This window comes from Syzygium oleosum, unplaced genomic scaffold (genome assembly GCF_021117445.2).
Source record: "Syzygium oleosum isolate NSW1041296 unplaced genomic scaffold, Sole_v2.1 Sole_v2.04, whole genome shotgun sequence".
Taxonomy (NCBI): Eukaryota; Viridiplantae; Streptophyta; class Magnoliopsida; order Myrtales; family Myrtaceae; genus Syzygium; species Syzygium oleosum.
The window spans coordinates 7,698,858-7,821,850 of record NW_026607488.1 but is presented as its reverse complement, the minus strand read 5'-3'; the positions used below and the strand labels follow the sequence as shown (position 1 = coordinate 7,821,850).

The 122,993-nt window shown below is 39.0% G+C and overlaps 6 protein-coding genes, 1 long non-coding RNA gene and 2 pseudogenes across 10 annotated transcripts in view; 2 read left to right on the top strand and 7 right to left on the bottom strand.

Moving 5' to 3' along the window:
* Positions 1-6,393: 6,393 nt before the first annotated feature.
* Positions 6,394-8,412, top strand: LOC115667790 (cytochrome P450 71AU50-like). The gene is made up of 2 exons (XM_030589332.2): positions 6,394-7,322; positions 7,623-8,412. Exons 1-2 carry the CDS (start codon positions 6,441-6,443, stop codon positions 8,241-8,243), a joined length of 1,503 nt encoding a protein of 500 aa, XP_030445192.2. The 5' UTR covers positions 6,394-6,440; the 3' UTR covers positions 8,244-8,412.
* Positions 8,413-17,014: 8,602 nt separating this feature from the next.
* LOC130137937 (uncharacterized) lies at positions 17,015-18,128 on the bottom strand. Its single transcript, XR_008816376.1, has 2 exons — positions 17,551-18,128; positions 17,015-17,452 (listed from the first exon to the last, which is right to left on the bottom strand). It is a non-coding gene; the product is annotated as an uncharacterized LOC130137937 (long non-coding RNA).
* Positions 18,129-19,660: 1,532 nt separating this feature from the next.
* Positions 19,661-107,663, top strand: LOC115685282 (3-hydroxyisobutyryl-CoA hydrolase-like protein 2, mitochondrial; annotated as a pseudogene).
* Positions 28,619-30,264, bottom strand: LOC115685284 (uncharacterized). Of its 3 annotated transcripts, XM_056310572.1 has the most exons (4): positions 29,739-30,264; positions 29,433-29,489; positions 29,281-29,337; positions 28,619-29,187 (listed from the first exon to the last, which is right to left on the bottom strand). In XM_056310572.1, exons 1-4 carry the CDS (start codon positions 29,902-29,904, stop codon positions 29,090-29,092), a joined length of 378 nt encoding a protein of 125 aa, XP_056166547.1. In that variant the 5' UTR covers positions 29,905-30,264; the 3' UTR covers positions 28,619-29,089. The 3 variants fall into 3 exon arrangements, with proteins under 3 accessions (XP_056166547.1, XP_056166549.1, XP_056166548.1); XM_056310574.1 differs by lacking the exon at positions 29,281-29,337; XM_056310573.1 differs by lacking the exon at positions 29,433-29,489 and having other exon boundaries at positions 29,739-30,254.
* LOC130137934 (cytosolic sulfotransferase 15-like) lies at positions 68,681-69,769 on the bottom strand. Its single transcript, XM_056310571.1, has one exon. It carries the CDS (start codon positions 69,737-69,739, stop codon positions 68,765-68,767), a length of 975 nt encoding a protein of 324 aa, XP_056166546.1. The 5' UTR covers positions 69,740-69,769; the 3' UTR covers positions 68,681-68,764.
* Positions 75,280-81,548, bottom strand: LOC115685268 (TMV resistance protein N-like; annotated as a pseudogene).
* On the bottom strand, positions 85,139-88,313 carry LOC130137936 (disease resistance protein L6-like). 2 transcript variants are annotated; one of them, XM_056310575.1, is made up of 2 exons: positions 87,749-88,313; positions 85,139-87,667 (listed from the first exon to the last, which is right to left on the bottom strand). In XM_056310575.1, the coding sequence occupies exons 1-2, from the start codon at positions 87,792-87,794 to the stop codon at positions 87,360-87,362; spliced, it is 354 nt and encodes a 117-aa protein (XP_056166550.1). In that variant the 5' UTR covers positions 87,795-88,313; the 3' UTR covers positions 85,139-87,359. The 2 variants fall into 2 exon arrangements, with proteins under 2 accessions (XP_056166550.1, XP_056166551.1); XM_056310576.1 differs by having other exon boundaries at positions 85,139-87,661.
* Positions 89,470-99,806, bottom strand: LOC115685273 (disease resistance protein RPV1-like). The gene is made up of 5 exons (XM_030610304.2): positions 99,119-99,806; positions 96,895-97,996; positions 96,443-96,721; positions 94,510-96,354; positions 89,470-89,929 (listed from the first exon to the last, which is right to left on the bottom strand). Exons 1-5 carry the CDS (start codon positions 99,646-99,648, stop codon positions 89,894-89,896), a joined length of 3,792 nt encoding a protein of 1,263 aa, XP_030466164.1. The 5' UTR covers positions 99,649-99,806; the 3' UTR covers positions 89,470-89,893.
* A 14,341-nt stretch (positions 107,664-122,004) lies between the features above and the next one.
* Positions 122,005-122,993, bottom strand: part of LOC115685281 (cytosolic sulfotransferase 15-like) — a 1,478-nt gene continuing 489 nt past the window's right edge. The window contains exon 1 of the mRNA XM_030610319.2: positions 122,005-122,993. This exon is cut by the window's right edge and continues 489 nt beyond it. Within this exon, the coding sequence (XP_030466179.1) occupies positions 122,095-122,993 (899 nt within the window). The 3' untranslated portion in view covers positions 122,005-122,094.

Sequence of the window (122,993 nt, the reverse complement as noted above, 5' to 3'; positions counted from 1 at the left end):
TCCGTTGTGGGAACGAGCAAAGAGAAAACTTGATATCAGGGTCCTTAGAACTCATGGCCACACCACGAGTGAAATGCTTTCTTCGGGTTTGCTTGCTATGACCAAGCAATTCACGAGCAACTTAGCAAATATGGAAGGACTACCAGATTATCAACTTTGGAGAACGATTTCCTTATCAATCAAAAGTGCATACAAAATGATGAAAACTGACTAATATACAAAATACTTTAAGTCCAGTTTTTAGGAAGTTGCTGCTTCCAATATCAGGCAACTTCTATTAAATCTCCGCCAGTGAATGTTGACAAAGATTTTGCTGCTAACCAACCACCTAATCATTGGCTAAAAATGTATATCAGCACCAATCAGCTGCTTGTCAGTGCATTGCTTGATTTATTATATATCGTCAGAAAGTTGAAAAAATTGTCATACACAAGCCAAAATATTGGAAAATACTTTCTTAGTTGAGCCACATGGAAATCAATTTGTACTCGACTAGGGGATAGACTTATCACGGTCAAATGGATAATGAATATTACAAAAAAAATCTCGAACTGATATACTGGTGATAAATTAACTCTCCGTTAGTTTCCATCAAATTTTGCCTCCAAATAGCTGGGTTGGATGATATGCAACAATTGATGGGTGTATCAGTTTGATAGTTTATCGATTTGTGATTTTTCGTGATATTAATCCAATCTAATAGAAACTAACGGAGGGTAAATTTATCATAAATATTTATCAATTTGAAATTTTTTATGATAAATAAATTAATATGAAATAAATTTATCATGAATATATTAATTTAAAATTATAAATTTGTCAAAAGAGAAAACTAACGAGCAATAGAGATGGCCCCAGTTGGCAAGCATATTCTTTGCCAACTAATTTCAATTAAAATATAGGTTCTGACAATCCCTAGTCTCTTTTCGGCAGGATGCATGTGCATGATCGGTCGCTATCCCATCCCATCTGTGATATCACGAGGGACTAAAAAATTGGACCCACATCTGAATTTGCACTGTTCGAGTCCGACTAGAAATTTTCAATCGTAAATGTGGCCAGGACCAATATATCTTCTCAGTCATAAAAACTCTTAACCCAAATTGCACTGCGCTCTTGCCATCCAATGGTCCAAGACTCTTCGTGCCAATGGAACGGATGTTATGCAATAATTGCACGCGCGATTTCCTACAGCAGCATGCGGGGAGGTACACGATGTAACGCAAGGCAGGCTCCCGGTCTCACTTGAATTCCTTAGGGCCTTCGGCAGCAACTACTTTCCCTTGATATTTTCTGGAAAGGTCACATCAAGCACGGTTGAGGGTCTCGTGGCAAAGCAGCAACCAACCACTGCTCTGAAACCTTGAAACTCAGCCATAAGTACAAGTACAGAGGTTGCTGTTTGAGGTCACTAAGTTTGCGCATGGCAATTTGGCAAATAGTATTTGATTCTGTTCTTTTGTTCTCAGAATCAGTTTGGGAATACAAATCTGTTTGTTTAATTTTTTAATTCTGGGCACAAATTCTTACAAATTTGTGCCCAGAATCAGTTTTGGAGCAGAATTAAGAATAAAAAAAAAGTAGCTTATTGATTCTGGGAACAAAAATGAGAATTAGTTTTTTTCTTCTTCTTCTTTTTCTTGGTTTTTAATATAGTTTCTAATGTCTGGCGCGAGGTCCACCCTCGCCGTATCTTGCGAGATTAAAATATTTTAATAAAAAAATATTATTAATAAAAAAATTTTACTAGCCATGGCAGAGACCAGGCCATGGTGAAAAAAAAATATTATTAATAAAAAAAATTTTACAGGCCATGGCCAGCGACCAGGCCATGGCGAAAAAAATAAAAAAATATTTTCAATAAAAATATTTTTTATTAAAATATTATTAATAATAAAATATTTATAAAAAAAATATTTTACCGGACATGGCCAGCGACCAGGCCATGGCAAAAAAAATAAAAAAAATAATTTCAATAAAAATATTTTTTTATTAAAATATTATTAATAAAAAAATTTATAAAAAAATATTTTACCGGCCATGGCCATCGACCAGGCCATGGCGAAAAAAAATAATAAAATATTTTCAATAAAAATACTTTTTAGTAAAATATTTTTTTAAAAAAATATTAATAAAAAAATTATTTATAAGAAAATTTTTTACCGGCCATGGCCAAAAAAATTAAAAAATTATTTTTAATAAAAGTATTATTAATTAAAAAATATTTTACCGGCCATGGCCAAGAAGGAGGAGAAGAAAAAAAGAAAAGAAAGAAATATTAAAATATTTAAAATGTTATTAAAATATTATTAATAAAATAAATTTTATTCCGTTACCAAACGCATTTCTGTTCTTTTACTATTTCAGAGATAGAATTTTGAGTCGTTACCAAACGCCTTCAAATGCTCAGAATCAGTTCTCGGGCACAGAATAAAAAAGAATCATTTCGACTTAAATGCATTAAGACGCATGAATGATTGCCATGCACAGCCTAATAACCTCAAAGCAATAATGGGATCCAAGGATAAAACTCCCCAGTTGCAATGTTTTGTTACTTTCTTGAACAAAGGAACGATCGATTATTTGTCGTAATTATATGCCAAACTCCCAAGTAAAGGAGCGAAAAGTATGTTATAAATATCATAATTTTTATACGATGCTTATTTCAACATCGTAATTTTTTTTTTCGAAAACTTGAATGTAATGTCATATAAACTTTTAAACTAATCACTTTTTTTGCAAGTACCATGTTACATCGAATTTCCGGCACTTTGGTGAACGTTTTTAAAAGTTATAATACTTAAGCGATCGATTGAAAGTGCAAGTTAATGATTTTTAGAAGTCATGGCACTTCATGTAGATTTTGACGTTGAAATCAAAAGGCATTCCCATGAGGCGACTTCCATATATATAAAAGGGAGAGCCACGGGAATTGGATCCAAAAATTCCAAAAACAGAAAATCCTCCAAGCATAGTGAAATGCTAAAATTACTATGTCATTATGATCATCGGAGATTCAAAGATCTACATGATTGGTGGAGGGAAATTCGTTCAAATTAGTCTTACAAATAAGTCTTAATTTCCTTGTGAAAAAGGCCTTGGGGGTTTTGGGGGGGGGGGGGGGGTGTGGGGCCGGGGGGCGGCGGGGGAATGGGAATACATCCAAACCTGCGTTAAATTAATATGTTCAATGCACTTTTATTTGTATGACATGATAGTACGTTACAATTATAACAACAATGATTTCATAAGTGAGTTTGGATCTTCCTATTTTGGTAATGCCAGCAACAATCAGCAGCCTGTCAGTCCGTCGGTTGGTTTATCACATGTTGTCCAAGGTTAAGGAAATTGTCATACGCAAACGCAGAGGAAATTTCTATGCAATCTGAGTTCTTGTTTTGGGAACACTAAGTCCCTCGACTGCAGTTGCCTTTGAGTTTGATTAAGAGGAGTCTGAAAGTCATCTTTTGAAGCCATCACTTGGCTCTTCATTCAACCAAATGGTGAAACTTTACTAGGCCTTTCCATATCCACGAATTCCGAATTAAACTTAAAATGCCATTTCCGTTTCAAACTCCAAAGAATCCAGCTTAATTGCTAGGAAAGATCGCGGTTGTAGATACATTCCAATATGCTCACTAAGCATGTCTTGAACCTATCACAAAATGTTCTCGGTGGAGCAAGTTCGTCAAGACCAAGCAAAAACAGGTTGTGATTAAGTTTAATATATACATCTTCAGTCTTTGACTTGATAACAGTAGAATGAAATATAGACAATAGTGGTGATATACTTAAAGGCTGCGTTTGGTTGTCCGGATTTCTAAATAGGATAGGATTTGATAGGATATGATAAGAAATCATGGGATTTCTTCATATTCTATCCACTGTTTGGTGGACTACGGATTTAAAGTCGGATATGATATATATTTTTTTTGCTATTCACGAGTCCGGAGGAGTCGGTGAATGAAAAAAAGATAAGAAATTTTTTTGGTGAAAGCGCACAAGGTGTGGGGATGAAGATGACGGCGAGTGGAGCGTAGCGTTTCTGGAAAAATAGGCATTAGAAATCCTATCCAGGTCTATCCCACCCCCTTTGGATTTTGTTATCTGGGCTATATCCGATCTATATCCGACCTTATCCTATCCTGGACCACCACCAAACACAGGATATGATAAAACGTATCCTATCCTGGCTTTTATCCGGTCGACCAAACGCAGCCAAAAGGTTTGAGTCTTGCTCCGTTGTCTGATTTTTGCTTTCCAAGTTCGCCATGACCTGCAAAAACAGGTTGTGATTAAGTTCAATATATACCTCTTCGGTCTCGTCAGATTTTGCTTTCCAAGTTCGTCAAGACCTACAAAAACAGGTTGCGATTAAGTTCAATGTATACCTCTTCAGTCTCCGACTTGAAAATAGTAGATTGAAATATAGACAATAGTGATGACATACTTAAAGTGTTCGAGTCTTGCTCCATCGTCAGTTTTTGGTTTCCAGGCAGAGTCCCTTCTCTGACATTGTCAATGGGAGGCTCTTCGCTAATTTCATGATCTTGAGAACTTGTAGATGGATCGAACTGAAGCTGAAGCTCGGTATCAGGCTCTTCGGTATCCCCGTTCATTTTAGACGACTCCTACATGGAAAAATAAGATTTTCCTTGGCCAGTATTCTAGGATGAGAAAATGCAGTTGTCATCAAATAAATCTTTTTCTTAACATTGGTTTCTCTATTTTCACAAACAAGGGTACAGCAAACTCATGGCTCCTATGGGCAAGACATCATGAGTCTATATACTCCTGAATGATGATGATTCAGTAGTCCATTGAGTGTAAAATCTTCCATTTTCTCCCTTCAAAGTCGGTTTTTCTTTTCCAAATTAAGTTCCTCTACGAAGCACCTTATGACCTTCCATATCCCTCAGAAAGTCCAGAAGTGAAAATCTCTTAACCTTGAATTTCTTACATTTAGTTGACTGAACTTGAATGTATTTATGAAAGAAGCAAAAGGAAAAGACAGTATTACTACGGGAAACTAAAATAAATATTCACTACATGAAACATGACATCTATATTCAGTCTAAGAGTTGGAAGTTCCGTTTTCATATCTGTATAAACAGAAATTGCAGATAAAGTCAATGAATGGAAGAATATGAACAAAGAGAGGGGACCAAAGAAAATGGAAAGGAAAGCGAGATGCCATCGCCTGTATCAGATTTCTCCTCTCATATGGCGACTTTTGGTTTGTTATGGTAGGGAAAATTTGAGAATCCTAGACATTTGCAAGTGAAGAAATGATTCTATAGACTGGTTGAAGGCTGTTATAATTTTTGGTAAATTTACATTGTTGATTCAATTCTTGAACATTCTATAAATTTATGTGAAATATGATAGGTGTGTGCAGTGGCGTGCTTCTAACTAATTATGTTAGAATAAGTTGCAGAAAAGAAATTTACATCTAGTTGTCAATTTTGGTGAAATTCTTTGGTCTTACGATAAAATCCTGGTCGAGGCTTACCTTGTTTGTCTCTGATTGTGGCGCACCTTGTTGAGCCATCCTTTTGTAACGCTTGAAAGGAATAAACGTTCTTCGTGATGAAGTGTCAACCGACTCCCTGCACTCACTGACTTGTATCTGGCACTTATCGGGTATTTTCGACTTCGATATGTCAAGCAATGTTTCCAGTGAAGGACAATTGTTGACAAACAATCGAGTCAAAAACTCTAGTTTGTCAAGGCCCTTGACAACTCGCAGCTTAGAGCACCCATCGATGTCCAAACAATGAAGGTTCTTCAAGTTTGATAACCCAATGACTTGAATCTCAAGTAGGTTTTCGCAACGCCACGCTAGAAGTGCTTCTAGTTTCTTCAAGGCATTGGGAAAGTAATCCATTGCTGAGTTTGAATGCGATAAAATGGGTCCCGTGTTTAAATCATTTTTTACTTATTAAGATGAATATTCATTTCCAGATGCATTCGGAGTGGGAGGTTTGCACGCGTTTTAGGAGATTAAACGCATTTATTTTAGTTATGTAAATTGTAAGTTTCCTAAAAACCATAAACGTAAAACGAAAAGAAATTCCCAACCTCGAAGACTCACTTCCTTGTGTTTCTTCCCCCATTTCAAAATCACTAGCTTCTTCCATCTTTCATGTCTCTCTCGTTTCAGAAAATAAAACATTAAATGCGCTTATTTTAATCATTTGATTGACAAAATCAATCCTCGTCGTGAGAAAAGATGTTATTTTATGGTATTGAAATATTCTTCACTATTATTTAATTAATATACACTGTATGATATTTCTTCTGATTCAAGATGAAGGGCCCACTAAAAAACAATGGGTAACAAATTTTGCACATCTCCCTGTCACATCTTCATCTATATATGCAGTGAAATTATCCCCACCACCATCTTCGCTCCTCTCCCTTTCAAATAACCTCCTCCAATGGCTTGGATATGGATAACACTCACCTTCGCATTGATTGCTCATCTCTTATTGCGAGCTTTGCTATGGAAAACACAGGGCAAGAAGAGATTGCCTCCTGGTCCAAGAGGGTTCCCCATTCTTGGAAACCTTCATCTGTTAGGACAAAACCCTCACCATGATCTTCACAAATTAGCTAAAAAATATGGACCCCTCATGCACTTGCGCCTCGGGCTCGTGCCCGCGATCGTTGTCTCGTCGCCCAAAGTGGCCGAACAATTCCTCAAGACCCATGATGTTGTTTTCGCGAGCCGGCCGCCTCATGAGGCCTCGAAGCACATCTCTTACGAGCAAAGGAGCTTGGCGTTCGCACCGTATGGCCCATATTGGAGGAACATCAGAAAAATGTGCACTTTGGAGCTCCTTAGCAATGCAAAAATCAATTCCTTCAAGTCCATGAGAAGAGAGGAGGTTGGTTTGCTTGTGAATTTTCTCAAAGACGCATCTCACAATCGCACGACCATCGACTTGAGCGCGAATATCTCGTCGCTAAGCGCCGATATGAGTTGTCGGATGGTCTTTGGGAAGAAGTACATGGACAAGGAGTTTGACGAGAGAGGGTTCAAGGCCGTTATTCAAGAAGTGATGGTGTTGGGCGCTACACCGAACATCGGTGACTATGTTCCTTATTTAGCATCATTTGATCTCCAGGGGTTGACGAAACGCATGAAAGCCGTGAGCAAAGTGTTCGATGCCTTCTTTGAGAAGATTATTGACGAGCACGTGAAGTCTAAGAAAGATGAAGGAGAGAGCAAAGATTTTGTTGATGTCATGTTGGGTTTCATGGGATTGAACGAGGGAGAGTACCATATCGACAGGCCCCATATCAAAGCCATAATTATGGTAATTAATCAATTTTTTTAGCTAGATTAATAATCTCTGTGACCTTATTACTGTTCAATTATCTAAGCATACGTCGGAGTGGAAAATTTATTGGAACAAGGATCCCGCTAGTTGAGGATCTCAGATTAGTAATTAGGTATCAAAATTGATTCAAAAGATAATCCATAAATTATTAGCAGAGATTTTAGTATATGGACCATCATATTCGAATATATGAAAAGATCTGTAATTTCACATCAATGACCAACTCTATTGTAAATATGCTTGATAAGTGCAATATCGATATGTTTCTCCATGCAGGACATCATGTTGGGTTCGATGGACGCTTCAGCGACAGCAATAGAGTGGGCAATGGCCGAACTTATAAAGCATCCCAGTTCAATGAAAAAGCTCCAAGAAGAACTAGAGAAAGCCGTGGGACTGAATAAAGCAGTGGAGGAATCAGAAGTAGAGGGCTTGGACTACTTAGACGTGGTCATCAAGGAGACCTTAAGGCTTCACCCGGTGGCTCCACTTTTGCTTCCCCACGAGGCGACGGAGGACTGCACAGTGAGCGGCTTCCACATACCCTACAAGTCGAGGGTCATTGTGAATGTGTGGTCCATCGGAAGGGACCCAAAAGTGTGGACCACTCACAATCCAGAAGAGTTTGTGCCTGAAAGATTCTTAGGGTCGAGCATGGACGTTAAGGGGCGTGATTTTCAGCTCTTGCCGTTTGGGGCAGGCCGCCGAGGGTGCCCCGGGATGCAACTCGGGTTGACCGTGGTGCGGTTCGTGCTTGCGCAGCTTGTACACTGCTTTGACTGGGACCTTCCTGGCGGCATGTTGCCTAGTGAGCTTGATATGACCGAGGAGTTCGGGCTCACTACTCCTAGAGCCAAGCATCTGGTGGTCACACCTAAGTACCGTTTGAGTGAGTAAAAGAGAGTTAACTTTTTAATGGGTGATTCAGTTGCCCAAAATAAGTCTCGTGGTGTTAGTTTTAATACCAAATGGATGGCATACTGATTTGTAATGCAGTGTTAGCTTGATTTTCAAGGTCTTATTTTCCTCTGAATGAAATTCGAATAAAGCATTGTGTTGTGTTTGATGTCTCTGAAAAACCAATTTGAATCGAATGTTGAAAGGAAGCAAAAAGGTCAAGATGTTCGGGGGTCTGGAGGACCATTAGTAGATGTCCATGTATGAGACATCCGGGAGGAAGGCTGTGACCAACAGGTTGGGCTTCCGGCCACTGCACGAGAACGCCTCTTTTCTCGGGTGTGGGGCGTGCAACGAAAATCACCCAGACTGGACCGGCCGGTTTTAGGCAATTCCAGGGGGCGCCGATCCGGTTTCATAAAATTGGAACCGATTTTTGTAAAATTGAAACCGATGATTTTCGGTCTAGTTCCCGATTTCACGAAAAATCATACCAAAAATTTTTATGGAACCAATGATTTTCGATCCAGATAATTTTTAAAAATTTTAATTTTAATTTTAAAAAATTTCAAAAATAATCATTTCAAATATAATTATTAAGAATTTTCTCAATGTTGTTATGATGCAAATATTCAGCTAAAAGACGAATAAAAGAATGGTTTGGCCGTGCGCATGGCTTGGCTTTTACGTGCAATCCCTCTTACGGTCACTATGTGCCCGTTCGATGTGGGACTATGAACAAAAGCCAAGCCATGTGCCTGCAATGGATGCCTTTCTCGGCCTTTTGGCCAAGATGAGGGGTAGAAAGGTTCTTCAAGTTTGATAATTGAAGTGAGTGTCGGCCAAGAATTTCAAGGATCTTCAAATTTGATAACCCAATGACTTGAATCTCAAGTAGGTTTTCGCAACGCCACACTAGAAGTGCTTCTAGTTTCTTCAATGACTTGAATCTCAAGTAGGTTTCCGTTTGTCACATGTGTATCGCTTTATGATTTTTCGTAGTATTAATCCAATTTAACAGAAACTAATTGAGGGTAAATTTATCACAAATACATCAATTTAGAGTTTTTGATTGTTAAAAAATTAATATGAAATAAATTTATTACGAATATACTAATTTAGGATTATAAATTTGCCAAAAGAGAAAACTAGCGAGCAATAGAGATGGCCCTAGTCGGCAAGCATATTCTTCACCAACTAATTTCAATTAAAATATAGGTTGCGATAATCCCTGGTCTCTTTTCGGCAGGATGCATGTACGTGGTCCCTCGCTGTCCCTTCCCATTTGTAACATCATGAGGGAATGAAAAAATTGGACCCACATCTGAATTTGCACTGTCCGGGTCCGACTAGAATTTTTCAATCGCAAATGTGGCTAGAAGCAATATATCTTCTTCTTAGTCATAAAAACCCTTAACCCAAATTGCACTGCGTTCTTGCCATCTAACGGTCCAAGACTCTTCATGCCAATCGAACGGCTGCTATGCAATAATTTGCACGCGCGATTCCCCGCAGCAGCACGCGGGGAAGTACAAGATGTAACGCAGATAGACTCCCGGTCTCACTTGAATTCCTTAGAGCCTTCGGCAGCAACTACTTTCCCTTGATATTTTCTGGAAAGGTCACATCAAGCACGATCGAGGGTCCCGTGGCAAAGCAGCAATCAACCACTGGTCTGAAACCTTGAAACTCAGCCATAAGTACAAGTACAGAGGTTGCTGTTTGAGGTCACTAATAACCTCAAAGTAATAATGGGATCCAAGGATAAAACTCCCCAGTTGCGATGTTTTATTACTTTCTTGGACAAAGGAACGATAGATTATTGTTGTAATTACTTCACTAGGAAAAGCAATATCTTCCTCTCGGGAAGGAATCCGGTTCTGCATGGACAATTACTTCAATGCCTCGACTTTCAACAAGGTACACTCCCTTTTCGCTATTTAGGCGTGCCTATTATATTGACTAGACTGCGTAAAAAGGACTGTAAAATCTTGATTGATTCTATAACGGCTCGAGCCCGCTCATGGACTCAACGTTTCCTGTCCTTTGCTGGTCGGTTACAACTCATCAAATCAGTCCTGCATGTCACGCCCCGAACCCTATGGCACGCGACAACCCTACCGAGGTCGATTCAGTGCGACGTCCCAGGACGCGTCGCCGACCCGAAACCCAAAACAGAGAACAATGCACAAGCGGAAGCAAACAAACACCCGTACAAATTAAAACCACATGACCAAGGATATCGGTAATACCATAAATACAACTTGCACTAATAACGGGGATTTACAATGTCTATTACAACAGAATAAACATATAAAAGCCAAAACGGGTCAACAGCCACCAACGTCAAAAAGGGGGTACGTGGCTCGGCAGTCAAGCGCTATATCTAGCCGGGGCTCCTCTCAAAACGTATCGGTACGCCTGCCATCCTCAAGGCTGGGGGTCTGAAAAGTGGGATTTCAACAACAGTGAGAATAAATCTCAGCGAGTAGGTTCCCTAAACCTAAGCTAGGCTAACATGCACCTCCTGACGAGCACTAATCAACACACCAATCAAACTATAATTAACTTAGGCCCTCGGGCCCAAATCCAATACTCACCTTGCCCTGCAAGTTAGGCACTTACAATTCAAGAATAAAACACAGGACCCAATCACAGCACATGCACACATCACTTGGTCACAACGCATGTCATGCTTATGCTCGTGCTCATACGCGTGCTCACGCCTCATCAATGCATTTTCGCACGTTTGCACTCCAGCACACTTGCAATTATCAATTTCTCCTCCGACCCGCGTTAAACGCATCAGGTCCGACCTGCGTAAAACGCATCAGGTCCGACCCGCATTAAACGCATCAGGTCCGACCCGCGTAAAACGCATCAGGTCCGACCCGCGTAAAACGCATCAGATCCATCACTTCGAGATCGATCTCCGGCCCGCGTAAAACGCATCAGGCTCATGACACATAACCTGCGTAAACGCATCAGGTTGGTCATCTTCCGGTAATCCGGGCATCGTCCAGCGTAACACGCCTCAGGACGGGTTCACTACCCCGCGTAAAACGCATCAGGGCTTTATGTGATCACTCATTCACAAACACCAATTGTTATCTGAACCCCGCGTAAAACGCATCAGGGCATTTTAGGTGATCACACACTCATGTCATTCGTGCACACTCATATATGCACATGCCATGCCAATGCTCGAGATGCACACCCATGGCCATGAAGTTCACACTTGGGCACTCACGAATTTCACAATGAGCATTCAATTGCACAACGCCACTTATTCAATTCACAACACAATATGCTCAATTCAATGAATCACAAGCCCAATCAATCAATTAATTCAAATCAGCCATGGTACATCATCGGCACACGAAAATCACGCAATTAAGCCATTAAACTTGCACAAGTCTAAGGTCCACCAAGCATATCCTTTCTCGGCCGCATAAGTACTCAATCCTGGCATCACGTAACCACTACCAAGCCATAAACAATCAGCCGCTTAACGGACAAATCAAGCACACACGGCCAATTCACAATTAATCCTCAGTTTCGCCGAACAAGGCCCGATAAATTCCACTATGGACAGCCACTAACCAGTCCCCTCTAGGCCTCCAATCCACTTCCAAATCATCACATTAGGCTTCCCAAATCCACCACATAAACAGCCACTACACGGCCCGATTGTTGCACCCATTATAGTCCGCATTTAGACCACGATTAATCAACATAATAGTCCAATCGAGCCTACACTAATCGGTCACCAACCAGATCACCTTAGGCCACTAAATCACTTCCAGATCACCACATTAAGCCACAAGAATCACCATGAAAACAGCCACCATGCGGTCCACTAATCACATCTGCCAAATCCACATAATCGCCTAAATTAATTTCCCCAATGAACAGCCGACCATCAGTCCACTCTAGACTATCAAGTCATATTTAAATCATCACATTAGGCTCTCATAATCACCACATTACCAGCCTAACTCGCAGCCCACGCATTGCGCCCATTAAATCCACATAATGGCCCGAATCGAATCCACAATAAACAGCCACCGGTCAGCCCATTCTAGGTCATCATATCACATTTAAATCATCACCATAAACTCCCAATTTCTCCACATAATCAGCCACCACGAGGACCAAACTAGGCGCGCTCTATAACCCACAATTGAACCCGAACTTGACCCGAACTCGGGCCGATTCAATCCAATACTTCCAGCCATCGCACAGCACATTCCAAGCCGCTAAACCTCATTAAAATGATCCCGCTAAACCACCAAATTAGCCACAATATCAGCCCCTAATGTCCTTCGCACGTTAACCCTTAATTACCCTAATTAACCCCTAAAACCCGTCTAGAAATATAAATTAGCCTAATTAGGGTTTAGGGTTGTATTCACTTGGATTCCTAGGCTCCAAATAGGGCTGAGCAAGTGTCAACGGCGGCTGGACAGCGGCGGTCCCGCGCCGGAACAGTAACGGCGGCGGCGGCTCCGGCGAACGGTGCGAGCGGCGGCGACGGTCTAGGCGATTCCACGGCCTAGATGGACACGGCGAGAGAGAGAGAGAGAGAGAGAGAGAGAGGTGGGGCAGTGGGCCAGTGGCGAGGTGGTGGATCCGGCCGAATAGTAACGGCGGCGGCGGAGCTCCTCCGGCGAGGTCCTTGAGCGGCCGAGAAGGAAAGGGGGAGCGGAAGAGAGGGAGATGGAGGCTGAAGGGGGGTGTGGACCGGTGGCGGCTGGCCGGACGGGCCGGCGACGGGCGAGCTGGCCGGCGGGCAGCAACGACGGGAGGGCTGGGCTCGTCGGAACCGAAACAGGGGAGAGGCCGGGGAGGAGAGAGACAGGGGGAAACTGGTCTCGCGGCAGCCGGAGGCGGTGCGGCGACTTCACGGTGGCCAGGCGACGGAGGGCGAGGGCCGCGGCGGCTGAAAGCGGCCGTGTCGCGGCGGTCGCAGCGATGAGCTTACGCTTGCGCGCCTCGCGGCGCAGCGAGGCCGGCAGACGGGATTTGGGGAGCGGAAGGCGGTCGCGGCGGCAGACACGGCGGCGCGGCTCGGTCGAGGGCGACGGTGGCGACGGCGACGTGGCTGGAGGCAGAAGGGCGGTCGCGCGGCGTTCGGTCGGGCGGGCAGAACAGAAACGAAGCAGAACCGTCGGGGAAGAGAGAAGAGGAAGAAGGAGAAGAAAGAAAAGGGAAGAAGAAGGAGAGAGGAGAGAGAGTGTCAGGGGGAGTTTGGTCTGCATGGGTATGGGCAGATGGGACGCAAGCAGGGGGAAACGTGCGCGGCAAGTGGGGCGCGCAGAGGAGAGAGAGAGAGAGAGAGAGAGAGAGAGAGAGAGAGAGAGAGAGAGAGAGAGAGAGAGAGAGAGAGAGAGAGAGAAAAAGGGGAGAGGGCAAGCGCACAAGGGGAGAGGGAAACGTGCGGGCAGGGGTGTTCGACGCGGCAGATGGGGAAAGAGTGAGGGGGAAATAAATTTAAATGTTCAATCAAATAAATAATGCAATTCAACGGCCCAAAATTAAAACCGACAACGTTTTGACGGTCCAAATTAGTCCTAGAATATAATAAGAGACAAATGCCAAGTTAATTAAATCAACTATCACGAGGGAGGTCTACTAGTTCAAATTCGCACCCGGTCAAAAACTCCCATTTTTCCATTATTCCTGACAATCTCAACGCTGGCCACACTAATATCGACATCGTCCAATTTATTTCGTCCCGAAACTCCTGAAAATCGACTGCCAAGTTTGGGGTCTAAATAACGGCAAAATTCGATCAAGTGCGATTCTAGCAAAATCTCTATTTTAAAAACAAGAACCCGAGAGTGATCAGTTCCCGGGCAAGATTCTATTATAAGCGCACTGACGAATTACACGTTTTATAAATCCCAAAAATGGGCCGAAATTCGGGATGTCACACTGCATTCCATGCAAGTGTATTGGGCTACTATCTTCTCTATTCCGAAATCAGTATTATATAGAATTGAGGCTATTTTGCGACAATTTCTATGGAAAGGTCCTAACCTTGGCATGGGTGGAGCTAAGGTAGAGTGGAATGCTGTATGTTTACCCAAAGAAGAAGGTGGCCTTGGGATACGTCGACTTGTGGAATACAATAGAGCAATGACTCTTAAACACATATGGCTTCTCTTTACTGATAAGGAATCCATGTGGTGCAAATGGATACATTCAACCTTCTTAAAAAAATCAAACTTTTGGATTGTATCCAAACATACATTTTGCTCTTGGACATGGAAGAAAATTCTAGATATGCGAGCTTCCGCCCAAGCACTATTTCGGTGGAAGATTGGTAATGGACGCTCGGTGTCCTTTTGATTTGATTGGTGGCATAACAAAGGCCCACTCTACCTCATATTCAGCAATGTGGACATATACCAATCGCGGATCCCCCGGGACACTTCGGTTCGGAAATTGTATGATTGTTTATGGCAACCTTCATATACACTTGACACTAACCTGAGCTGGACGGATTCACCACCAATTTTTGTGCAAAATACTCCGGACAAACTGATATGGTCTCCACATCCTTCTGACTCTTTCTCGGTAGCGCTAGCTTGGAATCATATCAGAAGGAAAGGGCATCCAGCCCCGTGGCACTCATTCATTTGGGATCATCATATTGCCCCTCGACATGCCTTTCTCTTGTGGCTTATTTCTCTCAACCGGCTGCCTACCCAGGTACTCCTCCTACAAAACCGCAGGATTGACACCGCCTTGTGCGCTTTCTGTGGTGATAGACCATATTCGATCAACCATCTCTTCTTTGAGTGCACTTCTACTACTAGGCTGGCTTCTTTCTGGGCAACTAAATGCAACCTTCCATGGCGCAACCGTCCTTGGCAAGAGCATATTAGGTGGGCAATGAAAGTTTGCGGTGGATCTTCCTTTGCTCATCGCCTCTCTAGATTTTCCTTTGGTGCACTATGTCATGTCATTTGGACTGAAAGGAACAACGCCATCTTCAGAAACAAGAGTGTATATATCCCGGGTATGTGCTTGCACCTAGTCAAAGTCGTGAAGGATAAAGCCATATCCATTGGGGGAGTTGAGGATACTCTTAGGAACCGGCAATTACAAAGGAAGTGGGGTCTTCCACCTTCAATCTTCGAACCGAACTAGATGGCCTCTTAATTCGGTGTATTAAGTCGCCTTGTATTTAGTTGGTCTCTCTTTGGCTTGCTATATAGTTCTTGCTGAACCAACGTGGACCCTATTCGGACATTTCTGTGTCCTAATCGGGTTAAGGGTTGGCTTTGGCGCTATATTGTATATGGTGTTTTGAAAAGTAACACATATTCTTACCTTTACCAAAAAAAAGATTATTGTTGTAATTATCTGCCAAACTCCCAAGTAAATGAGCGAAAAGTATGTTATAAATATCATAATTTTCATACGGCGATTATTTAAATATTGTAATTTTTTTTTGAAAACTTGAATGTAATGTCATATAAACTTTTAAATTGATCACTTTTTTTGCAAGTGCCATGTTACATCGAATTTCCGGCACTTTGGTAAACATTTGTTAAAAGTTATGGCACTTAACTGATCGATTAAAAGTACAAATTAATGATTTTTAGAAGTCATGGCACTCGAGTGATTGAAAAAAAATTATGACATTCAAGTGAGTACCGTACGAAAATTATAACACTTGTAGTGTCCTTATCCCAAGTTAAGAATCTATTTGTTTTTTGTTTGATTAAAAGCAAAGAAACAACCTTTCATATACCATCGCAGTTAAAATATTATTTCAAATATCAAGATTTTATGAAAAACTTATTTGCAAATTTACATGTTAACATTCCAATGTCATAAGAGTTTCAGGTATTGGAAATTAGAAAAAAAAAGCCAAAGTGTGTGTCTATAGAATATAAATTAGAAAAATAGTAATATGTGAAAGTGCCTTTTGAGTGTCAAAAATGTGCTTTTGAGTTTCACCGCTTTCGCCTATTAATATAATTTAGGTTAATACCACGAAAAATCTCAAATTAGTACACCTATGATAAATTTATCCCGAACTAATTTTTTGATCATAAAAAATCCCAAACTGAAACGGGCCCTCTTTAAAGATTTTCCAAAATAAAACTCCAATTACTTTCCCGGTTATGAAATAGGTTTCAAACCTGTACAAAGATCTATATAGTTGGTGGGGGGAAATACATCCAAACCTGCAAAGTTAGGCTAGAATCAATGTGTTCAATGCACTTTTATCCGTAGGACATGATAGTAGGTTCAAAAGTAGCAAAAGTGATCTCTTAAGAGACTTTGAATCTTCCAATTTCGTCTAAGATGTTCTTGGTTCCGACGTGGGAACGGGTCAAGAGAAAGCTTGATATCAGGGTCCTTAGAACTCATGGCCACACCACGAGTGAAATGCTTTCTTCGGGCTTGCTTGCTATGACCAAGCAATTCATGAGCAACTTAGCAAATATCGAAGAACTACCGGATTATCAACTTTGGAGAATGATTTCCTTATCAATCAAAAGTGCATACAAAATGATGAAAACTGACTAATATACAAAATACGTCCAGTTTTTAGGAAGTCGCTGTGTCCAATATCAGGCAACTTCTATTAAATCTCGACTAATGAATGTTGACAGAGATTTTGCTGCTAACCAACCACCTAATCATTGGCTGAAAATGTATATCAGCGCCAATCAGCTTCCTGTCAGTGCATTACTTGGTTTATCACATGCTGTCAGAAGGTTGAAGAAACTTTCATACGCAAGCCAAAATATTGGAAAATACTTTGTTAGTTGAGCCGCATGGAAATCAATTTGTACTCCACTAGGAGATAGACTTACCACGGTCAAATGGAAAATGAATAGTGAATACCCAACACAGAGGAAAATCCTATGCAACATAGAGTTCTTTTTTCCGGAAAACTTGTCCCTTGACTGTAGTAGCCTTTGAGGTTGATCAAGAGGAGTCTGAAAGTTATCTTTTGATGCCATCACTTAGCTCTTCAATCAACCAAAATGACGAGACTTGACTTGGTCTTTCCATCTCCACGAATTCTGAATTATCCTTCATATGCTGCTTCTGTTCCGACCTTCAAAGAATTTCAGCTTTAAAGCTAGGAAAGTCGCGGTTGCAGATACATTCCAATATTCTCACTAAGCATGTCTTGAACCTATCAGAAAATGTTCTTGGTGGAGCAAGTGTATCTAGACCTGGAAAAAAAGGTTGCGATTTAAGTTCAATGTATACTTTTTCAGTCTATGTGACATGATAACAATAGATCGAAACATAGACAATAGCAGTGAAATACTTATAAGGATCGAGTCTTGCTCTTTGATCTGGTTTTGCTGGTCATTGACATGGCCAATGGGAGGCTCTTCGCTAATTTCATGATCCCGAGAACTTGCAGATGGATGGAACTGAAGCTGAAACTCGGTCTTGGGCTCTTTGGCATCCCCTTCCATTTTAGCCTCCTCCTACATGAAAATAAGGTCCTTTTTAGCCAGTATTCAAGGATGAGAAAATGCAGATGTCATCAGATAAAATCTTTTTCTTAACATTGGCTTTGCCTGTTTCACAAACAAAGGTGCAGCAAACTCATGTTTCCTATCTGCAAGACATCATGAGTCTATATAGTAGTCCAAGTAGTGTAAAATCTCCCTTTTTTCTTCCCTCAAAGTCGGTTTACTTGGCCAAATTAAGTTCCTTCCTCTATGAAGCACATTATGACCTTCCAAATCACTCAGAATGTCCAGAAGTGAAAAATCTCTAACCCTGAATTTCCTACATTCTGGTGACTGAACTGGAATGTTTTGATGAAAGAAGCAAAAGGAAATGACATTATCACTACAGGAATTCAAAACTAATACGTACTATAGGGAACATGACATCTATTATTGTAGATAGCGAGGAACAATTAATTTTTCAATTTAAAGGCTTATAATTTATAACTAGTTTTGGTACTCCTCATTTTAATTCAGCATTTTTGTTAACATAAAACGCTGAACAACTCCAACGCGACTGACTTTTCCTAATGAGGTTTTTCTCAAAAAGTTTTTGTATCTCTTGTTGGCAGAAATTTAAGACTTCGTGATTCATTTGGGTTGGTCTGGCCTTAGTAGGAATGTTTTTCTTAGAAAATTCTCGTTCATAAGGTAGATTAACTGTGTGACATTTTCTCGACCAAAAAGCATTATGAATAGTTGAGCATATTGAATTTACTATGTGAGTTTTAAGATTAGCAATCTTTTTCTGAAGATTCGTTTCAGAAAGATTTTGTTCAATCTTCTTATGTTCAAGGTCTTCTTTTAAATATTGAAGATGAATTTCTTTGTCTCGGATGATACAATTTATCTCAGAAATAGATTGTTCTCGAAGGATATTCGAATTTTTAGTCTGGGGTTTTGTTATGAAATCAAAGTATATTTTCCTTTTTAAGGTTTCAGTTTCAATACCTTTATTAGTGACTTTGAAATGTTGTATTAGTCATATGAAAGGTGTTCCTAAAATAACATTTTGTTTGATATTTCTTACTAGAAGAAAAGGGGTTTTGTAGGAAATCTAATCTTTTACAATTTCAGCTTCTGGAATCTTGTAATTTATATTTAATTTGTTTCCTGATGCTGATTTAAGTGATTGGGTTGTTTTTTGAAAATACTTTGTGGGTACAAGAGCTTCTTTAATGCAATTGAGGTCTGCACCTGTATCAAAAAGTACAGTTGTTTCTAAAATAAATTCACAATTAATTTTTATATTGATATTGATTATCCATTTTCTGGATGTTATTTCGGAAAGCAACAATAGAAAGTTTGGATCAGAATGACTACTTTCTTCAACTTCTTCTATTTTCTCTTTTCCTTTTATAAAACTATATTTAATTTCCAAAATTTCTTTTTGTATTTTCGTTTGGGCAATCTTGAGGGTTTGAATTTCTTGTTTTTGGTGATTAATTTCCTGGTAAAGGTCACTTATAGAAACCGGTCTAGAGACTATTTTCTTTCCCTTATTAAGGATAGTTGATATATATATATATATATATATATATATATATATATATATATATATATATATGTTGCTTGGATGCATAATAAACTCTAGAAAGTAAGTCTATATCCATCAGTTTTCAAGCAAAACAAAATGATCCATTTCCATGTAATTTGTATTTTAAAAGAATCTTCAAAGGTAATTGCCTTCTTCTCATCAAGCTTCATGAGTTGGCCTGCACAATCAAATGTGATTGCTTGCATCTTCTTCTAAGTACTAAAAATTAATTTCTGTACTCTCCTTTTCCGGAGTACAAGCCCCAATGTCAGTTCCTTCTTTTTCTTCTCCATGAAACTCTCTCTCTCTCTTTGACATCGATAAAAGCATGACATTGTCCAGAAATTAACATATTTGTGGCGTTAATACTTGACACGTAAATGGCATATCTCTTTCAAGTTATCATATGTTCCTTCGCCCTCTTTCATAATGTCGTTCCCTCTCCTCACTGGGACGATGGCATAAAGCCATTTCTCCTCTTCCTGCACCACGATCACGATGTAGTCATTGAGAGGATGATAGAAAGCTTTGCTCGCACGACAGGACCAACCGCACCATGCTTCTACTTCTTCACTTGACCTTCTCCGACAAACACAGTTATTGGGAAATTGTCCAATAAGTTCTAAATCTATTATACATCGGCTAATACCTTTCAATTGTACCAATTTAATCCTAAATTTTTTATGATTCGCCAATTTAGTCCTGAACCTTCTAACATTTGCTAATTTAGTCATTCCAGTCAATTTTGTCCGGAAAAATTGCTGACATGGCGATTTAGTCTGCATTGACCGTCCTAGATGGCACGGTTGGCGCTGACATGGATAATTTTTTTAATTTTTTTTTCTTTTTTCTTTTCCCTTATTCCCTCTGCTGGGCCACGACAGCCTCAAGTGAGGGCTACCCTCGTCGGCCTCAGGTAAGGGGCGCCTGCACCTAGGCTGGCGAGGGCAGCCCTCGCCTAGGTGGGCGAGGGCGAGGGCGAGGGCGAGGGATGCCCTCGTCGGATCTAGCTAGGGTTGCCCTCGCGCAGGCGCGGGCATACCTCACCCAATCCGGGGAGGGCAGCCCTCGCCTGAGACTAGCGAAGGAAAAAAGGGAAAAAATAAAAAATAAAAAATAAAAAAAGAAATAGAAGAAAAGAAAAGAATTTAGAAAAATAAAAATTATAGAAATTGTCCATGTCAGTACCGGCCGTGCCATGTAGGATGGCTGGTGTTGACCTGACCGCCATGTTAGCGATTTTCGCCCAATTTTGGCAAGACGGACTAAATTGATAAATCGTTAAAAGTTTTATGAGTAAATTGGCAAATTATCAAAATATTTACGACTAAATTGGTACAATTGAAATGTTAGGACTAAATTGACAAGTTGTCAAAAGATTTAGGATTAAATTGATATAATTGAAATGTTTAAAATTGAATTGGCTGCCTTACGATAAGTTTAGAACTCTTTGGACAATTTTCTCTATAATCACTAATCAATTCATCATAGTCAAGGGCAAGGACTCTAAATAACAAAGGCAATGAGAAACTTGCTACCCGGATCTGAAAACATACCGATACAAATCCATTCAAATGTTAAGATAATGGACAAAGCTAAGTCCAAGGAAAGATAACAATGAACACATATGAAATGTCAAATAAGAATAAAGAAAATTATCTCTAAACCTATTGTACGGATGCTATTTCAATTTTAAATTTTTAAATTTTGTCAATTTAGTCATAAATTTTTGCACAGAACTCCAATGTAGTTTTTTTTTTATCAATTTTCGCTAGAAAACATTAATGTGGCGGTTCAATCATCATCAGCCATCCGACGTGGCACATCGCAACATTCACCATTTTCGATAAAAATTGACTGAAAAGATTATATTATATTGGAATTTTGCATAAAGGTTTAAAATTAAACTTAGAAAAGTTTAGAACCGAATTGAAATCCATAAAATTGATTTATGACTGATTGGATAATTTCTCCACTCAGAATATGTTATCCCTTAATGTCAAAGAGGAAATAACAAAACTCGAAGTTCAAGAACCATTTCGTCTTCTCCCCAACCGCAATGTTATTCGTTTTGCTCCACAAATAAGAAATTTTCCCAGCAGACCTTTGATTTAATCGAAGATAATCAAAAGTTTGAACAATTATTAGGGAAATAGCATAAAAGAAAACTTCTTCAATGTCAATATTGTAAAAGCATGTCCAAATGGAAATCGACAACTAAACTAGAATTCTATTAAAAAATGAGTTAATATCATGAAAAATTTCAATACGATAGGTCTGTCACAAATTAATCCAAATTAATTTATTTAAAAATAAGAGAAAGATGCATGGCTTGAAGGTATTAGCGAGAGCCAGGCGTTCGCTTCACCAGCTCGGCTCTTCCCCTCACCCGACAAGTCTCTCCGCTCAGCCCCATTACGCTAGCCACGACGACGTCCAAGGCCAGGTCCCTCCCTCTCTCTCTCTTTGGGTTTCAATTTGTTCATTTGATGCAGCTTGTCCTGCTAGCCATTTTGGTTCGTTTTAGATTGGGTGCTTATATTTCGATTCATGTATGTTTGTGTGGCGTCAGGTTCTAGTGGATGGAAGAGCTAGCTCAAGAACCGCGATACTCAACAGACCATCTGCTCTTAATTCTCTCACTACCTCAATGGTTTGGTTCTTCCTCTCTCTCTCTCTCCGACCCGAAATAATTCCTCACCAACCCCAATCGGAACGGAAAGCCTTTCCATTTTTTGCGTTTCTTGATACCCGGTTCAGTTTTCTTTTCTAGGATGATTAAAGCTTCAACTTTGTGCTGATGTTTTCTACAGGTGGCCAGGCTGAAGAGGCTTTATGAATCGTGGGAAGAGAATCCAAACGTCGGGTTTGTGTCGATGAAGGTATTACCGTTACATGCTCTCGTACAAGAGCTGATAGTTTCCAATAGATCCTCGTTTTGTTTTGTGTAGAGTCTATACAGACGGAGAAGTGAATTCACATTTCAGGCATTCCTTTTATTATTGTCAGGGTTCACAGTCTTTGAATTAACATGAACTTTTTTGTCTGATCTGAGGGTAGTGGCAAAGCTTTCTGCTCCAGTGGAGATGTCGTTACCCTTTATCATTTGCTCACTGGAGGTCGGACGGTGATGAATTCTTTCATTTGTTTGGCTTTCTATTTCAAACATTTTTTTCTCTAATAGTTTTTGTGTCCTTTTTCTTTGCTGTTGATTTAAATAGATATTAGAAGTAGAGGATTGGTTCAAGGGAAAGATAGTCATATAGTTGACAATGTTGGGGTCTTTAATATCAACATGTGAAGGTAATTTTTATAACTGGAGACGGTAGAGGAAAGGTTGGATTAGGAACTAGTGCGTTTGAGTGGAACTAAATATTGAATCAGGTGGGATATGATAGATAAACTAAGGTGGAAGGTCTGAAATAATGGCCCTAATTGCTCTTCAAAGAGCATGCAACTTTGCTATCAATCTTCTTTTATTCCCTTGATTAGGATCTTTTGGTTCTTTTACTTTTCTTTCCTTATTTTTGTTTCTAACCAAATAGTCAACATACATGCAGGGAACATTGGGGAGCGCAAAACTTTCTTTGATACTTTATATAAGTTCGTTTACGTGCAGGGGACGTATTTGAAACCACATGTGAGTACCTCCTTTTAAAGTTTATAGACTGTTAGCTCTTTGAGATGTAGAATCAGCCTATTGTGTAATGGTTAATTTCAGGGCTTGGATTTTCCTCTGAAATTCTCTTGGTTTGTGTAATGACCTCTTGACACAATATATTATTGGCCAGACATCATAGAGTAGGGTATGATTTCTCTTGGCTGGATGAGAAACGGAACTTTCACCCTAAATTCCTATGATTCTGATAAATTATATAGTTGATACTACAAAAATTTCATCTTATAGTTTTTTAATTGATGCTTCAAGTTTTGTAAATAAGTAGTTGAAGTATGCTTAAGTGTTAGTTTTCTTGTCATGGATGAAAAGCTTGAATCTCACATCTTGCGGTATTACTGGATTCCAGTGATATGGAGATTGCTAATATCCCTGCAAACTACAACTCATGTACACATGCTGACAAGAGTACTCTCACATTGCAGATCGCTAAAATTGGCAAACTGAACAATGACCATTTCACCATACAATTAGTAAGCTTTTACACAAACTTTTGAAATCTTGGAAATAACTTGGATGAGTGATTATAGTAACATTAAATTAAATTTTGCTCTAAACTCGTAATCACGGAACAAAAACTGGCAAAAGAAACTTTATGTGTTACAAAGTGAGTGATGGTGGATGAATCCTTGGAGCTCTATCACGATCTAAATTATTAAAATTATTGAACCTACTAGTTGGATATAGTTCTTCTTGACATGTGATCTACTCCATTCTGCTTCGGCACCATTTTCTGTAGCATAAGCAGTCTAGGTCACTAAGGTGGACATACTTTGTTACTGATGAATCTCAAGTAGATGAGGTACCTCCGCATTGGTCGCATGATCAGTAAAACAATCTTTGACTAATGATCTGCTTGACCACGATCTTTATGTGTAAGGCAATTCATGGTGAGATGAGAGGAGAAAGTAAGTCCTTGTGATTCTTGACATGATTCTTCTTGGAGCAAAAGTAAGTCCTTTTGATGTTTAGCTCTTGTCAACGTATTACTCTATGCTTAATTAAGAAAGAAGAACAATAAAACATCATTTATGTTTTCCCTCTTTTGTTCCTTGAGTCAAATGTAAAGCGAGTGACATTTACTGCAATTGGTTTATAGTAGTCATCTTATAGGCACAGTTTCTTCCACGTCGAGCAGGATTCCGTTTCTAAAGTAATTGCATGATGTACTCCAAGTTACTTTCATTATTTATTATTTGGCATTTAATATTCTATCAAAATTTTACAGTAAAAACTGCAAGCGTTAACCATTTAGTAGGTGTAATGTCCAATTTCTTGGATTTAATTTTTAGTCAATCAAAGTTGTTTGAATGTCTCAGCACTTGCGTTAGTTTCAACTTATGAGTTAGTCACTTTTTATTTACTTCACTCTTGGGCAGCTGGCTATTTTGGACGGTGTCACTATGGCAAGTGGAGCTGGGGATTTCTCTACCTGGAATGTTTCGATTAGCAACTGATAAAACTGTATGTGACTTTTCCTTAATACTGATATAGATGTTAACTGCTTTCGTATATGTGCTTGTTGAGGTTGTGTTTATTCAACTTCCTTTGGCAACATTTAATTTAATGTTGGGATTTCTCTCCAAATCACAAAGCACTTGTGGTTTACTCAATCTTATGATCTAGTTTTTGGTATTTATCGACAATGGTTTGGCAACAAATGCATGAAATTTTCATAGTCCGTCTTTTTGGGACTAAGTTAAATCTGGCAGAACCACTGCAGATCTAATGTGAGGCCGTGATCCTCACCCAGATCTGTTGCAAGGGCTGTGGCCCTTGCCGCTGTGTGCCGAGGGGCGGCCGAGGAGCAGGACTGCTTTTCCCTCGTATCTCTCTCACCGGGTGTGTGCCTCTGTGATTGATGGGGGCTGCACCATGCCTAAGCTCTGTGAAGGTCTGGCCTTTGTCACCTGAGCCTGGGAGGGTCTGGCCACCCTTGCCGGTGGCTGTCGGTGCGTGACTGCCCTCTATTTGCCAGAGCAACCTGAAGATGGTTTTCCTTTTTTTCTTTTCCCAATTTTTTTTCTGGAACCACTACTTTATTTTTATCTTTATTTTTATGTTTTTTAACTGTGTAATAGCCACGTGGACCCTACGTGGCTGTGTAGATGCCAAGGTGGCATGTTTCAGCCTTGTTACAGCTACTTCACCATTTTTGTTTAGTTTTTTAATGGAAGGACTAACTTGAACAAACAAACATATAATGCACCTGGTTTCGTATTTCTGCAGCAATTCCGCAAAGTAAATGCTTGAGCTAATGCTTCCAATTGCAGGTTTTTTCTCATCCAGAGGTTCAAATAGGATTTCATCCAGATGCAGGAGCTTCCTTCCACCTTTCCCGTTTACCTGGCTATCTAGGTACATTGTCTCTGCAAACAAAAGGGAGGTCTTGGCTAAACCGTGTAATGAAATAAGGAGATCATTCACCAAATTTAAAATAGGCCAGAAGGGTCGGATAACATTTAAGCCTCAAAATGTTCTGTTGGTGTCTGTAAACTAGAAGTTCTTCGCAAATGTAATCTTTACCGCATGCGCGAATGTTTTTCTGTATCCATTAGTTCTGTTTTGGCATGCAGAAATTAGTTTGAAGACCATCCTATGCATTGCGCTAAAGGGAAGCCTTTGTTTGCAATATACTTAATTATTGAAACCTCGGAGATCATATTGATGTTTTGTCCTTCTGTTTGTAATGAAAAGCTTATATAGTTTCCACAGTATTTTCTTTGCACGGTTTACTACTCTTCCTCTTTCAATCCCAATTTGTCGATAACTAGCGTTGGGATTCTGTCTTAGAATGTTTAGCCTTATTCTTCCAGGGGAATACCTGGCACTTACGGGGATAAGCTTAATGGTGTGGAAATGGCTGCCTGCCACTTGGCTACTCACTATTCACTAAATGCGGTTTGTTTTCAATGCCCCTTTGACTGCTGCTTCAGTGTTTTTACACTACATAGCTTGATAATCTATTCTGAGTTATAATTAATGACCTTGACAGAGATTAGCTTTGATCGAAGAGCGTCTTGGTAGACTGACTACCGATGATCCATCTGTTATAGAGACATCCCTTTCACAATATGGTGATCTTGTTTATCCCGACAGGAGGAGTACCATTCATAAGTAATGTTCAACTTTAGTCTACAGCTTCTGGAATCTTTGCAGCATGGTTTTCTTTACATTTATCCTCCTCTGTGTGGATGACTGCATGCTTTTGGATCAATGCGGTATAACTTCACGTTATACATCTGTCTAGGGAACACACTAGAGAAGTTTGTGATGTAGCTAATAAATGATGTACATTGTGAGTAGATTGCGTTCTACCACACATAACCTTTTGTATGCACTGGCTATTTTCACACTTTTCTGGGGTTGATTCTGTTTTATCCAAACCCGAGGAGAACTATGAATCAGTCATTCTAAACACTTAAAATATACATGATAAGTTATTAGTTATGACATATGATCAGTTGTTGTGCACATTAGAACTGTGCAGGGCACAAGTAAATATTCCAGATAGCATAGTGATTGCTCCTTTTATGGAAAAAAGTTTCTTCCTTCTCTGTGCAAGTATATTCGTTCATGCGTTTATTAAAGAATGAACCTGCATATTTTGTTTTGCTTACTGCCAGCAATTCTTTTGCTCTCTAATCTCTTAAGTTTTATTTCTTGCATTTATTGAAGTGTGTATTGAATAATTTTTTAAATGGGGTATCTTTTTCTTGTTCTCTTACAATATTTTAGTGTTGACTCGGGATTGATGTGATTGATAAATGCTTTAGCCATGACACAGTCGAGGAAATTATACATGCACTGGTAAGTTGGTTGGTGCACCCTGAAAAGGACTCTTATGTTTATTGTTGGAAAGTCCATAATGCTTGACATCACACTGGTTTTTGAGATGGTTTGACCGATGTTTAATTTTGCCAGATGCATGATGTTAGAATTGGCACTGATCAACTGAGAAATGCAATGAGTCAGCATAGATAGTATCCTAGATGTTCTTTTATTAGCATCTTATTAAATTGGTGTTGCTTAGGAAATTGAAGAAGCTGACTCTTATGGTGAATGGTGTGCAATGACCCTCAAGAAACTAAGGGAAGCTTCTCCATTGAGCTTAAAAGTCACCTTAAGATCAGTGAGTGACCATTCTTTTGATTTTTTTGTTGGACGTAGATTCCTTCTCCAGACATTGAGTTGGTTATAATTATTACTTTTCAGATTTGCGAAGGCAGATTCCAGACTCTTGATCAATGTTTAACTCGGGAATACCGTATATCCCTTCGTGGAATCTCTGGAGAAGTTTCCAAAGACTTTGGTGAGATATGAAAATCTTCAACATCTACTGCAATTGTATGATTGAATCTTGTGGTATTTTTTTTTCTCTCCTTATCGACAGATGATTGTACTCTTTGCCATATGTGGGTTTGCAAAGATATAGTTTATGTTCTGATTAATAATCCTCTTCGCCATCTGTAGGGTGTTCGGGCACGGTTAGTGGATAAGGACTTCGCTCCAAAGGTAAAATTAAGTCCCAATTTTTCCAACCTTACACATTTTCTCAACTTACATGACAGAAATCATTGTGGGTTTTTCCAATAATGTGCAGTGGGATCCTCCAAGTTTGGAAGAAGTAACCAAGGATATGGTCAACTTTTGTGTCTCCCCACTTGTATCCAAGCCTGAGCTAGAACTACCCATTGGCTCGCGAGAACCCTCTGCATGACATGTATGAATGCTGATGAGTTTTCACCATCTTCTGTTTTGTTGGTTAGGTATTAAACTGTGTGATTTAATTTTATCTCGCATACCCTCGACAGTTCAAGATCTGCTAATCATGTTTTCCTTGTATGCGAAATCTTTCTCCCAAAAATTCCACACAGACAAAGCACCAGCACAATAAGATGAAAAAGCAACTGTACCATAATCACCAGCTTTCTCTCTGGTTTGTTGGTTATTTGTTTATGCACTGCTAGTCTTTCTCAATGTTGCTTGGATATTTTGAAATTACACTCCAACAGAGCATTTTAGTGCAATGTTCTTCTTCGCTGCTTCATTAAAGCTGGAGCAGAGACAATTTCATGTAGTTTTCGACAATGAAATCGAAAGGCATAACTATGAGGCGACTTCCATATATATAAAGGGCAGAGCCCCGGGAATAGGATCCAAAATTACCAAAAACAGCAAATCCTTCAAGCATAGTGAAATGCTAAAATTACTATGTCAATATGACCTTCACAGATTCTAGAATCTACATGGTTGGTGGAGGGAAATTCATTCGAATTAGTCTTGCAGATAGGTCTTAATTTCCTTTTGAAAAAGGTTTCAAACCTGTACAAAAATTTGTATAGTTGGTGGGGAGAAATACATCCAAACCTGCAAAATTCAGCTAGAATTAATATGTTCAATGCGCTTTTATCTGTATGACATAAAAGTAGGTTAGTTACAATTATAACAACAGTGATTTCATGAGTTTGGATCTTCCTATTTTGGTAAGTTGTTCTTGGTTCCCAAGTGGGAATGAGAAACAAGCCGAGAGAAAGCTCGATATCAGGATGCTTAGAACTCGTGGCCACAAGTGAAATCCTTTCTCTGGCTTGCTTGCTACGATCAAACAATTCATGAGCAATAAAGCAAATATCGAAGGACTACCAGATTATCAACTCTAGAGAAAGGATTCCCTTATCAATAAAAAGTGCATACTAGATGATGAAACTTTTATTACAAAATGCACCAAGTCCATTTTTAGAAACTCGCTGCCTCCAATATCAAGCAACTTCTATTAAACCTTGGCCAATGAATGTTTATAGAGATTACTGCCAACCAGCCACCTAATCATTGCCTGACAATGCCAACACCAATTAGCAGCCTGTCAGTGTGTCCGTTGGTTTATCACATGCCGACCAAGATTGAAGAAATTGCTATGCAATCTGAGTTCTTGTTTCTGGAACATTCAGTCCCTCAACTGCTGTTGCCTTTGAGTTTGATCAAGAGGAGTCTGAAAGTTATCTTTTGAAGCCATCACTTGGCTCTTCAATCAACCAAATGACGAGACTTGACTAAGCCTTCCATGTCCACGAATTCCGAATTAACCTTAATGCTTTTTCCATTTCAAACTCCAAAGAATTCAGCTTAACTACTAGGAAAGATTGCTGTCGCAGATACATTCCAATATGCTCACTAAGCATGTCTTGAACCGATCACAAAATGTTCTTGGTGGAGCAAGTTCGTCAAGACCTGCAAAAACAGGTTGTAAGTTCAATATGCACATCTTTAGTCTGTGACTTGATAATAGTATATATCGAAACATAGACAATAGTGGTGATATACTTAAAGGGTTCGAGTCTTGCTCCGTCGTCTGATTTTGCTTTCCAAGTTTGTCAAGACCTGCAAAAATAGGTAGTCATTGAGTTCAATATATACCTCTTCAGTCTGTGACTTTATAACAGTAGATCAAAACATAGACAATAGTGGTGATATACGTAAAGAGTTCAAGTCTTGCTCCATCGTTTGATTTTGCTTTCCACGTTCATCAAGACCTACAAAAACAGGTTGGTGATTAAGTACAATATATACCTCTTCAATCATTGACTTGATGACAGTAGATCAAAACATAGACAATAGTGGTGATATACTTAAAAGAGTTCGAGTCTTGCTCCGTCGTCTGATTTTGTTTTCCACGTTCGTCAAGACCTGCAAAAACAGGCTGTGATTAAGTTCAATATATACCTCTTCAATCTATGACTTGATAACACTAGATCGAAATATAGACAATAGTGGTCATATACTCAAAGGGTTCGACTCTTGCTCCATCGTCTGATTTTGATTTCCAGGCGGAGTCCCTTCTTTGACATTGTCAATGGGAGGCTCTGCGCTAATTTCATGATCCGAAAAACTTGCAGATGAAAAAGACTGAAGCTCAAGCTCATCGGGCTCTTTGGCATCCCAATCCATTTTAGCCTCCTCCTACATGAAAAATAAGATTTTCTTTAGCCAGTATTCTAGGTGAGAAAATGCAGTTGTCATCAAATAAATCTTTTTCTTAACATTGGTTTTGCTATTTTCACAAACAAGGGTACAACAAACTCATGGCTCCTATGTGCAAGACATCACGAGTCTATATACTGCTGAATGATGATGATTCAGTAGTCCATGTAGTGTAAAATCTTCCATTTTCTTCCTTCAAAGTCGGTTTTTCTTTTCCAAATTAAGTTCCTCTACGAAGCACCTTATGACCCTCCATATCCCTCAGAATGTCCAGAAGTGAAAATCTCTTAACCTTGAATTTCTTACACTCAGTTGACCGAACTTGAATGTATTTATGAAAGAAGTGTTGACACCTAAATTTTGATTAACCATTTAGTGATTAATTGCATAGAAAATTAGGATTAAATTTTAACCCCTAAACAAAAATATCAAAATCGCATAGCATATAGTTTAGGATCATATAGTTTAATTGCATTCCACATCGGACCGGCAGTGGCGAGTAAGCTGAAAATCCGTCACATAAACCAAGCTTGAGCGTCGAGTGAAACTCGGCTCACTCAAGGGATTGGGGGCCGAAATTCACAAGTCTAAAAGGCTTTGGTTGTTTTAATTTGAGCTTAAATCAGCCCGAATTAATTTAGCCCATTTGGAATTAAAATTAAATTAAATGATAAAGCCTAAGTCTAAGCCCATTAGGACTAGGAAGCCCGGTTAATTAACTTAGGGTTGCGATATAAATATGTCGTTATGCGTCATAATCAAGGGGACTCTCACAATTTTCAAAGACAGAATTCTATGAGAGTACGAGGCCACACAATGTCATACACGACCACAAAAAAGTGAGAAAGAAAAATCAGAGAGAGAGAGATTGTTTCTGTTCTTTTCTGCCTGAGGCTCAACTCACGTCAAGGTGGAGAGCAAAAGCTCTCCAAAGGAGAAAACGCCAAAAAGGGGAGAAGGAGAAGAGTTTTCCGGATCTTTTCTGCAGGTCACAGGAACACACCCAAATCAGAAAGTTCAGCATTTCCGTGGGTCCTTGTCGCTTGCGCAAGACCACTCCTTGACCGTCGTTAAGCTATTTCGACGAATTCCTAGTTCCCGGTCAACACACGAGCGACGCAACGGTGGCGGTCCAGCAAACTTTAAGCCCAATTCGGTACACTCTTGATATTCTTGCAGATTTCTCAGTGAGTTTTCGACACAATTTGTCCCTGCTCGTGACCAACACCACCGCTGGTCGTTACTGCTTCGAAGATTTTGCTACCTAACCGACGTTGACGCGCTGCCGCCACCGCCTGAATCACCGTCATCATATTTCAGAGATAGCGAGACTCTTACGGAGTTCCATCTAGCCCGACGGATTCGTCGACGCCCAGTTCGACCAGAATCTCTCTACCATCGTGAACATCACGTCAGCTTTTGCGGCTACCGCTTGCAAGCCTAAAGTCTAAGCCACGTCTCTCGTTGCCCCGAAGTCCACAGTCAGAAAGAGTTACCAAGATTTCAGTGAAATAATTCTAAGTGGTGGATTTGTCTTCTTTTGGGTGTTGTCCAGAAGTGATGATAACGTGTGGCCTTTTGTGAGTTTATTTCATGCAAGCTTCCTGGCAAGGAGAACGCGAAGAGTTTAGGTCTGTAGTGAAGTGCATATTTCAGAAAAGAAAATAGCCAACGCTGCCTTGTCGAGAAACCAGCCCCACAACATGAGCAGAATCACCACCGAGAGCAACACCAGCTGGTCCTTCCGTGACTAAGTGGCTATCACTAAGCATCAGCGACGGTGCTTGCTCATCAAGACCCTTGATCCGCCCGTCGCCCGCCCATCTACCGCCGGTCGTCCGATCCGCAATCCTGATTCGCCGGTGATTCAAATTTGGAAAGTAATCAACAAATCAGGTAAAAATCTCTATCCGATATATGTTCAAAATATTTAGATTCCTAGTTTGAATATTTTGAATATTCCGTGAATATTGCGTAGATTGCTAGATATCTTAGGATGATGTGTGCTATATCCGCAATATTCGAAAATACCCAAAATTAGGAATCATTCCTAATTTGGCAACGTATCTGGACGACTATCCGACCTTATCCCCAAGGTACGATACGCGGCGATACGGTAAATCGTTATCTTATCCATAATCACTTGGATACGATAATAGATTTTATTTATTTTCCAAATTTAAACAATCAACTTTTTGTCGATATCTATAACCCTATAGATATGACCGTTAGTTTGATTTATTTGCCTTATCTGAATTTGAAGAATCTTACGGATTGCATAGATTGTTTGAATGTGATTGTTATCTTCGTTTGATTGTTTTCCTTTTAAATAAAGAGAATCCAAAAATTTGTTAGTTAGATTTAAATTAGAAATTTTGCATGCTTAAGGAATCCTTAATATATCTAAAAGAATAAGATAATTATTTGATTTAAATTGGGATCTAGGGTTGCATATTTCCTAGTTTAAATTAGAGATTATTTTAATCTTAATGGATTATTTAGGATATTCAATAATTTCGAATTTTAATAAAAATCCCAAAAAAAGAATCACTTTAGGATAGATCAAATCATTTTCTCTAGGATAGATTGCATGTTGATTTGAGTATTTTTAATTCCGAAATTTCATTGAAAAAATACCAAAAATAAATCATTTGTCCGTCATTAGAATTAGGTCACGTCGTCGCATGACATATAGTTTGCATGTTAGGCTGCATTAATCGCATGTTAATTTTTGCACGTCATTACATATATGTTAGCTTTCATTTAAATAAGTGAAAATCCTAAAAAAATATTGAGTGAACTGCTTGTTAATTAGAAATCGTATTAGGATTGTCTGTATGATTTTCTACTAACAATGCAGATGTTTGCGTTGCATTAAGGTACGTCACTCTCCTAATCTTGCAATTTAGTTATTGCTTTCTTGGGTGTTAAATTAGTGGTTTGCGCACCCGCATGAACACCTCACATGTTAGTGATTAGGTAATAAAATGGATCCAGACTGCCTGCATAAATATTTTTGAAAAGACAAGGTACCGAAAGGGCGTTAGACTAGATCTAGCGTAACCAAGTCCCCGAGCTTAGAATCTCTGGTTCGTAGGAATAAAACATATCTCCCTATGTTTTATTTAGGTTTCTAATCGACCTACCACAAATAGATTAGTGGCGACTCCAAGCATGAAAACTTTTGAATGTTAAAAACTTAGACCCTAAGTTACGAATTGGTAGGGCTTGGGAGGGCCCGAGTTAAGCTTAGTCTTAATAATTCATTAGCCTGAGAAATTTAGGTCGCGACAGCTTGGCGACTCCGCTGGGGATTAGAGTTAAAACTCGTAGTGGACTTAGGCCAGTTTTTCTTTTCAAAAAATATTTTTGTTTGGCAGCGAGGATCCCAAGTATGTCCCTAACATTTTAGGTGTTAAATGTTTTTGCAGAATGGGAGGTATAAGGGGAGGAGTGATTGTTAACTCTTGTTTTGCAGGGAGGTGTTTGGATGTATGTTTTATTTTATGCACGAAGCGCTGTATGATATAACTTGCTTTGCATGCCTTGCATTTACACTACACCGCACACACTACCCGTTGCCGGACCTGGGCGGCATAGGTTTAGGATGGTACTGAGACAGCGGACACCTCGACCACACCCGCGTGGTACGGGTCGCCCTCCTTAGTCCCGAAAGTTCTTTCACGGTGTCATTGAGTTCCCACCACGGTTGCACCCTTTGCAACCCAGGTCGGCTCCTTGACTAAGCCGGAGTCAGGGGAACCCCGGCCTAACCACTACCATGACTGGTTTAGCCCGGTAATCCTCGCGTCTCCACTTTGCAAGCCAGAGTCTAGATAGATATCGAATCTCACATTTCATGCACATGTCTATGTGATTGCCATGGTCCTATCAGGTGAAGTAAGTCTTCTGAACTTTTATCTTGTAGTTTACTTATTTTCTTGTATTTTTTTTTTGGGTCGGTCCATGACAGGTCTAGGTGGGTTTTTAATTTAAAAGTAATAATCATTGAGTACTTTGAAAATAAAAAAAGAAAGAAAGAAAGCTTGTTTAGAGAATTTATTTTCAATCTATGTCTTTATTTTCCTAGATATGTCATAGGTAATTATTTTCTTAAGAAGCTTGCCGTCGTCTTTCTTTTACCAAAAAAAAAAGATTTAGAGAATTTGTTTTTAGTTTATAGTTTCTAGCGAGTCTTAATATTTAGTTTTCCTAGTTTTATGATTAGGGATTTCGATGCGTCTATTTCCTAGGTTGTGTCTAGAGTGTTATTTATATTTCTTTGCTTAGAGCACTTTTCCATAAAGTCTCGTTCATATACGAGTATTTTTTTATGAATAAACAAAGAATGAAAAAAACTAGAAAGCGTGTCATGGACCAACCTTGTCTTGACCATGTGGTTATTTGGTTCATTTCTCTTGAATTAGGTGACTACGGATCATCCACAGTTATCGATCCATCGCTCGAGCCTCGCCAAGGGGCAACCTCGCCGAGTTCCTTCGTTGTTGCTCCTCCGCCACCGTGAGCTCACCGCCCAACACAAACCGCAGCTCCATCCACCACTTGCCGTTCTCGCGGCGACTGCAGCTTCTCTGCATAAACGCCGTCCTTGTCTTTGTTTCTCGGAGCCCCATACGTCGGCCAACCGCCAAGCCGAAACGCCCCTAGCTGTGAGCCACCACCGCGAGGAAGTTGATACTCAAGCTAAGTGATTATGGATCGTCGACCACCGGCCGTTCCCGCCTGGCCATGAGAGAAAGTGCTCAGAGTGAAGTGCCGAACCGCCTCGCTAATATCGAGAAGGACCTGAAGCAGGCCTCTGTCATTCTCCAACAACTCTCGAGGCAAACGGCACATCTGTCGAATTGCTTGAAACAACTCACCATGACTCGTCCCTTTCCTCAAGGGCCAATGGTGATGATTCAAACGAAGCCCTTCAGCATCGACCCAAAGGACAAAGCAGTCGTACCTGGCAATACTATTGAGTCCCCTTATCCTAGGGAGTTGAGCACCCTGCGTCCAAAGTTTGTAAAGCACGAACAAGGTAATCAGGGTCCACTCGTTCCAACATCGCGCCCCCAGCAAAGCAAAGCAAAGCACGACTACTTCGTGGATGTCAAGACAGCCTACCGAGACACCCGTTCTCTAATCGACGACAAGGCGCTAGAAGACAATTCACTTCTATCCCCGGGTCTCTATCCCATGTATTGACGATCCTCCGAGAAAAGGGTTTGCTTTCCACTGAGCCGAAGCGGCCTAATCTTGAGCGGTTCTCCAACTACGACCCATCCAAAAAGTGTGACTATCACCTGGGAGAAGTCGGTCACTCCACTGATGACTGCTATGTTCTAAAGCACAAGGTTCAGGACCTCTTAGATACTGGGGCATTCACATTCCGTGCTTCGTGGCTCTGCTAAGGCCGAGACGATCTTCTCATAGTTCCAAACATCCGGACCATACCCCCGAGTCCTACAAGAATGATGCATGAAGAGAAGGAGGTGATCGACACTTTGGGGCAATCGAGCGGCAAGTTCGACTACTATATGAAATACTCGGCTCCCCCAAGCTTCTATATTGACCCGCGTGATATTGTCCCTGACGGATGGGAAGGTATGGATGAACCGACACCTCCAATGACAGTAGACCCTGATGATGCGATGGAGGGAATCACTGCCTTGTTTGATAACATGCTTATTAGAGCTATCGAGGAAGGACCGTCGGAGGAAATGGGCACTGGCCCACAAGAGTAACACCTTTACTTTTTTCGCACATTCCCCGGCGTGGGAATTTTTATTTCTTTTTAGGACTTGCCCCATCTAGGGAACTGCTTTTTAAGATTTTTCATTTTTAGGACTCATTGTTGCAATTTCCATTCAATAAATGTAATTCATTTGACTCTATTCAATGAAATTACAAGTTCATTTACATTTTGAGGGCATGTTGAGGTATACCAAACTAGCCTGGTGATGATATCCAACCAAGAAAAAGAAAAAATGTCATCCATGGAGAAATTCTGAGGGTTGGGCTTCCTCATGCTCCCTCCCAAACATCATTTCGAAAATAAAATGCATTTCATTGCTTAAAAAAAAACTTGTTTTCAAAGCATGTGTCGGATAAACCCAGTTTGTCTTGTCTGACTCATCTACTTCATGTTTCAGAGCATAATTCTCTAGTTGTCGCGATGAGAAAATGACACGTCAAGTTCCAATGACGATGAACCTGTGGGGGAAATGATCACTTCCTACTTGGACATGATGCTATTTTTGAAGAGCGAAAATGGAGTACTCAACACTTCTTAATCCATCAATAGAAAAGTGGGGATAACAGATCAGGAGCATGAATAGCAACAATGGAGATAATGCCTTGGTTCCAACAGCAATGAGTAATTGGAATCTTCTGAATCTCAGTTCACATTTGCTTAGTGACCTATTCATGCACGCTTTCTTGTGCAGGGGCAAAAGTAAAGATGGAGCATTTATGAGTCCGTCTCTTTCAAATAGGGGCAATCCAAGGATGCCCATTTCTAAGATAGTCCCTTTGTGTTTGATACTCCTAACACTTCTTGCTGGGGCAATCTTAAATGAATGCTCAAAACCATGTTTTTCATATTCCGATGACATTTTTGAGTATAGAAAATTCTTTGGTCAAAATTAACAAGCTTTTTATGCTCAAAGTTGGTAAGATCATGAAATGTTCAAAAGAGGATTTGGCATTGCAATTTTACCTGTTTAACTCCATTAATATTATCAAGATAGACAATTTAATAAATAATGTGGAATTGCTTGGACGTCCTAAATGAGATGTGTCGGAATGATGAAAGACAAGCCCTATCCTATACACAGTCCCATGCACTAATCCCCAGTGAGTTGAGTGGAAAAATTCAATGTCTGCAAGGTAAAGGGTTATCTCGCAAAAGGTATGGCAACCGAAATGATGAGAGGCATTTCATTTCTTTATCTTAAATACAACAGGTTATCCGTTGTGTCGCCACTTTGAGCCTAAACACTTGGAGAATATCTTTCGAATTACTCCTGTCAAGAACCACCCCACATCGGGGCAATCTGGAGGTAAGTCAACATCATGAGGTGAGAAAAATGGATAGAAATTTTTTTGCTCACACTTGCATCAATCTTCAAGTATTGCTATTTCAGATGAACTCATACGAAATTTAAGTGCCTTAGCATGACGAAGAGCATTTCTTTCTCTATCATACACACTTATATCCATTGCGTAGCCCACTTGAGCCTACAATTTTATTTCATATGAACCCAGTTGGTGATCATCCCCCCACACTGGGGCAAGGCGAAAGTCATCATTGTTCAAGCAGCATATTTGGAGCGCCGATAAAAGATGAAGACCCCTAAGAGTCCAAATGTCGAGTAATTTGGTAAAAACAAGCCAAAGTGTGGTTGGCCAATATATGCATTGGCGACAGAGACGGCGGCGAAGGAGCCGCGGCCGACGGTGCGGCCGACGGTCCAGCTCATCTGGGGCGGGGGTTGGATGGTGGCTAGCTTCGCCCGTTTCGATAGCTATATATGCTTGGCCTGTATTGCAAGAAGAAGAAGAAGCTTTTTGTGCTGCCGCGGCTTTTGATTCCTTCGCGCTCGCGTCGCGGCCAATGGACGGCCGCCGTTTTTTTCCCTTGTTTTGCCTTTGTGGGGCCAGGTCACGCCCACTCTAGCCGAATTGCGTGGCGACACGTGGTGGGAGGTAGGGGGGTGATGACAGCTTTTGCTGCCGCCTCCCCCCGCTCCCGCCCCCGATGATGATGATGATTATTGTTTTTATTTAATTTAATTTAATTTATTTGTTTTCCCGATTTTTTGGGTTTTTTTTTGTTTTGTTTTCTGGGAGGGGGTGGGGTGCTGCTTGAATGGGAAAATTTGGGGAGGTTTCACGTGGGGGCACGTGAGCACGTGCGGTGGAGTGCGGTTAGGGTTTTTGGGTGTTTTTTTTTTCCTCCTTTTTTGAGCATTAGTGAGTATTTTAAGAGATTTGTATGCTGCGGCTCTTTCTGGGCTGGCGAATAATACCGCTTTTCCCATGCTGTCACGATGGAGCGAGGAAAACCCAACTCAGTTACGGGAATGTGCGTACAGTGACTTTGAGTGTACGATGCACCGGTAACTATTGCAGTGTGGATCGGATGATCGGCTTCTGACCGTCTGAAGGTCGTTTAGTGAAAATGTCTTATTTAATGTGTGCGATTAGCGCGTCTTGAATGATCAGAGATGATGGGTTTCGACCATAGATTTAACGATCCCAGTAAATGTTTGTTTTTTTTTTGTTTATAAAGAAAGACGGCTCACCTTGGCACGCACTAAAATAGTAGATATTATTGGAGGAGGACTTAATTGAATAATTAGATATTACCAAAGTACAAAGCACATTCTTGGGACTGTTCACACTTTCTTCTAGAAGCATATATGATAAGAGGACACCGGTGAAATCATTTGAATTCTTTACGACTTTTATGGGAAGGACAAAATTCTATTATATGACTTCTATAGTTAACTATCCCACCAAAGTTTTTGACGCAAAGAAAAGGTTTTTAGATAATTAAAAACTTATAAAAAATTGTCTAATTAGCGGAAAATCTATTTACGGATGTTAATTAAGTCCTAAACTTTTTAATTTTGCCAATTGAATTCTAAACTTTTGCGTGAAATTCCGATATAATCATTCCGATTAATTTTTGCCGGAAAAAACTAACGTGATAACTTACCATGTAAGATGATCGGCAATGACTAGACATCCACGTCAGTCATTTCTGGCAGAAATGACTTCTTTAGAATTTCATGCAAAAAATGTAGAACTAAATTGACATTCTTACAATAAGTTTATAACTGAAAGGTAATTTGCCATATAACTAGATATGTCAATATATATATATATATATATGTTACAAAAAATTCAAGCTATTTTAAACTAAATGAAAGTCAAATCCCGAGAATGGTAAGATCTGTAACGGCTCGGAAGTTAAAAGTAGAAAAATTACAAAGAACAGGAATCGAGTCGAAGAATAACAAGAAGAAGATGATTCGCTCGGCTGAGCGAGGCCTCGCCGGGCCCAGGCGAGGCCCGGCGACCCTCGCTTAGATCTGGAGCGAGGGTCGCGCCCTCCCCCAGATCGGGGGCTGTAGGCCCTCGCCGGGGGTCGGCGAGTGTCGCCGGGCTTCGGGAAGGCCCAGGCGACCTCCGCCGCTCCTTCCCGGCGGTTGTGGTGGCGGCCACCGGCGAGGGCTTGGCCACCGCCACAGCTGCCGGTTCTATTTTTTTTTCCTTTTTTTGTTTTTTGTTTTGTTTTTTTATAGCTTTTTTTGAATTTTATTTTTATTTTTCTGACATTAATTGGACGGATTTATAACGGGAGGGCAGATTTGGGACTCGGATAAAAATTTGAAATTTTTCTTGAGAAAAAAAAAGTTCAAAATATAATTGGGACTAACCCTAAAATTTAGGTCTTTTTATGGAATTAGGCGTGAGTTCTAGACCTCGCTTGACTTTTGGCAGTAAGCGTGTAAAATAAAAAATAAATAAAGCTGGTAAATAAATAGAAAATCTATATTTTCACTAAAGTAAAACAAAAGATACAGAGAGTACTTGAAAGCCTCGTTGATCTAGTCGTCATGGATCCCCCCAATCTGCATTAAGCGAGTACAACATTTGGGCAACGCGCGCGCGCGTGTGCTCCGCGCGCGCGCGTGTGCTCCGCGCGCGTGTGAGCTTGTGGCGCGTGAGGACCGAGTGAAGAGAAAGATGTCAGCCTGTCAGGTCACGAAGACGCGCAGCAGATAAGGATGAAAGAAAAGACAAAAAAAAAGTGGGCTCCATAAAAATTGATTAGATAAAAATGTGTTTGATTTTTATAATGGGACTCGCGTATCAATAAAGAGAGATAATTAAATCAAAACAATGTACTGGACCTATAAAGTAATCCCCATTCTAATAAAGTTGGAAAACGGAAAAGAAAATTCAATTTTCACTCATGATTCCATTTATTAAGGGTTTACAAGACGAACCAATTGAATCAGAAATTACGCGGACCAAATTGGATCGGTCGTTTCTGTGCAGTTCCAGAAGGTGTCAGTGAGGTTCTCGATTTCAGGATGGGAATCGGACCGACTATATATGTATATATTTTTTATTCCTTCAAAAAATTAAGTAAAATAAAGTTGAATTGTGAAATCCTAACTTCGCTTCGGTCCTTGACAATCGACTCCTTGTCCTCCCTTTCGAAATTCTCGCCAGCATCACTTCATCGTTTGCCGTCTGCGGTCGTCTCTCCTTTGACTCGTCCACCGTCCGCGGTCATCTCTCCTTTGTCCCGTCATCGCTTCTTTCCCAGGTTTTGTCGTTGCGAGCTTCAACACGCCCTCGTTTTTTGGTTCCATTTTTCAATTTGAGGATCATTACTAATGTTTGATTATTCATAGTTGCAAAATAATCCTTATTTCTCGATAATTTGAGGGTTTTGTTTGTCATCGATGTTTTCCTCTTTTAATTGCTGAGATCATGCAAGATTAATGTCGCTACATGGATCCTTCCGACCTTTCTTAAACCACTCTTTTCTCGTCCCTTCATGTTGGCACCATTTGAGTTCAGGCCGAACATTTCAAGAAAGATCGTCGTTTGATTTTCCATCTCCCTTGGCGGTGGAAACTTTGGTGGAAACAACAAGATCCTTTAATTTTTTGTTAAGTTGGTTCATGCGCATCTTCTTCACATTCAGCAAAGACAGGTCCGAAGGAGCTTGATGATTATTCTCAATGGAATATGAGTTCAGGTTTCATGTCATCTGTTTGCAAAAAAACCAAGTTTGGTAGATATTTCATTTGCTTAATGCAGAGGGCAAAAAGAAGTTTTTGAACAGAAAGCACTTTTATCTTACTGGTTACATTGGACCGAACCGGACCAGACTGGTCAGTTCCTAGTTTTGGGAACCAATCCTCTCGGTCCAATTCCCGGTTCTTAGGTGGGATCAGACCATACCAGAAACCAATCACCACCCATATCCTTTATTTTGCAAAAATAAAGAAAATTATAAATATATTTCTAAAAATAATCATTTTTATTGCTTATAAAAATGGATGAACTAAAAATATTTTTGATCATGCATGGCAATGTTTACATATAAATTGTTATCAATAATGAAAACTTTTTCATTAGCTAATAAAAGTACAAAAGTTCTCTCACTAAATGTTAATCAATGACTTTTTTTTTTTAATTATTTGGGTAGATATTGTTCCAATATTGGATCCAAACAGATTCTCACAAAACACGTTGAAAATCACATTTTTGTTATGTTGCCCAGTGAACCTCATGAATTATGCAGTATTGAATACAAAATATAATTAAGGCTCAATTTGTTTAGCAAAAAATGAATGATTTAAAAAATATATATATTTTTATAATTAAGGCTCCATTTATTTCGTAGAAAATGAATGATTTGAAAAATATTTTTTTTAAAAAAAAGATCGCTTCAAATAATTAGTCAATGAAAAACGTTTTCATTATTGACAATAGTTTATGTCTAATTATTTTCGTGAACGATGAAAATATTTTCCGATTATATTTAGAAAAATATTTTCTAAATTATTTATTTTTCATGAAATAAACAGATCCTAAATAATTAGACATAAATTATTGTAAAACCCTAAATAATTTGTCACTAATCAATTGGCTCCCAACGCGTATCCCTGTTAAAAGCAACGGGGTTACCAGATGGCAACACGAGTCATCCGAAAGATGGAACTTGACAAAACACTACTCATAGGGCGCCCTATTAGTGAATTATTGGATGACGACAGGAGGCAATCTAAAGGATGACAGGTGGTGAAGGGATAAGACAATTGCTTTTACACCTTCAAAAGACTACTAATGCATGCCCAATCTTTCAAGTAAATTGATTATTTGAGCGTCATTTTTGATAAATTATTTCACGTGTATTTTTTTTAATTAATTTCAAAGGTTTTCTAGTGGAGAAAGTTTTGATCTTTGTGAAAAAGGAGGAATAAGGTCTGAGGAGTTAGAAGGATCAGGAATGAACAGTTGGGTTCCTATTAGGGTTTTTATAAAAAGAAAAAGACGGTTTTTAGAAATAAAACCGCTTATGGAAGTTATATATTGAGACCCCTTTTTCAAGAATTTTGAAAAATAGACAGAAATATTTTAAGTACACGTAATCAAATAGATAATAATATTTGATAAGTAAGAATACGTACATGATTTTCTTCCAAAAATAAAATATGAGTCTGGATATTGCTAGAATTTCCTACCAGAATTAAAATACGCCCGCCAAAATTTGAAATAAGGGACTCACCTTTCTTTTGAGTCTGAATATGGCGCTTAGACTTGGATGATCTGAGTATGAATAAGTTCCTGCCTTAAAAAATCTTCAAGCGAAAGGATTAGTGATGCATAACTTATTACGAATAAATTCAAAAGAAGATTTATTTAAAGGTTTTGTGAATATATCAGCTAATTGATTGTTAGAATCAATAAATTGAGTATTCACATCACCGTTTTAAACATGATCTCTAATAAAGTAATGCTTGATTTCAATGTGCTTGGCTCGTGAATGAAGAGTTGGATTCTTAGTCAGATTGATAGCACTGGTGTTGTTACATTTGATTGCAACACTTGATTCTTCAATTCCAAAATCTTGTAATTATTGCTTCATCCACAGAATTTGAGTGCAACAGCTTCCCAAAGCCACATATTCTACTTCTGCTATCAAAAGTGCAACTGTGCTTTGTTTCTTTGAGTATCGGGATACCAACATATTCTCAAGTAATTGGCATGTTCCTGTAGTACTTTTCCTGTCAACTTTACATCTAACAAGGTCAACATCAGAATAACCAATAAGTGTAAAGTTTGATCTCTTTGAATACCAAAGACCTAACATTGAATAAGTTCCAATGTATTTTATTATCCTTTTTTACTGCTGTAAGATGTGATTCCTTTGGGTCAGATTGAAATCTAGCACACATGCAGACACTAAATAGTATGTAAGGTCGAGATGCAGTAAGATATAGCAATGATCCAATCATGCTTCTATACACGTTTTGATCAACCTGTTTACCACTCTCACCCTTGTCCAATTTGGATGAATTAGACATTAGAGTGTCCGTCTTCTTGCTATTCTGCAATCCAAACTTCTTCACAATCTCCCTTGCATACTTTTCTTGACAAATGAAAGTTCCATCCTTGGTTTGTTTAACTTGTAGTCCAAGAAAGAAGGTCAGTTCACCCATCATGCTCATCTCGAACTCATTCTGCATGAACTTTGAGAATTCCTTGCAAAGCACTTCATTAGAGGATCCAAATATAATATCATCCATATAAATTTAAACAATTAAGAAATATTTACCTTTTCTTTTAATGAACAGAGTTGTATCAACTTTACCTTTCACAAAGTCATTTTGCAGAAAGAAATTACTTAACCTCTCATACCAGGCATGGGGTGTTTGTTTCAGACAATAAAGTGACTTTTTAAGTTTATAAACATGGTCAGACTTTCTTGGTTCTTCAAAACCAGGTGGTTGTTCTACATACATTTCTTCTTTGATGTAGCCATTCGGGAATGCACTTTTCACATCCATCTGAAATAATTTAAAGTTATGGAAACAAGCATGAGCTAAAAGTATCCTTATGGCTTCTAACCTGGCAACCGGTGCATATGTTTCATTATAATCTATGCCTTCTTTTTGTGAGTAGCCTTTTGTTACAAGCCTTGCTTTGTTCCTTGTGACCTTTCCCTTGTCATCCAGCTTGTTTCTAAATACCCATCTTGTTCCAATTATTGGATGATTTTTAGGATTTTACTATACATGTATAGTAAAATCCTAAATTGGTACACTCGTCAACTACCACATGTAATCAAACTCAGCAATTTGATGGTAAAATTTAATAAAAATTAATGGAGAGTAAATTTGTCACAAGTCTACCAGTTTGGGGTTTTTGGTGGTCAAAAAATTAGTTTGAGGTAAATTCGTCATAGGTGTACCGGCTTGGGGTTTTTCGGGGTATTAACCCTAGAATTTAATCATATTCAATGGTAAACAAGGAATGAATCAATACTCACTTTTCCCAGACAATAAAAAAAGAGATGAAAGAAGAAAAAATACCTTCAAATTTCATTGACTTGAACCCATCGCAATGAAAATTACCACATTACTCAACCATTAACCAATACTCCAAATTTAATCGATTTATCCAGCACCCATCATGAAAAACGACGTAAAAACCATCTCAAACATTGAAGAAGAAAATAAAGTAAAAGGAGAGAGAAAGAGAGAAGGACAAAGATGAAGAAAAGTGGGACCTAGAAAAGAAACAACTGGGAAAAAGGACACTAAGAAAATGTAGAGGATGCTGAAATGTGGGATCGACAATGGATAAAATGGTCACAACATTTTGTTGGGAGTGTTTTAGCCAAATTAGGAGTGGAAAAAGGGTGGCCCTAAATATTTCACTACTATAAATTCTGAGTAGATTATTAACATTGTTACGAGATTTGACGAGTAATGACGTTTATTTGTAGCATACTAACGAAATAATCAATTTTACCAAGTTGAAATACCCTCGTACAATAACAACAATCGTTTGCGTTTACAAGAGTCATGTATTTTTGCTAGTAGATTACGAATTACATTATACTTTACTAGTAATGCCGGTCAATGGTTGTAAGTTATGCAAAAAATAAGTATTTTAGCACTATTTCAGAAGATTATTAACACTGTTGCGAATTTACAAACAGCAACATTTAATTTAGCAGTAACATACTAAGAAAATAATCGATTTACTTGGTTGAAATACCCTTGCAGAATAGGAACAATGGTTCTTTTTCACAAGCGGGGGCATTTTTCCATTAGTAGATTACGAATTGCTTACTTTACTAGTGTGTTGGTTAATTAGCAGTTTGTAACTTAGAAAAAAATTACTATTTAGCCGTTATAAATTCTTAGTAGATTATTTACATTATTTTGATTTCATGAATACCAACGGCTATACGTCAGTAACATACTAATGAAATAGTCGCTCTATTTGGTTGAATTATCCTTTAAATTATGAACAATCATTCGCTTTTACAAGTGGGTACATTTTTCTACTAGTAGATTACGAATTGATTATATTCTTTACTTGTTACGGCTTCACTTGTGAACAAAATAACTAGTTTGCAAAGACAAATTCCTAGTAAATTCTTTGTATCCAATAGTAGAGTACCAAGTTTTTTTAGATTTAATAAGTGAGCCCGTCACTTACCAACAAGATAATGACATACCACACCGCACTTGGCAGTTTGTCAAGAAGCGTATTACGAAGATCCTTTGAAATTTCGCAAGTAGGCTAGTCAAGTAAATAGCAACGTGCTCAAGGAAGTACATCAATAACCATCTTCAAATGTGTATCTGGTAGTAGATCACGAAGAAAAGTCGTTAATAACTTTTTGACCCTGAAATGAAATTTTACATCACGATGGGCTATAAAATTTTGCTGGTGGGCTCGTTGAATCGTTTCTAAATAACCAAATAAATAGTGTATAGTATTACCAGCTACCTTTTAAGTAATACAAACAGGTTCGGTTATTCATTAGTAAGTTACGAATGGAATAGTGTCTACCTTGTTCAAATACAGCAGTATATTATCAACTGCTTATGAGGTTTCCTAGAGAATCAGTTAATCGCTTTATCAAAGACATTTTGATTTTACCACCATCGGATAACGGTGGTGTACTCCCGACAGCTATTAAACTTTAAATGCAGTTGTGTACTTCCGACAGCTATTAAGTATTATTGATGGTCTAGAAAGATATAGCCATCCAAGCTTAGCGAAGCAACTTGGAGATATTGATGTGCAATAAGTTAGGAGGTTGACTCCTCACCTGTTGATTTAGACAATGACTTCAATGAGCTCTTCATCTATGGTGCCTTCCGAAAAGAGGTCTCACAATAGACGAAAATGTGCTGACAATGATGATAAGTATAGAACACTTTCAAAACAACTTGGAAAGATGACATCAGCGATTAAGTCGTTAGGTCAAGACTATGTCAATTACTCCATACTCTACAACAAGCTACCCTTGGATCTGGTTTTGACTATCTAGTTGAGAATGAAAACACTGAAAAAGGCATTCGTGGTGAAAAGTGCAAAACTTCAAAAAGTATAGATTGAGAAATTTCTAAGCAAAGTTAAATATGATCAGTGATACATTTTACTAAGCTCTGTTGCCAGAAGACTCATATGTGTTCTTTCTTTTTATTTTGTTATTGTTAGTGCCGTGAGGCTATTTTTATAGCATGGATATTATTGGGCATGTATTTTTTGGAATTTTAGCGTGCAATGTGTGACATCCTGAAATTTGTCCATTTGGGGTTTATGAAATGCTTGATTTTATGAACGTACTCGTAGTTAGTTCTCGCCCAGAACTGATCATTTCTGGGATACTAACCAATAGGGAAAGGCTAATTATGGATTTAAATTCGTGAGACTAAAGAAAATTCGATCGTGAATTGATTTTCGATCATAAAATCGCCGAGGTGACATTTTGAACCACTGTTGGCTGATCCAATGATAGCTAGGGGTCAGTTCGCCACTGTCATAGTAGTGGGTCGCGGGTGATACCGCTGGACCACGAAATGAATTGACGAATGATTCTGAACCTATACCAAATGATCGTGCCCCTCGGATCTAGCGATCGATCCTCGCGATTAAGTGACAACCGAAGTCATCACGGACCGAGTGACCTTGCACGTGACTCGATTTATTATCAGTCACGAGTCGAATATACGAATTTCCCAAAAGTCGCCTGTTAGTTTGAGAAACACTCGAGTTACGTTTAATGAAATTCGATTATTTATTTGAGCCCAAATTGGACATCAGAAAATTAGGAAGTCACGACAGGACGTTAGGACGACGTTGTGATTGGAATGTGCAGCTTCGGCTTTGCCCGAATTCTTCAGGAAAAATTCAATTTCGGCAAGAAAATGGAAAAGTGACCATTTTACCCTTGGAAATTTATGAAGGGCAAGTTTTATGAGGGAGGGGCATTTTGGTCATTTTGCCCTAACTTTTTGGTTGGACAATTTTGCCATTGGAATTTTATGAAATTCCCAAATTGCCCTTGGATATTTTTGGAAAAGATTCGATCTCGGCCGTCGATTTCAAGATAAGATTGAATATGGGCCGTCGATTAAAAAGATTAGAGAGGGGCAATATGGTAATTTGTCGGAATTGGTCAAATTTGACCATTTAAGACTAAGACTCACTCTCTCTCTCTCCTCATTTCCTCTCTCTCTCCCTCACGGCAGCCCCTCCCCACCGAGAGCTCTCTCTCCCTTGGCTGAGCCTTGCCGCGCCGTCGCCGTCGCCGTTTTGCCGGTCGCCGCACGGGCCGCCGTGTGCCGCCGTGAACCGCCGATCAGCCGATCCCGCTTTCCACTCTAGCCTAGTTAGCCTAGAGTTCGGGTAAGTCGCCCCCTAAACCCTATTTAGGATATCGGGTATTAACGGACTCGTTTAGGCGCGGTTTAGGGTAGTTTAGGGGTTGATGGAAGTGATTGTAAATGGATTAGAGGAGAGCTTGATCCTTTATTGTGTTCTTGGACATTCTTGTGGCTGTTGGATGGTCATTTGAGCTTAGGGGAATGAGCTTTGTGGTTTGAATTTCGGTGGATATTAACTAAGGCTCAGATCTTTGAAATTTGAGGTGAATCTCTGATTCGCAGTTACTTTACCCATCCGGTTTGTTATTTTTGTGGAGAATTGTGTGGGCTGAATTTGAGGAAGTTTTCTTCATGAAAGTTGCTCCCAACATCTTGAAGTATAACATATTTTAAATTTGGAATTTTTGTAGGTCATTTGGGTCGTACGAAAACCCATTTTCAGACCGTATTGAAACTGCCCGGAACACTGTTCATCCCGACCTTCTTGTCTTACCGAATTTTTATAAAATTTTCCAGATCTATTTTCAATAAAATTCCTTCACAAAAGTTGTGGGAGACTTTCTTTTCTATGACATATGAAAATTTCAAAGCTTTTCAAGGTGATTTGAGTGTTGAAAGAAATGTATTTTGAGGACAAAATAGTCTGTTAGAGCGAACTGATTTTGGTCTGATTTCGAGGGACAAAAAGCCTTGGTTACAGATTAAACCGGATTTCGTGCTCTTCATAAGAAATGTTTATCAAGATGTTTTTTATGATATATCCAAAATTTAGAATTTTTGGAGTTCGTTTACTATTTATTTTGATGGGATTTCGGTCAATGTGTAAACTGCCCAGATTTACCCTGATTCTATGGATATTCATTTTTATGAGTGAAATGGCGCGGGTGTCGAGGTTGAATGGTTGCTGCCCTCGTGACTGGAATTGATGCTTGAATTTGTGTTGTATGAATTAATTTGAGGATGAAATGAGGATGTTTCGGGGCTGGAGTGAGACTGATTAGAGTGCCGGACGTTGTGGATTGAAATGACGGACATATAATCCGATTTGGAGACGATTTGTGTCAGTTTGAATGGGCTGTGATGTGGCTGTGTTGTGGTGCCCGTTATGACTTGAATTATGCGTGGAAATGTTGAATTTGTGCCTTTGAACGTGGCTGTATTTGTGGGCCCGTGAGTGGCCTTGTGTGTTTATTGTACCGAGATTTGATGGATTGAATTGTGCTTTGTTGTGTGCACGCGTGGGCCGGACTGAAATAATTATCAACTTGGCCATGTGGAATGCTTAGCGAGCATGAAAAATGCATGTGAATTGATGCGTGCACGGGCCACGTGTGATGGGCCAATTGTGTGTGGCAAGTGATTGTTGAGCATGTGCATGAGCAAGAGAGTGAAATTGGTGTGGCATGTGCGGTTGTGAGAATTGTGCCGTCCTGAGGCATGTACTTCAACGTGGGACGATGCCCGGTATTACTGGAAAACTGCCAGCCTGAGGCGTGTACTTCAACGCGGGTTGTGCAGTAGGTGGTAGATGTTAAGCCTGAGGCGTGTACTGCAACGCGGGCAAGAAACATGGCCTGAGGCGTGTACTGTAACGCGGGCCCTGGAGTGTTGTGATAAGTTGGTCGCAGTGGACCCGAGGCGTGTACTATAACGCGGGTCATTGGCGAGTGATGTGGAAAAGACATGATGATAACGGAACGAATGCATGAAATGAGATTTGTACATGCATGTGATTATATATGATGTGATTGTGACTAACGTGCAGGTAGCACGCGTGATAGGCCCAGGTAAGATCAATTGATGTGCCTAATATGTGATGATTGTATGTGTGTGATTGTCTGGAGGTACATGATAGCCTAGGTGGGGTTTAGGGTGTGTGCTTATTGAGATGTGATCTCATGGTTGTTTCAACCAACAATTTTAGAATCTCGGCCTGAGCGATGAACCTTCCGCAGCCGCTGCAGTGTTTTGCAATACCGTTGCACACCGACAATAGCGTGGTAGAGTACCCGACAGATGAGCAGGAAGCTCAGGAGGATTCAGACTCGAGTTCTGAGGAGTCGGATTCGGTGTGGACGCCATCTCGAGGGCGTAGAGGCTAGAGTAAGGGTTGGGAGTAGGTCTTTTGAGGTGTACCATTTTTGGAAGTTAGGATATCCAGGCTATCGATCCTTTTGATGTCGATGGTTAATAGTTATAAGTTCGGTGTGCTGGTGCATATGTATGGTGGTTTTGTAAATTGTGAATATTGTATAAGTTTGGAAGAAAAATGAATATGTATCTTCTCCTTTGTTTACCCCAGTTTTTATTTGTCTAGGTATTAGTGGCTTTCGCTAATCGTTTTTAAATCTCTAATAAGTTTAATTGGGTCGGCGATACCCTGGGACATCGCATTAATCGACCAGAGAAGTGTGTCGCGTGCTCGATGAGGTTCGGGGCGTGACACAATGAGTCTTTGCTTGAAGATGCATCAAATACATGAATAGGAAGGACTGCCTTATATATGTCCACGTAGAATGAGAATGTGTTGTGTTCTCTTCTTCCTTCTATTCTCTGTTGTTTCTAACACTTCCTTTTACTTGTTTCATGTTTGTCATGGCCGACCTTTCTCGTGTGGCGGCCGAAAGAATGTCTCATACACTAGTGAACTTGTCTATATTTTTCTATGAGAAATTTAGGTGAAGGAATGAATTTTAGTGTAATTTTGCATATCAATTTACTTACGTACCAACTTTCTTCCGATTGAATGGGGTTTGAATAGACAAAATTTGACAATCCATACTTATATTGTAAGACCACATCGTTATAACTCTTTCTTGTTCGCTAGGGTCGTGTCATGCATCTAAAGATGAATCCTTACAATAACTTAGCTTTTCAAACCCAATTGATTTACATGACCCTCGGTCAAAATAACTCTAAAAATTAAGGACCGTTGGGGCTAACAATACAACTTAAAGGGGGTGAATAGATTGAATGAGAAACTACAAAGAACTTTTGCGGAATACAACAAGTTAAACTTCATCAGCAGCAAAAACAGTTTAACATAATCATGAGTGCTGTTGATGAATGGATTAACATTAGGTGAGTTGATAATAAAGATTAGAAGATAGCACACTGAATTTTATAGTGGTTCGGCTCTATCCCCAAGCCTACGTCCACTCCCAAGACTAACAGCCAAAACAAGCTTGGAATCCACTAGTAATTAGCATTGCAAGTTACAACTAGCAAGTGTTGTTCCTTTCACATAATAGATCACAGTATCAGGACACAACCACTGCTCACACTTGCATACTTGATTGTTTGCTATTACAACTTAGTTGCATCACATAGAGACATTATTAGCCACATGGTCACTATCAACAAAAGCAAAGCAAAGAAGAAGATTCAAAAGCTATAGACTGATTTGTTCGTTTCCACCCAACCTCACTACAACTCTTATGTTGCATATATATAGCCATCTCACCCTTAGATGACCATTTGAAACTTAGCTCCATGAAGTAGCCATTAATTCTACCGTTGCCATCAGCACAACGGCTTTCTATTGCTCACCAGTGTCAGAACGGCTCTCTATGATAGTGGTAGTTTCCCAAACCTGTTAGACTACTCCTGTCAGTGTTTGTCTTTTGTCAGAATTACTAAAACTGTTCCAATTCATCTCATGTGCTCCCGATGCGAATTCCAAGCCTTTATACAGCTTGTTTCATCTAGATCAATGTTCCAATCAGATGAACAGATGACCAGCACTTTCTTGGATTTGATATCAGCACGATCCTTTACCCATAATCAGGACTACTGATTATCATCAGTCTGTTGATGCTTTCCACTGATGAACCGTGTGGAATGATATGTAATCAATCTTCCAATGATCCTCTTGGCTTCATCAGCTTCCAAAGACTTCCAAGGACATCAGCATCCCTACAGATTCTTCGTCTTCACTGATTGACCGAGGAAGCATCCAAAGACCTTCAAGGACATTAGCATCATTGCTGATTCCTCGTCTTCACTAAACTCACCAAGATAATCAGTACCGTCATAGTCTTCCCATCTCATCTGAAGAGAACTACTCCGGCCAACAATTTGCTGGCACGATAACGATGTGCTGCATTTCTATCTTCTGGTCCTTCCAAGCATATTGACAATTGTGACTCTACTAAGCTGTTCACCTTCACGAGTGCAGTCCTTCTAAGCTTCAACGAACATTATCGTTCTAGGCTTGTTCACCATCATCAAGGTCTATTCAACTGTTTACCTTATCTTGGTACTTCCAAGCATCACAAACATCATCGTTCTTTTTCGGATTGTTCTCCCTAAATCAAGATCCATCTAGTTTGTTTAGCTTTGTAGAGATCCTTCCAACTTGTAGACATCTTCATACCTAATAGCTTATTCACCTCAAATATTGGCAGTTATCCTTCCATATCGGTAGAGCACACTCGATGGTGACAGAGCACTCAGGATCACACTTGATAGGATATCATCTACATAGCGGCTTGTGTATCTATCACCTGGTAATAAACCCATACACACATGAGTAGTTTTTTTATTGTCTTTGTTATCATTAAAACAACATAGAGGATTTTCCCAACAATAACATGTTTCTGTCATTGATCAACAATTTATGTTGTCAACATCGAGCCCCAAATAAATATCAGACTAGTAATCAAGCACCCTAGGCTGGTGCTCAGTTACATTGTGTTGGTGTTCCAGATGACTAAACATATATTTTAAGCTAAGATTGTTAATTTGAATAATCTATGGACGGTTTTCTCCAAAAAAGTTCCATAATGTTACCGGGCTCAAGACCTCGATAGTGTTCTTTGCTTTGGCTCGATGGATCTGGCTCGGGCTCGACCTATAGACTCGAGTCTGCAGAGGCCGGGCTCGAGACCCCGTTGCCCGCCAGGTTCTTCGACCACCCCGGCCAAAGTCACTAGCTTCCGAATAGTATAGGTCTATTTTTAGAAATTTTCACTAAAAAAAACACGAAATTTGCGACGGAAATTTGCGACGAACGTTTTTCCGTCGCAAATTTGCGACGGAATTTGCGACGAATTGTATTTTCCGTCGCAAATTTGCGACGGTTTATTTCCGTCGCAAATTTGCGACGGATTTTGCGACGGTTTTATTTTCCGTCGAAAATTTGCGACGGAAAATGTAATCCGTCGCAACAATCCGTCGCAAATTCCATCGCAAATTTGCTACGGAAAAACGTTCGTCGCAAATTTGCGACGGAAAATAAAACCGTCGCAAAATCCGTCGCAAATTTGCGACGGCATTGTAAGTCCGTCGCAAATTTGCGACGAAAACTACGTCCGTCGCAAATTCGTAGTTTATCAGCCCGTGATATTCCAACCCTATCTCTCTCTCTCGCTCTCTCTCGCTCTCTCTCGTTTTTCTCCCTCTTTCGTTTGTCTGAAATCAGCAAAATCCGCGCACGCACATATTAATCTCGGTGAAGCTTTTGTACCGATAAGTGTCATAGCTAGCTTCGTGACTATTCGTCATTGCATTGTAATTTTCGTTTTTTTAATATATGTTTATGTTTGTTTTTTTTTTTTGTATCTGCATTACCGGTTTAACGACCGGCGACCGGCGACACCTCGCCGGCCTTTGGATGAGGCCGAACGGCCACGCCGTTTCACGACGGAAATAGTTTCCGACGCAAATTTGCGACGAATAAATGAAAATTCTGTTGCAAATTTGCGACGGATACTATGTGCTGTCGCAAATTTGCGACGGATACCTGATTCCGTCGCAAATTTGCGACGAATAAATGAAAATTCCGTCGCAAAATTTGCGACGGATTTGAGTATCCGTCACAAATTTGCGACGGCACGTAGTATCCGTTGCAAATTTGCGACGAAAACCTGATTCCGTCGCAAATTTGCGACGAATAAATGAAAATTCCGTCGCAAAATTTGCGACGGAGTTGAGTATCCGTCGCAAATTTGCGACGCAAAACTAATTCCGTCGCAAATTTGCGATGGATACTATGTTCCGTCGCAAATTTGCGACGGATACATTCCGTTTCCATCGCACATTAAAAATTATTAAAAAATGATTCTTAAGTGATTATTCTTTTTTGGGTATGTGCCTAATTGAAGGTCTCGCAATCCAAGTGGACGTTGCAATTCTCATCAAATTGATCACTTTCTCCTACAAATATTTCAGTCAAATATTTGGGTAAGTCTTCTTTACATTGTAGTTTTTCCTATTTTTGCAATTTGATATTAATTGTTGCGTGAATAACAAAAATTATAATTTCCAAAATTTTATGGTTTTAATTAACAACAATAGATATGATATTTTAAATATTTTACCAGAATTTTTTATTTTAATACAGACACAATGCAAAGAGAAAGGGCTTGGATGTATAATAAGAACTTACCTGGACGTCAAGGATTGACAGACGAGTTTCGTACTGGGTTGGAACTATTTTTAGACTTTGCTAGTAGTAAATATTAGTTTATGGATGGAAATAAGTTAAGGTGTCCGTGTAAAAAGTACGGTAATGGTAAATTTCTTGTGTGTGATCAAGTTAGAGAACACCTTATTAGATTTGGGTTTACTCCGAACTATTATAATTGGACTTCCCATGGTGAACCATTTATATCTGATGAAGGATATGGAAGAAGTGACCAATTTTCAGTTAGGGAAGAATGTGGCTATTATGAGCAATTGAACCCATACGAGAGGATGGTGATTGATGTAGCTAGTTATAATTTTGTCACAGAAGCAAATCATGCAAGTACTAGTTTTACTCCTACACGTGAACAAGTGGGTACTAGTCATGCTTCACAATTGGAAGATATAGGAGTAACGGATTTTGAGGAGAATGTGTATAATGAAACTTTTCAATCTAATCAGTTCTAGGATGTCTTGAAAGCAGCAGGTGAACCTCTATGGACAGGTTGTGAGGGCCACACTAAGTTATCGGTGACAGCCCGACTATTAAATATCAAGGCAGAGCATAATGTGTCTGCGGATTGCTTCAACTCTTTTGTTAAAGTAATGTGGGAATCATTGCCTCGTGATAACAACATGCCAAGTAATTTTTATGATATGAAAAAGCTAGTGGATAACTTAGATCTTCCGGTTGTAAGGATTGATGTATGTAGTAGGGGTTGTATGATATATTGGAGAGATGATGAAAATGCAGAATCTTGCAAATTCTGTAGCCAACCTAGGTACAAGATTAACAGGAGGCCGAGTCGTAATCAGAAGCGTAAACCATGCAAGCAAATGTTTTATCTGCCCTTAATCCCCAGATTGCAAAGGCTTTATGCGTCTAAAGCCACTGCTGAACACATGACTTGGCATGCAAATCATGAAACAGAAGAGGGTCTAATGTGTCATCCTTCAGATGCAGAGGCATGGCAACATTTTGATAGAACATACCCCGAGTTTGCAATGGAGCCTCGTAACATCGGGTTAGGTCTCGTGCCGATGGATTTGCTCCATTTGGGAGAACAGGAAAAAAGTTATTTATGCTGGCCGAGTTATCTTAATGCCGTACAATCTTCCACCTGGTATGTGCATGAAGACACCTTATATGTTTTTGACATTGATCGTGACAGGGCCGCAAAATCCGAAAAAGTTGATGATGTTTATATGCAACCATTGATTGAGGAGTTACAACGGCTATGGGTTGAAGGTGTCCCTACGTATGACGTTTCTACCGATCAAATATTTGTTATGAAGGCTGTCCTTCTTTGGACGATAAATGACTTTCCAGCTTACGGAATGTTATCTGGATGGAGTACAGCTGGGATCTTAGGATGTCCGATATGTTTGGAGAGGACAAAGTCATTTAGATTAAAACATGGAAAGAAGCCTAGCTATTTTGACTGTCACAGACAATTTTTACCGCCAAGTCATCCTTTCAGAAGGAATAAGAAAGAGTTCAGCAAGAATAGGACTGAAAGAACGCGTCCACCATTGAGGTTGACTGGCGATCAAATTTGGGAGCGTGTGCAGGACTTTCCAACTGTTGTTGAAAACCCGCACGGCACGACTTTTGAGTACGGAAGTACACATAAGTGGACAAAACGCAGTATATTTTGGGATCTACCATATTGGAAGGCCCATCTTATTCATCATAATCTTGACGTCATGCACATAGAAAAGAATGTTTTCGACAATGTCATAAATACTGTGATGGATGTTGCCGGAAAAACAAAAGACAACTTGAACGCAAGAAAAGATATGAGAGATATTTGCGATCGGCCAATACTAGCTGTGGATGCAAGCAGCAGGGGACCAAAACCGAAAGCAGTTTATACATTGGATAAGGAGCAGAGGCGAGTTGTTTGTCAATGGTTGAAATCTGTGCGGTTTCCTGATGGATATGCTTCGAACCTCGGGAGATGTGTTGATTTGAAGGAATGCAAGTTGACAGGTTTGAAGAGTCATGATTGTCACATCCTGATGGAAAGACTAATTCCAATAGCTTTGAATGAAGTTTTACCGAACTTTGTATGGGGCGCCATTACAGAATTAAGCAATTTCCTCCATGATATTTGCTCGACAGTGTTAAAAGCATCGCACATGGAAAAACTAGATAGAGATATTCCAATTATTCTTTGCAACTTAGAAAGGATATTTCCTCCAGCGTTGTTTGATTCGATGGAGCATCTCTTAGTTCACTTGCCTTATGAGGCCAAAGTTGCAGGTCCCGTCCAATTTCGATGGATGTATCCATTTGAGAGGTAATGTTTTCTTTAAAATACAGTTCAAATGAGTTTATCATATAATATGTCCCGATAAGCTTCTTTCTATTTCAACTAGATTCTTATATCATTTGAAGAAAAAAGTGAAGAATAAGGCACATGTTGAAGCTTCAATTTGTAATGCATATATTGTGGAAGAAGTGACGACATTTGCATCATACTATTTTGAGCCGCATGTTCAATACAAGAGGCGGAGAGCAGGCAGAAATGATGAGGGCCCCATTGATCCCAATTGCATAGCATTCTCTATTTTCAATTATCTGGGTCGACCAAGCGGCGTATGTCAGTTTCGTTACTTATCAGGCGAAGAACTTCATGCAGCCCATACTTATATTTTACTGAACTGTCCAGAAGTCGAGCCATACTTCAAGTAAGTGTAAATTTGTAAATATATGTTTTGCGTGTCAAATATTTGCTAATAATGATATGGTTTTTAATATTAGGATTTTCCAAACTTCAATGTTTTGACTACAACCAAATGAGTTTGACCGTTTGTGCGATGAACAATTTGCAGCATGGTTCAAGACATATGTAAGTTGCCTATGGATCAAAACCACGTTATTAAAATTATATACATCATTTAGTTAAATATATATTATTAACTTTGCATGTGTAACCTTAGGTTCACAATAATTATGATGAAATTGGAGGGCAAGGATTGCTACATTATCTGTCATGGGGTCCACAGTTAAGAGTTTGAAGTTGGCCAGCATATTTCATAAATGGATATAATTTTCATACTCAAGAATATGGAATGGGAAAATCCACAATGAATAGTGGTGTGTCTGTTCGGTCATCCAATGGTGACAGTTCGAAAGATGATTTTTATAGCTTGTTGGATGAAATCATAGAAATAGAGTACCCTGGACCATTAATGATGCGGGTTGTGTTATTTAAGTGCACGTGGTTCAACCCCGTCAAAGGAATGAAGGTGCATACGAAGTTCAATTTGGTTGAAATAAATCACAAGAAAAGGTATATGAAGTATGAACCATTTGTCTTGGCACAACAAGCAATTCAAGTATGTTATGCATCATATCCTAGTTTGAAACGTGACAAAGCTGATTGGTGGGCTGTATGTAAAATCAAAGCACGGAGGACAATCGAGGAACACCGGAAGGATAGAGCATACCAACAGGAGGAAGTGTCTAACACGGTTGAATTTGAGGAATATAACATACCAACTTTACGAGATCCGTGTGGAGCAATGATAGATGTGGAGCCAACAGAAATTTGCGAGTTAAATGTACAAGAATGTTCAGAATCTGATTTTCAGACAGATGACGAAGACGAGGACGAGGACGAGGACGAAGACAAAGATTAAAATTTTTGTCACAAAACACTACATATGTGTAATTATTAATGCTTCAGGTGCTATTTTGGTTGTTATCATTATTGTTCTTGTTATTATTGTTATTGTGCTTTTTTATTATTGTTATTATCGATTATTCTTTTTATTTTAATTGATCGTCCGAAATTTTGTCCCTAAATGCCGACAAGTCTAATATTATTAACGTGCCCTAACATTTCCGATATTCTAATTTCTATTGCAACATTTGAGATGCCTAAATTTTGGATTGAAAAAAAGATGTATCAAATTTAGGACCCAAATAAATGAGATGCTAAATTTTCGACCGAAAAGAAAAATTCACAAATTTACAACGTTCATGTAGTATGTGCATATTTGCGCCGGACTCAAGCTGTCCATCGCAAATTTTGCGAGAGAATTTGTACCGTTCGAAATTGTATACAGATAATTTAATCCGTCACAAATTTGCAACGGAATTTTTTTTACGTCGCAAATTTGCGACCAATTTTTATTTCTGTTGGAAATTTTTTGTCGATCGCAAAATTTGCGACAGATATAGAAAGTCCGTTGCAAATTTGCGACGGAAAGTTGATTTTGCGATGAGATTTTTACCGCTTGAAATTTTCGGCGTAAAAAAAATCCATTGTAAATTTGCGACGGACTAAGATTTCCGTCGTAAATTTTGCGACGGACTCAGCCGTTCGTCGCAAATTTTGCGACGGACTATGATTTCCGTCGCAAATTTGCCGTCAAAATTTTGCCGTTCAAATTTGCGACGGAAAAATTAATCCGTCGCAAATTTGCGACGGGAAAATTAATCGATCGCAAATTTGCGACGGACAGATTAGTCCGTCGCAAATTTTGCGACGGACAACCACAGTCCGTCGCAAATTTTAGGAGGGAAATTTTGCCGTTTAAATTTGCGACGGAAAAATTAATCCATCGTAAATTTGCGACGGATTAATTTTTCCATCGCGAATTTTTGTCGGTGGAAAATTTGCGACGGACGTCGGCGTTCCGTCGCAAATTTACATCGTTATTACCCCTCCCCTTCCCCGACGCCGCCCCCGCCCGATTTGTGCATTCCCCCCCGTGCGCCGCCGCAGCCGTCGCTCGCGCCGCCCGGCCTCGCCGCTCGTCATTTGGGTCGGCCCGCAGCCCCCGCCCGTCGCCGGTCGCCCACAGCCCCCTGCCCGTCAACGGCCGCCCCCGCCCGCCCCGCAGCCGCCCGTCGCCGCCCGCCGGTCGCGCCTTCGCCCCGCCTCGCCAACCGCCCCGCCTCGTCGCCCGCCCCGCCTCGCCACCCCGCCCACCCCCGCCGGTCGCGTCCCAGCCAGCTACCAGCCGCCGTCGCCGCCCAACCTCGTCGCCGTCGCCCGCCCTCCCGAGGAGCCGGCCAGCCGCCGCCGACGCCATCGTCATTGTCGCACCGCTGGGCCAGGGCCGGCGGCCGTGGTGCCGCCCGCCCGACCAGCCCGCCACCCGCCTCCCGGGCTTGCCGGCCGAGGCGTGGCCCGGTCGGCCCGCCGCCGCGCCGCCCCCCACGCCGTTGCCGCCGCCGACACCGTCGCCGCTCCTGACGCCGTCGCCGCCGAGCTCCGCCGTGGTTCTCCCGGTCGTGGCCGAGCACCTGGTCGACTAGTCACCATTTGAGCTCACGCTTGCGCCGGGACCGCCACTATTCTATCGGCCGATTTTTATTGTCCTTGAACCAAGTAAGCAACTCTCTAAACCCTAGTTAGTATAATTAGGTAATTAGTCGGACTTGTTTAAGGATTATTTTAGGATCACTTTTCGTTGGCTAAGTTACTGGTCGATTTCAGGATTGCATGTGGCTTTGATCGATGGTCGACTGGTTAATTTGTCTATTATGTGGATGATTAAGCGTTAAATGACGATAAGTTGATTGATTAAGCGTTTTCACAGAAAATGCTTGAAAATTGAACAATTCTATGAAAAATCAAGGAAAATTACGGAAAATTAAAACAATGGTATATGTTGGCAACAAATATGAAATTTGACCGTAAAAGTTTTTTAAACTTTTTAAAAAACAAAAATTTCAGAATATCACAAAATGGCAACAATTAATAGTGACCACCCATTTTCAATGAAATTTAGATTTTTTAACGTTCCGGGGAAAAAAATATTAAAAAATTAAAAATTTCCATAACCTTATAAAATTGCTTAACATAAATGTGGTCACCCATTGTGAGGGAAATTTTTATTTTTTTTTGGTGAAAAAAAATTAAAAAAATATAAAATTTCAATACTGCACAGAATTGCTTAGAAAACATTTGGCCATCAACTTGCAGTGAAATGTAAATTTCTTTAGATGGCCAAAAAAAAATTAGAATTTAAAAATTTTCAAAACTTCACGGAATGACTTATAATACCCGTGGCCACCCACTTTTAGTTATATTTAATTTTTTTAACGTGCCCTAAAAATTATTAAAATAAATAAGGACAAAAATTTTGGAAACTTTACTTAATATCTTAGACTACCTGTGGCCACCCAATTTTAGTATGGACAAATTTTTTTATTTCACGAAAAAAATTTATATTAAAAAATAATAATTTAAAAATGCTTAAAATTTTAAAATTTCAAAACTTTACAAAATGTCTTAGAATATTGGTGGCCATTAACTTTTAGTGAAATTTTTTTTAGGGCCCAAAATTTTTTTTTGCAATAATAATAATTTTTTTCTTACAAAACTGTACAGAATGACTCAGAATACCTGTGGCCACCCACTTTCAGTGAAATTTAAATTTTTGTACGTTGTCAAAAAAAATTTAATCAAAATGAATGCGATTCATATAGTGATGTTTAATACCTGTAGCCACCAAAATCATGCTCATACATTGATGTTTCATATCAAAATGAATGGGATTCATAGTATATTTGTTTGTAGGAAATTGCACGTCATAAACACTCGACATTAGCTCATTTCAAGGAAACATTTTCTCAGTCTTTCCATCAAAATGGTAAGCTTCGTCATGTACATCATTATGTGTTCGTAATACGTGTCAATAGTTCTTTACATATTCGCATAACCTTCCTACTTGTCAGTTTAAACGTGGAGGTCACATGCCTAGAAGACAAGGCTCTTCCTCGTCCTCGTCCCCGTCCCTTTCCTCTTCCCCTGTCCCGGCATCTAACCCTCAACCACAGTATGGTTCGTCACAATATGGACACGTTGGCCCTTCCTCCAACACTCAACAACATGTTACGGGACTTGGCCACATGCAAACTGAACGTTCTCCAGTTCAATCTCCTTTAGCTCCCTCTCCTTCCGTTCCATCCCATTATTCGGCGGAACAATCGAATATTGACGGAAACATAAGTCAAAAAGATAACCGATTCTTCATATGCCCATTTGAAGATTCGTAAGTACTTCATTTTTATTTTAGTAAATGTAATATTTAGGGCTTTAGATATTGATGTCAATTGAATTGTCCATGTTGCACAATATTCATATGAATGCAGATTCACGGATGCTCCGTCTGTTGTGAGGGAATTGAACAAAATAGTAAGAAACTTTTGGATGGGAGAGTATATTACTTACAGAAATGTTCCACAAGAAGTGAAAGAAATGTGGTGGAATGAGTTCAAGGTAAGTTTTACATATTTTATTTTCTCAACAATTAAGTGTGGTGTAGTATATTGATGGTCAAGAATGATGTAAAGGGACCAGAACAACTCTGTAGTTTTCGATACCTAAAGGACCAGATATTTTCCCCGACATGAACTTTACAAAATCTGTCTATATTTGTCTGGTGCATGGTTATGGATATGTAATCATCATAATAATTTTCAATTTGTGTTTTTATTCATTGCAGCGGAAGTTCAAGTGGGAGGAAGCGGAAGACAATGAAGTGAGAAGAATTTTCGATAAGAAAATAAGTGATTTTATGCGAAATGTCATGAATAGAGCGAAGAGCAAGCAAGCGAAGCCGTCTTTCTTTACAGCTGACAATTGGGAGGCAATTAACACATTTTGGGCATCTGAACAGAGTCGGCAACTCTGTGAGCAGAATAAGAAGAATCGATCTTCTAGTTCTAGTGATGGGTCAGCCACATATGCTGGGGGCTCTATCAACATTGCGGAGCATCGCAAACGAATGGTAAGTCTGTTAAATGAGTTATAAGTTAATTTAATTCAATTACTCATGTTTACATTTTGTAGGCACATGAATTGGGGACGGAACCGACATTTGCAGCTACATTTGAACGCACATTTCAAAAGAAAGATAAGACATGGACTGGCGATCGAGCAAAAGCTGTTAAGGTATGTAAGGTTATACTTTGGCTTATATGTAAACTATAATGAAAACCGTGAATGCTTTCAATATTTTTGGTAGATATATATATAGTGATTTTATTTTCATCTACATCGTTAATGTAGGAAAAATATGATGAACTTTTAATGAGCAGTGCTAGTGGTAGTGATGATTGTCCTGAGTTCCGGCCACCAGTTGATAATATGGCATTATGGATGGAGGCAACGGGTGGGGCGAAAAAAGGGAAAATATTTGGGATGGGATCATTATCAAGGATATTCATGCCGAACAGTCCTGGAAGTTCATCATCCACTGGGACTGGTCGAAGGAGGTCACGACCAGACGAGCAATTGACCCAAGAAGTGCATCGTCTGAATAATTTACTTGTTAAGAAGGATGAACGAATACATAACTTGGAAGAACAAATGAGAGTCGTTATGCAACACCTTAACATCAATCGCTATGGCGATCCTCCTGTACCTCCAGCCAATCCAGTAGGTGATGGGTACAATGATGACCAACACATTGATGCCGAGAATGCTGCTGATGATGATGATGATGAAGATTTTCTCTGGTCTTTCTAGTTAAAATTCTCAAAATCGGGGGTAAGCTTGCTTCATAATCTTGGTTTTTCATAATTTCACTCATATTCATATGTAAGAACATTTATGTTCATCCCGAAACGTATTTTTGTTAACCCTTTTGTTATTTTACACCTAGTTCCACATCCATGCATAAACGCTTTTTTTATATTCTGGACGGATTTATGTATCGACATTTCCTCAGGTATCGACAAAAGTGACTACTTTTGGTGTCCTGCCATCGTACCAAAGCCGCGTCTTCTTCTGTATGGTTTTTTTGCGTCTTCTATGGTTGTCCCGTCTCTTAGTTCATGTTTTGACTGTATTGTAAGATTGGATATCAAAAAGTATCATGTCAGACTCTACAACTTTCCTTCTGTTATTTGTTTCAATTATATGTCATTGTGGCTGATTTGTCAGAATTTATGGTTTGTTCGTTTTTCTGTTTCAATTATATATCATTGTCTCCTTTGATTGATATGGACAAGAATTTATGGCCGAAATGATATAAAAATAGCGACGAATATTTTAAGCCGAATTTTGCTATCATTAAAGTTTGTCACTAATTTGCGACGAAATTCACGACGAATTTTCTGACGATTTTGCGACGAAAATTGCGACGAAATTGTGACGGATTTTTGTGACGGACAGAGTCGTTGCAAATTTGCGACGAAATTGTGACGGATTTTTGCGACGAATTTTGCAACGGATCGAGTTCGTCGCAAATTTGCGACGAATTTTGCGACGGATCGAGTTCGTCGCAAATTTGCGACGAAATTTGCGACAAAATTGCGACGGATATTTGCGACGAATTTTGCGACGGACAAAGTTCGTCGCAAATTTGCGACGGAATATTTGCGACGGACTATGTGCCGTCGCAAATTTGCGACAAATTTTGCGATGAATTTTGCGACGAATTTTTTTTCGTCGCAAATTTGCGACGAACTTGTGAATTTTCCGTCGCAAAATTTTGCGACGACCGAGTAGCGACGGAATTTTTTGCGTCGCAAATTCGATTTGCGACGGATTTTTCCACGTTTTCCGTCGCAAATTTCGTCGCTAATCCGGTGTTTTTTTGTAGTGTTTTTTCTTTTCCAAACAACATAAAATATTTTCCTACTTATTTCCATGTTTGAGCCAAACATCACAAAATAAAGTCATTTTCCTGAAAAATGGTTTCTTGAAAAATATTTTCCAGAAACGTCACATTTTTTCGCGAAACAAACTAAGTCTGAGTGTTGATTTCCTTTTCTTTTTTCACCGCTTTATATGCGGGGGCATACCCTCCAAACTCATGCGAGAAATTGATGGAACCCCTAATAATTTTTTTTTATGATTGTAGGTAAAACTCTTTTACCTGGGGGGACTCGCAAAGTGCTTCATTAGCATGCTGGTTTGGTCATTGCCATGAAATTAATTGAGTAGTTGATTAGGTTTGGTTTGCAATAAGCTTTTTTTAGGCATATTTTAAGAGGTATATTGTCTCAATAAATTTTGATTTCTTTTTTCTTTCGTCACTTTTGCTCCCACTTTATGTCCTACAAGACTCAGGTTTTGGTGTATCATGATGATTAATAGATTTATGCTACACATCAAGACTTGATGAATACACCAGAGAGTTTTAGATAATAGCAGGCAGTATTCATTTGGATTAGGCATATGAATAGGACAAATGTAAATGGTTTGGCAATTCGATCACTTGAGAATTCAGTCAAGTGGTTACGAGGTTTGCTAGAGGATCATCTAAACCTTAGTAATGTATCAACGGCATCTTGATTTTAGCACTATCGAATGCTAATAGAAACTGATTGTAAGTTGTACATGTACGGTCAATAAGTCTTCAATAAGTTGCCAACAAAAATTTTCTTTTACAAATTTCAAATGCAGGTGTATATGTAATAGATGGCTGAAGTGAATCTGTGCGGAAGTTGATCGTTCTACAAAGATCTGGAAAGTGCGAATCGCAAAAACCTCGACCCCCAATCGAACTTGTGATTGGTAATCTCGGTATAAACGTGCCCTGTTGACGAACTTGTGTCAATCAATCGACGTTATAGATGCCACGAACAAGAGAATTCGCTATCCTGCTCGATTAGTCGAATCGACCGCCACAAGGAAGGCCTTGATAAGGTCAAGTTCTCACAAAACTGCAAGAAGAGAAGAACCTCTCGTTGTATTAAGATGACTGATAATGTCTCCCAAAGAAACCCTAAACATTCTTTTTATATGGTGTTAACCCTAAACGCAAAAATTACGAAAATGCCACTAGAATTAATAAAAAAAACTCCTAATTAATAAAAACCCATCAAAACTATTCCGAAACGTGAAAAAAACGACATTCGTCACGGCGTTAGCAGTGAGTATTGATCAGCGGCCCGTTTCCTTGCAGCTGACCAAATTTGATCGTGTTGCGTCAAGAGGTCTAAGATTCTTCAAATCCCGATCCAAGATCGCTTCTACTCCAAAGATCTCGAACCATGATGCCAACAGCTTGCTTGAATTGCTTCGCCTTCGCTCAAGTAATCGGACCAAGAGGATAGGACAATGGATCCCTAGCACCTCCTCCTCGATATGGCACGATGTCCACATCAATGGCCCAATTAACCCAAGCCCTGACAACGTTCTCAAAGCTCAGCCTATCTTCATTTTTCCGTCTCTAGATTAGTCACGTTGAAGCGATGAATCAACGGAAATAACAAGAAAAGAAGAGGACGCACACTTGTGAAGAAGAAAAGAAAAGAGAAACCGCTCGTCCGTGAAGAGAAAAAGGAGGAAAGAGGGGAGAATCTTTGGGCATTCAAGATTCGCACAACTCGACAAGCCGAATCAATGCCATTTTGCAATGCCAAGTAAGTATTCTAACATATCATTTGTCTATCGGAGAAATTGTTGAAGTTAGGGCATAAAATTCGGATATGTGTCAACTTTGAATTTTTGGGTTCAATATAGGATTTGTTAAGCTGTAAAATTATGGGGAAATGACAGTTTAACGTGCTGTGGAGTCATGGGATTTGATGGAAATTAATTTGGAGTTATGGTTTGATCGGAGTGAATTTTCATGTGCACACTGTTGGACTTATTACAAATTTCTGATTTTGGTGATGGTTTTCGCCCATCATCGACCGTCTTTCGAGTAGGCGAAGCTTAGGATTTTCTAGTACATCGAGAGGTCTTTCTCTTGGTTGTAAGCTCATGTAAAAACGAAGTTTGATGGAGGAAGTTATTGTATGAACAATCTTAGCATGCGAGTTGCGCATAGCGGTCAACAATGGGTGTCCGCTATGAGTGAGCTTTTCGTTGGCGTGTATGTGTCGTTTTAACGATGGATATGCATAGTCTGGTCGAGTTGTTCATTAGAATATTGTTTTACTCGGTTGTTTATATCATTTTTCAATTAATTGTTAGAAATTCGAGTGCGTCGGCTCAAGTAACCACCATAAGTTAGTTTTCGGCTTCCCCAGGTAAGTCGTGCTATTTCTTCTATAAATTTGTAAACTCATGTATTGAAAGTGATAAAGATTTGATATATTATGAGTTATGAATAAGCATGTTTGTTGCATAAAATCTGGCTTGGGTGTTTACTATGATTTGGTATTTGTGAACGGTTTGACAAATGTTTTAGGAAATATGTTACGAAATATTATATATATATATATATATATGGAATTGTGAACCTGGTTTATGAAATGGATTCCGAAATGGTTTGAGAAACACCCTGTGAAATGTATTCTGTTTGATGAAGGGGTTGAGAAAGATTATATGTTTGGTTTGTGAAACCGTTTTGTGATTTGATACCAAACTAGCTTGTGAATTGTGAAGCATGTTGTTTTGAGTTTGTTTTAGTGCTCAATATCGCTATGAGCCCATTGAGGGGTTGTGAGTATACGCATACTAGTTTAGGATATCCTTATGGGCCAAGCCACCGGCAATGTAGATGGAGACTTAGCTAAGGGGGAATCTTGGTCGCCTTGTCGCGGGGTGTCATGAATGATCATTGTTAGATATTTGAGCATGAGTTTAGTCAATGGAGTGGACCATTGACATGTGATCTGAGTTTGGTCAATGGGTTAGACCATTGACATGTGATTTTAGATCAATCGATAGAATGAACCATTAACGTGTGGTTTGATGAGATTAATCAATGGAATATACCATAATTATATGAGTAGTTGAGATTGATCAATGGACTGGACCATTGATGTTGGATTTTTTTTTATATGGTTTGTGGCTGCGTCTTTTAGGTGAAGAAAAGGATTGACGTTTCACACCTCGAATCTTGTCACCACCCTTATTCCTGTAGGATTCGGGGTGTGACAATGTGTAATGAACTGGTATTAAGTATCACCAGTAGTGTTAAGCTAGTTGACTAGTCGTTTGTATATAACTATTTCACTAGTAATATCTCGTTTGCAATGACCCAAAAAACAATTAGCTTGATATATTGGTCTTACATTAGACATTGGTAATTTCCTTACTTTGTTGGTAAGTTACTTCCCAAAAAGCAAGCATGTTTTATTGGGGAGTCACTAATTCGATTGGTGAGTTACTAACCTTAGCTGTAAGATTTAATTAGAATGGCAAATTTGTAAACAGTCTATTAACTTATTTTTGACTCAAAATTTAGACGTTAGTAGTTTCCTTACTTGGTCAGTAACCTACTATCCAAAGAGCAAGCATACACTAGCATGTTGAGTTACTAATTTGTCTGTTACCTTACTAACTTCAGTGGTAGGGTTCTACTTTTAATGGTAGATTTCTTGAAAGTTTAATAATTCACTGTTTAATTTGGTGTTAATAAATACCTCAAATTGTTCGCAACTTGCTACGGTAAAACGGGTAGTAAGTTGCTTATTTCATTAGTAGAGTAGTAAATTCGATGTTATTTTGAAATGACAAATTCCTTGCGCTGTTGGTAACTAATTAACTTATAGACGGACCTATATCGGTAAGTTAATAAATTTTATTGCAAGTTACTGCTTACACCGGCAAATATTTTTTTTAACAGTAAATTTCTTCAAAATTCTTACAATTCTTACCCCTCTTGTAACTGACAACTGACAACCTTGTAAGTGGATCTACGGTATTAAGTTTTTAATTTCACCGGTAAGTTATTATTTTACCTCGGAGTTCCGTTTCGAGCAATAAATTTCTTTAAAAAAATCTATAATTTATCACACATGATGTTCGTAAGTTGTTTACATTGTTAGCAAATTACCATTGATGTACTAGTCGTTCAGGTTAGTAGTCGCACAATTTTACTTAAAAAAACAACATTATAGAATTACCATATCGCGAGTTACCTTTCATACATCAAAGTAAGTCCACATCTCACAAATGGTCAAACCAGGCCATCCACTTTCAGATTAGGGAATTCGCATGAAATTGAAAATTGATTCGATAGGTTGCTTTTCATGATTTTGCGACGTTCGGTTTGGATCATAATCATTTATGTCCAACATGAACCATGTCGGGACAAAATTGAGAGTAGACTACTCAAAGTTGAGGTGGGAAAATAATAATTTGGGTTTCATGATATGATTTTCCATTATGGGGATTGATATTACACAGTTAAACCAGATCATTTGCCTTAATTGGCAACTTAATAAGCCGGTTGGGACTGACTCCAATGTTGCCTGTTGTGCTGGGAGGGCTTGAGCAATTTTAGACCTGCATGGGTATTTCTGCTCAATACTTACGGTTCGACCGATTTCGTGTTTGTGGTTAGGGAATGCCCAAGTTTGACTTAGCACGAGTGGAGAGTGATGTGCTCAATGAGTCTTAACTGCTGGTTCTTTTCATCTCCTTGGTGTAGCAGTAAGATAGTTTAGTGTTGTCTCTCTCATCCCCAAATTTCAAAATTCCTATTCAGTTATCAAAGAACCATCATATTCAAAAACAAAGAAAAAAATGTGGATACCAGTAAGTGGATTATCTGTCACTCATGTTGCTGGTTAGATCAATTAATCTCGAACTTTGTATCTCATAGGGTTGTAGTAACAGGGTGCCAGTTATTGTTTGCGGGAGTAGTCTAAGTGTTTCGTAATTCTATTGATGATGTTCAGACTTTGTTTCAGTGTGCTACTGGATGAGCTATACAGCAGACTGTGATCTCGTTCACTAACATAAAGCGTGGGACTGTAGTAGTTCACAATATCAGATACATTTTTTTTTTGGTAACCGAGGATCCGCCACCATTCCCCGGGAACGAGCCCGCACGGGTAATTGGGGCGCCTATACCTCGGGGGAGACTAGCCCAGCAACCCACCGCCAGGGCCCCACTTAAATTACGGAACCGAGCGGGGATTCGAATCCAGAACCTCTGAGGAGGGAAGGAAAGCGCCCACCAACTCGGCCATGCGCAGGTAGGTATATAAGATACTTCTTTGGTCTCTATAGTACACCAAAAAGGAGGACTGCAAATCCATTCAATTTTAATATATTTATAGTGATGCACATAACAAAACTGCAAGTAATTAACACTCAACATCGTTTGAACTCCAATCCGAAGGGGCTCAAATTCTCTTGCATGATGCTATTTAGGCGATCCACCATGGAAGGAGTGAGATGGTTAACCCAATCACCCACCTCACCTTTCCTAAAAAAGCTTCTCTTCTCAATGGTTTTACCAGGTAATTTGCCGGATTTGTTGACCTCTAGGTCCTTGAGGGTCTTGAAGCTACACATTTTGGCTATCTCTTCAATCACACCTCCCTCCTCTTCCTCCTCAGTGAAGGGAAGACCCACAAACTCGGCCACGTTCTTCAAGTGTCCTACGATATCTTCCTTCAAGTCCTCATACTTGAGAAACAACACCTTGTGTGGCCTCTCCAAGCTCTCCTTCCAATACCCCACCATGTGATCCCAAAAGGGCCCGAATGGTATTTTCCCTTGGCAATAGATCTCGAAATGCTCTTCCAAGGACAAGGACCCCTCCGACCACTCCTCCGATTGCGCCAACTGGAGGAAGAAGTGCCAAGAGGAAACCACGATGTCCAACGGGTTCCGGCAGATGTAAATGATCCGGCAGTCCGACCGCATGACACACTCCGGCAAGCTTGAATAAGGGAGGTGCGTAGAGAGGAGCCTCGGTTCTTCCATGTCATCAAGATCGAATCTTGGGTTATTCACGAACAAGTCAAGCTCGAAGCGAGGGATGAGTTCATGGGGGCTTGAAGTGAGCAAGGGTGTGTTTGAGACGTCGAAGCGGGAGCGTTTGACAATGGAGAATGCTATGGCCATTAGCCAGGTCGTCCCCGATTTTTGGTCAGAGGCAACAATAAGGTCCTTGTCTTTGGCCTTGAAGTGCCTCTGGAACGCGACCACATTAGGAAGCAAGTACATCGGGCACCAAAAGTTTTGGAAAAGGCAACAAGGAGGAAGGCTTGGAACTTTCTCTTGGGGAAGTGAAGCAATCAGCTCATCAATGGCCTGCTGCTCGCCTTCTCCCATTCCCATGGTGTTTCCGGTGCGAAACTCTCAATGGCTTTCATAAAATTAATTCCCACTTTTGATTTTTCATTTCTTCTTCGGAGACCACCGAAGTCAAAAAGCTGGAGCGCCATTCGATGCCTTTAATGGAAGGTGCGTGGAACCATTATTGCAGGCGTGATTTCCGCAGCATCGTGCGGAAGGTGCGTGGAACCTAGCAAGCAAATACTGAAACATCCTCACATGCAATGCTCCTGGTGCTTTTGATTGAGATTTTGAGATCCAGCACGACTTGACTTGATTTGCTTTTTCTATTGATAAAAAAAATAAACAAAAGAGAAAACCAACGTGCAATACAGATGCTCCCTACTTGAGTGGGTGAGCATATTCTCCACCGATTAATTTCGATTAAAAGATAGATTGCGATAATGCCCGGTCTCTTCTCGCAGGATGGATGTGTGGGGTCGCTATCCCATCCCATTTATAATGCAACATCTGAATTTGCACCGTCCGAGTTCGAGTAGATTTTTCAATCGCAAATGTTGCTAGACTCAGTACATCTTATTAGTCATAACGATAACTAGCGATCATCATCATGAAAAAAGAAGTATATAACATACTTTCTATCACTGCCACGATCTCCACCAATTCTAAGCCTCGGACATTTTAGGGGTAATGGTATAAATAATCCTTGAATTTTGGTTCAATGTGTAATGTGATCTATAAACTTTTAATTTATTCGATATAATCCATTCACTTTAATTCAATATTTAATGTGATCTATTAATTTTTAATTTATTAAATATTGTATTTGAGCTTTTGGTACATATTTTATAAAAATGTTCGATGTAGTATTTGCATTAATTTAAGATCAGTAACAATATTTAACATTTTCATATAATCTATGGACTAAATTGAACATGGCTCTATAATGAAAAAATTAATAGTTCAAAGATCACATTACATATTAAGCTAAAATTCAGAGATTATATTAAATAAATTAAATATTTAAATATCATTGTACACATTAGGCCAAATTCAATGCCCATTTGTGCTATTTTCCCGACATTATATCACCAACATAACAACGCACTCTATTGTGCGTGCTGGCTTTCTTGCCATCCAACGGTCCAAGACTCTTCGTGCCGATCGAACCGCTGCGGTGCATGCTGCGCGGAAAGGGCAAATTATCGCGCGCGTGATGTCTGCTGCAGTAACGCGGGAGGGGAGGAGGCGCGTGGAACTGCAACCTCTGCAGGTGACTTTTTGACTTTGACCTGCTTTTTTTTCTATTAGTAAAAGAAAACAGAAAAGAGAACCAACGCGCATTGCTCCTGGTTGGTAAACATACTCTCCACCGCTAATTAATTTAATAAAAAAAATTAGATTCCCTCCTTTTTTCGCTGGCGCATGTTTGCGCCTAGTGATGAAGGCATGTGCGTTAGCATAAAAGTTGTGAAGAAGAAACTTCATACTTATGTCATTAGAAAATCGCCATATGACCGCTATATTCACATGTGCAGTCATCTTGTAATCGCCGTTTAAGGTGGATTGAATATTAAATCTGGCTATTTAAATAGACAATACCTCGAGCGGAGTCAATTTACGAGTGTGGTGCGTAGAACTCAGCCCATCAATTATAAGTTAAAAAATAAGTTAATGACCTATTTTGACAGCTCTAGTCGTTATTTTACTTATATATTTCTCTCAAACTTGTGAATATATGGAAAGCTAACATCGAGACCATAATCACAACGAATTCCTTGGTCTCTTTGACGGTGTCATGCTTCATTATCTAAGAAAGCTTCGCCAACACGATAGGACCAACTACACCATGCTTCTTCCTCTTCAATTCGTCAATAGTCATGGCCAAGGACACTGAAGGACAAAGGCAAATACTGATACAAATTTTGTTCCAATGTTACTGTAAAGGCCAAAGCAAAGTGCAAGGGAATATACTAGGGTACACAGATGAAGTGACAAATAAGAGTTCTTAATTTCACAAAGGAAAAGAAAAATAACAAAAATTGCAGTTCAAGAACTATTTTGTCTTCTCCCCAATCACTGTATTATTCATTTTGGCTCCTGAAATAAAACAATTTCCCGGCAAATCAGTGAATCGATTGAAAATATAAAAAAATTGACTCCCATTATTGGAGGGGGACAATTACTGCATGCGTAATTTCCGCAGCGTTGCGCGGAAGGTGCGTGGAACCTAACGAGCAGTACTCACATTCTCCACATGCAATACTGATTCATACTTGATTTTCTTTTTCTATTAATAAAAAAAGAAATTAGGATTAATATTACGAAAAATCTCGAACTAATACACCGGTGATAAATTAACTCTCGGTTAATTTCACTTTGATTTTTCTATCAAATAACTAAGTTGGATGATATGCAACAATTGACGGATGTATCAGTTTGATAATTTATCGAATTGTGATTTTTCGTGATATTAATCAAATATAATAAAAACTAACAGATGGTAAATTTATCATAAATATATATCAGTTTGGAATTTTTGGTGATAAAAAAATTAATGTGAGATAAATTTATCATGGGTATATTAATTTTAGATTATAAATTTGTCAAAAGAGAAAACTAACGAGCAATAGAGATGGCCCTAGTCGGCAAGCATATTCTTCACCAACGAATTTCAATTAAAATATAGGTTGCGATAATCCCTAGTCTCTTTTCGGCAGGATGCATGTGCACGGTCGGTCGCTGTCCCATCCCATCTATGATATCACGAGGGAATAAAAAATTGGGAAAATTTCAATTAAGGACCCCAAGTGGGGTCAAATTCTTAAATAAGGACCCAAAGTGAACATTGTATCAAATAAGGGCCTGAAGTGCATAATCAGTCTCAAATAAGGATCCGAAGTGCCCAAAAAATCTCAAATAAGGACCTGGGTCCCCGGCCGGCCAAAATACCCGCCGGCCGGCGAGAAAGTTACTGTTCCGGCACGGAACAGTAACTTTTTCAATTTTTTATTATTATTTTATGTTTTTTTCTTTTCCTTTTCCTTTTCTTTTTTTTTTCTTCTCTTCCTCCGCCAGCCATAGCCTGGGCCGGCGGAGGTCGCCGGCCTCAGGCGAGGCCGCCCTTCGCGGCGTCGGGCGAGGGCCGCCTCGCTCGGGCCGGGCGAGGCCGCCCTCGCGGCGTCGGGCGAGGCCGCTCGCCGGCGTCGGGCGAGGGCCGCCTCGCTGGTGCCAGTGTGCGAGGTCGAGCCTCGCCCACGCCGGCGAGGGCGACCTCGCCCGACGCCGGCGGGCCGAGCCCTCGCCCGGATCCGGCGAGGCTCGACCTCGCCCGCAATTGGCGAGGCCGGCCCGCTCGACGCAGGCGGGCCGAGGCCTCGCCCGGATCTCGGCGAGGCTCGACCTCGCCCGACGCCGGCGAGCGACCTCGCCCGACACCGGCGGGGCCGAGCCCTCGCCGTGATCCGGGCGAGGGCTCGAGCCCCGCCGGCCGCCGGGCGAGGCTCGACCTCGCCCTCGCAACCGGGCGAGGCCGCCTCGCCCGACGCCGGCGAGGCGGCCCTTGCCCGACGCCGGCGAGGCGACCGCCCGCACTGTGAGGACGGCCTCGCCTGAGGCGGGCGACCTCCGCCGGCCCCGGCTATGGCTGGCGGAGGAAGAGAAGAAAAAAAAAAAGAAAAGGAAAAGGAAAAGGAAAAGAAAAAAAAGAAAAAAGAAAAAAAAATGAAAAAGTTACTGTTCCGGTGTCGGAATAGTAACTTTCTCGTCGGCCGGCGGGTATTTTGGCCGGCCGGGGACCCAGGTCCTTATTTGAGACTTTTGGGCACTTCGGGTCCTTATTTGAGACTGATTGGGCACTTCAGGCCCTTATTTGACACAATATTCACTTTGGGTCCTTATTTGAGAATTTGACCCCACTTGGGGTCCTTAATTGGAATTTTCCCTAAAAAATTGGACCTATATATGAATTTGCACTGCCCGAGTCCTACTAGAATTTTTCAATCGTAAATGTGGCCAGAACCAATATATCTTCTCAGTCACAAAAACCCTTAACCCAAATTGCACTGCGCTCTTGCCATCCAACGGTCCAAGACTCTTCATGCCAATGGAACGGATGCTATGCAATAATTGCACGCGCGATTTCCTGCAGTAGCAATCAACCACTGGTCTAAAGCCTTGAAACTCAGCAATGAGTACGAAGGGTGCCATTTGAGGTCACCGATGAACTCAAAGCACTAATGGGATCCAAGGGGAAAACTCCCCAGTTGCGATGTTTTATTACTTTCTTGAACAGATGAACGTTCAATTATATTGTCGTAATTACCTGCCAAACTCCCGAATAAAGGAGCGAAAAGCATGTTATAAATATCATAAGTTTTGCACGGTGCTTGTTTGAGTACTGTAATTTTTTTTCGATTACTTGAATGTAATGTCATATAACTTTTAAATTGACAACTTTTTTTGCAAGTGCCACGTCACGTCGAATTTCCGACACTTTGGTGAACGTTTGTTAAAATTATGACACTTAAGTGATTGATTGAAAATGCGAGTTAATGATTTATGCCACTCAAGTAAGTGCCATACGAAAATTATAATACTTATAGTGTTATTATCCTAAGTTAAGAATCTATTTGTTTTTCCTTTGATTTAAAGCAAAGAAACAACCTGTCATCTACCATCGCAATTAAAATATTATTTCAAACGTCAAGATATTACGAGAAACTTATCTGCGAATTTATATGTTGACATTCGAATGCAGCAAGAGTTTCAGGTATTGGAAATTAGAAAAAGCCAAAGTATGTGTATATAGAATATTTAGAAAAATAGTAATATGTGAAAGTGCTTTTTGAGTATCAGAAATGTGCTGTAGAGTTTTGCCGCTTCCGAGCGTCAATGTGATCTTCGCCTATCAATATAGTTTTAATGGCATCTATATTTCATCTGTTTTTCATTCTTCGATTTTAATTTCCTCTCAATTGGATAAGAGAGATTGAGTCGTAATCAATTTATTGCAGGACAAGAACTGTATGGACGGCAAATTTCAGAGAATAAATTGAATGCCAGGATGCCAAACAGTCTAGATAACAGCTTTTGAACCAAAATTATAGTTTTAAACTTTTATCTTTATTGTACACATCACCACCAAGCTCTTTTCTGTTGGTTGTGCACATGAAGAGATGATTGGAAGCAACAAAAACGAGGCCCTCTTTAAAGATTTTCCAAAATAAAACCCCAATTACTTTCCCCGTTATGAAATATGTTTCCAACCTGCACAAAGTCTATATAGTTGGTGTAGGGAAACATATCCAAGCCTGAGTTAGGCTAGAACCAACGTGTTCATTGCACTTTTATCTATATGACATGATAGTAGGTTCAAAAGTAGCAGCAGTGATCTCTTAAGAGAGTTTGAATCTTCCTATTTCGGCTAAGTTGTTCCTGGTTCCGACGTGGGAATGAGCTAAGAGAAGCTTGATATCAGGGTCCTTAGAACTCATGGCCCCAAGGGAAATCCTTTCTCTGGGATTGCTTGCTATGACCAAGCAATACATGAGCAACTTAGCAGATATCGAAGAACTACCAGATTATCAACTTTGGAGAATGATTCCCTTGTCAATCAAAAGTGCATACAAAATGATGAAAACTGACTTGCAAACAAAATGCGTTAAGTCCAGTTTTTAGGAAGTCGCTGCTTCCAATGTCAGGCAACTTCTATTAAATCTCGGCCAATGAATGTTGACAGAGATTGCTGCTAACCAATCTCCTAATCATTTGGCTGAAAATGTATATCAGCGCCAATCAGCTGCCTGTCAGTGAATCGGTTGGCTTATCACATGCCGTCAGAAGGTTGAAGAAACTATCACACGTAAGCCAAAATATTGGAAAATATTTTGTTAGTTGAGCCATATGGAAATCAGTTTGTACTCCACTGTGAGATAGACTTACCACGGACAAATGGAAAATGAATAGTGAATACCCAACACGAAGGAAAATCCTATGCAACATGAGTTCTTGTTTCCGGAAAACTTGGCCCTCGACTGTAGTAGCCTTTGAGGTTGATCAAGAGGAGTCTGAAAGTTATCTTTTGATACCATCACTTAGCTCTTCAATCAACCAAAATGATGAGACTTGACTTGGTCTTTCCATCTCCACGAATTCTGAATTATCCTTCATATGCTGCTTCTGTTCTGACCTTCAAAGAATTTCAGCTTTAAAGCTAGGAAAGTCGCGGTTACAGATACATTCCAATATGCTCACTAAGCATGTCTTGAACCTATCAGAAAATGTTCTTGGTGGAGCAAGTGCATCTAGACCTGCAAAAAAAGGTTGTGATTGAAGTTCAATATATACTTTTTCAGTTTGTGTGATATGATAACAATAGATCGAAAAATAGACAATAGCAGTGAAATACTTATAAGGTTCGAGTCTTGCTCCGTGGTCTGGTTTTGCTGGTCAATGACATGGTCAATGGGAGGCTCTTCGCTAATTTCATGATCCCGAGAACTTGCAGATGGATGGAACTGAAGCTGAAGCTTGGTCTTGGGCTCTTTGGCATCCCCTTCCATTTTAGCCTCCTCCTACATGAAAATAAGGTTCTTTTTAGCCAGTATTCAGGGATGAGAAAATGCAGATGTCATCAAATAATTTTCTTAACATTGGTTTTGCCTGATTCACAAACAAGGGTGCAGCAAACTCATGTTTCCAATCTGCAAGACATCGCGAGTCTATATAGTAGTCCAAGTAGTATAAAATCTCCCTTTTTCTTCCCTCAATGCTTCCCTCAAAGTTGGTTTTACTTGGCCAAATTAAGTTCCTTCCCCTATGAAGCACATTATGACCTTCCAAATCACTAAGAATGTCCAGAAGTGAAAAATCTCTAACCCTGAATTTCTTACACTCTGGTGACTGAACTGGAATGTATTGATGAAAGAAGCAAAAGGAAATGACATTATCACTACAGGAATTCAAAACTAATATGTACTATAGGGAACACGACATCTATTAGTGCAGACAGTGAGGAACAATTAATTTTTCAATTTAATCTACCATGGATTAGTTACGTTAGTGTCAGAAATTCGGTCTACTAGTTGGAAGTTCCATTTTCGTGTTTGTATAAACAGAGAAAGTGGACAAGGTCAATGAATGGATGAATATGACCAAAGCGAGGGGACCAAAGAAATTGGAAAGGAAAGCGCGTTGCCATTGCCTACCATCAAATAATCCAAGAAGGAGGCATACCTTTTCAGTCTCCAATTCAGAGTTCTTGGTCTCTGATTGGGTGTCTGCTGTTCCCTGAAAAATCATCTCTCTGTAACGCTCGAATGGGACATTGTTGTCTCCAACCGGATCAGAGTCAAGTAACTCCCCGCAGTTACTAAAATATATCTGGCACTCATCTGGTATTTTTGCAGTACACACGTCTATCGGCCTTTCCAGTGAAGAACACCCAAAAATATTCAACTCATCCAGTATCTCTAATTTGTCAAGTCCCTCGACAACCCTCAATTGAGAACACATCCCTATGGCTAAATGGCGCAGGTTCTTTATGTTTGCCAGACCACCTAGCCTTTCCATAGCATGGCAATGGTAAAGAAGAAAGTATTCCAATGATTCCAACATACCGACAACTTGAATTTCCAGCAGCTTTCCACAACTTACCAAACTGCATTCTTTTAGCTTCTTTAGGGCGGTTGATAGAACGGAAACTCTCTCCCCACAAAAGGCCAACTCACTCGAAGACTCTAAATCGTCGGGGACTTCAGCACATAACCTTTCGACAGACTCGCAATCCTCGATTGACAAGTACTGCAGTGATTCCATCACACCTTGAAATTGAATGTCAACCAGCTCTGAGCATTTGCACACCCGGATATCAATCAGGTTCTTTAAGCTTGATAGGATGGACAATCTCTCTAGGAGTTCACAACACTCCACAGTCAAGTTTCTCAATTGTTGAAGCCCATGGAGTTGTATTTCTTTCACTCGAGAGCCACAGAGCACTAACATCGACAAACTTCTCAAGTTGGACGATAGTGATCTGGTCGAGTTGAAGTTATCAAGCCGCAACCCCAACAAGGAAGACGGAAGCTGCTCGAGAGGTTGCAGGTCCAGACTAGACAGAGTAAGTTCTTCCAGGAGAGAAAGGGAGCTTAACTCTGTGGGCGGTGTGGGGTTGTTCCAGAGGCGCAGTTCCAACTTGTTCAATTTGGATAACCTCCCAATCCACGACAAGTCAGAAGTCCGCATTAAATCTGATCCATTCGTATTTCTAAAGCCATCAGAAAGTCTAGAGTCATCAGAAAGAAGCAATTCCTCCAAATTAGTCAAGTTCGACAGATTTGGGACCGACAGTAGCGAGCGAGATTCAACACGTAAACAGATCAAGCTTGTGGGAAGCTTCGGCAACTCTTTAATCTCATGACATCTACTTAAGTCCAGTTTTTGGAGGCGAGTAAGCTTGCTGATTGTGCTAGGCAAGGTGTCTATTCGCGTATCTAATAAATTTAGGATTCTCAACAATAGCAAGTTTCCAACTTCATCAGGAATTTTGCCTTCCAACTCTTCACAGCGCTCAGCATGTATCTCTTCAAGATTCTCCAACATTCCAATAGCACTTGGTAACTTCCAACCTTTTCCAGTCAATATAGGTATCATCTTACATGAGAAATCCAACAAACGCAGTGATTTCAGCTTTCCGATGGAGATAGGAAGCTCTCTGATCTTAGTGCTAATCAGAGAGAAAGACTCGAGTTTCACAAGCGCTGCAATAGAGTCTGGAAGTTCGGTGATTGGCATTCTTGATACATTGAGAGTTGACAAACATTTTAGTCTACAGATCGAATCAGGTAAGCTTGTAACTGTCATGTTTGATAGATACAACTCCGTCAAGGATACTAATTTCCCAACTGAGTCAGGAAGTTTGCTCACCCTATAGCAATCCGTCAAAGAGAAGCGCTTAAGTTTCTCTAGCCCTCCAATTTCTTTAGGCAACTCTTCAAGACGCGAGCAGCCGTGTATATTCAAGTCAATCAGGCACTTCAATCTTCCAATTGAACAGTCAATTTCTGTCAAATTGTCACATCTTTCGAGAGTCAACCTCTCTAACATCAAGCACTTGGAGAAGTCTGGAGTTCTGGTAATGCTGAAACACTTTTTGAGAGCTAGAACCTTTAATTTGGCTGCCATCTACAGAAGGTAATTATATTTCAGATGGAAAAACTGTCAGACATATATACAAGGAGAAAATTAGAGTAAAAGTAATAAGAGAGGATACCTTCATTAAACTCCACACCTTTGAATCATCTGTAAAGTGATTGTCAGAAAGTTCAAGAACAACTATATTTCTTAAATGCATATTGACTGCCCAAAAACTTTGCGGAGGAGAATGCCAAGAAAACCATCTTATCTTTGAAAGACAATCTGAGAAATCTCCGATAAAGGTTACATCACATAACTTTAGAAACCTCAAACTTCGAAACCTTTCAAGCTGTTTATCTGTGATCAAGATTGGAGTATACTTTCCATCTAGATCAAATGCTTGAACTTGCTTCTTACCCTGCCAACGAATACTTGCAATTGTAAGTAGACATTCCTTAATCATCAACCACATTTATTTTATCACATATAAAGAAATGTTTCTCAGCAGAAAAGGCAATTCTCAGTATTGGCATGTCTAGTTTTCTACTTGCAAAACTAGTAATTGTTGTTACTTTACCTCCTTCGTTTTTAATATTTCAACAATCTCTTCGCTTATCCACAATCTACTACGCTCTCCGGGGTCTGTCAGACTTTCTTTATGAACAATTTCCCTTCCAAGATCTCTTAGTTGATCATGCATCCAAAATCTATTGTTATCTAATATCTTTATCAAGGACAAGCTAATAAGGACATCTATTCCGCCTTCAGGAAAAAACTGACAGGCAGTCCACATGTAAATTGCATTAGTTGTCTCCTCATTGACGAAAAAGCATGCAATATCGAGAAAAATCTGTTGTTGATAATCGTCTAGCTCATCATAGCTAATCTTCAACTTCCTTTGGACCTCCTTCTCAGGTATTTCTCTTGACTTGTTCAATGTCTCACTCCATATTGCTTTGGGCTTTCGATAGAGGAGTGAACCTATCACTTCAAGAGCCAAAGGAAGCCCTCCAGTAGTAGAGACGATTTCACTAGCAAGGATGCGATAATCATCTGAAGGAGAGTCTCCACCGAATGCGTGCCTTTCGAAAAGCTGGAGTGCATGATTAAAATTTAGCTCCTCCATCTCATAAGGTAGAACTGTACACTTAAATCCCTTAATCTGCAGCACGCTGGCATTCTTAGTCGTAACAATTATCCTAGTTCCTGGATGCAGAGAGTATTTTCCTAGTAGTTTCTCGATTTGTTCGCCCTTGTCAACGTCATCAAGAAATATGAGGACCCTCTTATTGCAAAGTATTTCTCCGGTCCTTCTCATGCCATAATCCGCATTGGGAATTCTTCCTATTGCTCCAGAATTAATAATGTCCGATAGCAATTTCTCCTGCAACTTGACTAAACTATCCTTCCTTGACTCTTCTCGAATGTCTTCAAGGAAGCTGCATCGTTTTCCAAAGTGCGAAGATAGTTGATTGAAGATGACCTTGGCTAGTGTTGTTTTACCAATACCACCCATTCCATGAATTCCAATGAGCCGCACATCACCAGAGTTGATGTCTAGTAATTTCATGACATCTTCTACCCGACCAGGGAGTCCAACTAAATGTTCAGTCACAGGTTTATGCTTTATCTTCAACTTCTCCAGAACCTCCTCAACAACCAATTTGATAAGATGTCCCTGGCTGCCAAAAAGAAAAGCCCTTCTATTTAATTAATGAGAAATAAACGATAATAAGATTTTCAGGATGCAATATGCAAATGCATCTGGTTAGAGTTCAAGCCTGATGCAATGTTTTTCCGGTTTTCCTGCGACTTTATGGATTTGTGATTTGATATGTTTAGATAGATTAATGCAGCATTCTTCCAATCATTTATTTACAGAAAATCACATAGTTGCAGCAAAAGACAAAGCAATATAGATCGCGAACTGTATTGAGGAAAGACAACATAATTGAGACAGAATTAAAAATGTTTATCATTGGACTTCCCCAAACATAAAATTTAAGAGTAATGAATCCCTGAGAATCTGGTACAAGAACTTGTTCAAAGATATTAAAGAAGTACAGTTATTTCGTCTGAAAGTCTATTTTCACGATAAGGTAAAAGTTATATTAACAACTGAAAATGAACTTAGACAGTGAGATGAGATTGTGTTCTTCTTTTCCCCTCAAATGATAAAATGAGTTTAAGGATCTTAAATGGAGTTTACCCCTCATCCTTGTTCAGATTCCATCCCTTGATTTCATCGACTTCCACAAGGGCCTTCCGCCATGCCTCCACTTCTTCAGGGACCTTCTTCTCGTGCTCCAACAGGGCATCCCTATACAATGGTGTTTTAAGCTTGACATCATCGGGTTCGACGTCGAAGAAAATGGGAAGTATCTTCTTCTTGATCCCCTCAGATCTATTAGAGGCGTCCGTGTTCTCTACCATCCTAGCGATCTCGCGGAGGCACCATTTACTAGTGGCGTAGCCTCGAGAAAAGATAGGTATGTAGAGTATGGAGTCGTCGATGGCCCGAAGCAGCTCTCCGCCAATCACTTCCCCAACACGGAGTTCTTCATCGTCCCTGAAGACGCGGATTCCTGCATCTACCAAGGCGTGGTAGAGGCAGTCGGTGAATCCATGACGAGTGTCTGACCCTCTAAAACAGGAACACTTGATACTCACCTCTTGCTGCACCATTGCTGCTCGTTCCGGCCTCTCGGTTCACCATGGCAGCTTTATTTTGCCAGATCTCTCTCTCTCAGATGTCCCTATAGACAAATTATAGGTGTGCGTGCACCTAAAGCTAAGAGCAAGACTTTGTGTGTTGAAAAGTTATACCACTTACCTTACCCAAAAAAAAAAAAAAAAGCTAAGAGCAAGAGATTTTCAAGATAGACAGCCAAGTGAAAGTCAGCAGTATAATAGCTGTAGCACTAACACGAACAAAAGAGGTGTAATTATTGGCGTCGTCCAGCAAGAACTGAACTCTCCTTTTTGCAGGAGATGATGAGAAAGAAATATTTTTGGCTGGGAGTTGGACATTGAGAAGTCCATTTGCAACTTTTCAGAAACATGTGCGAGAACCTGAAAGCAAAAATAGTTAGTTGTCATCTGCAAGCAGAGCCCACTCCCAGAGTCACCGTTGGCTTCGGATTCTTTGCTGGAGTCCCAAGTCACTTCGATCCGCCTCCCAAGATTCCTCCCCCGATGCCTTGGGGGCAATGCCATGACCGCCGATGCTTCCGTCTATCCCGAGTCCGAACATTGTCCATGTCCACCCGATGGCAAGAGATTCCTTGTCGTCCCGCTCAGCTAAACAAGGAGAGAGGGCCATATACTTTTCTTCACTTTTACACAAATGAACCTGCCGTTCACCTCTACCCCTTCCTCTTGTTTGCTTTCCATCACACACCCGTTTTAATTTCCCAATGTTTTACCTTATAAAGCTGAACCAACGAAAAGTGCTCCGTAGTTCCCGATGATTTTGTTATACAGCCATTTTTAAGTCTGTCTGCAATCTCTGTACACTAGCGTTGAGTAGTTCCATGTTTCATACAAATTCTATTTGAAACCTGAAACCTACCATGTTACGGGTTTCAAATCGATTCTAGGGTCTACTCAGGTTCCACCTATATTATTAATTTAACAATTGTAGTGATTTATCACCTTTAATGACCACCACTTCCTTCTACGATCCATTGACCATAACTTATATTTAGACACACGAAAAATATGAAATATTAATAAGTTATAAAATGAAAGCTCAGACTAGTGGTTTCAGATTATACACTCATCATCTAATGTCATGAAACACCGCAAGATCATGTAAAGACATAGACCAAGAAAAAACACAAAATTCAAATTTCAGATTCCACCTACCTAGAACCTGAAATCAACCCATCGAAACAGGATTCTCCATTTTTTTGAACCTAGAACTTACATTACATAAAACTTGGAACTTACATGTTCCCACCGGTCAAATTTTCAAGTTCCAGATTTTATTCTGGAATCATGCTCACTCCTACCGTACACTATTTTTCTCGTGTTATATCTAAGTTAATGTTTTGTCAATCAAAACATTCTACGTTGAGGATGCTTAATGAGTGGCTTTGCGTACTCATTTACATGACCTTAATTTCATTTGTTCTCTTCCAAAGTTTTCAATTGTGTTCAAACTTTTAATTTATGCCTTCTAATCATTTTCGAGACCTTTAACTTTAACACACTTATTAAAGCTGATATGGCCCTTTATGAAAAAAGAAGAAGAAGAAGCATAACGAATATTTTAAATTCAATTTAATGGAAAACTGAGAAGGCGACTCAAAAAAGAAAACGATGCAGAAGTTGTCGCCACCGACACCACCATGGGGGCTACCTCCACTACAGGACCCTCATCAGTAGCGGCTGCCACCATGGCTTCTGCCTCTCTCCCTCTCCCTCTCTCTTGTTTCTCTTAAGATTTCATCTTTTTCCCATTTTGTTTTGATTCTTAAACTTCTACTAATTTCCTCTCTTATTTAAAATGAAAAAAATTGCAATGCTAGCATGCACTTTTGCTTGATTGAACGTACAAAAGAACTCAATCGCACAAATTGTGTCAGTTAAAAGGATTTGAATTCATAAATTAAACGTTTAAAACCCAATTATACAATTGATTAGATTAGAGAATTGCAAACAGAATATTTACTTATTATCCAATAGAGTTGTATACTAGAAACAAACTCTAGTATAATTTGAGTTTGTATACAGCTCAACCTACTCGTTTGTATACTAGAGTTCAAATGATGCCCACAAAATTTGACATTTTTTATCTACCCGAAACGCAAGTGACTATTGAGTTCGTATGTCACGCCAAACATCTCTAGTCCTTTTAAGGGACACGCTTGAACTCTTGAACTCTCTGTCATGTATTCACAATAAAATATTCACACTCCATATATCGGTGACATAACTGGCTGGGCATCAGATACACTCCTAGTCTCACTTAGGAGTGAACGGTTCCCGATCCGATCTGATCCAACCCAAGAATCGGGAATCGGATCGGGAGAACCAGTTCTCAGTTTTTAGGACTGGGGACCGGAGTCCGGTCCGGTCTAGTCCGATTCCAATAGGACCAATATTAAATATTATTTGTAAATCGGGAACCGATTGTTCCGTTCTTTCCTTTGTAGTTCTGATTTGATCCCATAAGGTCATGGAAAAAATTGGAAAAATATATATAATATATGAAAAAATTGAATAATCGGTTTCAATGGGAGCAATATTAAATATTTTTCATATATATATATTAAATATTATATATATGAAAAAATTAGAAAAATATATATTTATCGGTCCGGTCCGGTTCCCACCCTAGAACCGGGAACCGGATCGCTTGGAAATCGGTTCCACTTTTAGGATTCAGGAACCGGACCGATATCCTCGAGAATCGGACCAAACTGATCGGTTCGGTCTGATTTGATCCCGATTTGGACGGTCCATTTTGCTAACCTCTAGTCTCACTTGAATCCTTAAAGTCTTCGACGCAACTACTTTCCCTTTAAATTTTATGGAAAGCTCACATCAATCACGATTGAGGGTCTCGAGGTAAAGTAGCAACCACTGGTCTAAAACCTTGAAACTCAGCCATGAGTACAAAGGGTGCCTTCCAGCGAAAAAAAAAAGGTACAAAAGGTGCCGTTTGAGGTCACCAATAAACCTGAAGCCAATAATGGGATCCTAGGGAAACCTCCCAAGTTGCGATGTTTTATTACTTTCTTGAACAAATGAACGTTCAATTATTTGTAGTGATTACTTGCCAAAACTTCCGAGCAGAGGAGCCAAAAGCTCGCTATAAGTATTATAATTTTCACACTGTGCTTATCTGAGTATGGCAATATTTTTTCACTCATTTAAATGTTATAATTTTTATTCCGATCGCTTGAGTGTCATATAACTTTTAGATCGATCACTTTTTTTGGTCAATCCCTTATGTATCATAACTTTTTAAAAATATTCACTATAAGTGCCATGTCATGTCAAGTATTTTTGTGGTGCACACATCCATCGGTCTTTCCAGTGAATAACACCCATAAATACGCAACTCATCAAAAATCTCTAGTTGGTTAAGTCCCTCGACAACTCTACTTAAGTCCAGCTTTGGAAGCGAGGAAGCATGCTGATTACGCTAGGGATGGTGTCTATTTGTGTACCTACCTGATAAATTTAGGATTCTGAACAGGAGCAAATTTCCAACTTCATTAGAATTTCTCCTTCCAACTCTTTACAGCGCTCTGCATTTATCTCTTCAAGATTCTCCAACATTCCAATAGCACTAGGTAACTTCCAACCATTTCCAGTTGATATAGGTATCATCTTACACGAAATATCCAACACACAGACAGATTTCAGCTTTCCGATGGAGATAGGAAACTCTCTAATCCTAGTGCTAATCAGAGAGAAAGAGTCGAGCTTCACTAGCGCTTCCAGCCTTCCATAGAGTCTGGACTCCTGGAAGTTCGTTCATTGACATTCTTCATACATGGAGAGTTGAAAAATATTTTACTCTGCAAATTGCATCAAGTAAGCTTGTAATTCTCCTGTTTGATGGATACAACTCCATCAAGGATGCCAATTTCCCAATTGATCTGGAAGTTTGCTCACCCTAAAGCAATCTGTCAAAGAGAAGCGCTTAAGTTTCACTAGCCGTCCGATTTCTTTCGGCAATTCTTCAAGACACAAGCAGTTGTTTATATTCAAGTCAATCAGGCACTTCTGTCTTCCAATTGAACAGTCAATTTCCGTCAAATTGCACATCTTTCAAGAGTCATCCTCGCTAACGTCAAGCGCTTAGAGAAGTCTGCAGTTCTGGAAATGCTGATTTTTTTTTTTCGAGAGCTAGAACCTTAAATCTGGTTGCCATTTACAGAAGGTATTCTGTTTCAAGTGCAAAACTATCAGACAAATACAAGAAGAAAATAAGAGTAGACGTAACAAACACATAAGTTAAGATACCTTGATTAAGCTTCACACCTCCGAATCATCTCTAAAGTGATTGTCAGAAAGTTCAAGAACAATAATATCGGTTGAATACATATAGACCGCCCCAAAAATTTGAGGAGAATGCCAAGTAATCCATCTTATTTTGGAACTAAGAAGTCTCCAACAAAGGTTATGTTAGATAACTTTAGGAAATTTGAACTTCCAAACCTTTCAAGCTATTCATTTGTGATCAAGATGGGAGTATATTTCCATCTAGATCAAATGCTTGAACCTTGTTACTTTGCCAACTAATTGTAAGTAAACATTTATTAATCATCAACTCTGTTTATTTTATCACATATAAAGAAATGTTTCTTGGTAGAAAAGGCAATTTTTAGTACTGGAATGTCTAATTTATTACTTGCAAACTAGTTTTTGTTCTTACTTAACCTCTTTCGTTCTTAATATTTCGAGGATCTGCTCACTTATTTACAACCTATTACGCTCTCCAAGGTCAGTCAAACTTTATATATGAACACTTTCCCTTCCAAAGATATTTTAGTTGGTCATGCATCCAAAATTTATTGTTATCTAATATATTTATCAAGGACATCCTAATAGGTATATCTATTCGTTAGCTATTTCTCTGGTCATCCTCATGGCATAATCAGCATCAAGAATTCTTACTGTTGTTCTAGAATTAGCTATGTCCAACAGCAATTTCTCTTGCAACTTGACTAAGCCATCATTCGTCAACTCTTTTTGAATGTCTTCAAGGAAGCTGCATCGCTTTCCAAAGTATGAACATGGTTGGTTGAAGACGACCTTGACTGTTGTTGTTTTTCCTATTCCACCCATTCCATGTATTCTGATGAGCTGCACATTACCAGAATTAATATTTAGTAATTTCATGACTTCTTCTACCAGACCGGTCAGTCCAACTAAATGCTCAGTCACAGGCTTATGCTTTATCTTCAACTTATCCAAAACCTCACCGACAACCAAATTGATAAGTTGTCCCTGGCTGTCAAAAAGAAAACCCTTCTATTTAATTAATGACAAAAAAACGATAATTAAATTTTAGGATGAAGATCTAACTATAAGCAAATGATCAGATTAAAGTTCAAGCCAGATGCAACGTTTTTTCGTTTTTCCTGCAACTTTTTGGATTTGTGAATTGATATGTTTAGATAAATTAATATGTCAGTCTTGCAATCATTTTTCCATAGAAAATCACATAATTGCAGCACAAGACCAATCAATATCGATGATGTAGAACTCTATATAAGGAAAAACAACATCATTGAGACGGAATTAACAATGGTTAATCATTGGTATTCCCCAAACATGAAAGTTGAAGAGCAATGAATTTCTCAGAATCTGGTACAAGAACTTGCCTCTTCTAAGATATTAAAGAAAGTACAGTTATTTCCTCTGAAAATATATTTTCATGATCAAGTAAAACTTATATGAACAACTGAAAATAAAACCAAACAGTGACAAGAGATAGTGTTCTTATTTTCCCCTCAAATGAGTTTAAGGATCTTAGTGGAGTTTACCCTTCATCCTTCTGCGGGTTTCATCCCTTGATTTCATTCACCTCCACAAGAGCCTTCTGCCACGCTTTCACTTCTTCCGGGAATTTCTTCTCGTGTTCCAAGGGGGCATCACTATACAACCATGTTTTAAGCTTGACATCGGCAGGTTTCAAGTCAAAAAAGGGAAGTATCCCAGCAAGCTCGCGGAGGCACCATTTACTAGTAGCATGATTTCGAGAAAAGATAGGTTTGTAGCGTATGGAGTTATCGATAGCCCGAAACAGCTCTCCACCAGTCACTTCCCCAACACAGAGTTCATCTTCTTTCCTAACGACGCGAATTCCTACATCTACCAAGGCATGGCAGATGCAATCGGTAATTTCATAAGGAGTGTCAGTTCCTCTTAAACTTGGGAACACTTGATACTCACCTCCCGGTGTCCCACCACCGCTCCTTCCGGCCTCTAGGTTCGCCATGGGAGCTTATCTTACCAGATCTCTCTCTCTCTCTCTCTCATGTCCCTATAGAAAAATTATATAAGCTTAGGAGAAAAGAGCTAGAGCTTCTCAATCTATACAGCCTAGTGAAAGTCACCATCATAATAGTTGAGGCATTAATGCAGACAAACTTCTTTGGTTTGCTTAAACAAGATAATAGTACTGCTGTTTTTCAGCAGTATTCAATATTTTAAGACTGGCGTTGCAGTATACCAGCCAGTCAAGGTGTTCATCAGTAATTATGCTCGTGTTCAGGAAAAGTCGTTTGTACATAGAATCGATGGCTTTGAAAAAAGTGGGTCGGTCTTTGAAAATCATAATGACTCCTTGTAAGAACGATAAAATTTAAAGGCAATTGGTGCTATCCAAGAATCCAATGGGGAGACGATAAGGCCTGCCTCTCGGTCTTCGCTTTCTTCACATGCGGCCTTGTCCGTTTGTCTCCGTTGTCGTCAATTTCTATAAGTTTCTTCACATGAGGAGAACCCATAACATAACTTGAGTATTATGATCTAGCAAGAAAGGACTAAATTCTCCTTCTGGCAAAGGATGAGAAACAAATACTTTTGGCTGAGAGTTTGACATCGAAGTAATAATTTAGTTGTCATAAGATATATTTGTATCGTTGAATCTGCTCATCTATATATTAGATTCAGCTTGATGCCCACTAAATTCAACATTTTAGATCTACCAAAAATGCAGGAATTGAGTCTGCATTCATTTCTTTCCTGGTCGACTAGGACAGGAGGTGAAGACTCTTCTAGGGCATCCAAAATTGAATTACAACGGGAGGGTCATGTTCTTGATAAATTTAAGATCTAGGAAACCAAAGGCGAAACTCATGTTGGGTTCTGTAGGTGGGTTTTCGTTACTACACATGCAAGAGTACTTGATCCACGAGCTATTATGCAATTTTTCAAGGGTGGCTGAGGTGTGAATGCAATGAATAATTTCACGTCGGATATAAATCGGGCCGATTGACATATTTGGTTGGCTCATAGCTCAACGAGTTGGAGTTAAGAATGCAAGTCAGCCCACCAAGGCATTTCAAGAGTTCAAATACAAGCTCCCCTCGTTATCTCCCATCACAAGATGTTGAACAGCTGAGACCGAACATTCATTGACAGAATCGCCGTATGAATCTGAGTTTGGAACCCCCATTTGACTAAAAGTCAACACTACATCCCTACAGAGATATTAAGTACTCGACAGAGTCTTTAGTTGATAACTGCAGCTTCCACAATACACGAGTATCCATGATGAAACGAAAGGCAACAAATCTACCTTGTCAAATACGTAGCAGATCAGATTTCAAGAGAAAGCAAACAGACCGATAAAACTGAAGACACTCCTCATCCGCTTAACTTTTGCGCTCTGCATCTGTCATGTGCCATCAGTCTTCTGCTTGTAATTCCGAAGAGAAACTTGATTTTCTTTGCCACCATAAGAAATTAACACTCATTAATAATTCATTAATTTCATTGAGAGTGCAAATCATTGGCCTTACAGCTGCAGTATGTACCCAGCCTTCTTCCTTCTAATTAATAGACTTGGGATCAAAATAGTTAATAAAGAATTAGACATGGCAACAGACATAATTATCTCTAGCATCTTGAAACTTGAATCTAATCATAATAAGCCCAGAAGCTGAGCGACTCTAATGATAATACTTTCAAACGCTTGACACTTGATGAAGGAAAGCTTGACTGAGAAAAAGAAGCCAAGAAACTGGTTATGAGATTCAGAAAACAAAAGTTGTGAACAGAAACATGACCAGTGGAACGAACTTTCATATATATAATGGCAAAATGCACCTATAAAGTATGACAAAGTCATTTACCAATGTAATCTTTCAATATTTGGGTGAACATACAGTGTCAGTATTTTGGACACATATTAGAGCACATTGAAAAAAGAAGCCTAACAAAATTGAGGCTTCCATGGACTCCTTATGAAGGGCTACACTACAGGACCTACTACACCAATAATAAAAAGGAAGAGATACTTAAACCAATGGAGCATGGAATCAGTGACATGACTCCTCATCCTCCTCGGAGCAATAACGATATCTCCTAGAGCTATAAGAGACAGCATAGGAATCTATACCATGGACGCTGCAACAAAATAATAATAATAATAAATAAATAACAGTCCAAGGATTTACCGTCATAAATAAAGCAAAAATGGGATTGTGAAATTTTTGCATGAAACCAAGCATAAGCAACATTGGAGAATATTCGCATTCATAACCCAGGTAATTAGAGTTGTTAAATGATTTATTTCGGTAACCACTTTGAAGTGAAATTCCTCTGAAAAGACAAAATATTGGTGTTAGCACATTCACAGTAATGTAGCATAGAAATGCCTTTAAGAGATTGTAAGAGCTAAACATTTACTTTCTTTGGGTCCATAAACTTAAACCCTTAAAGAAGGCATCCATTAGATGCCTGCTTTCAAAGGCCAGGTCCTTAAAGTGTCAGAAAAATCTTGGGGCTGGTTGCACGTAAAAAGCTTCTAACAAATGAAGTATAATTTGTGAGAAACTTTTAGCGTCCTCAGATTGTCAGTTCTACAAAAACAAGCTTGAATCTTTACTTCACTACTTGAGGAATTGTCCTTCGGTGAGAAGCCCGTGTCAAGTTAGTTTATCAGCACGTCTTTGCTTCGAACCCTAACCGATGGTTTCATCTAAACCCAACAGAGGTGGCAAAAATATTATCAACTCTGAATGGGACCTTCCGTTCAGATTGGTGTGCAAGCACTTATTTGATTGCCTATGAAGTCGCAGAATAAGTTGTTTCAAAAGGATTCTACCTTCCTCAAAATGTTGTCTATTCAGCAGCATGCAAATGAGGTTACAGACAAATGAGTGGTAGAATAAGTCGTCAACTAGAGACTCTCCCTCTCTAATCCAATTTGGATGGTCAGAGTTTCTCCTTGAGATGGTGGGTTAAACTTGTGGGGCAGTTTCCCTGCAATGACGCTGGTGATTGCACTGGATTTATGTTAGCTCTACAGTTACTTCTTCCTCTGTATAAGCAGAATCATGGGTTTACCTTTTTCAATTATTTCATATGGTTGGAACAACAGACTGCAAAGCTGATTCAACATGCCTACTAGACCTTCCTTCAAACAAGAAGCAAGTCAGAAGCATGGCAGATGCGAACGCAATTTATCTGCAGATTGATTAGCTAACCTTGCTTCGAATTAATAAGTCCATTTAAAAAAACAAATTTAATTTTCTGAGACAATAAAGATGTAATATCACATGTTCTAAGACATATCTACCATCCAGAAAGAGGAAAAAACGGACTCTTTGTCTAATGAAATGCATTGAGAAATGAAGTTTCTTCATACTTTAATTTTTATCGAGAACAGTTTCTTTACAGTTGGATTTGTATGGCCCATTAAATATCACCGAGACATGCTATTTATTATGTAGTACACATGATATGTTCATTCATGAAACGTAAAGTATTTTGTGTGTGGTAAGGGTGAATAGATTGTCATGGTAATGTCTCTGTGTTGTCTGAAAAAAGGTAATGTCTTACAAACAGTGTGTAAGATGAAATATTTTATTTTACGTGCACCACAATACCGTACAAGTGTCCTGATTTTCCTATTACAGTTATTCTTCGATTACCCACCATAGCATACAAGAAATGGTATCAGTTAAACACCCAATAAACGTAACAGTTAAAATAAAATACCATTTTGACCAAAAAAAAAGGACCGCGCTTTTTCCACTCCTCTTATGGCTTAGACACTCCCTTTTTTATTGTTTTGACCATCTTATCCCTTGTGGGGCCCACTATTTATGGTACAATTTTATATGATCTTTTTTTGATTATTTGGTCAATTGTTTTTATTTTGTTTCTTCTTATTTTCTTCATATAGGTCTCACTTTTCTTCTTCTTCTTCTTTTTACGCTTTCCACTCATCTCTCTGTTCTCTCTTTCACGCTTTCCACGCCTCCCCCTCCTCCTCTTTCTTCTTCCACAAACCCGTCGTCCTTTGTTTATTACCTATGATGCCAAACCCATCATCCTCTACACTTTCGCCGGCACCGGCATTGGGCTCATTGGTGATCTCCCCAACGAGTGCCTTTTCTCCGCACGCAGGCTCTTCTTGCACCATGGAAGGTGATATTTTTTCTTTTTTGTGATATTGAGAAGCACCGCTTCTATCTCTTCCCTTTTTTTAAATTATATATTTTTGTCTCTTCTTGCACGTGTGAGAGTGTAGAGAAAGAAAACATGTGTAGACATAAAAGTCGAGGGCAATAAGTGAGTTGTGTTCTTTTAGATGATATGAAGCCAGATTCGAATTGGCAGTTTGATTTGATTGCAATTTTCAGTGTTGTGTTCAGAGTGTTGACAAAAAATTTATGCTTTCATAGATTAATTTTGTGGAACATAGTGCTACAATGTTGCGTTGGTTCTTTCAATTGTGTTGCAGCTGTTGCTTTTAGCCCTAGACTATAGTTGTGTGCAGAATTGAACTTGATTTCTCAACAACCATTTCGAAATCACGCATTTGTTGGAATTCATCATTTATACTTGTTTAACCCATTGTTTTACTCACTCATACACTGTTGGTAATTAAATATTGTGTTATAATGAGTAGGTGTAGATAGTTTGCCATTATAATACTGCGAAAAGAGTTTCTATTTTAATTGGGCATCCACTTGATTCTCTACAGATAATATTCGAGAGGACCCAAATTGCTTGAATGCATCTATTGATGATGAAAATGCGAATGGAGAAGAGCAATCGATCATATTAACAAGTTCATTTGAAACCTTATCTGGTAATTTTCTAACTCGAGAAGATCTTTTGAGAAGTGTGCAAAGCCATCTTCTTGCTCAAGGTTATGTCATCTCTATTAAAAGGTCAAAGAGAGACAAATATGTTCTTCTTAGGTGCGACAGGGGAGGTAGTTATCGTGATCGACATAATATTTATGTTGCGAGTAAAAAACGAAAGACCGGATCCCGTTTGATTAACTGTCCTTTTGACGTCCGTGGCTATAAAAAGAAGAATGGATCATGGTCACTCAAAGTAGTGAATGCATCACATAATCATGATCCTTCAAGTGATATATCAGGACATCCTACTTGTCGTCGATTCTCTAAAGTTGAAGTTCTGCGGGTAAAAGAGATGTCTAAGGCCAGTATACCTCCTCGCCAATTTCTTTCTTCCTTGAGACAAAGTAATCCAAAAAGGAAATTGTTCGAAAGCAAATTGAGCATTTTATTCGAGCAAGTGATACTATCTTATATGAGCCCCAAATTACATCTCATAAAGGTCGTCCTTCTAGTTCAAAAACTAAAGGAGAAGCAACTTCTACAAAACGCGATCCTTCGGCATTTGAGATTATTGAAAAGAGGAAGAGATGTGGTACTTGTAAAGGTTATGGTCATAATAGTCGGACATGTAAATCGAAAGGTGAAGATCTCGGATCAAACACACATTCAAGAACCATTGGAATTCATGGTGATGAAATATAGGCATAATGAATTTTCTTCAGGGGAGCCAAGCAACTGAGTGGACAATATTTTTTGTTAAGTTGCATACGCAACTTGTTACTTTTCTTTATTTGTTTTATGGAAATTTTGATGTAATTAGAATTGATGCTTTGGTGTAAGATTTTGCTCCTCTTTTTTTGTGCTTTTTCCGATGACTTGCAGAAAGCTTTCAACTTATCTTTGCATTTGAATGTTTTGTAAGAAAAAAGTTATGACTTTGGGTTTTCATATCTAGGTCGATTACATTAAAACCTCATTGTTAACTATGACAATGAGATCGACAAAAAATACCATTCTTCAGGTTTCGGCTACAAGCATCTTTAGATTTTCGAAGATGGAATGAACACCAAATCATGATTAGTATCTAGATAAAGGAGAAAATCAAGAAATATGAGAGACAAAAGCTCTCAAGAACATGCACTAAATATATGACAAATTGAATCAGTTTGTTGGAGCCTTCCCATTGATACTAGATATGTTTGTCAACAACCATGAACTCGGCTGTTAATACCTATAAAAGGAGCACGGGTTTTCTTAGCCAGTAATGGGGAAAACTGCGTTAGAGAAAACACTAAAAAAACCCAAAAGAAATATGATTTTCAATTCTAATATGAACTAGGCGATCAATTGCAAATACATTTGATGGTAGCAAGCTACAAAACTCCCTTCAAGTTTACAGAGCAAACTGTGAGGCAAAAGAGATTTGTAGGAAAAAGAAGAACAAGAAGGAACGGGAGGCGTAGAAAGCACGCAAGAGAGAACTGAGAGAGAGGAGTGGGAGGAGTGAAAAGAAAGAAAAAGGAAAGTGAGACCCATATGGAAAAAAAATAAAGAAACAAAATAAACAGAATTGACCAAATAATAAAAAAGGATTATGTAAAATTGTACCAAAAGTAGTGGGCCCCATAAAGGATAGGATGGTCAAAATAACAAAAAAGGGAGTGGCTTAGCTATATTGGGAGTGGAAAAAGCGCGGCCCAAAAAAAAAGAAGTAAAATACCATAACCAACAGTTGATATCAGAGCACAAAAAATACTCTCTAAGTGCTACCAGAGTAAAATACTCCACAGAAACTAAATATGATACATGGAAGAAATGAACAGGTAGAGGGGAAAGGGCGAGTTGCACTTGCAATGAAGAAACATAAGCCAGGAAGAGAAGGTGCACCTGGTTTGGTCCAAGAAGAATTGTCTCTCTGTAGCGATTGAATGAGACGCACTCAATTTTACGTGGACAAAACTCACTTGATGAACCCCTGCAATCCCAAATTAACATCTCACACTCATCTGGTATTTTTGCACTCGATACATCAATCCACCTTTCCAGTGATCCATAATCACCAACAAGCAATCGACACAAGCACTCCAATTGATCGAGGCCCTCAACAGCTCGAAGAGCACTGCACTCTCTCATACTTAACGACTTGAGGTTCTTTAAGTTTGATAAACCACCTAATCTTTCCATAGCCAGACACCCATCCACGGAAAATATCTCCAATAATTCCAGAATACCGACAACTTGAATCTCAACTAGCTTTGGGCACTCTACAACACTGAATTCTTTCAGCTTCTTAAAGGCACTTGATAGAAGGGACAATCTCCCCCCACAAAATGTCAGCTCATCACATCCTTGCTCCAGCAGAAAACTTGACCTTTCAAAAGATTCGCACCTCTCAATACCCAATCTCTCAAGCGATTCCAAAACACCTGGAAAATGAATCTCAACTAGCTTAGGGCAACCAATAACAGAGATTTCATTTATGCTTGACGGAAAGGATAGCCTCTCCAGGAGTTCACAGTCCGAGACACTCAAACTTGACAATTGATGAAGCCCATCAAGCAGAATTTCCTTCACCTCTGATCGTGAGAGTCTGAAAGTTGACAATTTTCTCAAGTTGGATATGGGTAACCCTGCTGAGCTGAAATTATGAACTCGTAAGTATAACAGAGATGATGGAAGCTCTGTGAGGGATTGCAGGTCTAGTCCATACAAAGTAAGTTTTTCCAGAAAAGAAAGGGAGCCCAATTCTGTAGGCGGTGCGGGGATATTTAACAGGCATAAGTTCAATTCATTCAGTTTGGAAAAACTCCGTAGCCATCGCATGTCACAAGTTTCTCTTAAGCTTGTTGTGCCTCTAACCAGAGATCCATCAGAAAGGACCAATCTAACTAAGTTGGTAAGGTTTGAGAGATCAGGGACAAATCGCAGAGAACGGGATTCCAGCACTAGATCGGTCAAACTAGAGGGAAGCTCTGGCAATTCTTGAATCTCACTACACGTATTTAAGTCCAGCATTTGCAAGAGAGGAAGCATAACAATTGTCCTTGGCACACTAACTCTTTCATTAGACCTCAAAACGAAGATTCTCAACATGGACAACTCTCCAATTTCGGTAGGGATTTCACCTTCCAATTTACAACTAGGGGCATGTAGCTCTTCAAGGTTCTTCAATGTTCCAAGAGCATGAGGAAACTTCTTTATTGGATTATAACCCACCCGTATCACTTTCAGCATTTTTAGATTTCCGATTGATTCAGGTAATTCAATGATTTTTGCAAATGACAAATCCAACTCACGCAATAATGCCCACTTAAGAATAGGTTTTGGGAGTTCCTTTATCTTTGTCGATTCCATGGATAGAAACTCAAGTTTCGGCAGCCCTCCAACAGAATCTGGAAGTTCATTAATCGAGGTATACGAAATGTCAAAAGTTAATAGGCATCTTAGCTTACCAATAGACTCGGGGAGTTTCCTCAGCCTAAAACAGCGCTTTAAAGAGAGGCGCTTAAGAGTCACCAGCCCTCCAATTACATCAGGCAACTCTTCGAGGGGGCAGCAGTCAATATCCAAGTCAACCAAGCACTTTAACATCCCAATGGAGCAGTCGATTGTCATCAAATTTTCACATTCCTGAAGAGTCAACCTCTCTAAAGTAGAACATCCAGAGACGTTTGGAGTTCTTGTTATGCTAGGACAATCTTGAAGAGATAGTACTTTCAATTTGCATGCCATCTGCCAAAATAAATGAAGCTTCCAAATGACAGAACATCTAATGATTTTGAGAACAGACGATTAGAGAAGAAGTAAACATAGAGCATACCTTGATTAGGCCCCATACATCCGAATCATTGAAGTGATTGGTAGAAAGTTTAAGAACAATTACATTCTGTAGATACATATTGGCCACCATAACATCTGGAGGAGGAGAATCCCAAGACATCCATCTTAACTTTGTACGGCAATTTGCAAAGTCCCCAACAAAGGTTCCATTGCATAATTTAAGGAGCCTTAGATGCGGAAACCTTTCAAACTCTTCATTTGTAAGTAAGATCTGAGTATGCCTTCCATCTAAATCAAGTCCTTGAACCTTTCCCTTCCTCTGCCCATAAAGACTTAGGATGATGAGTACAAGTTTTGTTGACAAATAACCATTCTGTTTCACAGCTTAAATAAAAGGAACAGGGAAAAGAAAGCTACTAAGCAGACAAGTGAATTTCTTATAACAGGGAATATAAATTTCGTTTCAAAAACTACTAGTTTTTCTCACTTTACCTCTTCTGAACTTATAACATCGAGTATCTCCTCTCTAATCCATAACCTGCTACGCTTCTCAGGGTCTATCGGACTTTCTTGACGAACAATTTCCCTTCCAAGATCTCTTAACTGATCATGCATCCAAAGCTTATTGTTCTTTAATATCTTTATCAAGGACATGTTGATAAGGACTTCGATTCCACGTTTTGGGAAAAATCTGCAGTCGGTCCACATGTAAATTGGATCATTCATACCCTCATTAATGAAAAAGCAAGCGATATCAAGAAAAATATGCTGTTGAAACTCATCAAGGACATCGTAGCTAATCTTCAACTTCCTTTGGACCTCCTTCTCTGGTATGTTTCTTAGCTTGTCCAATGTCTCTATCCATATTGCTTCCTCCTTACAATAAAGTAATGAACCGATAACTTCAAGAGCCAAAGGAAGTCCTCCAGCGACACAAACGATTTCTTTCGAAAGCTTGTTGTAATCACCTGGTGGAGAGTCCCCACAGAATGCATGCCGACTGAAAAGCTGAAGCGCATCCTTAGAATTCATCTCCCGCATTTCATAGTCTAGAATTTCATACTTAAATCCCCTAACTTGCAGCAAACTTCTATTCCTCGTTGTTATAATTATTCTAGTTCCCGAATGTAAAGAACTTCCGATCAATTTCTCGATTTGTTCGCTCTTATCAACGTCATCAAGAACAATGAGAGCCTTCTTATTGCAAAGTGTTTCTTCGATCCTCCTCATTCCATAACCAATGTCATCAATTTTTCCTATAACTCTAGAATTAACAATGTCGGATATTAATTTGGCTTGCAACTTGACTAACCCATCCTTCTTTGACTCTTCTCGGATATCATTAAGGAAACTTCCACAGTTTCCAAATTCAGAAGATAGTTGATTGAAGATGACATTGGCAAGGGTAGTTTTACCTATACCACCCATCCCATAAATTCCAACAAGCCGTACACCACCAGCATGGATGTCTAACAATTTTTTTATGGCTGCTACTCGGTCATCCATTCCAATCAGATGTTCAGTCACATATCTGTGTTTAGTCTTGAGCTTATCCAACACCTCCTCAACAACCAGTTTCGTAAGCTCTCCTTGGCTGTCAACAAGAACATCTTTTTAGTAGAAAAGAATGATATATGCAAGTTCTTGTAACCTCCAAGCATGTATATGACAGGACCCAATGCAATCGGATTTCAACATCATGTGTCTTTGATAAGTATTTGAGGAAGAAGTCCGAATATGAAACTGTCAATTAACCAACAAATAAACAAGAAAATCAATAGACAGTGGGAGAAATTGATACAATAACCTATGAGGTATGGCCATTGGCCTGCATCCACAAGCAAATGAGCATAGAATTCACTATCAAATTCGCAGTACATGAACAAAAGAACTCTCAATAGCTGAATACATATGAACTCTCTGTAATAACAAAGAGAACTTTCATATCAGAACTCAAAAAAGGAATACAAAATTAGTTCGACTAGGCCCTCCGCTGTCATCACGGAACTCATTACAAATTCTCAATCAGGTTGCCTCAACATTTATCGGATAGGGTAGGTCTTGTCATTCCTTACTAATCTTTAATAGTCCAAATACACCGAGTGCAGGTTGAAATATGTCCCTAAAGCAATACCAACCCCGGTTTGGAGTGACATTATTGTATCAAGGGAACCATAACCAAATGGAATTTATTATTCTTCCTGAACTTATAAAGGAACTGAGACGTATGAGAGAAATCAGCAAGCTTACAGAACCCACCAAAACTAGTTTCACAACCTCATGTAAGTTTAGAATTGCAAAACCATTGTGTAAGACCAGATGTCTGGTTTCCTTTGTTAATTGAGCTGAAGAACTGTAGGCCCTGAGTCAAGTATCTAATCTGGTCAGTGCCCTTCACTGAACTTGTGAATTAAGGATGGCATATGCATTCATAAATGCATTACACAACCTCCTGGGACATAATTCAACAATGCAAGATAACTCATTAGACTCAGAATCAAACCAAAGAGCAAATAAATCGAGCTTATCAAGTTACGGGGAGCAAATTCACAAATTGTCAATGTTTCTTACCAGAAAGTTTGAATTAACAGTACAGGACAAAAAAAGAACAAAATTTCATTCTTTTAGGTGCCCCATTTGCACACACATGGAGATTGGTCTATCTATTGATTATAGAGATGATACAAAAGAAAGTCAAAGGATCTGCAGAGTTTACCCTCGATTCTTTTTCAAGTTCCATCCTTTAATTTTATCAACCTCGACAAGAGCCTCTCGCCACGCCTTCACTTCGTCGGGAAATTTCTTCTGATGCTCCACTAAAGCATCGCTGTACAGAGAGGTCTTAAGCTTCACATCATCGGGTTCCACGTCGAAGAAAATGGGCAGTATCTTCTTGTTCCCCTTTGATCTCGACGTGTTGTCCACGATCCGAGCGAGCTCGCGGAGGCACCATTTGCTGGCAGCGTAGGATCTGGAGAAGATGGGTATGTAGAGCTTGGAGTCGTCGATCGCTCGCAGCAGCGCTCCGCCGATCTTTTCCCCGACGCGGAGCTCCTCGTCGTCTCTGAAGACGCGGACTCCGGCGCCGACCAAGGCGTGGTAGAGGTAGTCAGCGAACCCGTGGCGAGTGTCGGGCCCTCGAAAGCTCAAGAACACCTGGTAACCAGCTCCTAGCGCGGTGGCGTCGCTGCTCGTCCCGGCCGCCGTGGTGGGCATCCGAGGTTCTTGGTCAGCAGTCACAGACATCAGTACGCGCCCCTCTCTCTCTCTCTCTCTCTTGGTATCACCCGACAAGAAGATGGTCGGCACGCTTGCCTATGATCGGAGCTGACACAAAGCTTGACAAGTGGAGTTCAAGCTAAAAGCAACTGGGTTCTCTTCTTCCGTTCAAGTTATCAAAAAAAACAGACAGCAAGTAAAGGTCGTCTTCTTGTCACTTTCTTGTCTTGCCATGAACGTCTTTTGACTTCATTTTTGGCCGAACAATCCCACTTTAATCACGTGTGCTTTGCTTTTTTTCACGAGTGCTTGGCTTACAAGCGAAGAAAGTGGACAAAATTTCTGGAGTCCGTAGGCCTACAATCGAAAAAAACTTGCCTTGTTAGGCAAAGCAGAGGAAAGCCTATCCAGATGCATACATCTAACGAGATAATAGAACTACATTTATTATTTTTATGTGTCGGGCCCCGCACACTCAACTCCTCAAGTTGGCTGTGTGATTTTCGAGTTCAGTACCCGACTCTACCCTCTATATATTTTACATCCAAGAGATGCTGAGATCCGTACGAAGTCTCGGACATAATAATTTAAGAACATACTCTGGTCCATGTAGGCCTAAAATCGATTTCTTTTACCTAGTTCGACAATACGACTGATTTGGATTGATTTTATTGTTCATTTTTCTTATCTAACTTAAATTTCGTGGCTTACATATAATTAGATCTTTGCAAATTTTTGTCTGAATTTTAATCGAAGCCAAAACAAGAAAACCAAAAATATTTTTCCAACACTAATTAAGACCTTTTTGCTTTGGCTAGCAAAAAAAAACGTGAACATCGTCGGTCGGGCAAAATTTTAATTTTATCTTTTTCCACAAGGCACTTTTTGCATAGAAACCACTAGGAATTAACCATAGGGTCTCACCGTTAGGATATATCTAATTTAGACTATATGATATCTATAACCCTCCTGGCATGTCAATAGTCCGATATCGATTCCGCGGGGTAGCACGTGCCCCGAGCACATTTCCTCCAAAAGGACGTCACGATTTATTGCTCCTTTTTCTCATCCCAAATAGCAATTTGCTAAGACCTTGATTTATAGTCTTTTTTTCCCTTAAAATGTTTTGGAATCGAAACCGGCATAATCTTTCGTCCAGTGACCTATTTTCTCCCACGTGATGTGCTTTTAAAGAGGGGGATCGGACAGAAATAGGGAAAATGAAATGTCTCAAGATGACTACAGTATAGTTGAAGGATCTAAAAGAAAGAATGATTTCATTGAATATGAGCAATCTGCTCGCGTTAAAAGAAAGAAGAAGAAGCTAAATTAAGGCAATTTATGATCACATTGTGATGAGATATGCATGTGGTTAAGAAAATCGATAGGACATGCTCAATTATTCAGAGTCTCTGTTGCATTTTCGTTCGATCGTTCTTTTAAGTACATTAATTTCAAGTCTCCCGTTTCATTTACGCCATCACCATGCTCTTCAGCCCATTAGTAAGCACCCTTTACACGACTCCTATCATATTTCTCACTATATTATTTGCAAAGCTAGCGGACTTCCTTTGACTCGCGAGGTTATCAGTTCTTCTTTTTTTGGTTTTTGTAAATGAGTTTGGAAAGATAAGTTGAAGAATATAGATTTACTTCCTAATCAAGATGTCCTTCACAAATTAAAGATTAGTTTTGAAATGCTAGAGGATGCACAAAGAGAAACTTTTCTTAATATTGGATTTTTTTACTGCTTAAGATTTCCATCCAAATTGTATGTGGAAAGCGTTGAATTTTTTTCCCGAGAATTGAGATCAATTTCCTTACTAGCATGTCGTTGATAAAGATAGATGATAACGAAGGATGTTGATGCATGACCTTCTCAAAGACTTTAGAAGAAAAATTGTTTGACAAGAAGACCTAAAGCTCCTGGGAAGTGTAGAAGACTAGGGTGTCCCGAGATTGCGTTGGACGTGGTGGAGAATAGAATGGTGACTTTTTATTCACAACTACTATCTTCTCCATCAATGGAACATTAGCTCCAAGTTTAGAGCATATTCTTGGGCGCGTTTTCTTGTAAATAAAGAACAAGCGATAGAATAAAATAGACAGAAAGAGGAAATAAATTAGACACCGGATTTATGTATTCCGATCAGCATGACCTACGTCCACGGGTAAGCAACACAAAATTCGACAGTAAAACAAGCGATATAACGAAGGTTGTAATTCATGAACGAAATTCACGCGAAGGACAATCACGTAATGACCCTCTTCTTCTTCGGTCCTCAAAGGCACGCCACAACACCTAGAGAGCCCTTCTATATATAACCAAGAGAAGCCTCCCATCATTTATTGCAGCACACGGAAACTTTACCTTATGGAGAAAATCTCTTATGATTTTTTGACGTTGATAAAATCATCTGGTTCTATCAATTATCGGATAAATGCAAATGTTGTCTTGTCTCAGGATTGAACAAATATAAAGAGAATGCTACCGCCGCTGATTACCTGAAGTTTGAAGTAAAAGACAAAAGATGATCGGAAGAACCTTATTTAGAGTGAACAAGTCAAGGAACAGGCGGTTCATGAAAATTTAGAAGTACTATAATAAGGTGAACAATTCATATGGTCGTGTATTCATACAAAGGAAGATAAAGCGGATGGCAACACGCTTGTTAATAAATGGCGCGTTGACACCTAATTTCAAAAAAATATATAAAAAATAAAAAAATCAAGAAAATCAAAATCAATAAAAAAAATTGGAAAATAGTAAAAAAAATACAAAAAAAGGAAGAAGAAAAAGAAAGAGAGAACGAAAAAAAAAAAAAAGGGCCACGAGAGTGGAAAATATAAAATAAATAAAAAGGAATTTTCAAGGAAAAAGAAAAGAAGCCCAGCCCAGTTTTTACCTCTCTTCACCGTTTCTCTCTCCTTCTGCACTTCATCTTAGCAAAGAGAATAAAAGAAGAGGGGAGAGCTCGCGGGCGATGCGGGGGGAACATAACAAGATCGTGTCTCACAAACAGGTGATCAAAGCCCGAAAAATCGAAGCTCCTCTAGAAGCTGAGCTGGAGAAGGGCTAACGGAATTGGTTTTTAGATTCCTTTAGAGATAACGGCTCAGCTATGGGGGGCAGAAGAACAGAATCAGTTGGAACTCCGAAGGGGGAGAGAGAACTTCCTCTCTTTCTCTCTCTCTCTCTCGGCTGGAATCCATCGCTTACCATCTCCGGTCACCACCTAAAAACCCGCTGTAACCATCACAGGAGTAGAGGGATCCCACACACACTGAGTTTGCTCGACGGGGAGAGGATTACAGAGAGAGAGAGAGAGAGGAGAGGAGAGGGGAATCGTGGGGGCCTTTGAGAGTATTTTCACCGGAATCACCATCGGCTCCGACTGAAATCGAGTTCGTCGCCGGTCGCTCGAGGAGCACCGAACTTGCCATATTTACTCGGTTTCGCGATCAAGATTCCGTGGGAGAAAGTGATCGTTGGCTTCATTCGTTTGCTGATTCCGGCGATTCTTTCTCGCCGCACGAACCAGGTAAGACTCAGTTCTCCCTTCAATGCTCTTGTTTTCCCCTGCATCATCACTGAGTGCAGAGGTACCGAGTCTTACTTGATGAATCTGTACGAAAATCCCGACGCATCGAGGTTGATTTGTTGTAAATAATCATGGTTTGAGGTCTATTTATATCGCATTCGAGCCGAGAATCGTATTGAACCCAAACTGAGAGTTTATATTTTAAACTGCGTATGACCTGCTCGACAATTTGTCTGAGAGAAGTGCTGAAACTAGTTTTCGTGTGATCGATGTTTAGAGATATGCACGATTACTTCATTGACTGCATAACTAAGTCTGATTCCGCGTTTTTACCCTTTGTTTCATGTTACGCATTTGCGATTTTCGGTGCCGATCATCCATGGAGACACATGAGTTTCGAGTCGCTATTCTCTAGCCTTCGATTCCGGAGATGCCTGCGGCTGGAGGCCATCCCTTGTTAGTTCTCTATTCCCTTGATATATATGTGTGTATGTGTGTTTAGATTTAGCATGTTTGATTAGATGGAGATTGGTGACCGATTGGATAAGAGGCTCTGTTATTTTTTTTTTTTTTTAACTGTGGCCGGTGTGTGATGAGGGGCGACGGCGGCTGTAAGTTGTTGTCAAAGGAAGTTCGGCGGTGGCTGGAATAGATGGCCGACGGCGAGGGTTATAGATTCCCGACGGTTTTGGTGACGTTTCGGTGAAGAAGCTCTTTCCATGCAGGTCTCGGGAAGAAGAAAACCAGAAAAAAAAGAAAAATAAAAAGAAATAAAAAATAAAAAAAGGAGACAAAAAAAAAATCAGAAAAGAAATAAAATGGGCATATCATGAAAGCTGGGTCGGATCCAATAAACAGACTGGGCCGGGTTGAATATGTTGGATTAAAAAATAGACATGGGCTAAAATAATATCGGGCCAGGCGAAATTTGATAATTTGGGCCTTATTCATATTGAGCCCAAAAGCTGATCCGAGTTCAGACCCCAAGGTACGGGTCAGACAAGAGAATTGGACCGGGTTCCTTGACCCGGTCCGAATTCCCTTTTTCCCGAAATAAAAATAAAAAATAAAAAATGGGAAAAAAGCTAAAAAAAAATGTAGAATTCTCTTAGTTTAGGGCTTTCACTAAACACTTTAGGCTTGAACAAAAATTGAATCCAAAATTGAGTAAGCCTTTAGGGTTTTTCTTTGGGAATTTGTGATTGTCTTTTCTTTTAGAGACGACGTTCGGTCGCTGTTTGTGCATTTTCATTTGATTGCGCACTTTAAATACATTGTTTATTGTTTTTCTCTTTTAGAATGGTTAGGACAAAATTTAGAATTTTCCGTTAGTGAAGGACCGCCCTGACATTTTGGTTAGCAAATAGTCAAATTTAGGTACCGAAAGGGCATTAGCTGAAAAACTAGTGCAATCAAGTCCCCGATCCCTAAGAATCTCCGGTTGCGTATATTTTCGAGATGACATTTCTGCATCTCGATTAGGGTTTTTAGTTGACCCTTAATAATGGCTAGTGGCGACTCCTATCGAACACATATATTTAAACAACTAATATCACGTGAGATATGAACTTAGGGAGGGTCCCCTAAAAATACCTCTAAATCTACTTTCCTGAGGCAGCTCTCAAGGGGTAGGTCACGACATGGTGGGAAGCCTTTATAGACTCAACAGTTGCTGATAGAAGCGATCCGTTATATCGCCTGAGAAGAACATGCATATTGTAACACATCATATCATTAAGACCTAGACATTCTTTGTTGAAATAATCTAAAGGAATATTAATAGATAGATAACCACATGATCAGAATTCAGGAGATTTATATGGAAAGAAATTTAATGCTATAAGAATCATATTGCCAAGAGGGATTATTTCCTAACATAGGCAGTTAAATTTGTGGAAGTCTCGTGAATGCTAAGAATATCTGACTGCATGGCGATCAAATCTCCCAGTGATTATGGAACTTATCCTTAATGACTGAATTGATCATCTTGAAGATTTTTTCGACTGTTGGTATGGATCTTGAAGAAAATATAAGAAGATCAGCATACGTTGAAGAAATACACAAATCACGAGAAACTAAGAGATACCTATTCTTATACTCTTGTTGAGAAAATTGTTTAGTGTCACTGAAAGTGTTTTACTAATTGTAATCTTTGTTGAAAAGTATAAGAGTGTTGTAGTAGTGCAAGGGAATTAGTAGCTTTGGGTAGAAGCCACAAGCCATTGTAACCTCTCAAAGGATTATAAATAGAATCCGGTCTATTGGTGGCTATTAGTCTAGAAGATTGGACGTATGCTTGATTTAAGCCGAACCACTATACAAATCTATGTGCAACTCTTCTATCTCTTTATATATTTACATATGTGTTTGATAGAAGTATACTGCATATATTCTTGCACCATGCTTGATTTCAAGATTTGATTCATCTTAGGGTGACGAGTTAGATGGTGGCTGCGAAAAAAGGGACTATACCACTAAAAATCTTAAATTATGTTACTCATAACAAATTTACCTTGAACTTTTTTGTGACACCAAAAACTTCAAATTATATTTATTGTGACATATTTATCCCACATACTTTTGCACAAATGGCATGCTTAGGATTTTTTATGGTATTGTCCCGCGAAAAAACGAGAAAATCTAATTTTTTTGATTAAATTAGTTAGCGGTGGAGAGTATGATTACCAACCAGGAGCAATGCGCGTTGGTTCTCTATTCCTTTTTCTTTTACTAATAGAAAAAAAGCAGGTCAAAGTCAAAAAGTCACCTGCAGAGGCTCCAGTTCCACGCGCCTCCTCCCCTCCCGCATTACTGCAGCAGAAATCACGCGCGCGATAATTTGCCCTTTCCGCGCAGCATGCACCGCATCGGTTCCATCGGCAGGAAGAGTCTTGACCGTTGGATGGCAAGAAAGCAAGCACGCGCAATAGAGTGCATTGTTATGTCGGTGATATAATGTCGGGAAAATAGCACAAATGGTCATTAAATTTGGCTTAATGTGTAGAGTGATCCTTAAATTTTTAATTTATTTAATGTGATTCTTGAACTTTAGCTCAATATATAATGTGATCCCTGAACTATTAATTTTTTCAATATAGAACTTAAACTTTTGGTACATGTTCAATTTAGTCCATAAATTATATGAAAATATTCAATATTGTCACTGATCTTAAATTAATGTAAAGACTACATCGAACATTTTCATAAAACATGTAGTAAAAGCTCAAATACAATATTTAATAAATTAAAAGTTCATGAATCACATTAAATATTGGATTAAAGTACATGAATTATATCGAATAGATTAAAAATTTATAGATTATATTATATATTGGATCAAAATTTAAAAATTATTTGTATTATTATCCCTAAAATGTCTAAGGCTTAGAATTGGTGGAGAACACGGCAGTGATAGAAAGTATGTTATATAATTTTTTTTTCGTGATGATCACTAGCTATCTTTATGTTATATTATAAATGGTATGAGATAGCGACCCGACACATCCATCCTGCGAAAAGTGATTGGGCACTATCGCAATCTATATTTTAATCGAAATTAGTTGGTGGAGAATATGCTCACGCACTCAAGTAGGGAGCATCTGTATTGCACGTTGGTTTTCTCTTTTGTTTAATTTTTTATCAATAGAAAAAGCAAATAAAGTCAAGTCGCGCTGGATCTCAAAATCTCAATCAAAGCACCAGGAGCATTGCATGTGAGTATGTTTCAGTATTGCTTGTTAGGTTCCACGCAACTTCCGCATATTACGCCTGCAATAATGGTTCCACGCACCTTCCAACAAAGGGCATCGAATTTTATATTCTGTGTCCTCATGTTAAAAGAAAGGAAATAAATACGCAAGGTGCGCACTGCACGTCCCCGCATCGAATCGCGCTCCAGCTTTTTGACTTTGGTGGTGATGCGTACGTGATGCGCTATCATCGCCGAACCGTTTATATCGCGTTGTACGTACTCAAAGGAATTAATTTGATGATAAAAATCGTTGCTTGAAGACTTTATTTTTAATTTTCAATTGATTCACCGATTTGCCGGGAAATTATTTTATTTCAGGAGCCAAAACAAATAATACAGTGATCGGGGAGAAGACAAAATAGTTCTTGAACTGCGATTTTTGTTAATTTATTTCTTTTGTGACATTAAGAATTCTTACTTGACACTTCATATATGTACGCTATTATATTCCCTTGCACTTTGCTTTGTCCTTTACAGTAACATCGGAACAAAATTTTTATCAATATTTGCCTTTGTCCTTCAGCGTCCTTGGCCATGACTGACGAATTGAAGAGGAAGAAACGTGGTGGAGTTGGTCCTGTCGTGTGAGTGAAGCTTTCTTAGATATCAAAGCATAACATCTTTAAAGATCCCGAGGAATTCATCGTGATTATGGTCTCGATGTTAGCCTTCCATTATATTTACAAGTTTGAGAGAAATATACAAGTAAAATAACAACTAGACTTGTCAAAATGGATCAACTTATTTCTTAATCAATATTTGATGAGCTGAGTTGTTATATTGATTAGTTATATTCAATAAATGGGTTCACAACTTACTGAGACCTAACTCATCTCTATTTTTCTCTCTTCACTCTCTCTCACCCTCACTTGATCTCCCGTTCGCTCACTCCGTGCTCTCATCTCAATTTGGGTATAATTTTCCCCGAATTGTGTCAATATTGATCGGGTATGGATTGAGTCGGGTGTAGGTCATTAGATTATATTGTATAGAAATTGATCAAAACGGGTTAAATTAATCAATTTAGGTATGATCATTTTCGACCCAACTCGATCCACCCATTTGACAAGGCTAACAATAGCTACGGGTGAGACCAATAAATAATAATCGTGAGCATTAGTTAGACTACCCACAAAAAAGAAGCAAGATTAAACGAAGAGATGATAATTGAGAACCAAAACCCTAGCATTTTGCTTTAAAATGATTTAACAATATTTTATGATTTTCATAGGATTGTTTTAATGTAACACAACTAGTGTGTCGGTTGTGTGTATTGAAGACCCAAACGTAAAGATTACTTGAAACTTTGGTTAAGGTTTTTAATCAATGGAAGCTGGACATTCTCTGGTTTTAAATATTATAAATAGATATATGTGTTCTATCTAGCAACCTTTATAATTGCAAAATCTGCTCGGACTCGGACAGATTTTTCTCTCGAAATGCAAAGTCCGAAGTAATGAACCTGCAGTTGCAATAGAAAAATAATCGTGAAGAATAGTCAGTTCCTAGCTCACGTTGTCCGCAAAGGAATTAATTTAATCAATAAAAAAATCGTTTCTTTGAAGACTTTTACAAATTCCAAAAAAAAATAAGTTCCATCTATGACTATGTGGGGCTCAATCCGCAGATACCATAACTAATTAATTATGACAAAACCATTATTACTTCTTCATCATAGAAAACCTCATGTTAATAGTCAATGAAAGAAACTTTCCAGGCGGATATAAGATAATTTACACTGTCATTTTTAACAAATATTAAATTATTTAGGCTCCATTTAGATTAGATATAAAATAATGTTGACAATGAAAATATTTTTCATTGACTAATTATTTAAAGCGATCATTTTTTTTAAATATTGTTCAAATCATTCATTTTTCTGCGAAATAAATGGAGCCTTAATTATATTTTGAATTCGATATTGAATAAATGGAGCCTTAATTCATTTGCTTAATGCAGAGGGCAGAAAGAAGTTTTTGAACAGCAAGCACTTTTATCTTACTGGTTACATTGGACCGAACCGGACTAGACTGGTCGGTTCCTAGTTTTGGGAACCGATCCTCTCGATCCAATTTCCGGTTCTTAGGTGGGATCAGACCATACCAGGAACCAATCACCACCCATATCCTTTATTTTGCAAAAATAAAGAAAATTATAAATATATTTCTAAAAATAATAGTTTTTATTGCTTATAAAAATGGATGAAAAAAAAAATGGATGAACTAAAAATATTTTTGATCATGCATGGCAATGTTTACATATAAATTGTTATCAATAATGAAAACTTTTTCATTAGCTAATAAAAGTACAAAAGTTCTCTCACTAAATGTTAATCAATGACTTTTTTTTAATTATTTGGGTAGATATTGTTCCAATATTGGATCCAAACAGATTCTCACAAAACACGTTGAAAATTACATTTTTGTTATGTAGCCCAGTGAACCTCATGAATTATGCAATATTGAATACAAAATATAATTAAAGCTCAATTTGTTTAGCAGAAAATGAATGATTTAAAAAAATATATATTTTTTATAATTAAGGCTCCATTTATTTCGTAGAAAATGAATGATTTGAAAACTATTTTTTTTTTAAAAATGATCGCTTCAAATAATTAGTTAATGAAAAACGTTTTCATTATTGACAATATTTTATGTCTAATTATTTTCGTGAACGATGAAAATATTTTCCGATTATATTTAGAAAAATATTTTTTAAATTATTTATTTTTCACGAAATAAACAGATTCTAAATAATTAGACATAAATTATTATAAAACCCTAAATAATTTTTCACTAATCAATTGGCTCCCAACGCGTATCCCTGTTAAAAGCAACGTGGTTACCGGATGGCAACACGAGTCATCCGAAAGATGGAACTTGACAAAACACTACGCATAGGTAGCCCTATTAGTGAATTATTGGATGACGACAGGAGGCAATCTAAAGGATGACAGGTGGTGAAGGGATAAGACAATTGCTTTTACACCTTCTAGAGACTACTAATGCATGCCCAATCTTTCAAGTAAATTGATTATTTTTTTTTTGGTAAGGAATCCTAAAATATTTCAAGTAAATTGATTATTTGAGCGTCATTTTTTATAAATTATTTCACGTGTATTTTTTTTATTAATTTCAAAGGTTTTCTAGTGGAGAAAGTTTTGATCTTTGTGAAAGAGGAGGAATAAGGTCTGAGGAGTTCGAAGGACCGGGAATGAACAGTTGGGTTCCTATTAGGGTTTTTATAAAAAGAAGAAGACGGTTTTTAGAAATAAAACCGCTTATTGAAGTTATATATTGAGACCCCTTTTTCAAGAATTTTGAAAAATAGACAGAAATATTTTAAGTACACGTAATCAAATAGATAATAATATTTGATAAGTAAGAATACGTACATGATTTTCTTCCAAAAATAAAATATGAGTCTGGATATTGCTAGAATTTCCTACCAGAATTAAAATACGCCTGCCAAAATTTGAAATAAGGGACTCACCTTTCTTTTGAGTCTGAATATGGCGCTCAGACTTAGATGATCTGAGTCTGAATAAGTTCTTGCCTTAAAAAATCTTCAAGCGAAAGGATTAGTGATGCATAACTTATTACGAATAAATTCAAAAGAAGATTTATCTAAAGGTTTTGTGAATATATCAGCTAATTGATTGTTAGAATCAATAAATTGAGTATTCACATCACCGTTTTGAACATAATCTCTAATAAAGTAATGCTTGATTTCAATGTGCTTGGCTCGTGAATGAAGAATTGGATTCTTGGTCAGATTGATAGCACTAGTGTTGTCACATTTGATTGCAACACTTGATTCTTCAATTCCAAAATCTTGTAATTGTTGCTTCATCCACAGAATTTGAGTGCAACAATTTCCCAAAGCCACATATTCTGCTTCTGCTGTAGAAAGTGCAACTGTGCTTTGTTTCTTTGAGTATCAGGATACCAACATATTCCCAAGTAATTGGCATGTTCCTGTAGTACTTTTCCTGTCAACTTTACATCTAACAAGGTCAACATCAGAATAACCAATAAGTGTAAAGTCTGATCTCTTTGAATACCAAAGACCTAACATTGAATAAGTTCCAATGTATTTTATTATCCTTTTTACTACTGTAAGATGTGATTCCTTTGGGTCAGATTGAAATCTAGCACACATGCAGACACTAAATAGTATGTAAGGTCAAGATGCAGTAAGATATAGCAATGATCCAATCATGCTTCTATACACGTTTTGATCAACCTGTTTACCACTCTCACCCTTGTCCAATTTGGATGAATTAGACATTGGAGTATCCGTCTTCTTGCTATTCTGCAATCCAAACTTCTTCACAATCTCCCTTGCATACTTTTCTTGGCAAATGAAAGTTCCATCCTTGGTTTGTTTCACTTGTAGTCCAAGAAAGAAGGTTAGTTCGCCCATCATGCTCATCTCGAACTCATTCTGCATGCACTTTGAAAATTCCTTGCAAAGCACTTCATTAGAGGATCCAAATATAATATCATCCATATAAATTTGAACAATTAAGAAATATTTACCTTTTCTTTTAATGAATAGAGTTGTATCAACTTTACCTTTCTCAAAGTCATTCTGCAAAAAGAAATTACTTAACCTCTCATACCAGGCACGGGGTGTTTGTTTCAGACAATAAAGTGACTTTTTAAGTTTATAAACATGGTCAGACTTTCTTGGTTCTTCAAAACCAGGTGGTTGTTCTACATACATTTCTTCTTTGATGTAGCCATTCGGGAATGCACTTTTCACGTCCATATGAAACAATTTAAAGTTATGGAAACAAGCATGAGCTAAAAGTATCCTTATGGCTTCTAACCTGGCAACCGGTGCATAAGTTTCATTATAATCTATGCCTTCTTTTTGTGAGTAGCCTTTTGTGACAAGCCTTGCTTTGTTCCTTGTGACATTTCCCTTGTCATCCAGCTTATTTCTAAATACCCATCTTATTCCAATTACTAGATGATTTTTAGGGTTTTACTATACATGTATAGTACAACCCTAAATTGGTACACTCGTCAACTACCACATGTAATCAAACTCAGCAGTTTGATGGTAAAATTTAACAAAAATTAATAGAAAGTAAATTTATCACAAGTCTACCAGTTTGGGATTTTTGGTGGTCAAAAAATTAGTTTGAGGTAAATTCGTCATAGGTGTACCAGCTTGGGGTTTTTCGGAGTATTAACCCTAGAATTTAATCATATTCAATGGTAAACAAGGAATGAATCAATACTCACTTTTCCTAGACAATAAAAAAAGAGATGAAAGAAGAAAAAATACCTTCAAATTTCATTGACTTGAACCCATCACAATGAAAATTACCACATTACTCAACCATTAACCAAAACTCCAAATTTAATCGATTTATCCAGCACCCATTATGAAAAACAACGTAAAAACCATCTCAAACATCGAAGAAGAAAATAAAGTAAAAGGAGAGAGAAAGAGAGAAGGACAAAGATGAAGAAAAGTGGGACCTGGAAAAGAAACAATTGGTCACAACATTTTGTTGGGAGTGTTTTAGCCAAACTAGGAGTGGAAAAAGGGTGGCCCTAAATATTTCACTACTATAAATTCTGAGTAGATTATTAACATTGTTACGAGATTTGACGAGTAATGACGTTTATTTGTAGCATACTAACGAAATAATCAATTTTACCAAGTTGAAATACCCTCGTACAATACCAACAATCGTTTGCATTTACAAGTGTCATGTATTTTTGCTAGTAGATTACGAATTACATTATACTTTACTAGTAATGCCGGTCAATGGTTGTAAGTTATGCAAAAAATAAGTATTTTAGCACTATTTCAGAAGATTATTAACACCGTTGCAAATTTACAAACAGCAACATTTAATTTAGCAGTAACATACTAAGAAAATAATCGATTTACTTGGTTGAAATACCCTTGCAGAATAGGAACAATGGTTCTTTTTCACAAGCGGGGCATTTTTCCATTAGTAGATTACGAATTGCTTACTTTACTAGTGTGTTGGTTAATTAGCAGTTTGTAACTTAGAAGAAAATTACTATTTAGCCGTTATAAATTCTTAGTAGATTATTTACATTATTTTGATTTCATGAATACCAACAGCTATACGTCAGTAACATACTAATGAAATAGTCGCTCTATTTGGTTGAATTATCCTTTAAATTATGAACAATCATTCGCTTTTACAAGTGGGCACATTTTTCTACTAGTAGATTACGAATTGATTATATTCTTTACTTGTTACGGCTTCACTTGTGAACAAAATAACTAGTTTGCAAAGACAAATTCCTAGTAAATTCTTTGTATCCAATAGTAGAGTACCAAGTTTTTTTAGATTTAATAAGTGAGCCCGTCACTTACCAACAAGATAATGACATACCACACCGCACTTGGCAGTTTGTCAAGAAGCGTATTACGAAGATCCTTTGAAATTTCGCAAGTAGGCTAGTCAAGTAAATAGCAACGTGCTCAAGGAAGTACATCAATAACCATCTTCAAATGTGTATCTGGTAGTAGATCACGAAGAAAAGTCGTTAATAACTTTTTGACCCTGAAATGAAATTTTACATCACGATGAGCTATAAAATTTTGCTGGTGGGGTCGTTGAATCGTTTCTAAATAACCAAATAAATAGTGTATAGTATTACCAGCTACCTTTTAAGTAACACAAACAGGTTCGGTTATTCATTAGTAAGCTACGAATGGAATAGTGTCTACCTTGTTCAAATACAGCAGTATATTATCAACTGCTTATGAGGTTTCCTAGAGAATCAGTTAATCGCTTTATCAAAAACATTTTGATTTTACCACCACCGGATAGCGGTGGTGTATTCCCGACAGCTATTAAACTTTAAATGCAGTTGTGTACTTCCGACAGCCATTAAGTATTATTGATGGTCTAGAAAGATATGGCCACCCAAGCTTAGCGAAGCAACTTGGAGATATTGATGTGCAATAAGTTAGGAGGTTGACTCCTCACCTGTTGATTTAGACAATGACTTCAATGAGCTCTTCATCTATGGTGCCTTCTGAAAAGAGGTCTCACAGTAGACGAAAATGTGCTGACAATGATGATAAGTATAGAACACTTTCAAAACAACTTGGAAAGATAACATCAGCGATTAAGTCGTTAGGTCAAGACTATGTCAATTACTCCATACTCTACAACAAGCTACCCTTGGTTCTGGTTTTGACTATCTAGTTGAGAATGAAAACACTGAAAAAGGCATTCGTGGTGAAAAGTGCAAAACTTCAAAAAGTATAGATTGAGAAATTTCTAAGCAAAGTTAAATATAATCAGTGATACATTTTACTAAGCTCTGTTGCCAGAAGACTCATATGTGTTCTTTCTTTTTATTTTGTTATTGTTAGTGCTGTGAGGCTATTTTTATAGCATGGATATTATTGGGCATGTATTTTTTGGAATTTTAGCGTGCAATGAGTCTTTGCTTGAAGATGCATCAAATACATGAATTGGAAGGACTACCTTATATATGTCCATGCGGAATGAGAATGTGTTGTGTTCTCTTCTTCCTTCTATTCTCTGTTGTTTCTAACACTTCCTTTTACTTGTTTCATGTTTATCATGGCCAACCTTTCTCGTGTGGCGGCCGAAAGAATGTCTCATACACTAGTCAACTTATCTATATTTTTCTATGAGAAATTTAGGTGAAGGAATGAATTTTAGTGTAATTTTGCATATCAATTTACTTACGGACCAACTTTCTTCCGATTGAATGGGGTTTGAATAGACAAAATTTGACAATCCATACTTATATAGTAAGACCACATCATTATAACTCTTTCTTGTTCGCTAAAGTCGTGTCATGCATCTAAAGATGAATCCTTACAATAACTTAGCTTTTCAAACCCAACTGATTTACATGACCCACGGTCAAAATAACTCTAAAAATTAAGGACCGTTGGGGCTAACAATACAACTTAAAGGGGGTGAATAGATTGAATGCGAAACTATAAAGAACTTTTGCGGAATACAACAAGTTAAACTTCATCAGCAGCAAAAACAGTTTAACATAATCATGAGTGCTGTTGATGAATGGATTAACATGATTAGGTGAGTTGATAATAAAGATTAGAAGATAGCACACTAAATTTTATAGTGGTTCGGCTCTATCCCCAAGCCTACATCCACTCCCAAGACTAACAGCCAAAACAAGCCTGGAATCCACTAGTAATCAGCATTGCAAGTTACAACTAGCAAGTGTTGTTCCTTTCACATAATAGATCACAGTATCAGGACACAACCACTGCTCACACTTGCATACTTGACTGTTTGCTATTACAACTCAGTTGCATCACATAGAGACATTATTAGCCACATGGTCACTATCAACAAAAGCAAAGCAAAGCAAAGAAGAAGACTCAAAAGCTATAGACTGATTTGTTCGTTTCCACCCAACCTCACTACAACTCTTATATTGCATATGTATAGCCATCTCACCCTTAGATGACCATTTGCAACTTAGCTCCATGAAGTAGCCATTAATTCTACTGTTGCCATCAACACAATGGCTTTCTATCGCTCACTAGTGTCAGAACGGCTCTCTATGATAGTGGTAGTTTCCCAAACCTGTTAGACTACTCCTGTCAGTGTCTGTCTTTTGTCAGAATTACTAAAACTGTTCCGATTCATCTCATGTGCTCCCGATGCGAATTCCAAGCCTTTGTACAGCTTGTTTCATCTAGATCAATGTTCCAATAAGATGAACAGATGACCAGCACTTTCTTGGATTTGATATCAGCATGATCCTTTACCCATAATCAGGACTGCTGATTATCATCAGTCTGTTGATGCTGTCTACTGATGAACCGTGTAGAATGACATGTAATCAATCTTCCAATGATCCTCTTGGCTTCATCAGCTTCCAAAGACTTCCAAGGACATCAACATCCCTACAGATTCTTCGTCTTCACTGATTGACCGAGGAAGCATCCAAAGACCTTCAAGGACATTAGCATCATTGATGATTCCTCGTCTTCACTAAACTCACAAAGATAATCAGTACCGTCATAGTCTTCCCATCTCATCTGAAGAGAACTACTCCGGCCAACAATTTGCTGGCACGATAACGATGTGCTGCATTTCTATCTTTTGGTCCTTCCAAGCATATTGACAATTGTGACTCTACTAAGCTATTCACCTTCACGAGTGCAGTCCTTCTAAGCTTCAACGAACATTATCGTTCTAGGCTTGTTCACCATCATCAAGGTCTATTCAACTGTTTACCTTATCTTGGTACTTCCAAGCATCACAAACATCATTGTTCTTTTTCGGCTTGTTCTCCCTAAATCAAGGTCTATCTAGTTTGTTTAGCTTTGTAGAGATCCTTCCAACTTGTAGACATCTTCATACCTAATACCTTATTCACCTCAAATATTGGCAGTTATCTTTCCATATCGGTAGAGCATACTCGATGGTGACAGAGCACTCAGGATCACACCTGATAGGATATCATCTACATAGCGGCTTGTGTATCTATCACCCGGTAATAAACCCATACACACATGAGTAGTTTTTTTATTGCCTTTGTTATCATTAAAACAACATAGAGGATTTTCCCAACAATAACATGTTTTTGTCATTGATCAACAATTTATGTTGTCAACATCGAGCCCCAAATAAACATCAGACTAGTAATCAAGCACCCTAGGCTGGTGCTCAGTTACATTGTGTTGGTGTTCCAGATGACTAAACATATATTTTAAGCTAAGATTGTTAATTTGAATAATCTATGGACGGTTTTCTCCAAAAAAGTTCCATAATGTTACCGGGCTCAAGACCTCGATAGTGTTCTTTGCTTTGGCTCGATGGATCTGGCTCGGGCTCGACCTATAGACCCGAGTTTGCAGAGGCCGAGCTCGAGATCCCGTTGCCCATGCCAGGTTCTTCGACCACCCCGGCCAAAGTCACTAGCTTCCGAATAGTATATGTCTATTCTTAGAAATTTTTTTCCTTTCCAAACAACATAAAATATTTTCCTACTTATTTCCATGTTTGAGCCAAACATCAAAAAATAAAGTCATTTTCCTGAAAAATGGTTTCTTGAAAAATATTTTCCAGAAACGTCACATTTTTTTGCGAAACAAACTAAGTCCGAGTGTTGGTTTCCTTTTCTTTTTTCACCGCTTTATATGCGGGGGCATACCCTCCAAACTCATGTGAGAAATTGACGGAACCCCTAATAAATTTTTTTTTATGATTGTAGGTAAAACTCTTTTACCTGGGGGGACTCACAAAGTGCTTCATTAGCATGCTGGTTTGGTCATTGCCATGAAATTAATTGAGTAGTTGATTAGGTTTGGTTTGAAATAAGCTTTTTTTAGGCATATTTTAAGAGGTATATTGTCTTGATAAATTTTGATTTCTTTTTTCTTTCGTCACTTTTGCTCCCACTTTATGTCCTACAAGACTCAGGTCTTGGTGTATCATGATGATTAATAGATTTATGCTACACAGCAAGACTTGATGAATACACCAGAGAGTTTTAGATAATAGCAGGCAGTATTCATTTGGATTAGGCATATGAATAGGACAAATGTAAATGGTTTGGCAATTCGATCACTTGAGAATTCAGTCAGGTGGTTACGAGGTTTGCTAGAGGATCATCTAAACCTTAGTAATGTATCAACGGCATCTTGATTTTAGCACTATCGAATGCTAATAGAAACTGATTGTAAGTTGTACATGTACGGTCAATAAGTCTTCAATAAGTTGCCAACAAAAATTTTCTTTTACAAATTTCAAATGCAGGTGTATATGTAATAGATGGTGAAGTGAATCTGTGCGGAAGTTGATCGTTCTACAAAGATCTGGAAAGTGCGAATCGCAAAAACCTTGACCCCCAATCGAACCTGTGATTGGTAACCTCGGTATAAACGTGACCTGTTGACGAACTTGTGTCAATCAATCGACGTTATAGATGCCACGAACAAGAGAATTCGCTATCCTGCTCGATTAGTCGAATCGACCGCCACAAGGAAGGCCTTGATAAGGTCAAGTCCTCACAGAACTGCAAGAAGAGAAGAACCTCTCGTTGTATTAAGATGACTGATAATGTCTCCCAAAGAAACCCTAAACATTCTTTTTATATGGTGTTAACCCTAAATGCAAAAATTACGAAAACGCCACTAGAATTAATAAAAAAAAATGCCTAATTAATCAAAACCCATCAAAACTACTCCGAAAAGCGAAAAAAACGACATTCGTCACGGCATTAGCAGTGAGTATTGATCAGCAGCCCGTTTCCTTGCAGCTGACCAAATTTGATCGTGTTGCACCAAGAGGTCTAAGATTCTTCAAATCCCGATCCAAGATCGCTTCCACTCCAAAGATCTCGAACCATGATGCCAATAGTTTGCTTGAATTGCTTCGCCCTCGCTCGAGTAATCGGACCAAGAGGATAGGACAATGGGTCCCTAGCACCTCCTCCTCGATATGGCACGATGTCCACATTAATGGCCCAATTAACCCAAGCCCTGACAACGTTCTCAAAGCTCAGCCTATCTTCATTTTTCCTTCTCTAGATTAGTCACGTTGAAGCGATGAATCAACGGAAATAACAAGAAAAGAAGAGGACGCACACTTGTGAAAAAGAAAAGGAGGAAAGAGGGGAGAATCTTTGGGCATTCAAGATTCGCACAACTCGACAAGCCGAATCAATGCCATTTTGCAACGCCGGGTAAGTATTCTAACATATCATTTGTCTATCGGAGAAATTGTTGAAGTTAGGGCATAAAATTCGGATATGTGTCAACTTTGAATTTTTGGGTTCAATATAGGATTTGTTAAGCTGTAAAATTATGGGGAAATGACAGTTTAACGAGTTGTAGAGTCATGGGATATGATGGAAATTAATTTGGAGTTATGGTTTGATTGGAGTGAATTTTCGAAGTTGTGTGCACACTGTTGGACTTATTACAAATTTCTGATTTTGGTGATGGTTTTCGCCCATCATCGACCGTCTTTTGAGTAGGTGAAGCTTAGGATTTTCTAGTACATCGAGAGGTCTTTCTCTTGGTTGTAAGCTCATGTAAAAGCGAAGTTTGATGGAGGAAGTTATTGTATGAATAATCTTAGTGTGCGAGTTGCGCATAGCGGTCAACAATGGGTGTCCGCTATGAGTGAGCTTTTCGTTGGCGTGTATGTGTCGTTTAACGATGGATATGCATAGTTTGGTCGAGTTGTTCATTAGAATATTGTTTTACTCAGTTTTTTATATCATTTTTCAATTAATTGTTAGAAATTCGAGTGCGTCGGCTCGAGTAACCACCATAAGTTAGTTTTCGGCTTCCCCAGGTGAGTCGTGCTATTTCTTCTATAAATTTGTAAACTCATGTATTGAAAGTGATAAAGATTTGATATATTATGAGTTATGAATAAGCATGTTTGTTACAATAAAATCTGGCTTGGGAGTTTACTATGATTTGGTATTTGTGAGTTTACTATGATTTGGTATTTGTGAACGGTTTGACAAATGTTTTAGGAAATATGTTACGAAATGTTTTATATATATATATATATATATATATATATATATATATGGAATTGTGAACCTGGTTTATGAAATGGATTCCGAAATGGTTTGAGAAACGCCCTGTGAAATGTATTCTGTTTGATGAACGGGTTGAGAAAGATTATATGTTTGGTTTGTGAAACCGTTTTGTGATTTGATACCAAACTGGCTTGTGAATTGTGAAGCATGTTGTTTTGAGTTTGTCTTGGTGCTCAATATCGCTATGAGCCCATTGAGGGGCTTGTGAGTGTACACATACTAGTTTAGGATATCCTTATGGGCCAAGCCACCGGCAATGTAGGTGGAGACTTAGCTAAGGGGGAATCTCGGTTGCCTTGTCGCGGAGTGTCATGCATGATCATTGTTAGATATTTGAGCATGAGTTTAGTCAATGGAGTGGACCATTGACACATGATCTGAGTTTAGTCAATGGGTTAGACCATTGACATGTGATTTTAGATCAATCGATGGAATGAACCATTGACGTGTGGTTTGATGAGATTAATTGATGGAATATACCATAATTATGTGAGTAGTTGAGATTGATTAATGGACTGGACCATTGATGTTGGATTTTTTTTTATATGGTTTGTGGCTGTGTCTTTTAGGTGAAGAAAAGGATTGACATTTCACACCCCGAATCTTGTCACTACCCTTATTCCTGTAGGATTCGGGGTGTGACAATGTGTTATGAACTGGTATTTAGTATCACCAGTAGTGTTAAGCTAGTTGACTAGTCGTTTGTATATAACTATTTCACTAGTAATATCTCGTTTGCAATGACCCAAAAAATAATTAGCTTGATATCTTGGTCTTACATTAGACATTGGTAATTTCCTTACTTTGTTGGTAAGTTACTTCCCAAAAAGCAAGCATGTTTTATTGGGAAGTCACTAATTCGATTGGTGAGTTACTAACCTTAGCTGTAAGATTTAATTAGAATGGCAAATTTGTAAACAGTCTATTAACTTATTATTGACTCAAAATTTAGACGTTAGTAGTTTCCTTACTTGGTCAGTAACCTACCATCCAAAGAGCAAGCATACACTAGCATGTTGAGTTACTAATTTGTCTGTTACCTTACTAACTTCAGTGGTAGGGTTCTACTTTTAATGTTAGATTTCTTGAAAGTTTAATAATTCACTGTTTAATTTGGTGTCAGTAAATACCTCAAATTGTTCGCAACTTGCTACAGTAAAACGGGTAGTAAGTTGCTTATTTCATTAGTAGAGTACTAAATTCGATGTTATTTTGAAATGACAAATTCCTTGCGTTGTTGGTAACTAATTAACTTATAGACGGACCTATATCGGTAAGTTAATAAATTTTATTGCAAGTTACTGCTTACACCAGCAAATATTTTTTTTAACAGTAAATTTCTTCAAAATTCTTACAATTCTTACCCCTCTTGTAACTGACAACTGACAACCTTGTAAGTGGATCTACGGTATTAAGATTTTAATTTCACCGGTAAGTTATTATTTTACCTCGGAGTTCCGTTTCGAGCAATAAATTTCTTTAAAAAAATCTATAATTTATCACACATGATGTTCGTAAGTTGTTTTCATCGTTAGCAAATTACCATTGATGTACTTGTCGTTCAGGTTAGTGGTCGCACAATTTTACTTAAAAAAACAACATTATAGAATTACCATATCGCGAGCTACCTTTCATACATCAAAGTAAGTCCACATCTCACAAATGGTCAAACCAGGCCATCCACTTTCAGATTAGGGAATTCGCATGAAATTGAAAATTGATTCGATAGGTTGCTTTTCATGATTTTGCGACGTTCAGTTTGGATCATAATCATTTATGTCCAACATGAACCATGTCGGGACAAAATTGAGAGTAGACTACTCAAAGTTGAGGCAGGAAAATAATGAATTGGGTTTCATGATATGATTTTCCATTATGGGGATTGATATTACACAGTTAAACCGGATCATTTGCCTTAATTGGCAACTTAATAAGCCGGATGGGACTGACTCCAATGTTGCCTGTTGTGCTGGGAGGGCTTGAGCAATTTTAGACCTGCATGGGTATTTCTGCTCAATACTTACGGTTCGACCGATTTCGTGTTTGTGGTTAGGGAATGCCCAAGTTTGACTTAGCACGAGTGGAGAGTGATGTGCTCAATGAGTCTGAACTGTTGGTTCTTTACATCGCCTTGGTGTAGCAGTAAGATAGTTTAGTGTTGTCTCTCTCATCCCCAAATTTCAAAATTCCTATTCAGTTCTCAAAGAACCATCATATTCAAAAACAAAGAAAAAAATATGGATACCAGTAAGTGGATTATCTGTCACTCATGTTGCTGGTTAGATCAATTAATCTCGAACTTTGTATCTCATAGGGTTGTAGTAACAGGGTGCCAGTTATTGTTTGCGGGAGTAGTCTAAGTGTTTCGTAATTCTATTGATGATGTTCAGACTTTGTTTCAGTGTGCTACTGGATGAGCTACACAGCAGACTGCAATCTCGTTCACTAACATAAAGCGTGGGATTGTAGTAGTTTACAATATCAGATACTTCTTTGGTCTCTATAGTACACCAAAAAGGAGGACTGCAAATCCATCTAATTTTAATATATTTATAGTGATGCACATAACACAACTGCAAGTAATTAACACTCAACATCATTTGAACTCCAACCCCAAGGGGCTCAAATTCTCTTGCATGATGCTATTTAGGCGATCCACCATGGAAGGAGTGAGATGGTTAACCCAATCACCCACCTCACCTTTCCTAAAAAAGCTTCTCTTCTCAATGGTTTTACCAGGTAATTTGCCGGATTTGTTGACCTCTAGGTCCTTGAGGGTCTTGAAGCTACACATTTTGGCTATCTCTTCAATCACACCTCCCTCCTCTTCCTCCTCAGTGAAGGGAAGACCCACAAACTCGGCTACCTTCTTCAAGTGTCCTACGATATCTTCCTTCAAGTCCTCATACTTGAGAAACAACACCTTGTGTGGCCTCTCCAAGCTCTCCTTCCAATACCCCACCATGTGATCCCAAAAGGACCCGAATGGTATTTTCCCTTGGCAATAGATCTCGAAATGCTCTTCCAAGGACAAGGACCCCTCCGACCACTCCTCCGATTGCTCCAACTGGAGGAAGAAGTGCCAAGAGGAAACCACGATGTCCAACGGGTTCCGGCAGATGTAAATGATCCGGCAGTCCGACCGCATGACACACTCCGGCAAGCTTGAATAAGGGAGGTGCGTAGAGAGGAGCCTCGGTTCCTCCATGTCATCAAGATCGAATCTTGGGTTATTCACGAACAAGTCAAGCTCGAAGCGAGGGATGAGTTCATGGGGGCTTGAAGTGAGCAAGGGTGTGTTTGAGACGTCGAAGCGGGAGCGTTTGACAATGGAGAATGCTATGGCCATTAGCCAGGTGGTCCCCGATTTGAGGTCAGAGGCAACAACAAGGTCCTTGTCTTTGGCCTTGAAGTGCCTCTGGAACGCGACCACATTAGGAAGCAAGAACGTCGGGCACCAAAAGTTTTGGAAAAGGCAACAAGGAGGAAGGCTTG

Coding starts and splice junctions, on each gene's coding strand:
- LOC115667790 (XM_030589332.2), top strand. CDS start 6,441: ATGGCTTGGATATGGATAACACTCACCTTCGCATTGATTGCTCATCTC. Junction 7,323..7,622: donor ATATCAAAGCCATAATTATG/GTAATTAATCAA, acceptor TTCTCCATGCAG/GACATCATGTTGGGTTCGAT.
- LOC115685284 (XM_056310572.1), bottom strand. CDS start 29,904: ATGGATTGGGATGCCAAAGAGCCCGATGAGCTTGAGCTTCAGTCTTTT. Junction 29,490..29,738: donor GCAAGAGTCGAACCCTTTGA/GTATATGACCAC, acceptor CTGTTTTTGTAG/GTCTTGATGAACGTGGAAAG. Junction 29,188..29,280: donor GCAAGACTCGAACCCTTTAA/GTATATCACCAC, acceptor CTGTTTTTGCAG/GTCTTGACGAACTTGCTCCA.
- LOC130137934 (XM_056310571.1), bottom strand. CDS start 69,739: ATGGGAATGGGAGAAGGCGAGCAGCAGGCCATTGATGAGCTGATTGCT.
- LOC130137936 (XM_056310575.1), bottom strand. CDS start 87,794: ATGGCGAACCTAGAGGCCGGAAGGAGCGGTGGTGGGACACCGGGAG. Junction 87,668..87,748: donor CGGTGGTGGGACACCGGGAG/GTGAGTATCAAG, acceptor ATGCCTTGGTAG/ATGTAGGAATTCGCGTCGTT.
- LOC115685273 (XM_030610304.2), bottom strand. CDS start 99,648: ATGTCTGTGACTGCTGACCAAGAACCTCGGATGCCCACCACGGCGGCC. Junction 97,997..99,118: donor AACTTGAAAAAGAATCGAGG/GTAAACTCTGCA, acceptor TCTTGTTGACAG/CCAAGGAGAGCTTACGAAAC. Junction 89,930..94,509: donor TTCTTCTTGGACCAAACCAG/GTGCACCTTCTC, acceptor ATTTTGTTGCAG/CGTCCATGGTATAGATTCCT.